Source organism: Anguilla rostrata, chromosome 11, assembly GCF_018555375.3.
Source record: "Anguilla rostrata isolate EN2019 chromosome 11, ASM1855537v3, whole genome shotgun sequence".
Classification (NCBI taxonomy): Eukaryota; Metazoa; Chordata; class Actinopteri; order Anguilliformes; family Anguillidae; genus Anguilla; species Anguilla rostrata.
In genome coordinates, this window is record NC_057943.1 from 34,366,562 (window position 1) to 34,506,561 (window position 140,000).

A 140,000-nucleotide genomic window follows, 5' to 3' on the forward strand; every position below is an offset into this window, starting at 1 on the left:
GCTCCTTCCCTGTTCCCACCCCCAGACCATTTCCTTAGGGAATTACTTTGGGATTTAGGAATGTTATAGCTCATAGTTTACAGTTTTATATGGCTGTTCGCTATATGAATCTGATGTGCATTAAAGTACACGTTGGCATAGGCTCACTTACTGTACGTGTAAGGGAACTTCAGCATTACTGATGTGGCGCTCTCTGGTCTGGGAATGCTGTTAGCCAAGCCCCATTCTCTGTCATTATAAGTCACTCTACATAAGAGCATCCGCTAAATTAATGTAATATAATGTAATGAGGGAGAGAGAGAGACATAAAGAGGGAGGGGGGGAGATAAAGCGAGCAGAGAGAGAGATGGAGGGTCAGATGTGGAAGTGGGCGTGGCCCCGCAGTTCCGGTCGCGCCGCGGACACGCGCCCTCCCGAGCACGCACGGGTCCGTCCTCAGGTGAGAGCGCTTACTTGTGGCCCACAGCGAAAGCGCGCGTTCCAGCACGCGCGCCCTAAAGCTAGCGTTACCGTTCGGAAAGGACGCCGAATTTCACTGGAAATTACGTGACCGTTGTTTCCCTGAACCTGTAGTGTTGTATTAACGGGAAAGCAGGAAAGGTTCAGTAAGCGCTCACAGGGATTTACCCCGGAATCATCAGACATCAGACCCTTACAGCGGCAGGCAGGGCACATTTAAACAGGGAAACCGAAAGTTTGAACGCAATTCACGATTAATGATTACATTCGCGCGGTCGTGTCCTTTAAGCCTGCTCTGTTCCGGAAAGTTCTCCTTGGTGCATTTCCTCTTGGTCGCCCTGGTGAATCTAGACAAAGGTCACTCCAGGGCTGCAGGCGCTCCAGACCTCAGATCAGATGGTCGTGTGGTCAAAACCCATTGCGGTGGGAAAACGCTGGCCCTGCCTACCAGCAGTAATGTATCGACGGAAAATTTTCTGCCCTCTTGATAAGTGGTGCAAGACTGTGACTTCAAAGTGATGGAAATTTGATCACGAAGATGTTGTTTTTCAGTGTAGGGATACAAAACGCTACATCCAATCTGGATCATATCCTATCAACCCTCAGAAAGAGACATTGCTTCAGCTTGTTCATTACAAATTAAAAAAATTATGTTTTCTGTCATATTGCGGCCACCAGTCAATAAATCCATGGCTGTTCATTGGTCACAGTGACTCTGACAAAACCATAAACATGTCCCCTCATACCACATTACTTTCAACACAAGTGGTAGGGACAGTGTAGAACAGCAATTTTGGTCTTTGACTGGTCAACTTGGATAAACACAGACCTCTGTTCTGCTTGTGTGATGTCAGTCACCTGTTGCTAGCCTGCCCCCATCCCAGGATCCTCTCTGTTCATGAATACTTACGGCTTTCCGCTTGTCCATGTTCACCTCTTCTGCAGCTCTCTGATACCTGAGGGGAGGTAGAGAGGGAGAGAGAGAGAAAGAGTGAAGTTAACTCAAAAATAACACAATCTCTCCCAACCCCCCAGACGGCACACTGAAAAAAGCGACATGAGATCAACATGGACGCTCTGTCACTCTCTGTCTGTGGGAGGTAGCTGCAATGAAGCGTGGAGATATTCAGCCTGTTGGGAAGAAGTCGCAGCGACTGTACATCACTTTACGCTGCACTGCGATAGAATCAGACTGGTATCAATAGTATCAAACAAAACATCATTTCATATGTCAGACAAAACAGTTTGCACAGGCATTGAAAAAAAATGACATTCAATATTTTTCCATTTTCTTCCAAACTCAAAGTCCTAGGTTTTACTCTTAAAATCAATATTTTTTATTTGCAATATTTATTTCTTTGCTCTCAATCTGAAATATTTCTTGCTTGATAGTGCTGACACAAATCTTGGTCAAACGTATGATGTTTTCTTTGATCACTTAGACCCAGATCTGCTTCCACGGTACGTGGTGTAGCTGTGAAATCTTCCCAATTGGCAAACTACCTCCACGTTATGTCATGACTACCTGGCACAGACAGAGCTCCTATGTCAGCCTTACATCGCTGTGCTGTCAGGAATCTTTCAGTGATAATAAAGAACACTAAATTAAACCACGCTGCCCTCTGCTGGTAAGAGGCAGCATGTCACACACACAAAAATTACCAACCTTAACATACAAGGTACATTTTTCTGCCCCTATATTATAAATCTCCAGTAGTTTATATATTTATATACAGCAGTGGCCCTAAATGGGTCAAACAAACTGCTAAAAGCAGGATGTGCAATTCTCAGTTCTACACCGAGAAACACCCTATCTAACGAGGGTTTAAAAGTCTCCATATAACTACATCTGCAGATTTCATCAAGCAAGGAAGACCGGACCTTCCCAAGTAACCAATACTGAAGTCATATTCAGAAACATGTCAGAAAACACTGGTCTAATGAAACGCAGGTGTGTGTGTGTGTGTGTGTGTGTGTGTGCGTGTACTGTACATCTACTTTGTAATTTATCACTTTCATTCACATCCTCTCCCATCCCCCCAAAATCGACCCAGCCTAGCTCCTGTAACCCCCCTGAAGCAGAGTGTTTCATGGGACCTCCCAGGGTGTGTGCACCCTGTGTGCTTTTCATAAGCAACCGCAGAGGCTGGTGCTGTACGGAGGCCATGATGGCTCTTCAAGCACGCTCAGAGAATACAGCTTTTGCAGCAATTTAGTTGGAGTGAGACCACGAAAGGCTCAGTGCAATCAGGAGGAAAAGAGAGGAAGGAAAACATGAATGAGAGACAGAAGAGAACAGAGAGGGGGGGCTAGAAAGAAAGAAAGAAAGAAAGAGAAGAACGACCTAAGCAACAGACCCCTTCTTTCAATAGAAGGCCAAAAATTTGTCAGGATAATTCACTGTGCTACAAAATAGTTAACAATTGCACTTCTTTCTACACTTACACGTTTCTGACTCTTAGAGTTAATAACCACTTTCCTTAATGACTTGAAGCTCGTAAAAGTCTCTTTGAGTTTCTTAAATCCGCAGAAGTAGTTGCACTGCAACAAGAGGATCAGCCTTAAGTTAATGTAACATAATAAGGTAACCTGTGTATGTGGGAAAGGCTGGGACTATTTTTGGCAGCCTGCCTGCTTAAAGGTAGAAAAGACTGTTGCTGCCGTAACTCTCGGTCATGTGAAAATACTGTGAGTGGTCAGCTGGGGTGGGGGTGGGGGTGGGGGGGGGGCAGGGGCACCGACGACGTGATAATGATAAACGACTACAGTCTGAGAAAGAGCAGGGCCAGGAAAGAGCGAGGGAGATCTGACAGTTCCGTGGCATTACACCTTTTCGCATAGCACATTTTCCTTCCGTTACATCTACAGCCTACATTTTCAGGCATTTAGCAGACACTCTTATCCAGATTACAGTTTACACACAACCCATTTACCCGGATAGTTACTGAAGCTAGGTTAAGCACCTTGCTCCAGGGAGCGAGCGCCTCACCTGGGAATCGAACCTGCAACCTCCAAGTTGCAAGCTCAGTTCCCTAATCGTAATACTACAGCGCCTCCCCAATGCAACCCAGCACAAGGATGGACTGCGGAGGCAGATGTGGTTTCCTGTGTGTGTGGGGCGGAATTCCTACTGCTACTGCTCATCTCTGTGTGGACTATGTAAGAAAAGGGCTGTAATTCCTACACAGTTCACCCAATATGGAAACACTCTCAAATTAAAGCTCAGAGTCCGTGTTCCGCAATCCATGCACCTAATGTTCATCGTTTAATTTTAAAGCCGACGTGCTGGAATACAGAGCCAAAACAACAAAACTTGTGTCACTATCCAAAGACTTAGAGATTGTTACTGTGTGCGTTTGTGTTTGTGTGTGTGTGTGCGTATGTTTATGCATGAGATGTATTCACTCACTTGGAGAAGCGCTCGGCGATGGCGTTGTTCTTCCCACGCGCGCTGACCAGGGACAGCTCCTTCGCGGTGATGCGCAGGGACTGCGATGCCCACTGCCGGCGGCTGAACACTTCTGCTGCCATCTTAGCTGCTGAGGTGACTGCACTGAAGACCTGGCAACGATAGCACAGAGTCTCCGTTAGCCCCACTGAGCACAGAGTCTCCGTTAGCCCCACTGAGCACAGAGTCTCCGTTAGCCCCACTGAGCACAGAGTCTCCGTTAGCCTCGTTAGCCCCACTGAGCACAGAGTCTCCAGGGTGTCCCTTCTCTCCCTGAAAATGGACAATTCCAGATCACCAACACCCAAGCCTGGTAGGCCTCTTGACAACATCCTCCTCCGATGCTCCCGACCCACCACCCCTGCCAAATATGTCCCCGGGTGGCTTGCATTTGCCAAAAAGGATGCCTTTTTGTGATGACCACTCCTGTTGCAGCTTGTGTTGTTGCCTTTGGCAGTATTAGTATATGTATGCCTGTCAGTAACGCATTGTGAATTTGAGAGAGAGACATAACTCGAGCCTATCAGCTCTCGCTGAGAAGCAGCAGGTCCCTGAGACACACACTTCATGTCAGTGTAATCAGTACACAGACAAACAGCCGAACCTACACGCTTTCATAATGCGTGCAATTAACCAGAACCCGATTAGAAACGTAATGGAGTCTCAAGATCCAGCGCGGACATTAAATAAACAGTCCGAGGAGAGAAACAAGAAACTCCTGGAGAACATAAGAATGCTTTATGACAAGAACACGCTAATCAGCCAATCACGGCTCGTCATTTTACCCACAGTCTAGAGGGCATCCAACACCAAGTGAAAGCCTGGTTTTGACCACCATTAGGGTCTCTGTTCCTGCTAATCGTCCACATTATTAAAACACAGAATCATTCCTCAGTATCAGACTAATTTAATTTCAACTAATATACCACTATGAAAGCTTGCTCTGCTGACATAGCTTAGCATGAGATAATAAGCAAGACCGATAATATTTCAAATGCACAAATGCCATTTGCTTTCATTTTTTATCCTGCATCACAATAAATGATTTTCATCATAAGAAAAAAATGAGGGAAGTTTCAGAGAAAAACCCTATTGGGGCAAATAACTGATAGGGGATTGTATAACAGGTAATGGAGGAAAAGAATTAAAAAATTTTGGGGAGAAAAAATCCTGGCATTGATAGCCCTGAGGCAGAGTGACATCACTTCCTGAGCAACCGCTTGGCGAGCACACTCACGCCTGTGCATGCGTGTCATTGCTTTTCAGCACTCAGTCACAACAGAGAGCAAAAAGAGCTGGACGGGGAGAAACAATGGCGTGAGAGGCGCTAAGGCGCTAACTCAGATTTTCGCAACACGGGCCGCAGGCGCACAAAGGGACAGCGGCGGCCGATGTCCGGGCCGGCCCAATCACATCGCGAGCTGGCAGAACGCGCTCGATCCGCATCGTTCCCAGGGACCGAGAAACGGTGACTCAGCGCGGAGTTGCTCAGTGACTCCAACCCGAGAGCGGGATTACAGGATGGTAAAAGCTCTGCGCACACTGGCACACCTTTCTCACCGTGTGATTCGTTCACACGGTCGCCGCGGCTGCATCTAGGGGGCATGTGAGCTCATCAGACGCTGGGGGGATACAGGTGTCTGGGTGCATGACTCGGCCTGACTCGGCCTGCAGCCAATCAGAGGGAGGGGCTGCGAGTTCACTTCCTGTCCAGGCTAGTGGAAGACTCTGTTCCATAATGCTGAGTTCTCAATTCATGTTTAAAAAAGTGGTATGTGTGTGTAGGGGGATGGATGTGTCAATGAAGTAAAAAGGGATTTGTTTTCATAGGAAATCAACTTTTTATTTCAACCAACAACCTGCCCAATAAATCAGTGCCTTTCAGTGCTAAGACATCATGCCCTGTACTTTTTACAAACTTTCCTCAGAACCAGTCAACACACAGGAGCCCAATATAATGCAGGGAAGAGTTGGCATATCTCATTGTCCCAGATTCACCTGAGAGTAAACTGAAGAATACGGACACACAAACCAACAGGCTTCAATTAAATCTTTGTGCAAAGAGTCAAACAGCAACCTGACAGTTTTCAGTTTTCTATGGGACTGGCCATTACATGTACATCCAACATTATTAGGCATTTAGTAGATGTTCTTAAACCAAGTGACTTTCACATACTGTATAATACATTTATACAGCTGGATAATTCACTGAAGTAGTTCAGGTGAAGTTCCTAGCACAGGAGTATGACAGCCCCCCCCCAACCAGGAATTGAACCTACAGCCATGAAGTATTCCATTGCCCTAACCATTACAGGATAGTCCAGTTATTTTGAGTAGTCAGCCCCAAAAAATCATACTAACTGTATGTATATAGTTTGCACTGTGAACAACTGACAGAAACAACACTATGTTCCACCTCTCTAGACATTTGAGTCCCTCCAATGAACAGCCACAAACCCAAATGAAGGTGACATGGTTTACTGGAACTATAAAAGCTCAGAACACACAGAATCCACACAAATAAACCGTGGTCCTCATTAAGCCAAAAAGCTAAAAAAGCAATAAAAACCAAGTGATAATTATTGATTATAGATTATTTTACAATCAGCACTATACTTATGTCACATGGTCTGGTATATTTCTCTTTATTTATCTATAAGTTTCATGCGATTGCGGTGTATGTCAAACAAGAAAAAAACAAGAAAATATCTTGTCTAACATCTGCTTTGAGGAAGACAGTGAACAGGTCCCATTCTTGGATAAGACAAAAAATCAAAGTAAACTGAATGAGAAAACTTCGTCCTGAATAAAAACTAAATGAATAAATACATAAATTCACAAGAAGAATCTAATCACACAAACAGACACTGACAACAACTTTGCTTCAAATCAGACTGCAATGACATAAGCAAACAAGGTTCACACTCTGGCATTGAAGCAACAAAACAATCAACTCAACACATGGCAACTTAACACACAATCCACACAAAAGCAAAATCAGGTAAACTTGCCAAACAATACTTATTTCTTCTACAAGCATCATTTGAATGTCAAACATGCCATTACCAAGAACATTTCTGCCTTCTGGCTACAAGAGCTCTTAGATTTCAGCAGAAAGCCTACCTGTAGCTGTATCTGTAATTGTACCTGTACGTGTAGCTGTACCTCTGGCGCTGTGAGCAGCTCAGATATTACAAGCCTTCTGCCTCGTCCTGTTTCAAAACCGCTGAATAAGAGAACGCTGAAGTGCACTGCCTGTGGCCCTTTGGAAGTTCCCCTCCTCCCAGGCACCCCCCCACCACCCCACCACCCCGCCGCCCGGCCTTGTGAGACTATGACTCCAGACAGAAGCAGGAGCGGAGGTCTCTGGCTGAGCCCGCAGAGACAGCGCTGCTGCTGCTGCGGCTCGCTCGTCCGAAAGTGCTGACAGAGCACTCACGCGCCTCTCGGGGCTGAACAGAACCGGCCGGCCCACTAACCCCAAACCCCCCCCCCCCCCACTCACCCTGCACTCTTTCACACGTCTCCTTTGTTCTTCTATCGGCTGAAGGCTGAGACCACTCTGCTACTCTCTCTCGCTCTCTCTCTCGCTTTCCGTTCTCTCACAGAATAGCCTTGAAGTGTGCATGTGTATCTGTGCGTGGGCAGGGCGAGGCGGGGTCACATGCCGTTCTACACCAATAACGACGCGGCATTGCTCTTCACCTGCCAGGTGTAAACCGTAAACCTCCTCCAAATCTGGCTACACAATAGGTTTTGCTTTTAGTCTCCACCCATTAGCTTTTACGGGATACTGTGCATGTGTGTGTGTTTGAGAGAGAGAGAGCGAGAGAATGTGTGTGTGTGTGTGTGTATGTGTGTGTACGCACACATGTCTGTGGATGGAATTAAGATAGAAGAGTCACATGAAAACTCTTGTGGAAACAGGGTCCCGGCAGCCAAGAACGATGAGTCACTAAGGAAAGACCTGTGCGCGGAAAGCCCGTTATTATCTCTTTAAATACCGTCGCAGGAGAGCAAGAGAACGCTCCTCCAAGCAATCTTTCCTTACACCAATACAGAGGCTAAATGACACACTGTCACAAAAATATTTAAACGAAGAAAGAAATCCTTGCACTTATTACAGCTCACGGCTCTTTCAAGCGAACCCCAAAGTATCTAGGGTTTTGCGGCTCGGAAACACTCGTAAACGTTGAACGACTCCCATAAATCCTCAGATTTCTCAAATTGAATCTTGCTCTGCAGCCAGAGGGATATCTTGGGTTCCATGAAGCCCACTGTCAGGTCGTGGAACCCGGCCGTCAGGATGAGAAACAGCCGGCTACGGTCAAGGAGGGAGTTTCCCTGACAACTGGCCATGCGACGTCCCGGATTGGGTAGGAGTGACCGGCTGATACTTGTCTGCTGTTGATTTAGTTAAATCTCATCGAAAGCTCATGGAAATGACCGACAAGCCGTATATGTACTGTTCCACTCCACTGTTCCTCAAAACATTAGAAGATTAGAAACAAATGTTTACCCTCCCAAAAGCGCGTCCCGACCCTTATCGGTGTGCCACGCCCAGCATAAGACCCCGCCGGGTCGACCGAAGGCGAAAGGAGAGAGAGAAGGATGACTCATGGGTGGGGAGGAGGGCTGAGAGACGGACAGAATGACGTGGGGCTCTGAGCAGTGGATGGGAAAACCATACTTTCATCTTCCAGAGCAGAGAATTCCCCTCCAGCACAATCTACCGGGTCATCTATGGGATTCTGGGAAAAAAAGGGACTTACCAGCACTTAGCATCCACAAACCCTGACCCCCAGCACACACACACATACACACACAAATACACACACACCACACACACGCATACATGTGCGTGCAGCCACACATGCACACACACATGAACACACACACATGTACACAGACACGTACACACACACACACAGATACACACACACACACCACAGACACACATACATGCGCGTCCACCCACACAAATACACACACACCACATACATGCGCACACACATACACGCATGCACGCACACACACACTCTGACGCAGACACAAACACACACACACACACACACACAAACACAGACACATACACAAACACTCTAATCAACACCCCCCACAAAAATACCTGCGGTCGATCTGACCATGGATTGGCCTCAAATGCAGCCTTTGAAAGCAGCCTTTCTCTCAGCTCAAGCCCATAATTTCAGAGACCACCTAAACTCAAACTCAAAGCACCCAAAAGATGAACCCGAGAGCTGAGCAATGCACCAGGGCTGAGGAAGACTTCCGTGCAGCAGATGAGCTCATAGCCCAGAAACTTCTACGACTCCAACTCCAACAGGCAACAACACGCACATGTGTTGCTTACCAAATTCTCAAGATGGCAAAAAAAAAAAAAAAATGAGGGCTAGTTTCTTCGGTCTTATTGGGCCAGCTCAAAGCTCCACCGCTTTCTATCTCATGTCATGCGTCCAAGTTCGGAATGGAAGGGGAATGGGGAGTGGGCTGTGGGGTGTGGAGAGCGTGGGGTGGGTGTGGTGTGTGGGGTGTAGGGTGCCGTCTGTAGGATAGCTGACTCTCGGGTCATATGCGACTCCCCACGCGGACGCGGGTTCGACCCCTGCCATGGCGGTTTCTCAGTTGTGATCCCTTCTTTGTCTGTTACACGACTCGGGGCTTGTGGTAACTCCAAAGCAGCTTTACAACAAGACCACATTACAGTAAGTCATAGGGCTGTCTCTGTCTTTATGCAATCACTACAATGTCAGGGCTAATACTGGGAACTAGCTGCCATTACTAGGATATTAAAGCCCCTTCTCTTTCTGGAGACCCCAGTGAAACACCGATCTTAATCCCACCTAGGGAGAACATTCAGCCGACAACACTGACTGCTTTAGTATTTCACCTTCATAATCCAAATCACAGGACCATCATGTGGAAGGTTACCCTCGTCATTCGACTGGGATAACACTGGACTGGAGTGCTGGACTCAATGCCACGCACCATACAACCATCTAACAACCAAACCACAACTCTCCTAAAAAACCATCTGACAACCAAACAGCTCTCCTCACAATCATCTAACACCCCAACAGCAACTCTCCTCACAATCATCTAACACCCCAACAGCAACTCTCCTCACAATCATCTAACACCCCAACAGCAACTGTCCTCACAACCATCTAACTACCAAAATGCAACACTCCTCATAACCATCTAACACCCCAACAGCAACTCTCCTCACAACCATCTAACACCCCAACAGCAACTCTCCTCACAACCATCTAACACCCCAACAGCAACTCTCCTCACAACCATCTAACACCCCAACAGCAACTCTCCTCACAACCATGTAACACCCCAACAGCAACTCTCCTCACAACCATCTAACACCCCAACAGCAACTGTCCTCACAACCATCTAACTACCAAAATGCAACACTCCTCATAACCATCTAACAACCAAACAGCAACACCCCCAACAATGTCTGAACAGTCAAATAACAGCACAGCGAGCAGAGAGCTTCACCCCACACCTCAACTGTGTTCACTACAAAGTTCTGCAAGAGCTGCTCAAAGGTACTCACTTCTTAATTTTATTTTGACATTTGGGGTGAAGAATTAAAACACAGAAGGGGGAGGGGACTATATGAACACAAAACAAATCATGTTGTTATATTTTTTAAATCCTGAACAGTACAGTACTGTTTTCTTACTGTCCTGGCAGTCTGACTTGAGAATGCAACTGGGACATAGCATTAGTTTTGGGAGGGTTGCCGCTCGTGAAGCACTGGGACGAGGCCATGTCCTGCAGGGAGATTTTGATTCTGAAACACACAGGCAACACCCCCCTACCATGCCCCCCCCCCCTCCAGTGAATGGCTACAGATTAAAGTCAGCTACCATCACGGAGGAGCCATCAGCAAAATACTTTGATGTTCATGAGTTTGTAGTTTGGCCCTAACGAGGCACCGTACAGCAGTAACAGCAGCATCCAGAGTCTCCCATGCAAGTGCGGGCTAGGTGGGGGCCATGCTGTACTGTACGTGGGACCAAAGGAGACCGCCTCATTCCTGAGACCTTGCTGTGTTTTTTTTTTGCTCTCCAAATGCAGTAAAAAGGGTGCACGTTCAGGACCGTCAGAAGGGACGTCCCATTAGAGCGGTGGTTCTTATCCCGCAACCCAGTCATGTTAGGTGATGTTAGGTACTGTAAATAAGATCAAGTAAAACTTTATAAAATTAATTTAGGAATTTCAAGACTGTATTTAGAGGGAAATCCCTCTTTTTGTCAGGCACTAATAACAAATATCACAGAGTATGCCCTATGCTTCATGAAGCATTTGTAACAATTAACTTTACAGCATGCTCCTTTTACAATGCAATTACAGCCTCCTATTAAAAATAAAATCAAGACTAATTAGGTTAGGCTACTGATTATTCAGTTAAATAATTGCTTGACTGTTAATCCAGGTAACTATGTGGAAGCAGGTTTCAAGTAATTATCCATTTAAGGGTGTGTTTTGCCCCCACCCCCCCTCTCAAATTTCCAGCACAGAATGGGATTCGTCCAGGACTTATGGACCATAATTCATTGCTGTCAGTTTTTTATCCGAGGGGAGAGCAGAGACGGGTGCCACCCATCTCTAATCCTCATTGGTCCCTTCACTTCCCTGACCTGGGGCCCTGGGGATGCGGGGGGGGGGGGGGGGAGTACACAATGGTGAAGGGGTCAGACCCCCCCCTCTCTCCCTTGCAGTTCCCCACACTGGGAAAATGTCCCGTATCTCTCACAGAAGGCACAAACAAATAAATCCAAATGCTAATGAAATACAGTAAAACAAGCAGGAGACGGGATGTTGTGTTTGGCTCACAACGTCCCCACCGCCCGCCCCCCCCCCCACTCCGCTCTGCGGAACACTGCCGTCTTCCTGTACAGGCTGGTCTGGTCGCCACACAGGAACCATGGAGACGCCAAGCTGGGCACGCAGAGCACAGAGGGAGGGGGATCGACAGGGGCCTGATTAAAGAGAAAACAGCACTCAGGCCCTGCCCCACCCAAAACCCAGGCCTTGCCCCATCCAAAACCAGAGTTTCTGCCCCATCCAAAACCCAGGGTGAACCCCATCCAAAACCCAGGCCCTGCCCCATCCAAAACCAGATTCTGCCCCATCCAAAACCAAGACTCAGGCCCCTTCCAAAACCAAGGCTCCGCCCCATCCAAAACCCAGGCCCTGCCCCATCCAAAACCCAGGCCCTGCCCCATCCAAAACCCAGGCCCTGCCCCATCCAAAACCCAGGCCCTGCCCCATCCAAAACCCAGGCCCGGGCCTATCCAATAACCAGGCTAAACCCCGTCCAAAACCCAAGCCCTGCCCCATCCAAAACCCTGGCCCTGCCCCATCCAAAACCCTGGCCCTGCCCCATCCAAAACCAAGACTCTGCCCCATCCAAAACCCAGGCCCAGACTCATCCAAAACCCAGGCCCTGCCCCATCGAAAACCCAGGCCAAAAACTCCACACCCCTACCTTCCCCAGATTTGGCCCACAGGGACCGTTGGTACTCCTGGGCAGGCTACCTTCCGCGCTCCCCTCGTTAGCGGTAATGAGAATCATGCGTTAAGTGTGCAGAACACAGAACTATTCCACATCAGCCAAGGTAAAGCACATGATACATTCCAGACTACTGGCTCTTTATCAACTCAGCTGTCATCAAATCTGTACCATTACATTATATTACATCACATAACATTCAGGCATTTAGCAGACAAACTTATCCAGGGAAATTTATACAGTTTACATATTTTGTTCCATTACAAAGTACAATTTATACAGGAGAATATGTAATGAAACAATTCAGGGTTAGTAGCTTTCTCAAGGGTACAACAGCATTCCACACCAATTACATCACCTCTAGGAAGTGGATTGTACCTGAAGGATTCTTATCGAGTGGTGCCAAAAGAGAGTGAATGAGAGGGATAAAGATACAGGGAGAACATACTTTAAAACAGAAAGTAAAACAGCTTTAACTACTAATTTCACATGAAAACCACTGCTATGAGCATACTTTATGTTAGTTATTGTGGCTGTCACGTTCTAGCCCACAACCTGGGTGCTTAGGCTAACTGTACGCTTTTTTAACCCGCAGTTTAACGGGGTTCGGACAAGTCTGGCCACGCTTCTCTCAGGTGCGTCTATGGCACGTTGTCAGGTAGAGAGTGGTGTAGAGGGTGAATAATTGCAGACGTGCATCAGTATCCCACACAGTATCTCTAACCCCACTCAGACCGTACAGACAAAAATGCCCACAAATAGTTTTGTTGCAAACAGTCGTTTGTTCCTTGTTCTCAAAAGGGACCCAAAATTAGCGATGCCCAAAAAACGCGTAACTTCGTCATCAGAAGCTAGAGCAAAAATATATACATGTATGTATGTAAATTGTTTTCACCCTCAAGCCACAAAAAACAGCCATCCCTACACATATCTGTTTGCCTAACATTAGGTTTATAGGAACGGTATTAATTCGGCGACTCGGCGGTGAACAAACTAACACACATTGTACTTACTTTTACAGATGTCAAGAAATCGATAACTTCAGTGGCACTTCCTCAGAGAAGAAAAAGACCGTGGTGGCGTTATTTACTCGGCAATTACAATTATAAGTGTTCACAAACTAAGTAAGTTCCCCCGCTAGTGAGCAAACAGATCCCCTCGCATCCTTCAGCTTGTGTCCCAACCTCCCCGGGTTTATTTAAAACCATGGGCCGGATCGTGCATGTCCAGCGTTCTGCTCTGATGATCTTAAAGTGCCAAAGACCTTACGCACTACGCCACCCCTTAACGGTTGAATGAAAATTAAAATGCACTCACTAATTTACACGTGTAATTTTCAGATAATGTAATCTTAAGCAGAGGCATTAAAAAAAAAATCACAAAAGTAGCTTAACGTTTCAGATTCTGAAAAATATTAAATTCCATCTTGCCTATATCAGCCACATAATCCACGTGTAGCCTATATTCATGATGGATGTTAGAACATACTTGCAGAGTAATACACAACGTTTATAGAAATTCTATTATTTTAAATTAAAAATCACAGAATCCATAGTGCATGAAGGCCTAATTAAGGTCTTGAGAACAAGGTGTGTGGATTCTTTAGCCTGTCAAGAAGTTAAATAAATGTATGCTGTTGAAACACTAAAAACCCATGGTCTGGTTGGTATTGAATCTGGTCCATGCCAGACTCAGTAGTGTTTTGGGACAATGCACCATATTGCCCAGGGAAGGGATCCTGTATTCTGTGATTTGCTAAAAACAGGAGGGGGTTATGGTGTCTGCATTTCAGACAGGCAATCCAGCTTGTTCTCTTTACAACAAATCATAGAAATCATATGCTGGAATTATATTGTGGATACTTTTATACTTTATACACTTTCCTAAACATTGGTTATTGGATGGGAGCTTGTGTAGGAAAGGACAGTCTGTGAGCTTATATTGGATGGCACAAGCCAAACAGGATGGTCAACTCCTGCATTCCTTCCTCCCTTTCTTCCTTCCAGACTAATGAGAATAATAACATTATTTATAAAGAGGAATTTCCGTTGGGTAGTGGAAGATTCTGGTGCTAGATTGTAGTTAGTTAGTATTCATGAAGCATTCATGAAGGATTTTCTAAAAATGCATTCATGAAGGTTTTATAAAAATTTGTTCACAACCTTTAAAAAACATTCAGTCAAGCACTGCTTGCCTTACTCAAACTACCTCCTATTTCACGAATGAATCCGAAGGCTTTGAGATTCCAATACCAAGATGCAATACGTGCCTGCAATGAAGAATTCCAAATGCTCTATAACTTCTTAATATTTTTCCAACACTCTCTGTCATTGCATCTCACTGAGATACATTTTCTGAGACATAATTAAAAGAAAGTTTTGCTCTTGAATGATGAACAATGGATGTCTGTCACTTGCTACATGACAGATATCTTGTCCAATCTCTTACTGTGTTTAAAGTAATAATCTCAAAGATTTTCATTAAAATAAATGTCTGTTAAGTCACTATCTATCGCCGAATTAGGTAACACAATGGTGATTGAGCCTATTATTATATTCATTTATATTAATATTATTATAAATGATTAAAGAACTGGGTGTCTGTGGTGACATTTCCAGGAAAAAATCACAAGCGGCGCATAGTTAGTGACGCGTTTTCCATCACCCATCAGTGGTTGGTCCGCCAGAGAGGGTAGGCGGAGCTAACGCAACAGGCTCGCTCTTCAACTCACTTGTGTGTGTAAGAAGTTTTTGTGTAACATGAGAGGTCATATTATTTGTTTATGTAGATTTCGCATTACATTTGATGACAACGTAACGTTACTAAATTACATAGCTATTTGCACAACTAACGCTAGCTACCGGACCATGTCAAGAAAGGCAACATTAGTTTAGACAACGTTGCACACACTATCCATTTCTCATATCAGGTAACGTTGGGTTAGCTAGCTAGCTAATGTAATTAACACAATCTAATGTCAGCTAACAATTATTTTAAAAAACGCTAGCTAACGCTACCGACCGGTACCGACCTCGCAAACCGTCTCTCGAATGCAATGCTACCTTGTTGCAGGCCAGTTCAGATCAATGATTCGCAACGAGACTGGATGCAACTTGCAAAATTCCCTTGGCGATTTGACAAAGTGGGTCTTTTGAGACCCCAGGCAACGGCTTCAGATGCTCTGCAACTAACCAGTTCACACCGCTGCAATTTTCTCTGCAACATTCTAAAACCGTTTCGTCTCGTTGCGAATCATTGATCTGAGTTGGCCTTAACGTTGCCGTTATTTACATTGCCATCAAGTTCATCAATATATTATAATGATCGGAATAAAGCCGGGGTATAGGTGGAGCAGAGCCGCATTTGATTTCTATGTAAAGATGTCAAGCCGGAGATAACTAAATAAAAGAAAACGGCAGTATGGATTAACATTATTATTTTATTGCGCTTCCTCATATGTTCCTTCAACCTTGATGCTCCTTTTTGATGAAATCTCCTTTGTTTTTGTTTTGTTCTTCTGATTGCTAATTTAACACCCAGCTCAGCTTTATCCTCGAACAGTTTAGCTAGCAAAACCAGAAACACCAGGGGTAACATTTTGCAAGGCAGTTGTTTCAAAAATATCACAACAATCATTCACGAAAAAGACTGTTTGTTGTGCACGAGACACATAATTGCACGAGCCACAGCGAATCCCGCGAATTCTTCTCTGCAGTGTAAAGACGTTCATACCGGGTAAAAGGTGGATAAAGAACGTTTGTGGAAATTGATCATCACTAATTCTACCCCAGGTCTGCTACGGCATTTTAACCCGGCTCAGCAGTGTAAAGACAGCTTAAGTTAGCCTAATGTTGGACAATGAATGAGTATGTACATAACGTTACTTTTATAACAACCATTTTTAATTCAGTAAATAGTAAGTGTTATAGTTCACATGGCCCAGGTGCCAACTGACTGACGTCACACAGGCGACTCTGGTTGGATCTATGGGAAGTGAGGTCCAAAAACACACCTGCAATTATCGCTTCTCGCCATTGGTACCGCCAAAGAGAATGAAACGGAAATCTTCGAGGTTGTAACTTTAACTCTGGTTCCTTTGTCCTTGTTTCCTTTGCCTCATTCCAGAAGGCCCAACCACGGCAGGCATAACCTGGCAAACCAGGTCTACCCACCTCTGTCCTCATCTAAGCAACTCACAGTGGTGGGTGGACTGTCAGCTGTCCAGAAAGCCGACTTCATCACTGCCTATGCCAAGACAACGTCTCTTCACTATCTGGCCCTCACAGAGACCAGGATCACTCCCGATAACACCCACTCCAGCTGCACTAATTTGAAGGGAAGATGGCTAGTATCCTTATATTGAAGATGCCCAATCCGTCCTTTTTTCAGCATTCAGGTTCACATACAGCATGCCTATGGCTATGTCATATTCTAGGCTCACACACCCTGTAAAAAGTAAGTAGGCCTACAGTCATAAATCAGGCTATTTTTTCCAATTCGACGAAATACTGTGCTTACTGGAACAGTTCTACATAATACTTTTATAATATCATATGTACACTATGATCCATAAAAGTCCATGCACAAAAGCATAACATGCGCTTTTATTTTGAATTTTGGACGGGGAACTCCACCGGAAGTTTGGCTCTACTGGCGCTAAATTCGTACTGCAAAGCCACAGGATAAAGCTGTCGTTTTCGGGAAATCTAACAACTTCGAATTTCCAAAAAATAATGCAAGTATGTTGTCATTTTATTGGGCTCTTTTCAGATGGGTTTCAGTTTCGAGCGCAACTCGCGAACTCACTTGTAGCTACCTATGATTTACCTTAGCTCATTCGTCTAGCAGCTAGTCTAATGTAAACGGCTGAGAGTTAACCGGTCGGATACTGTCCATAGCAAAGTAGTTACAAGGTAGGCCTACACTAGCGTGTCGTTAGTTAGCGAGACTAACGTTAATATTCATGAGCTATGCATGTGTTTTCGGTCAGGTAGTGGTAGTCGTAATTAGTGCTAATTCCATTATTGAATTCATACTGCACAGGAGGTGGTTTTAAAATGCATGGAAAGTTAAGTTCGCGTTAGCTAGCTGTAAGTTGACGCAATGTATGCTAGCTTGCTAGTCAGTGAGCCTGGTCTTGGTCTTTTTTTTCGAAGTGATAATGTCAATTTGCTAAAGATAAGTAGAAACAGGTGTCGTAGTGCTCGGCAAGAACAAAAACCTGCACCCACACCGTACCTTTTTGGATAAGATTGGACACCCCTGCACTAAAGTCTAAGCAAGCTGGGGATGTAGCTTAATGCATTGTGGAATTTTTTTATAGGATCTGCAGGATTTTTCTAAAGGAATTCTCACCGATTCAGGAGGAGAATTCAGGAATAAGTTGCTGTCCTATAATCATGCATTTTCAATGATTTCTCTATAATAACATCTTTCATTAACCCAGAAACATGACAGAGGCTCACTTCAGTTTTCTTTTGTTCTAACTGCTGATTCTGTTCTATGATGGAGTGGTTACTAGCCTACATAAGAAACGATCAACGGTAGTAGGCCTGCAGATTGCTAGCAGAGCCAGAACTGAAGTACTTATCAAAAATGAACATGTTTGCTGGTCTAATAGCTCAGTCACTTTCCAAAATGATATAACAGTAACACTGGTCAGACAGCGTACCTTTGCTTAGAAATGCATCGTTGCAGGACACCCTTTACATCAAAAATGTATATTACAATAACATGAAACAGAATAAAACCAATTATACTGTTTAAAATATTTACACAAGTGTGAAGGCAAGTTTTAAGAGAAAAATCTATATAAAAATATGGTTAAAAAAGAGGGCACCGATTAAGAGTCTTAATAGAACATTCTAGAGCATTCTTCTGCTGTGTGCCTTGTTCCCTCTTAAAATGTGTGGCTGGAACAGTGAAGTCTTTTGTTGAGGATTCAAGGTAGTGTGGTGGGGTGTTTGCTTTTAAGAGACCAGCAATGCTAGACAAAGCCTTGCCTTGAAAGAGAGTAAAATTTGAAAAAGAATGAAGCTAGGGTGGGTTTTTCCAAGAGATCTCATTTGTTTTGATGGGCAAACATCCCTGGTAGCAGTTGAATTTTGAGCAAACTGCAGGATAAGGATAAGGCTTTTTGTCTCAGGCATGACTACAGAAATCAAGCCTATGAGAAATAATAACATGTCTGACCTTCTCAGTCTCAAGCGCAGAAAATACTTTGTGTATGCTGCTCAAATCTCTGGGACAAAAATATTACCAGGGTTCCTGGAAATAGATTTCTCTCTATTTCAGAGAAAGCGTACATTCAGTTAACTGCATTTAGCCTAATCGGAGGACATTTTTACACATCCAAAAATTTTATTTCAGGAAGGTACTTCTCAGTGGAGTAACTAATAACATGGATTAAAGTAATAATATTATGAATATTTTAATTGTGAATAACACAGTCAAGTAGTCACATATAAATAGAAAATAAAATTTGGCCCAGTAATGAAACTTGTGGGAACCACAAGTAGCTAATTGGTGCAGAAGATGAAACATAGTCACAAATAGGCTACATACTAAATATTGCCATCCAGAGAGGTAAAACCAGCCTAGGGCAGAGCTAGAAACCACCGTGTCTGTCCTGTGTGAAGACTGAATAAACTCTACCCTTTTGGCAGTGGTACTATTGCTAAATGTAGTTGGAGGCCAAGGTTGGGTTCCCACATCCACCAGATGAGCTCTTTGCCTTTCTGAAAATACCTCACCCAGTATTATAACGATATTCATGGAGGTAATTACGGTGCAGTATCCACAAAGTACAGTATTGCAGGCTGTTACACGGCAACGTGTGTGTTGGTTTGCCCTTACTAGGATACGGATAAGGCGAGGGTTCAAACTGATGCTGAACACAAGTGTGGTCCTTCTGTCGTCTCTCAGGCTCTAGGAACGGGCCGCCATGGTGGAGACGCCAGAAGGGGGCGCCGCTCTGCTGCGCAGCCGCAAGCCGGCGCTGATCGAGGCCCTGAGCGCCGACGCGGACCACGTCCTGCAGCACGCCGACTCCCTGTCCCTGCTCTCCCTGGGGGAGTACCGGCGGATCAAGGCGCTGGCCGACCCCTCGCAGAAGGTCCGCGACCTGCTGGACTGCGTCATACAGAAGGGGCGGGGCCCCGCCGACGCCTTCCTGGAGTTTCTGGGGAAGGCCGACACGCGGGACACTTTCCCCACGCTGTCCGTCATCCTGCGGGGGGCGGAGCTTCCTCGGGAGGCCCAAGGTGATTGGGAGATTAAGTAACATTAAACAGTAAAATTTGAAAGTGAAGTTTCACATCTAGTCTAAATATGCTACTCAGAGTTGAGAAGTAAGCGCCTCTTTGATTGAATGACCCCCCCTCCCCACACCCCCGCCCCCCCCCGAAAAACACCAGATCTGCTGCGGCCGTCAGGAGCTGTAGTGTAGGAAACTCCGCCCAGCTCTTGTTCAAGTGTAATATTTTTTGTTTTGTTTTTACAGAGAAAGCCAACACCAAAAGGAAAAGTGAGGAGAAGACAACAGAAATGTTTTGCAAGAAACAGAAACGCGAAGCCGGTGAGCACCAGAGAGTTGCTTATTTTCAGCAGCATGGCCGTGTTTGGCCTTTATTATTGTAATAGCAGCACCACAATTTGCACACACATGTATTTATGCATCTATGGAACTATATACATATAGCCAGTATTCAGATTTAAAATTTAATTTCTGGACCTAATAATTCAAATAGTTCTTTTTAATGTCATTTTAATTTTAGTGTATTGTTTCAACACACTATTGGGACCTATTGAAACCATACATAGAGTCTGAAATTATATTTAAAAACCCAGAAAGTGAACTACCCCTTTAAATTTAAGTAATGCACGCCTCATTTCGGCCGGCTGCCTTACTCGAGGTGCCTGTTACAAAAGGCAAAGAGGATTTTTAAGGGCCTGCGTGTAATGCAAATAGGCACAATAGTTATATCAGCTGCAGACATTGCAGATACATTAATCAGTCAGTTAGGCTCAGAAATTAAATGGAAACTAAGCCTTCACATCACAGTGCGCGGTGTTTCATTGCGGCTGTGCGCGTGTCCATTTAAGGGGCCCCGGGAATGAAGATGTTGGGACCCCCTGTTTAACGGTTGACGCCCGTCCTGTTTACCCCCCCCCCCCCAGGGTCGGAGCTGGTGACGGAGAAGCAGATGATGCTGGTGGCGCGGTGCCTGGGCCGTGACTGGAAGCAGCTGGGCAGGGTGGCGCTGGGGGTCTCCACGGTCCGGCTGGAGCAGATCGAGGAGGAGAACCCCAGGAACCACGCCGAGCGGGTGTTCGCCATGCTGCGGGCGTGGCGCGACAGGGAGCGCTGGACCGCCACCGCCGCCCGCCTGCACGCGCTCCTGTCCGTCGACGAGTGCGGCCCGCCTCCCGAGAGCGTCGACTTCCTCCTGGACTCCGCCTGAGCGCCGCCCGCTACCGCTCCCTGACTGCAGGGGGCGCTCTCACTCACACTTTACCCCGGGAAAAATTAAATGTGTGTGTGTCTGTGTGTGTGCGTTCATACATGAGTGTGAGTGTAGGCTCATGTGTGTTTGGGGGTTAGCACGGGAAAGAGTGTGTGTGTGTGTGTGTGTATGTGTGCATGTGCCTGTGGTAGTGCTAGTGTGTGTATGCATGTGCGTGTTCATGCGTGTGTGAACGCATGTGCCTACGGTCGTTCTTATGTGTGTGTGTGTGTGTGTGTGTGTGTGCGCCTGTGGTAGTGCTAGTGTGTATGCGTGTGTGTGCACATGCTTGTGCATGCGTGTGTGCCTGCGGTAGTTCTTGTGTGTGTGTGTGTGTGTGTCTTTTTAAGTGAATCGGGATCTTTCACATGGCATTATTTCTTTGTTATAATGGGCTGTTACCAGAAAATCAATGCAAGTTTTAATTTAAATAATTAATCCAAGTTCTGTTCACACTAGACAAGGCTTTATAATGTTTTTAAGCAAAACAGGGCGAGGGACAGCTGTCTTATCAGTTATGACATCATAACGGCTCATTGTGCATTAGTTTCTTTCCTCAACTACACAGTAAAAACTATCAATAGACCGCTGTCGCCTTCTAGTGGTCAAGTTTAGTTTCTAAAATCAGCCTTTCCCAACTCCCCTCTAAAACCTTACAAAGCCACCTTTCCACACATCATCACTGTGGTCCCATATCACATTGCCGTGAAACCAAAACTGCGCTACTGTCAGAGAATATGTCTTCTCTGTGTGAACGGTTGCTAAATTTTCAGATTGATTGATTTTGTATCATTCCTGCAATATTCAAAATTTAATACAGAATCCAAACATATACAGTATATACTTTGTTGTATATTTTTAAATAAATCAAAATTATGTGTTGGCTTTTCTTCTCAGTTTTTATAATTGCAAACATTTGATTGATTCAATTTTCATAAGTGAAATGACTCTTCTGTAGACTAGGTAAATGATAAAATTCTCAAACTAAAATTTAATCTCGTAGGGCAGCTATGTTCAACTCTGTAGGATGTTAGTCTTTGTGCCTCATCTGACTGCATTCAGAGATCATGGTGAAAATGGGAGAGAAAGTTTTCTTGAAGTTGCTTTACATAATCCTGATGACAATGAGCACAAGACACAAAAGAAGACATGATGCTGTTAGGTTTAGAGTGTGAATTCTGTGGTCCAGCTCAGATAATTAAAAAAGCTTTTAACACAGGCATGGCTATTCCACACAGTCCAGTATCACTGTTCCACACAGTCCAGTATCACTGTTCCACACAGTCCAGCATCTCTGTTCCACACAGTCCAGGATCTCTGTTCCACACAGTCCAGCGTCTCTGTTCCACACAGTCCAGCGTCTCTGTTCCACACAGTCCAGTATCTCTGTTCCACACAGTCCAGGATCGCTGTTCCACACAGTTCAGCATTGCTGTGTAGGGGACATTCCGCTACTTCTCATAGTGGGGCACCAAAATGTAGGAGATATACATCTGTATCCTCTCAGGTGGCACCCGCATGTAATAATCAGTCTCATAAAGGGAATATACATACTATAAATTGGAAATTTCAATTAATGATTAAATGATTAAATAAAATTTACACATTAATAGTTCATCTTAACCAAATCATAATATTATGCATTCAGCTAAAATACCAAATTAATATAAATGATTCACCTAAGAGGTGAACGTATTCTAGGAAGTCATTTTGATTAGCAGTGGCTGACTCAATTCAACACATGAGTAATATAAATACAGACAACCTTTGAAATATAATAAAAGTTAATTGAACACCAGAAAGGGGCAAAGCACAATTCACTGCTATAATGTACAGCAAACTATTTCAGTGCACGTATGTGTGTGTGTTATGTGTGCGTGTGTGTTTGCATTGAGTGCGCATGCGCAAAAGTATGTGAGGAGTGTTGTATGTTCTCCTGCGTGCGGGGTTGCGCACCGCAGGCACGTATTCAAGGAGAACAAAGGAACTAAGATGGAGCGGGGTTTGAAACTAGCTGGAGGTAGTGATTAACCAATGGCGCATGGAGCGTGCCAATCAGATGAAGGATATTGGCCATATGGTTATCTGTGTGCATTTGTAGACGGCAACATGCCATGTTATGACCAGTTAGTATTTAAAATACATCACATTCAAGATCTGTTCTGGGTGTGATATATATATTAAAACTAACGCAGCGTGGTGGATGGCTGAAGAGTCTTAAGAGAATGGTAACACATGGACTATTTACATTAACCATCAGAACACAATAACCATTAGCATTGTCATGTACATTCAGTCATGAATGTTGCTACGTTCAGTCTGTCGCTAATTTGCTAATTTTGCCTAATTCAGCCTTACTTGAGTCCTTTGCTTTGAATTGGTTGTTGGAATGCTTCCTGGTTTCCAGTGCGAAATCCGTAGGAGTTGTCGTGGAAAAGGGGAAATCCCTGAGAGCATATGAGTTAGTACAGTCCACAGCTGAAAGGTTCATAACAGTTCGTTCAGGCCTCCAACATCTGGGCAGTTCATATTGGCTGTGAACCTACTGAGCATTATCATTCTGGCTATAAACATTTTGGGCATATCGTTGGTATTAACTGAACTTAGCTAAGCAAGAACAACATGTCATAATACTTTATAAAGACAAGGTCAAAATAAACAGAATATGACGGTGAACAAAGATGGACAGTAGCTCAAAACAGAATACCAACAAATGTATGCCTGTTCATCAGGGTTAGAGGAATGCTAGTAGGCCAGTGGGTGTGTTCAGTTAAGATGTAGGAAAGCATCCGGTCTGCACAAGATTTGATGATATAGCCATTTTTGGGAGAGGTTCGAAAGCGCCGTGTTGTAGGTGCTCTACGGAACAGATGACATTCAGACTACATTCAGAGCGTAATGTTTTGGTCCACGACCTGGTCCAGGCACACTTGGTTTTAGTCCCTTCCGACAGATGCTGCTGTTGAGGGGTGTCATCATAGTGTTTAATGACTGTAAAGTCCTAATGCCTGTATCATGATTGTAATTTGACATTGTGATCTCCTTTACTATGCTTGTGAAATATCCCTTGGAACATATAATGGTATGGACTTGCCTTATGGCTTACCAAAGCGCTTTAAATGATGCTCATCGAAGCAGTTAGGGTAGGGGTTAAGTGTCTTGCTCAAGGACACTTCGACATGCCCAGGGCAGGGTTTGAACCGGCAACCCTCCGACTGCCAGACAATCGGTCTTACCTCCTGAGCTATGTCGCCCCGATACATATCTTATGTTGTGCTTTGCCTTAGTGGTACTAAGTAGCAGACTATCTAAAAATGTGAGCACTTAAGAAGCACTACCGAGGAAGTGTTCTAAGTGTACTTGTAAAGATTAAACCGTGGTGATGGTTTAGCCATTTTGAGTGCTGAATTATCATTGGTTTATTAAGGTCTAACAGCAGAGTGGGTCTAACTATTAGAAGACATGTGTTTTAGGATTCCACTGTTGTCAGTGAACCTGTTGAACCTGTCATGCAGCACCCCCCTTTGGCTCAACTGGCTGTGCAGTCTTATGGGAGAAATTATTTAGTAACAAAACGAGGGACTTATGCATTTGTGGTGCTCGTAAGATTGGGAACCACAGTTGTCCCTACTTTGTTCCTATTAAAGCGAGAAGCGACTCTCTGTAGCTTCTTGGGTTGAAGCCCCTCTTGATTCGTGGCTCGGAGTAGCCACATTCAGAATCAGAGAGGTACTCAGAGATGTCTCGTTCCTCATCTGATAAAGTCCTGGGATGGTCTGACAGTGTTGTGGGAAATTTGGGTCTGGAATCTGAGGAGTGAAATTCAAGTCTTGTCTGGTCCGAGAGGTTTAAGTCTGACCTTTTGCCTTAACCTATGGACCTACCGTCACTGCGACTATTACGGACACGGTGTTGGTGCAGCGTGTCCCTCTGAGGGTGATTGTTACCCCCCTTTGATGTGTTGCGGTGCAAAGAGCGATCTTGTGAGGTGTGTGAACTGAGGGTTTTCCCAGCAACAACACTTGAGCCTGTAGGCTTCGAGTGGGAAGTCTTGCTTTCCCTCTGTTCCTCGCTGGGATGGACAACAATCACCTAAGCCATCTGAGTAATTCTGCAGATTTTGCCGTATTGGAGGGTCACCCGGACGAGTTGTGAGAGTGGCCTGCGTGCGTGCACAAGGATTTAAATTGTGTAGGAAGAGGGACTTAAAGGCAGGGGCCTCTTCTTGGCCAGGTTTGTCCTTGCGCTGAAAGAAAGCATGCTTCAGGCATCTGTGATACTCACGAGGGTGCACGGAACGGTAATGTTTTACCTGGATGGCTGTGATTGTTGATGATGTCCCATCAGCAAAAGAAGAATATTCTTTGTTCAAGGCATCACAAAGCTGAACACAGTCCTCTCCGATGGTGGCAGGTTGAGACTTTATGAAAGTGCAAACAGACTTGGAGCTAGTCTTCCAGATCGGCTGGGTTTTCTCCCATTGTGTTCAATCTCTCATAAATAGTCTTCAATGTTATGACCTGGATTGTCAGGATCATAACATTCTAAATCCTTAGCCATTAACTCAAACTCCTCAAAGCGAAGATGGTCTGAGGTCTTCAGAGTCTGCCTATGTGGAGGAGGTGAGACAGACCTTTGTGTTTCCCATTGGGCTTTGTGTTCTCTGACTGAGAAGCCAAAGCTGAAATGTGTTCATCCCTTTTGTGGTGGATGGGAACTGTAGAAGGAAAGTCTGAAGACTTTCTGGCCACCCCTTTGGAGGGATGAGTAAAAGCAGAGAATTCTTTCCCCCGTGGCAGGGACGAACAAGAAGCTGGAAATGGAGATCTTTCTGCTTGATGAGCAGAAAGGTGAGAGAATGGAGCATCGCTCCACTTCTCTCTGCGCTGAAGAGACCAGACAGATGCACTTCTGGTGGAGTATTCAGACAAATCTGAATAATCTTGACAATCATAGCTCAAGCCACTGGATGAAAGACTATTAGAGATACCAGAGTCAGAGATAGACCCCCCGCCTTTCCCATCTTCATGTGGTGGTGGAAAAGGGTGATCAACCAGGGTGTTAGTCTGGGAAAGAAATACAAAAGAATCATTAGATAGTATCAGTGAGAGCTGCTCACTTCTGAGTTTAAATAACTCCTCTCTGTAGGAGCACAGATTTGATTCAGCTGAATGCAAATAGTTTTCTTATTAGCAGTGTGGACCTCATGGAAGAGACTGACATCCTGCTCTTTGAGCACTTTAATCTCCTCTGCTAATGCTGTGTTACTCTGGAGGGCAAGACTGATCTGCCTCTGGAAGTTCACAAGCAAGCAGGGAAGCAGCTGAGCTTTGGACACCATACGCAGGTCACGCTTTTTTTAGCTTTGTTTGATAGAACAGTGTAGAGAGACGGGAAGAATTAAGAGGAAAGAGAGAGGGAGAGACGTGCAACAAAGGTAGGCAGTTGGATTCGAACCGCTGACGTCACGGCTGAGTATGTGGATAGCGCTCTACGGGCTGCGCCACTAGAGGCCCCCCAGGTCATGCTTTTTGCTAATAAGGGAAGATATTTCCTTCCTACAATCACTAAAGCTCGACTTGTTCACAAGCTCAGGCTAGGCAGGGGCTAGGTCATATGCCAAGGAATAAATATATTTGTGTATGCAGTGCTCCATCTCTGTGATTGGAATGGTGGGTAATGTAACGCATTGGTAACCGGTTCCTCTGGGGTTACCTATGGAGTTGGGGCAGTGAGCGCTTCAGTGGCACAGGGTGAGCGCACTGGTCTAAGCTTAAATGGAGTGGATTTTTCACACTCACAATCTCACGGTTCTAAAACTATAGTACAGGAAAACTATAGCACCACCTGTTGGCTTTGGTTAGAGTGGCTGTCTGGGTTAGCCACCAAGACTGGACTCCAGCTGAGTTAAGGAAGTAACAGCAGCTAGATGGCACAAAGCTCTATACATTTATCAGGGGCGATTCCAGGATTTTTAAAATGAGGTGGCACAGGGGGGGACCAAGAACCGGTCGGGGGAGGACCCATGGGAAATCAGAAAATTCTATCAGAAATAAATACAGGCTCTTGTGCAGTGCCCTGCAATGGCATGGAGCATTGCAAATTGACAGGCAGCGATTGGCAGCGAATCAGGCAGCGATTGACAGCTCCCTGATCCAATGGCATTGGACATTGTCAGATTGACAGTACTCTAGCCCAATGGTGTTGGGGGGGCACCAGGGGGGCCAATCATATTTCGGGGGGGTTCTTTGGGACATCACTGGGCCAGTAACATGCAATGGTTCAATTAAATAAGCTGTTTAATTAACATGGTTAAAAGCAACGGCTCGAATAGCACTGAACATCTCAGTATTCAAATGCCTCTGCAATGCAGGAGAGAACCTTTTTAGTTTCTATTGACTGTAAAGCACAAATAAAAGGACTAGTGCAGCAATAGCAGCAACTTAGTAATGCAGACTAGTAACACTATTAACGATTAATAGATGTAAAAATAAAAAGTGATGGTCATCACTGTATCAACCTTGCGCTGGCTTATTAGCTGAGTATGATTTGAATTAAAAACAACAATCACCACAATACACTCTTCTTAAACACAACTGTTTCTGCTCTTTCGCAGACTGAATGGATTTGGGGTTCCAATTTAGACATTCTAGTGCTCAGAATTTGAATTCTGAAATTAGACCAGAGATTTGTCATTTTAACATTAGACAAGTATAAACAAAAGTCAGCAATACTAACCCTCACATGGGGCGCCAAAATGGAGGGGAAACTCCGCTACTTCACCCAAATGTAGGAGATATACATCTGTATCCTCACAGGAGGCGCCAGCATGTAATAATCAGTCTCATAAAGGGAATATAGCTAAAATACCAAATTAATATAAATGATTCAGCCAAGAGGTGAAGGTATTCTAGGAAGTTCTTTCTAGTAGCAATTCGACGCAAGAGCAATATCAATATAGACAACCTTTGAAATATAATAAAAGTTTATTGAACACAAGTTACCGAAAGGGGCAAAGAGCGCCCGGTTCCTCCCACGGACGGGGGCATACGTGCCGTGCTTGGCTGCAGGCCTTGTGGACTCCTCCTGGCATGCTGACTCACGTGAGAGGGAGACCGGAGAAGGGTAGCGAGTTCAGAGAGAGAGAGGAAATGGAACAGAGAGAGCGAAACAAAGGCGACCTCCATTTTATTGATTTTGCAGTAAGCCAATACTGTAACTGGAAAGCCCCAGCAGGAGGCGTGGTTAAATGTGTAGTGTAGTGCATAGTGTATGGGCTTTGTAGTTTTGTGGAGTGTCTGTTGTAGTTCATGGTACCTACAGCTTTTCCACACAGTTCAGCGTCGCTGTTCTACACAGTGTAGTGTTGCTGTTCCACGCAGTCCAGCGTTGCTGTTCCACACAGTCCAGGATCACTGTTCCACACAGTCCAGGATCACTGTTCCACACAGTCCAGGATCACTGTTCCACACAGTCCAGTATCTCTGTTCCACACAGTCCTGCATCACTATGCCACACAGTCCAGCATGGCTGTTCACTTTGTTATAAACCTCACTGTAGATAATCCTCACAGCGCTGGTTGTTGTGTATGTGTTTGCCCACGTGTGACACGTACTGTACATCTTATTTGTGTTATACATGGAAATTGTTTGGCCTGCATGCATTAGGGAGAATGGGGGCAAGTGGTGATGTAATCTCAATGTAATCTCAGTGGAGCTGCAAGACCTGTCTGGGTAGACAACCACCGTACTTGTTGATTGACGCATTTGTACTGGAAATTTGTTTGATTTGGGACAGTGTCTGGTGCAGTGCTTGTGTGCATGTGAGCATTAATTGTGCTGGTGTCACTGTATTGGTTTCAATGCTGGTTCTGTTGTTTTCATGTGGTATCTGCTTTCTAACAACTGCATCTTTGCCCGGGTGTCACTTCAGATCTCTTACTCTAAGGCCTGAGAATAAACTCTGGTCTTTCTTGCCAATAGCATCCTTATTCAGTAAAAAAACATTTTGCTGTTGGTTGTGACTCGCTATCTCCCACCCCCGATTAACCTGAACAGGCGAAGAACTGAATTTAACATCAGCAATTGATTACATCTGTCAATAGGTTGCCATGTTTACCAGTGACAGCTTTATCTGGTTTTACCAGGATGTTTAGCCAGGTCACCTACTCAAATCTGCAAGCACATTTATTTTTTTGTTGTTGCCATTTTTCTCCCCAATTCAGTCGTTAAACCTATTCCCTGTGTGTATCACGGTCCTGGTCGACGCGCTAGCCTCTGTTGGTCTGGGGTCTACCACATGCCTCCTCCGATATATGTGGAGCCGCTTCTTTTCACATGACAGCAAGGAGTTTCACTGGGAGAGCGTAACGCGTGCCGAGGTTCACGCAGATCCCCTCCCTGCTGAACAGGTGCCCCGACCAACCAGTAAGAGTCGCTAATGCAACGATCAGGACTCATACCCACCCGTAAACAATGCCAATTGTGTTCGTAGGAACGTCTGACCAAGCCAGTCATTGTACCGCTTTGTACCGGATTGAACCCCGGTCTCTGTGGTGGTAGGCAAGTGCTTATACCTCTACACTACCAGACGGCCAATCTGCAAGCACGTTTAACCTAAAGTCATTAGCGCGAGCAGACAGGGCGCTACAAAGAAAACGGCCTGATCGGATAATGCTGTGGCTCAAAGGAACTCTCCTTAAAACACAGGTCCTGTTATGTCATACTTAGCTCATTGTTATGTTAAGCACAATCAATCGGAACTTTCCTAATTGCAGCCTGGAACAGTGGTTACTGCGCAGGACGTTTTAAATACCTGTGGAAGTTTCTGATGACTTGACGGAATTCTCGGCATTCAGGGGTTCATTCAATCAATCAATCAAACAACCATCCTTTATTTATGTAGCACATTTAATACACTTTAGTGTAGCGCAAAGTGCTTCACACAGAACAGATTAAAACATAAAATGCATTAAAAAGTATTAAAAGAAATGCGACAAAGGTAAAAGAGGCAAGAAAATACATAAAATAGAATAAGATATTAAAACGTTAAATAAAACACTAAAACAGGACCAGTGAGAATTAATGTAAAAGAAATGCTAAAAAGGTATGTCTTAAGTTTATAAAACTTTATAAAACCATCTGAGGACTGAACAGCCCTCAGACCCTTTGGCAGGCTATTCCAAAGGCTGGAGCCACAGACACTATATAATGCCCTGCCAAAGGTCTGAGTCCTGTATGTAGGTATGAGTAACAGGTTGCCACCAGGGCATCTGAGGGCCTTGTTAGACACATATCCCTAAAAAATAGGTAAGGAGGTGCAAGGCCATGAAGAGATTTATAAACTAAAAGAAGCACTTGAAAATCAATCCTAAAACAAATAGGTAGCCAATGAAGCACTTTTAAAACAGGAGTTATGTGTGCTCTTCTTTGGTTATAGTTAATGAACGAGCAGCAGAGTTTTGGACTAACTGTAAATGATTGATTGTGGAAAATTACAAACCAGAAAATTACAGGGCATTACAGTAGTCACGTCTGCTCGTAATAAAAACGTGTATTAGTTTCTCAGCACTCCCCTGTGTTAAAAATTGATGTACCTCATCTCTGTTTACTTATCAGCCCCAGTAAAACTGTTACACAGGGCATTATCATTATCTCAATTGCAAAATTACAAACAATATAAACAATATAAATGGTTAATGGTTGCTATGTACCTCTGGTAGATCACATTGTTTTAGTTTTTTATTTTTACATTATCTCTTGAAATAATGCTATACTCTACATTTTAATTTTTTTATCGATTGCACCAAATTCTTAAGAAGAAAACTCACAAAAAAAATGGATTGCAAGTGTGAACTACTGACCTTTATACAGCTAAAGCAAACGTCAGTTCTTTCAAGAAATAGCCTACCAACAAGCATCTCAGAAATGGTTCTTAACCATTTACAATGCTGTCACCAGTTCCTAAACCCAAAAGACTATTTGCAATTGAGACTGTAGTGTTGCTCCAAAGAACCTGTTTTTTTTTTTAAAGAAAGATGTTAATGTTCACATCACTTTTACTAAACAAAACAAAGAGAAGTCTAGGGAGTAAGATCCCAGCCAAAAGTTTCATAAATTAGTAACAATGAAAAGTAACTGAAAAAGAAAAGTTGAACGTGAAACATACCTTGAAACTGAAAAAAATAAATGACATGAAAATTTGTAGAACTGTGACATAATGTGGTAAAACTTAATTTTCTTTTGAAATTGGTTTGAACAGATGACCAATTTTAAGCTCAGTTTCATTCAGGGAACAGTGCCATAGGGTTTACATGTTTTTTTTCATCCTTTGAATGCTACATTATTTATTTTGGACAGTGACACAATTCTTGTTGTTTTGGATTTGAAATTAAGCAATGAATATTAGGTTAAAGTGCAGTGCAGACGATCAGCTCTAATTAGAGGGTATTAGGTCCATATTGGGTGATCCATGTAGAAATCCTTTGCATTTCATAACTGCCTAAAGTATGCAATCCATAGACATCACTAGATGCTGTGTATCTTCCCTGGTGATGCTCTGCCAGGCCTATACTGCAGCCACCTTCGGTTCTTATTGTTTGAAAATAACAACTTTTGGCTCTGACACACTCCTTGGTTGCTTTAGCAGTATGTTTGGGCTCATTGTCTTGCTGGAAGATGAAGTCCAATCCAATGAGTTCTGTGGCATTAGGCAAATCTCAATGCTACCGCATACAATGACATTCTAGGCCACCAGGAATGATCGGAACCGGCTGGCTTTATCGTTATTTTCTCTGATCTCCGGTTTTATGATGTAAGGAATGTGAGCGGAGTCCATGCGTAAGATGCATTGGAACAATGCTGCTATATTTGCCTAAACGTCAGCCTTCAGGAAAAACTATAAAGTTTTTAAAGCTGTCTGTTTTATTCAACCTGGGTCTTATTTTCGTAACGTTTTTCTTCAGTCCTATCGGTTCTGGTAGTATTTTACGCAAATGCTTAATTTTCAAGTTTTGGCTTTTTAGACGTTTTTTCCCCTCTTTGGGGCATGTCAAGATAGGCTACAGGTTAACTGTATCTTCAAGCAAGTCCAGTTACTGGGAAGTAAAAACCAATGTGAATGCTGAAATGTATTTGTCGAAATTAAAAATAATTCAGTCTGAACTTACGTTAAATGAAAAACACGTTGACTCTACTTGGACCTTTTGAGGAGTTTACAAGAGAAATGGACTCGTCCGTAGCGACTGCATTCTTCTGGAAGCAGTTGATAAAAGATTCAGTCACGTTAAATCAAAGCTTCTTCACTGTGTGGCTACGACAATAATTTAACAATGCTGTTAATAATAATTATAATACCAATAATGAACAATCTGATTTTATTGGTAACCTACAGAGCAAATAAACATTTTTTTTGTTTTATTTGTTACCTGTTGCTTTTTAAATGAAAAATAATCTAAAAATAATTGGCCATAAAAATTCATGATTGGTGCACCCCTAATTCTAGATGATTCTGTGCTTTCCCAACAGTTTGGAGAAGGCCTTTTCTTGATCAGCATGACAGTGCCCCCAGGCACACAGCAAGGTCCATATAGAAATGATTTTGTCAAGAACAGTGTGGAAGAATTTGACTGGCCTGTGCAGAGCCCTGACCTCAACCCCATCCAGCACCTTTGGGATCAACTGGAAAGCCAACTGCAAGCCAGGCCTAATCACCTAATCAGTGCCCGACCTCACTAATGCTCTTCTGGTTGAATGGAAGCAATTCCCTGAGGCAATGCTCCAACATCTACTGTAAGATTTCCCAGAAGAGTGGAGGTTGTTATAGCAGCAAAGGGTGGACCAAATCCATATTAATGCCCATAATTTTGGATAAGATGTTGGATGTCAGATGTCCACATACTTTTGGCCATGTACTTTATACTGATCACTAATCCCAAGAACATCATGAAATCCTCATCTTTATTTTATGAATTTATTTTTGTCATCATCATGCTATACAGGGGTTGTTTGGCCTGTTTTTAAATATTGTGGGGTGGGGGAGTATGTGTTCTTGCTTCTAAACAATGTATCAAACAGTTGATTTTGACACGCTCAATGTTTTGGGTATGTCTCTGAATGATTTATTCTTATTTTTCAGCCTCTCAATGGCCTGCTTTACTGGCATTGACACTTCTTTCGTCCTCATGTTGAGAGACAACAGCAACAAACTCCAAGTGCAAATTTCACACTTAGAATCAACTCCAGACCTTTTGTTAGCTTCCTTGTGCATGAACTAATGATGCAACAACACACAGTTGTCCAAGAAACAGCTGAGAGGCCAACTGTCCAGTTACTTTTGGTCCCCTGAAATGGAGAGGGGGGGGGGGGGGTATGCATAAAAGGAATTCTTGCACAGATCACCCAATATGGATGCAAAATTGAAGCTGAGAGTCTGCACTTCAAGCTCATATTAATTGTTTTATATCAAATCCAATGTGCTGGAGTACAGAACCAAAACAACACAAATTGGGTCACTATCCAAATACTTGTGGACAGCTTTATGGTTTGCCCTTTTCTCTAGTTTTACTTGAGTACAACTTATCGATGACCTAACTGTATAGGCCTACATTGCTTGCTGATCTTTTATAAACTCAAGATCATGTATTTTCCCTTAAACATTCCCAGTTATGCGCTTGTGGCAATATCGGACTGCTACCGCTGCTGTTTTTGGTCCATTTTTCTTTGAGATTCTCCCCATCACCTCCACCCCTCTTTGATAATGTTTCTTAATAATGTGCTACAGTATGTACATGTCTATAACTACTGTCCTGATTATGAACTGATTATGTGCTGCATGCAGCGGCATACAGGGCTTCATGCTAAACTAAGGCATTGGCTTGATTATACATTTTTAGCATGACAAGTTGTATGCTCTAAAAAATGATAAATGATAATATGAAATCATAAAACACAACTTCATATTGCTAGTAAATAATAACAGAAGTTGACAATTACAAGTGTTGTTTGGCAGTCCCCCCCCCCAGTTTGTTCGGGAAGTAATCCAAATGAGCAGGACAGCCTCTTGTCGTGCAAATATACTAGTAAATGAAGGTATTTCTCTCTGATGCCACCACCCCCAACTCACAAAAGGATAACAAGAACACAGAACACATCTCTATATTACAATAACAATGCCCCATCTGACCCCCAACCCGCCCATCCCCCCTCCCAGACCCGACCCTGCTTTCAAATCTTTTTTCAGCTTCAAGACCCTTTTTCCCAACCAACATTTGGCATTGTTTTGGCGTGGGTGGGGTTTAGAGGAGAGGGGCGTGATGGGGGCGTGGTACTCATTGAATGACAGTATATGCCATCCACGTCCCGTAAAAGCCGTCTCAAGAGCGATTCTGACCTCAGGGAATCCAGGGACATCACCAACGATGGATGCAGCATTAAGCGAGCTTATGCAGGGAACCGGTTATTGTGAAGGTAAAGGAATTTCCGAATGTAATTTTACTGTCTATCAATTATCAAGGACTGTGGAAAGTACGCTATTTCCGTTATCTACATCATTATGAGTTTAAGACGCATCCAGGTTTCAATTGCATTTTTCTGTGTCTGTGCATGAACTGACCGTAAATTCTCATCTTTCCAGAGGCGTTGCTATTTATATATTCGTAATTATTCTGGTCGCCTTGGTGAGATGCTGCGTGTTTAAAGTGCGAGAGGAGCGAGCGAGTGAGTGAAGTGGATCTTAAACAAATTAAACTTTTCACCGCTTATCGCGGTTGTGCATTGTTTGCCAGGCTGACGTCAATGACAAACAGATTGGTCGCGGAAATTTCCACAAGTTTAGGAAATTTTTGAAGTGACTGCGGCTGGAGGGAGGAGGGAAATACAGCAAGGTCGGCAGTTACGCAAATGAAGCGGATAAAAACTGAATATTTGTGTATTTATAAATTAAGGATTATAAAAGGCTATTTACTGTGCAATAAACTACACGTATTCACGAAGTGTCAGTCCCATGGCAAAACTTTTGAGTGCTGGAAGTAGGGTCACTGAACGAATTCTGACATTCCCTTCTTAATAATATTTTCAATGTGTTTAGCCGGGAACCAGTACCCTTTAAAATAGGTTCATAAGGCATACTTCATGTGCAATTTATATTTGGCTGCATTCTTTCATGAGCTGAACAAATAAAGAAAAAAAGCTAAATTAGGAAACTTCTCTGTAAACATTGATGTAGGGGAAAACATATTTTCATATTTAGCTCAATTCTGTAAACATTACAAGAGCTAGATTAGTTGTCATTTTTATTTTTATTTATTTATTTATTTATTTATTTATTTTACATACAAACAACATACATCCCTGCATCAAAGGTGTTGGACCGGAGAGAAAGTCCAGAAGAAAGCAGTATTCTGAAATTCTGTTGTGGCATCTTTCATAAGAGAATATTTGACATACACTACATGACCAAAAGTACACTACACGGCCAAAAGTACACTACATGGCCACAAGTATGTGGACACCCCTTCTGATTTGTGGGTTTGGCTACTTCAGCTACACCCATTGCTAACAGGTGCATAAAATCAAGCATAGAACCATGCAGTCTCCATAGACAAACACTGGCCGAAGAATGGGTCGTACTGAAGATCTCTGTGACTTTCAGCATAGCACTGTCATAGGATGCCACCTTTCCAGCGAGTCGGTTTGATCAAATTTCTGCCCTGCTAGAGCTGTCCCGGTAAGAGCGGTTATTGTGATGTGGAAACATCTAGGAGCAACAACAGCTCAGCCACGAAGTGCTAGGCTACACTTGCTCACAGAACGGGACCGCTGAGTGCTGAAGCATGAAGCGCATAAAAAATCATCTCTCCTCATTTGCAACACTCGCTACCGAGTTCCAGGCTGCCTCTGGAAGCAACGTCAGCACAAGAACTGTTCTTCATGAACTTGAAATGGGTTTCCACGGCCGAGCAGCCGCACAAACCTACGATTACCATGCGCAATGCCAAGCGTCAGCTGTAGTGGTGCAAAGCACGCCACCGTTGGACTCTGAAGCAGGGGAAAATCATCTCCGGATTGATGAATCACACTTCACTATCTGGCAGTCTGATAGACAAATCTGGTATTTGGCCAATGCCAGGAGAACGCTACCAGCCCGAATGCATAGTGCCAACTGTAAAGTTTGGTGGAGGAGGAATGGTCTGGGGCTGCTTTTCATGGTTTGGGCTGGGCCCTTTAGTTTCAGTCCAGGCTAATCTTAAAGTAATCTTACAGTGCCCCCGTGCGCAAAGCGAGGCCCATAAAGAAATGGTTTGGTGTGGAAGAACTTGACTGGCCTGCACAGAGCCCTGACCTCAACCCCATCAAACACCTTTCGGATGAAGTGGAACACCGACTGCAAGCCAAGTCTTATCGCCCAACATCAGTGCCCGACCTCACTAATGCTCTTATGGCTGAATTGAAGCGAATCCCCGCAGCCATGTTCCAAAACGTAGTGCAAAGCCTTCCCAGAAGAGTGAAGACTGTTATAGCAGCAAAGGGGGGGGGGGGAGGGGAGGTGAACTCCATGCCCATGGTTTTGGAATGAGATGTTCAACAAGCACATATGGGTATGATGTTCAGGTGTCCACGTACTTATGGCCATGTAGTATATTAAAGCTCCCCCCTATCATATACAAGCCTCATTGCATTTATACCTTTTGTTTTTAATGCATGGATAGGCTATGGGCAATTTAATTTAACTTCTAATTAAACTGAGTTCGAGCTTTTACAGTACAATTTAATTTTTTACAATTCATCCATCCATTATCCATACCCGCTTATCCTGAGCAGATTCGGAGGGGGTGCTGGAGCCTATCCCAGTGTGCATTGGGCGAGAGGCAGGAATACACCCTGCACAGACTGCCAATCTATCGCAGGGCACACACCATTCACTCACACACTCATACCTATGGGCAATTTAGAGTCTCCAGTTAGCCTACCTGCATGTCTTTGGACTGTGGGAGGAAACCAGAGTACCTGGAGGAAACCCACACGGACACAGGGAGAACATACAAACCCCACACAGAAAGGCCCCAAGCTGAGATTCGAACCCACAACCATCTTGCTGTGAGGTGACAGTGCCACCCACTACATCACCATGGTCATCAATCAACATCAAAAACAGAAACAGGGACACAATACATCACATACAGCAGAAACAGAAATGAGCAATTACAGTGTTATACTGTGTTTGCATTTGCAGTAAAGTAATGGTTACTGTATTTCACATTAAAGTAATAGCACTGTAAATTCATTAATTGCTGTAATTTTCAATTTTTTTACAGTGTGAACAAATCCAATCAATTTTTTTAAATCAATAATCTACTGACAGCAGGTTGCTAATTTCATTTTTTAAATTTCTAACATATCAAAGACCTCCCTGGGGACCCCTGTCAGTGGTTCTCTTTCTATTCCTCATTTTCTGAGAACAAATACAGATGGCTGTTGATCGTTTGAGCTACCTATTCTGCATTGTGTAAGTACATGTTTGTATGTCTCGTCTGTGTATTTTGTCATTGTACGCTATTTTGTGCATTGCATAGTACGTAGATCGGGGTGGAAAATTACAGCAGCCACCAGCCAAATGCTGGCACAGATAAAATTTCTTTTGTCAACTCTGCCAGCCACTTTGGCAGGTAACCGCCCATCATTTGGCAATCCTGTTCTATTCTAAATATCTAGTTCTCAGGTAAAACAGTGAACTTGGATGGTGCATTTTGGGATGCGCCAGCCACTGTGGCCAGGGAACGAAAGACATTCGTTTCCTGCCCTGATGTAGATGCTTAAGCAATGTCATGATGAAGTCCATTAAAAACACCCTAGCTTGGGCTGACTGTATTCTGCCATTGGTGGCATACAAGTAGGGGAGACGGGTTGGTTTGCAAACTTGTCACTCATTGCCATATTTCTCCCGAATAATTTATGTTAGAATATTCTGACCTCTAGCAAATGAAAAGTTCTCAGCTATAAACCAGCCCCAACCCGAGGTTGGCTGGTGCACATTATGGGGTTGGTTGGTGCAATGTTAAAATGCTATAGTTACAAAGAATGAAACAACCAATAGAACATTTAATTCAAATAAGAAACGGAAGATATGAATAATTAATGTAATTATTTTAAATATAATAAGTATATTGAATATAAAATGGATAATAAATATAGTATAAAATAGAGTTGAAACTGGGGTAGCTTGAAAACATGTCTATACCAGGGTTGGCTAGCACAACACCAAAATTAGTGTGCTGAACAACCCCATTCGCATTGGGACCCACCTCTGTGATAATATGAAGTTACCCGACTAACGTCACTCATCACAGACTTTCAAATAAAAGGTGCTAGTAGAAATAATACATTTTTAACATGGTTTTATGATACGTTGAGTGTGAGCACCGATATTTTTAATTTTGATACAAGAAAGCTGAAATGTTTGCCTCACAGTTTTTTTTTAACATGATACATGACTGCAGTTCAAGCAAAATATTTTTATGTCACAATTTGTCTGTGACCTTCAAAACACTAGAAAATAGCTGTGTGCCAAAAAAACCCCTGTGCCAACTGCCGTAGTTACTCATTTTCCTCTATGTTACATTTGGCCCCACTTTCCCCTACTTCAAATTGACATAGACATCTCTAGTCTAAGTGATGCTGGTATTGTTGACTATGACTGTAATATAAGTGTACCTGAATAAGTGCATCTCCTAGATGCCTAAATGTAAATGTGGATTTATGTGAAAGTGTAAATATAGGTGTAAATGTAAATGCAGATCTAGGTGTAATTGTTGATGTAAATGTAAATCTAGGTGTAAATATAAATATACATTTTAATGTATTTTTGTGTAATGTAGATCTAGATGTAAATGTAGATCTAAGTGTAAATGTAGATGTAAATCTAAATGTAGATCTAGGTGTAAATGAAAATACAGATCTTGCAGTAAATGTAGATCAGGGTACACATGTAGATGTAACTGTAGATGTAAGGTGTAAATGCTGATGTAAATGTCGATCTAGGTGTAAAAGTAGATGTAGATGTAAATGTAAATGTTAGGGCTGGGCAATAATGACTGAATTCAATAACGATCATCATCACAACACAGTGCACTGCCTTTCTTTTCATCCTTTTTCTTTAATTACACCTGATGCGGTAGTAATCAGATATAATCCAAAGTTCAGAGGTTGTGTGAAATGCTTTCTGGGAGAAAAGGTCACCACTGTTATCTATTGGATATTGATAAAAAACAGCCCATTGGCAGCAAGGCCTTGCAGCTTCCATGTGATTGACAAAAACACATCACATGATTGCATGAAAGATATCCGACCTTGCTTCTGTTTGGCTGTCTTCTCCACATCCAGTAAATATCAGTGGTGATATTTTTTTTCTCTGGCAGCATTTCACAAGGCCTCTGAAGTTTGGATGTTTGCTCAACAAACAAAATCTGCAGTCAGAAACCTGGGAGTTATTTCAGATGCCAGCCTCGATTTTAAATCACACGTAGACTACGTGACCACGTTTGCATTTTTTCACCTAAGAAAAAAGTAAGTAAGGTCTTTTTTTTAACTCGGCAAGATACTGATACATGCTGCTATCTCTAGCCATTTGGACTTTTCACCATCCTGCCCAAAAAATCTATTGGTAAACTCCAAGTTATTCAGAACGCTCCTACTGAGAACCACGAAAAGAGACCGTATTACACCCGTCCTTGCTGCTTTACATTGGCTCTGTTTCTTTTAGAATTGATTTTAAAATCGTGTTACTTGTCTAGAAAGCTGCTCATGGTTTAGCACCTTTTTATATCCAAGATTGCCTGTCATTTTATGTGCCGACTCGAGCAGTCATATCGTCCACAACAGGCTTACTCAACATCTTACTCAACATACCTGCGGGGAAACACAAACAAGTGGTGAGAGGGCTGCTGCTATGCACCAAAACACTCTCCAAGATAGCATTAGAACAGCAAACTCAGTTGGAAATTTTAAAAAAGCAGCTCAAAACATTCCTTTTTTAATTTGGCTTTTAATAGATTATTTTATTCTGCTCTGTGTTTTATTGCTTATTCTCGTTTTATATTCTCATTTTAATATTTCATTGTTTTTCATTTTAATTTAAATTTTTTTTCATTTTAATATTTTGTTATGTATTATTTTTGTTAATATTTTATTTCACTCCTTTTCTTAATCTCGTGGTATGTTTTTAAATAGTATACTTGACTATGAGCATTGTGTTATTTCCTGTCTGCCTTTGGTTTTATTATTCCTGTTAAGCAGTTTTAGCTGCATTCTGTATAAAAGGTGCTATACAAATAAAGCTATTATTATTCTTACTACCACAACAGGTATAATTAAAGAAAAAGATGCAAAGAAAGGAAATACACCACAAGGTGGAGATGAGTGTTATTGCATTCAATAGTTATTGTGTAATATCGGCCAGCCCTAGTAATTATAGATCTAGGTGCAAAGGTAGATATAAATGTAAATGTTGATCTAGGTGTAAGTTTAAATGTAAGTGCAGATCTAGGTGTAAATACAGATGCAGATGTAATGTGAATGCAGATCTAGGTATCAATCTTAATGTAAATATAGATTTGATGAAAAACACGTTTTCAACGTACAAAAATGCCAAGTTACTCACACATAGCCTACCGAGCACTGTCTATAAGTCATCCATTCAAATCTAGGCCTGCCATTGAAAGTGTTGCTATCAAAATTGCATGCAAGTTGCATGAAACAATATTGCCTATCTTAGCTCACACAAATTAAACAAGCTGTATTCCAAAGCAATGCTACCCAGTGTTTCCGAAATTGTTTCAAGTAGCTTGGCTTTAGTAGTTTTTAATCTTATCATCTGAAGATAATGTTGTCACTCAAAATTTGTGTCTCATAAATTTGTCTAATTTTAGTGCTTTAATCTGAAGTCTGTCACTCATCCAAAAGTGTCGCAGGTAGAAGACAAAGATGCCCCAGAGTTTTGCCCTCTAAATGTAGATCTGGCTATAAATGTAAATATAGCTCTAGGTGTAAATGTAGATGTAAATGTGAATGTAGATCTAGGTTTAAATGTAAATGTGAATGTAGATCTCGGGGTAAATGTGAATGTATATCTCGGTGTAAATGTGAATGTAGATCCCGGTGTAAATGTAGATGTAAATGTGAATGTAGATTTAGGTGTAAATGTAGATGTAAATGTGAATGTAGATTTAGGTGTAAATGTAGATGTAAATGTGAATGTAGATTTAGGTGTAAATGTAGAAGTGAATGTAGATTTAGGTGTAAATGTAGAAGTGAATGTAGATCTTGCTATAAATGTAAATGTGAATGTAGATCTCGGTGTAAATGTAGATGTGAATGTAGATCTCGGTGTAAATGTAGATGTGAATGTAGATCTCGGTGTAAATGTAGATGTGAATGTAGATTTAGGTGTAAATGTAGATGTAAATGTGATTGTTGATCTTGGTGTAAATGTAGCTGTTAATGTGATTTTTGATCTTGGTGTAAATGTAGCTGTTAATGTGATTGTTGGTCTTGGTGTAAATGTAGATGGCGTTCCTGTGCCGGTAGCTCTCCAGAATGGTCAGCATCTGAATGGACCACTTCCTGACCACGCTGAGGGACAGCACTTCCTGAAGGAAGCTTTTCAGATTATCCTGGAGGAGGCGCTGTGTCAGGGTACTGATACCAAGGAGAAGGTGATGAATACTCTTTTCTTTTTTGTGTTTCTAAATTCTTGGTTCTGTGGCTCTCTGGCCTGTGCACCCCCCTTCTTTGCTTTCTTTCTCATTGTCTTTTTCTTGTTTTTCTGGATTTTATTTGGATGCGGGGAAGATATTTTGTCCAATATCAAAAACACTCTTTCTATCTCTCCATATATACATCAATATTAGATATCTCACAGATCTCTAATGGTAATAACTCTCTAAATTCCTAGCAGTTTTAGTCTTTCCAGGTCTTAATATTTGTATGTTAGTGTAGCAAATTAAAGTTACCAGCTAGTGAGGAAAAAAGTTGGAACCAATCAAAATGTTTGCTCGCCACAGCAAGACTCAACGATTGGTTGAAATGAGTGACTCACCGATAGCCATGGTGATCCTGCCTGTTCTGCCTCTGAAATGGAAGGGCTCAGACTGCTGGCCATGTGGCGTAACGCACGACAGCTGTCAGTGCTATGGAAGGGGACGCTTCGCGTGACGTGACGAGCTTTGGTCAGAGACGAGTTGGGAAGTTTTTGGAGCTTTGGGGAAGTGATTATTTGGGAAGGATTTGGAGAAGGGGAAGGAGGATGCGGTTCATTGTGAGGTGTCTTCACCCCCCTCCCCCTCTCGGCAGGTTTGCGAATGGAGGGATCCAGAGGAGCTGCGGGCGATCCTGGACCTAGAGCTGCGGGATGGCGGGGAGTCACGTGACCAGCTGCTGCGGCGTGTGCGAGATGTGGCCAAGTACAGCGTCAAGACCAGTAGGCCTCTGCCGCCGGCCCTCGCCTGTGCACGTCCTCTGTGCATGTCCTCTGTGTGCATACTCTGTGCATGTCCTCTGTGTGCATACTCTGTGCATGTCCTCTGTGTGCATACTCTGTGCATGTCCTCTGTGTGCATACTTTGTGTGCATACTCTGTGCATGTCCTCTGTGTGCATACTCTGTGTGCATACTCTGTGCATGTCCTCTGTGTGCATACTCTGTGCATGTCCTTGTTTGAGCATGTCCACTGCGCACGTTCTCTGTGCATGTCCTCTGTGTGCATACTCTGTGCATGTCCTCTGTGTGCATACTCTGTGCATGTCCTCTGTGTGCATACTCTGTGCATGTCCTCTGTGTGCATACTCTGTGCATGTCCTTGTTTGAGCACGTCCTCGTCTGCACATGTCCACTGCACAAGTCCTTTGTGCATATCCTCATCTTTGTCTGTGAGGAGGTTCTTGGCTTACACAGTGATATGGTTCCTGTTTTTCTGGTCTTCAGGTCACCCACTGTTTTTCAACCAGCTGTTTGCAGGGGTGGATTACCACGCCCTGGCGGGACGATTCCTCACTGAAACGCTCAATACCAGCCAGTAAGAGAGAGAGAGAGAGGAAGACATTTGCTAGTTAGCCATAAGTTAGCAACTCCTTGTCTGGGGTCACAGAATACCTCCTGTGGTACACATACACAAATTTGTAGTCACTGTTAAAACACCAAAAACAGCATGGCAAGAAGTGAGAAGTGAGTTGATCTCTTCAGCTAGGCAAGCATGCACCCACAGAATTTTGATCGACAAAAAAAAAAAGAAAAACAGATAGGTCTGTGTCTTTGGCAGATTTGGCAGTATTGTTGCTGGGGCGGAGCAGGATTTGGCAGTATTGTTGCTGGGGGGGCAGGATTTGGCAGAATTGTTGCTGGGGGGGCAGGATTTGGCAGTATTGTTGCGGGGTTATGGTTTGGCAGTATTGTAGCTGGGGGGGCAGGGGGCAGGATTTGGCAGTATTGTTGCTGGGGGGAGTGGCAGGTTGGCAGTTGTTGTGGGGGCAGGATTGGCAGTATTGTTACAGGGGACAGGGTTTAGCAGTATAGTTGCTGGGGGGCGGGGGGGGGGGGGCAGAATTTGGCAGCATTGTTGCGGGGGCAGGGTTTGGCAGTGCAGTTGCCTTTGAGGGGGCGGTGTTTGTGACTGTCCTCTCTCCTGGTTCTGCATTTGAGGTACACGTACGAGGTGGCCCCGGTGTTTGTGCTGATGGAGGAAGTGGTTCTGTCCCAGCTGCGCTCTCTGGTGGGCTGGGAGGCGGGAGACGGCATCTTCTGCCCCGGCGGCTCCGTCTCCAACATGTACGCCATGAACCTGGCCCGCTACCGCGCCTTCCCCCAGGTCAAACTGCGGGGGCTGTGGGCCGTCCCACGCCTGGCTGTATTCACTTCCCAAGAGGTGAGTGACGGAGGGACAGAGGGAGGGAGGGAGGGAGAGAATATTGAGTCTGACAGAGCGAGTAAAGAAGGCGGTGAGTAAGACTAGCAGCTGGCAGCGTGTTGGTGGTGCTCCCCCTGAATCGACAGTGGAGGGGCGCGATGAGTGTGCGTATGACTGGGGAGAAAAGGGTGTGGTTAAAATAAACGAATAACGAGACGCCTCTGTGTCCAGGGCCACTACTCCATCTGCAAAGCAGCTTCGTTTCAAGGCATCGGGCTGGAGAACGTCTTCCTGGTGAACGTGGATGAAAGGTACTGAACCTCCAATCGACCTCCCTTCGCACCTGTGTTTTAACGCTCCTGACTATTTCATGTTCTATCTGTCTCTCCCTCATCCTCTCTCCTTCTGTCCATAATCCCTGCTCTCTCTCTTCTCTCACTCTATCTCTCTCTCCCCTCTCTCTGTGCTCTCTTTCTCCCCTCTCTCTCTCTATCTTTCTCTCACTGTCTCTCCATCTCTCTCGCTCAGAGGCCGCATGATTCCAGATGACCTAGACCGGAAAATTGAGCTTGCTAGAACGCAGGCAAGTTTTCCAAAACCAACTCAATCCAATTTCATAGTTTGCAGCTTCAGAAAGGGCCAGTTCATCTTCCCCTCCCTGGGGAAACTGTAGTGTCAGCTAAGTTCTAAAAAAAACAGTTTTCTGTTCCGGTTCTCTGGATGTCTGATGTATTTGCTTGTTGCCTTTATCAGTGAAATTGTGCTGTTTGCTGATGGCAGACTGGTCTTGGGTATACGTGTCATCACCTGGTTCTTCCCCTTCCCCCCACCAGGGGGCAGTGCCATTTTTGGTCAGCGCCACATCAGGCACAACCATCCAGGGCTCCTTCGACCCACTGGACAGGATAGCCAGTGTCTGTGAGAAGCACGGCCTGTGGATGCATGTGGATGTGAGTGGATGCCCTTTTACACAAATGTTTGCTAAAAGTTTTTATCGTTTTGCCGTAGGTTAACTGGTCATGACAGCGAAATCTGATGGCAGAAGTAAACACACTGTTGTTTTCCTCTGCATAACAACTGTAACAGGGTCATACTGGCAGGACAAAGAAAAACACTAAGCCAAATTTCCTACCACAGGGGTGCACAACTCCAGTCCTGGACAGCCAGTGTGCAATCTGGCTTCGGTTCCAACAATAGTTCTGGCTTAATTCTCTACACAGCTACACACACTGGCAGGGTTCACTCCTATATTGGATCACAGTAAAACATTTACCAAGGAAACATACAGTCTGCAGCTGTGGTTCTTCAATGTCTTCCTCTTAAAGGAATAGTTTACTTTCTGGGTTTCTTTCTAAGTACCCAGATGCGTGTTGCAGAGAACTGAATTATGACAATTATGAGATTCAAATTCAATTTCTGCTGGCACTAATTTCTGCCCATACTAGACAAGGGATAGTTATGTCCTAATATGTAAAAGCTGTGGAGCTGTATCACAGTGGGACTGTATCTCTGCGGGACCGTACCAGGTACATGCCCAGGATACTAGACGAGGGATAGTTATGTCCTAATATGTGAAACTGAAACTGAAACTGAAAGAGGGTGTACTGTCTTTTTTCACATCACTGCACTAGCATATGAGAACTGATATTTATGTTTATATTTCTGAATAAATGCTATTAAATTAATGTATTCACATGGACAGCCTCTGGAAATGTGATGCTGCCGTACAAGCTGCTTTGAAGTTGCATGAAGTTTTACTACTTGCTTACCACTTGGGTTACTAAACTCCAAACCTCTGAATGGTTGATACTTGCCACTGTAAAGGCGACAGGGTGTTGGAAAGACCTCTAAATATCTAAAATGTCCTCCATCACACTTAACACTGTCTGGTCCAATCAAAAACATGCACTAAAATTGGAATAATATTTTTTTTAAATCCAGAAATGTAAGGATCCCTTTGAGCTGCACATGAGTTGTCTTCCTCCAACTCACGTCTGTGCGAGCCAAACTTTTGAACTGGTGTGTGACAAGGAGCAGCAGTTCGCATCAAGCTTGTCTGCACTCTCCTGGATGGGTGGTGGAGCTTGCATGAATGAGTTATGATTGACTGTCTATATACGTATATCAGCACTCATTGCTGTAAACTCTGCCACTCATCTGTGAGAGTTCACACAAGCATGTGCCATCCTTGATGCCAATCGCAGCTCACACACACACGTGCGCACACACAAACGCACACACACACACTACTAGGCATTCCAAATTGGGGGGGAAAGGGATTAAAAAGAGATCAGGCCTTGCTGTAAACCATTGCTCTACTACATTTAAATTTAAATTTGCCACAAGTAATGCATCCCCACACAAGGAAACACATTTTTTATTAGATCTTAATTTTCAATTATGAATTCTCAATAAAAGAAGGAATGGGACATTTGTGTGTTACGCTTCAACAGTTTCTGTTTGTTTTTTTATATTTCTCCATATTAAATATAAATAAAATGCAGTAGCTTTAAAAGACTGTAATGAGGACTGAATCGCTCTCTGCTTTGTCTCAGGTTTGGGTGCTTAACTCTGGTTAATGTGTTTCCCTCCCTTCAGGCAGCCTGGGGAGGCAGTGTGCTCTTATCCAAGAAGCACAGACACCTGTTGAATGGAATTGAGAGGTGAGTTCTCCCAGAATTCACTGCATTCCTAATGTTACAGTGCCATAAAAAATGATTTGCCCCTTCCTGATTTCCTCTATTATTGCATGTTTGTCACACTGAATGGTTTCATATCGTTAGGCAAAAAGTAACATTAGACTAAAGGAACCAGAGTAAATGCAAAACATATTTGTTACATTTTTATTTTATTTATTTAATGAAAGAAAGTTATCAAAAACCCACATCACCCATTTGAAAAAGTAAACACCCTGCTAAACTTAACTGGTTGCACCACTTTTAGCAGCAATAACTGCAACCAAATGCTTCCGATAATTTGATATCAGTCTTTGGGGTGAAAGGTTTGGTGTAAGCCTTTGCCTATCCTACATGTGTTCCCAAGGGCGGATTCAGTGGCGTGGAACCCTCACAAGATGCTTCTGACAGGACTGCAGTGTTCCGTCTTTCTGCTCAAGGACACCACGGTAACAAAGAACCCTGCTTCCGTTCCTCAACATGTTACCCTAGGAACTCATGAAGCAGCCATATTACACAAACAACAAGACCAGGTTATAACCTAGCATATGGCTGGACCTAACACACGTGATCCGGCCGACCAATGGTGTAACTTCATAACTCGGCCGACCAATGGTGTAACTTCATCGCTCAGTCACTCACAGACATTCGCGTTTATAGGGCTGGCCCCGCTGTTGCGGTCCAGCCAAAAAGGCAACAAGGTCATAAAAACACAGAGCGCAAAGCACAGGCAACAATTAGGGGAAAACAAAAACATTTAGTAGAAGCACCCACACAATCATGCCATTTCTACCTCTTTGTCTTAAGGGAGACCACTGTGGAATTATGATTCTACCTTTGTGTTATGCTCCATAATCATTTCCCCACGTCAGTCAGTCACACTCTGGAACTTGTGTGGAACCTGCTGTGACCGCTCATCCTTTTTTTTTTTGGTGTGCTTTTTTGCCCTGCCAGAACCTGCTGAAGCGGTGCCACTGTGCCAACGCGACCTACCTGTTCCAGCAGGACAAGTTCTACGATGTGAGCCTGGACACGGGGGACAAGTCTGTGCAGTGTGGGCGGAAGGTGGACTGCCTCAAACTGTGGCTCATGTGGAAAGCAGTAGGCACTCAGGGCCTGGAGGAGCGTGTGGACAAGGCTTTCGCCTACACCAGGTATGAGAGCCTAAGGCCTTCACCCAAAACCAGGTATAAGGGCTTAAAGCCTTCACCCAAAACCAGGTACAAGAGCTGAAGGCCTTCACCCAAAACCAGGTACAAGAACTGAAGGCCTTCACCCAAAACCAGGTACAAAAGCTGAAGGCCTTCACCCAAAACCAGGTACAAGAACTGAAGGCCTTCACCCAAAACCAGGTACAAGAGCTGAAGGCCTTCACCTAAAACCAGGTACAAGAGCTGAAGGCCTTCACCCAAAACCAGGTACAAGAGCTGAAGGCCTTCACCCAAAACCAGGAACAAGAGCTGAAGGCCTTCAACCAAAACCAGGTACAAGAGCTGAAGGCCTTCACCCAAAACCAGGATGAAGAACTGAGGTCTTTCACCCAAAACCTGGTACGAGGGCTTAACGCCTTAAATCAAAACCAGACACAGAAGGTGGAGACCTTCAACCAAAACCATGTAGATGGGCTTAGGCCTTCATTGAAAACCAGGTGGGAGGGCTGAAGGCCTTCACTCAAAAACAGAGACTTTCCGCACATACCTGAATTGTGTGACCTGGTGACACTTGGGTACTTTCGACCAGAATTCACTTGCACGTGAAGGACACTTTGACAATTAGATTAGCCTGGACACGGGGACAGTCTGTGCAGTGTGGCGGAAGGTGGACTGCCTCAAACTGTGGCTCATGTGGAAAGCAGTAGGCACTCAGGGCCTGGAGGAGCGGGTGGACAAGGCTTTCGCCTACACCAGGTATGAGAGCCTAAGGCCTTCACCCAAAACCAGGTATGAGGGCTGAAGGCCTTCACCTAAAACCAGGTACAACAGCTGGGTCTGGTGAAACTGAAAACCAACAAACTCAACTACTAATCTATGAGTGAACCGACATTTGTATACAGCTAGTTAGCTGACTGGGCCAGGGTAATCAATGGAGGAAAAACTTGTGTACACACCAGTCAACCTTGATCTCAGACATACACTGTTTTATGAATAATTGTCTGCACTGTTTTTACAAAGCATTTGGCCTCAGGAAGAATTAGTTGAAGAACCCAGACATATAGGGTGGAATAGCTGCTGGCATTGATGTATACAGCACACTGAAATAAATGCTAGATCTGCAATTTCTGTACATGTTAAACCAACTTTATTGGAGTTTTCTGTCTGTCTGTGCCCCTTGTTAATGGTCTGCAGGTACCTTGTTGAAGAGATGAAAAAGAGAGAAGGCTTTCGGTTGGTTAATGAGGTGGGTGAACTCCTTTATGCTAAAGCATCATGGAGGCTAGAGTGTCTGTACCAGGAGCACTGCATTCTGGGTGCATTACCAGTTTTGGTCTTCCATATTAGGAGGAAAAAAGGCTCTTTTAAAAAATGGTTAGGGATGCTGGCTCATCCTGCTAAGGCACTGGTGCGCATGTGGATGGGGCTCAGGGTCTGGTATGGAATCTCGGCTGTGTCAGTGCCAACTGTGGCTGGTAGCCCCGCAGGGCCACATCTAATCGACTCAAGTGATTTGTAATAAGAATGGTGGCTGACATCACCTGCTTTGGAGGACAGCACATGCTTGTCTGCCTCCTTGTCTCTCCTGTTGTGATGTCACAGTGCATAATTGACCATTCTAAACTGGGGGAGCATCAAAAAATTTCACACCCAAAAAAAGGTCTTAAATAAACAGCGTAGTGCTATAAAACAATTATGCAATAATCTCAGATTAATATGTTTTGCTGCCAGTTTTTAAATTGCTGGACGATCTTTTAAATGGTTTATGCAAGTTTCATTTCTTCTTCCCTTTCCCTCCTTCACTCACTCACTCACTCACTCGCTCTCTGTCTTTCTCTTTTCTTCTTGAAAACAGCCACAGTTTGTGAACGTCTGTTTCTGGTTCATACCCCCCAGTCTGAGAGGGATGGAAGACAGTGAGGATTACAGAGAGAAGCTGTCGAAGGTAGGTTTCCGTGAACTCCACTCACTCCACCTGTCTTTTCTTCTCCAAATAACAGCTCATTTTATTTGCACGTGTGAGAGCTGAAAGTGATGCTATATCACTCTTTAGAACTGCCCTTTGTCAGTCATTTGATATGCAGGTTTAATTTTCTTGACAACTTTTCTGTCTTAGAGGCAGTGACATTTCTGTAGTAACACTCCTCTCTCACCAGGTGGCGCCAAACATAAAGGAGCGCATGATGCGAAAGGGCAGCATGATGGTTGGCTATCAGCCACAGAAAGGGAGGGTCAACTTCTTCCGCATGGTGGTCCTCTCCCCTCAGATATCCCAGGAGGAAATGGACTTCTTCTTAGATGAGATTGAGAGGCTGGGTAGAGACCTGTAACTTAGCAACGTGGAATCTGTCATTCAAAGCCCACACTTGCCTTTCCATGTCTCAACACATTTTTTACCTTTAATTCAGATGGCCTTTTAAGTATTTAGACCCAGTAGGAAGTAAACGTTATCATCTTAATGCTTTTAAGGATATGTAGCAAGTATAGTGTAGTGACTAATTTGACTGTATAGGTCAGGCCAATATTTTCTTTCAAAGAAAAAGAAAATCTGATTCCTTGATTGCATATTGCTTCAAGTGCATTTCCCTGAATGTAGCTAGACCACTTAGGAATACTCAAAGATGCAAATAAGCACCACATATTTTAGTTTACTCATTGATCATTTGATTGCGAAACACTGCTTCCCAATTTACTGCAATATAAACCCTTTCCATGCTCCATTACTATATTGAATTTTAGTGGCACGCATACTACCTTTAATGGGATTAGGCAAAAAGATTTAATTTATCTTGCACTACAGAACCACAGCATCCACACATCAATGATTCACAATCATTGATAGCTCACAATGGTAACGTTGGTATATTTTATACATTCTAAAATGAAAGGGATTTCATTTTTGTCCGAGAAGATAATGATTTCCATAATTTACTACATCTATTTACAGTGTGATTGTTTACATTGATATTAAAGAAATAAGCTGATTAGGTGGAATAATAAATTGTTATGGAAACAAAGTTTTACGTTCTATAATTAATGTGTGTGAACATCAACTTTAATGCTCATTTAAATGTTATTAGATGAGGAAAAAACTCTTCCTTACTTTCTAAATATCTTTGTAGTGCCTGCAATTGGCTACATTCATGTATATTTCTTTGAGCTGGTCTGGGTTCTGACTGTCCTCTTTGTCATTTGTTATAATAGTGTACACAGTTTCAGACAGGTATGGGGAAACAGGACACACTTAAATAATGGTTAGGTTTGTCTTTAATTGATTGACTAGGAAATCTAAATATGTACAGGGTACATATTACATATAATATTGTGCACCACATACTATTGATTTAAAAATTGAAGTTCTTTATATGTGATGTGGAACTTTGTACCATCTATCTTTGATCACCACCAAGGTGTAGCACAAGAGACAAATAAGCTTAATTTATGAATAGTGAATGCTGGGTGTAATATTGAGTTATTCAATCTGGCAAGGTAACTTCCCAAACAAATGTCAAACCTACTTCATGCATACACAAAAGAAACCACCATGTAGACCAGGGGTAGCGTCATATAAAATGTTTCACAAAACGGACACACTGTGACATTTGCATTTTCGTCTGAATATTTTCTTGACGGCCTAAGAATTATGAATGAACTATTCCAAAAAATGACTTGTTTATTTTGTGAGCAAAATTACTCACTTGTGACAGGTCTGGAAAAATTCCATTTCCTCCCATTCAACAGCATACCAATTCCTCGGCTTAATGTTGTAGTTTGCGTAGATAGGAAATCCAGAACTCGTCATCAAACTGTGGTAGCACCCACCCGAGTGATGCATGGCAGGTCTCGTCCTCCAGAATGATCACCACTCATCGGCTGTGAGATGAGATTGACTTGTTCAGCCAAATAAGCAAGAGTTCTGGCTTGACTGAGAGAGCTCTTTGCAATATGTGACACAAAATGGTGGACACTGTGAATCAGGACCTCGTTTTAACATCGTCAGAATAAAGTCTTTGTGGCACAGTGTCCTTAACAACGCTCTTGTGCATTTTTTTTTTTTGCTTAATCCAGAATAAATACTGCCCCGTACTGGTACACCACTTTGAAGTTGCAACCAGGCGCCTCATGCATAGAATGTGTGTGGATTTAATCCTAAATTACATTGTACGACCAGTTAAACGGCGCGCACGTATGATTAATTAAATGTGCGTACAGATGAAAAAAAGGTTTCGTAAATCACATATATGTACACTGCATTTATAAATCACAAATATCCCTGAAAGTGTGTGATTGTGAACGAGCTCTACAACTCCAAATAAACCCCCCAATTACCCTTATATGTTGAAACCATATATCTTATTTTACCATTTAAATTTCTTGGAAATTGCAGTAAAACACTGCTAAATTACGCAGTTGTAATTGTAGTAAACCATAAGGAATCATAATGGCAGAAAAGTGAGTAAAAAAAATGAAGTGCTCTTGTTGGAGGTGCAGGCAGGAGCACAACTATTGTTTGTTCCATCAGCAGTACTGTATCCAGCAAAATATGTTGCTTGGCAGGTTGTGACAGGATGGCTGTGGGTAAACATCCACTCTGCTTAGCTTCAGCAATCAGGCAGTCTCAGGTCACACTTTTTATGAAAATTAGAAAACGACAGGCACTCTTGAACAGAGAAGAAAAAGTGGAAAAACCTTTATTGTAAGTAAATTTTTAAAAAAGGTGAATCCACAAATGAATAGCTGTAGGTAGTCTCAAAGCTCATTTTGCATGTGAATTGCAAACATCACAAGAATTTGGAAGTCTATTTCTGCTGCAGAAGTACTGCTCCCTGGATAACACTGCCACCTGGTGGTACAACACTATTATTTGTAAGCAGCTTGAAAAAAGGGTGGAAACACCAGAAGAAAATGGCTTCCAAACCATGTGATCATATCCAGGAAAGTCTAACAAACCCTTAAGTGCAGATGAGGACTGTTTCTTAGTCTGAACCCACAATGCCGTGATGTCACAAAAATATCACTAAAACAGCAGGCTCAGTCTGACTAACTTTTATGACTAGTTCATGTGATTTATGATTTTATAGCATTCTCAATAGACAGAATATTGTGGTCCTTTGTTGTACATCCAGTTAAATCCCTGGTTGTTGAGGAAGTGAGGGAAGTCTAAATTTCAGTACTATCCATATTCCAGCTTTGACCAGGAGGTTCCACTTTAAGTGGCTATAGTACCGCACATAGAGGGAGGGTTATGGTTGACAGGGCAATTCCCATGTTGTCTTTCTACAACACTGACTTCACTGTATAAGTATGTGACTACAGTCTGGCAAGTTGGTGGACAAGTAAGAGGTACTAACTGAAGTGTTATTAAATAAAAAAGATGGTGTACCATATGTAAAAGGTGGACCTTGTGAGTGCGAATTACAAAAAATGTGAACAAAATAAAATCTTTATCTGTTATGGTTGGGCCTGGAATAATGTAAAATTCACTTTTGCAAGTCATTTTGGCTAAAGGCATCTGCCAAATGACCAAACTGTAATTGTAATCTGTGATGCAGTTATAAGTATTAGGAGAGTGGCATGATTCCACAGTACTGTAGAATACTGAAAATGCACAGAAATAACAGACCACTCCAAAATCAAATATGGCATCTGTAAATACGAGACCTCTGTGTAAAAATTTGTTTCACTGTTCTCCCCAGAGCCCAAAACCATTTGTCTTTTGTGAGTAATATTAGTAAATGTCAAATGGTAGAACATTAATAAAAGCCAGACCCAAAATCCAGTTCCATCAATTTTAGTGCTTTGCCTGGAAATTAATTATTAATGGAACAGCAATGGTGCCATCTCTGTTCATCCTTATCCTCATCATCATAACAAAATTTCAGACTGAGTATAGCAATATTTCATTATTATTAATAATCACCAGTACCACATGTTTAATGTAGCAAGTACTACTACATGACCTTATGACAGGTGTGAGTGTTGCTGAATATAAAAAACCCAAAAAATGTTGTCATAGTGTTGTCAATGTTGTCATAGTGTCAAATTTAGACCCTAGTTCCTGCGGTGGAAACGCACTGAGTTCCTCAAAAGGTTCCTAGTTCCGGGGTATAGTTCCTGCGGTGGAAACGCGGCTATAGTCTAGTGTGAACTATGCAATCCAGCAAGAACAAGTGAATTCAGTTTCCATTCCTTTATACGTATTGGCGGCGACTAGTTGCATAACATAATTGCAGAACATGCAACTTCTTCAATAAAACATTATGGACCTCAAATTTGTGTCTAAGGTGACATCCCAACTTAGCTCTACTGAATTATAAGGTAACCATATCTGCTTTATGGTTACTGGCATTCTGGATCACCCAACTAATCTGACATACACAGAATTTAACCCAATACCTTCATGACCATTGATACAGGGAACCCATTAAAATGCCCCAGTTCTAAACTCTCACATGTATTGGACTCATGTGCATGCACTCTGTTAGAGTTCAATTAACACTGGCAATTTACTGTGTCCTTGTTCAGCATTATCTGTTTTGTAAAGCTTATGTTATGGTGTCAAATGTGTGTGGTTTTTTAATGCAACACACAAATATAACAAAGATCTACTGAGCTGAATTAAGATAATCCTGTAGAGTTTGCTTGTGTGTATTATAGAATTAACTTAATTGAAAATCCCCTGTGGTTGGAAACGTGTACATTTGGTGAATGAGTTTTTATGGAATCAATCATAACGTTCTACACATTGACAAACCTTAAAGGGACTGTTCACTTTCTGGATTTTTATTTATTTTTTGTCAATTATTTTTGTCTTAGTGTATTTTTTGATAGGCCCAGACAGTTGTTGTACAAACTTATTTAATGATAATTAAATTTAATTTTATTACTAAGGACCAATACACGTTCTGTCATTAATGTCAAAAGTCAGTTGAGAGTGAAATGATTTATGCAAGGTTTTGGAGTTGCACTAATCTCGTTAATTAATCACTGAACACTTCAAAAACGAATTGGGGTAAGTACACTGGAATGACCAGTAACGGATGTACGCAAAACAATTAAGACGTCTAACAATAGACCAACGGCCACTGTATGTTAGAAGTACAATACCAAATAAAAATGGTAACTACGTGTTTGTGGTGCCCAATATGTTTTTTTCCCTCAAGCACAAAAAAAAAAATCCTAGTTGTCTCCGGGCTCCACAAATTCTTTTTAGGCGCTATATACCGCAAAAACTCCTGCTGTGTGAGCTAGCAGGGTCTTAAAACGCACAAATGGAGTATGGTCCTTAAAGAGTTAAGAGACCACCTTGGCTTTTTTCATTGCAATATCAAATTGGATACCTCAATTTCTATTCTTACCAGTCGATAGCTCAACAGGCCGAAACCATTTTGCCCCAGCTGATCGGATCAAAAGCGGCGTTTCTTAAACCCTAACCCCCCTGCTTTTCAGCGGAGTATCTGCTTATCCAGCCAAAATGGATGACATTTTTTTCAGCTTCACCTTAACCAACATGGCCGATATGAAGCTGAAGCTGATTTTCCCTGGGTCTCTCGTCACGTGGCGGCCCTCTCCCCGGGGAGCACTTCCGGTAGCGCTTCCTGTGTTTGTAAACTGAGAAAAACTGGAACTCGGACAAGAGACCAATACCTGCGAAACACGAGGCGACGAAAAGGTAAAACGATCATATTAGTTATTTATCCATCTCCATCGTGGGTTTTGTCGTAGACTAGTAACGAATAGTCGTGGTTATATTTTGAAATTGAGGCTGCGAAGCTCGGCAGTCGTGAGCTGAACTCGACCCACACGCCCTGGCTGTTGTGTTGTTGGAGGGGGGCTTAGCTACGCAGCGTCTGGGACCACTACCACACAAAGTCTGGCATTCGCCCTAATGTCCCCCACTCCCTTTCAAGCACTTGGCTGCAATCTGTTTCGGTTTGCCGTCTTTACGTTTCCCCGAATCTCATAGTTAAAATGAAGTTGGCTTAACAAGCCGATCGCTCGGTATTTTTTGAAATAGGATAGCTAGCGTTGGCTAGTAAAACTGGGTAGGGTCTGTCGGGAGCAGCTAACTGGCTAGTTAGCGAGGCTAGTACTATCGGCCAACACGACATGTATAGCGTTAGGATTTGGCCCAGGGTTGATGGCTTGCTAGCTAACTTGGATGACGGCTGTGAATTAAATAATAAACATTTAACTAAACTAGTAGCAGCTGTCGATGTACTTATCGAGCTATCTCGATCTTGTCGTCTAACAATCGCTATCTAGCTAGCTATCCCATTTAGATTTGGTCGAAAGTTGACCTGTGCTAGTAGCTATCCTTTGCAGATCTCGGAGATCGCTGGCTAGCCATTTTACAACTGGCTTGATAGTTAGGAATCTAGCCAGTGAGATGTTGAATTGCGTGCATTATCAGTGTGTGTCGGTGTTAATTTCTCAGCGATAAATATTTGGTAGTTGATCAAGCCGAGTGTTTGACTCGACGTTAATGGCCCGTATCTGTGTAACGGTGACGTTAATTAACGATTAACAAATGTCCATTGCTGATGGTTAAGGTTATATCAAATGTTCGTTAGACGGAAAGCTGTATACAGTGACTATTTGGATAATCCGATTCTAGTTCGCTAAATAGCTATGTTAATTCAACGATATGGCTATATTTTATTTTTCTAATTTTAAATTACTTTTTAACGTATTTGGCTAACATTTGCTGACCATGTGTTCTACGTGCAAAAATGGTGAACAACGTCGACTAGTTGGTGTTGGTTGGGCAGCTGGCTAATCCCACTTCTAAATTGGAGATGCAGTTTTGTAAGTGCAGTCAAATTATCCAGCATTAGCTAGATAATCATAGTTGGGCGAGTACAACAACCTTAGATGTTTCGCTGCAAGATGATTCATATTAGTAACGTTAGCTAGCTCCAGAAGTGCTGCATCGTCGATATTTACTATGTAGAGCGAGATGGATTGAAATGATGTGGAAAATAATGTGATTTTTCAGGAGAAAGCGCAATGTTTCCTGTAACGTCATTTACAGTGGCGCTTATTGGTTTGGTTGATGTAAATGGAAGCGCGCGAATGTGATGTGTTTTTAATATAAGCGCTTGCTTGGGTTTAAAAAAGGGGCCGTTTTTCTGTGGCAGTGTGTATTTGGGGGTTACATATTTCCAGGAATACCACGGAGGGCTTCAACTTTAATCTTCTGTATAGATTTTTTCCTCTCCATTTTGTAAGATGTTTGGAGCATAGATGCGTCCTAACGAGAGTCTTGAATCAAGCGGAAATGTTCATTTGATTAAATATGCAGAACTATTTAGAATGGATACGTCTTGAATACAATATTTATTGAAAATCAGAATCTACAGTTGAAGTAACAGTAGCCTTAAGTATCCTAAAGCAAAGTGTAAGGATGGGGTGTAATTCCCTCCAGCACATTTGACGAGTTTCAGACGACTAAAGTCTGATACCATATCACATTCAAGGACAGTCTTTCCTAAATAGCGCCCAGATCAAGCTGAAACCGTCGTGATTCCTTTCCGATACTGGAAATTTGCGTAAAACAGCCAAATCGCACTAAAAATCGGGTACCGTATGATAGGCATAAATTGTGCAGATTAGCAGCCATCGTAATTGAAGACTATCTAATTTTATGGCACGTGTTAATATTCGAGGCGTCGTTTCTTTTGCGTTATAGAGGCCAAGTTTGCAACGGAAACATTCCAATATATAACCTTGAGTGTGACCCCACAGTTGGGCCCAACACAGTGGAATAGCTAACCTGATAACATGGTTTTTATGGCCAAGCATTCTTAAATTATGCGTTCGATCGGCCGTATAAGAACATGAAGAATGTAATGGACGTGCTATTTCATGACACTACCAGTAAACCGGAGGACGGTAAGATTGTATAAAACTTTTAGGATGAACGTTATTTGTAGTATGTGCAACACCTTTGTCTCATCTGCTCGCTTTCTCTCCCCCTCTAGGTTTTGGTGCCAGATGGTTGGGGTGGGTGTGGCTTGTTGTCAGACCAACCATTTTGAGTGACGGTCCCATTTGCGCCCGTCAACTCCTCCCCCCCCTCCCCCAGCCCCTTCAAGCGCACAGACAGAGCAACCACTGTGATGACACACCTGCCTAGCAGCACAGTCCGTGACCACATGAAATGGGTCAGTGCTGTACTCCTTTGTAATGATGATGACAGTGGTGATTATGATTAATGACCTCATTAATTTTATGTATGTAAGGTTGCATTATCATTGCGCATATTGGCCTGCTGCCATGTTTTGTCCCCCACCCCCCCTCCCGGTTCACAACTCTACATTTTGCTCTCTGTGCCAGTACTTAAAATGCTTCCAGGATGCCAAATTTCTAAATCTATTTTTACTTAATTTCTACCAATATAACTGACCCAAGGCCTACTGGTATTCATTCTCCCCCATTGTATGAGTGAAGCACCCATTGTGCATGTAATGCTGCCTGTGTACAGATGAATAAGGGCCCAGTCTCTCTTGAATCAAAGCAGTTTATGTGTTTGTCGATACCCAATGTTTTATTTCTCATTATTAATTAGCTTACTGCCACTGAGTAGCTGGTGCCAGTTTGTACTGGAGGGTGGCTGTTGATAATAGTTTGAAATGTGTGCTTTTTTTAAAATGTATTTTAACTTGCCATTTGGAGGAGGTTGAGTATTATGCGTTCGATATTTAGTTTCTTCTGTAATCAGTGTGATTTTCACTGTATTGCAATGTACTCTGCCCTTGTGATTGTAGCTTGTTACTACTAGGGCCAGGTGAAATTGCAATGACTGTACTACCAGTTTGAAACATTACCGATGTCAGATGCCTGGATGTTGGTTGTGTCGTCCTGCGCTGGTTTTCAGTGTAGCGACCTCTCATAGCGGTGGCAGCAGCACTGATAGCAGCTGCCCGTCCCGCTGGGATGATGCATAATGCTCTGTGGCTGCGCCCTGGAAGGGAGGGGGGGGAGGGTCCCAACTCACGGTAGAACAGTGACTCCTCTGGTGGATCGAGGTAACTGCATCCTGGCTGAGCTGGAAGCACGCCCCTCCAGGAGAAGCTTGCTGAACTGTGCCCTTCCCCAAGTGTGATGGGGCTGCTGGAACAACTGTGTACCAAATAAGGAGACGGAGTGAAAGAGAGAAAGAAAGACAGAACAAAGAAAAAAGAACAGATGAAAATAGGTTAAGCAAAAGCCCACGCTCTTTCAGCCACATTTAACATCGGACCAGAAATCGATCTGGTCTGGACTGTTTTGGGTCCAGGCCTGAATGGCCTTAAAATGCAACATTAGGTGTAGATCAGACATAATTTATAAATTCTCCATTTAGTAGAACAGAAAACATTATTACCCTTAAAGGAAATTTGTCCTTCACATTTGACTCGACCCGCGTTGCAAATGAACGCATGACATAAAATGACATGACATCACAGTACAATAAATTGTAGTGTACATGTATATGTGTTTACACACACACGCGACATATCTACATGCATACATACACATGGATAAAGTACATTTAAAAATGAGATATTTGTAAATCATTGTGCTGGCATGTCCATAGAAACTTCAGAGGGTTAGGGCTTGGTGCAGGGCTCCTGTTGTTGGAAGATTATGATCATGCAGTCACCACAGCAGTATGCAGGTAAACATGGTTAAACACAGAAAAGAAATGCCAAGATACTCATGTGTGGTATGCAGCTTGATTTTTTTTCTCATGTCCTATTCCTTCGGTACCAAAGAGAACCTTCTGTCGTTTTCTGATCATAGCTTTACAGCAAACCTCTAATGCTCCTTAACACGCTTTTATTTGTTCTCTGATTAAGAACATGTTGAAGTATGAAAAGTGTGATTCCATTTATCTGTAATGATATACCTAATGGAAAAAGATTTATAACATAATTCATGGTGAACCATGCAGACAATCCTAGTCTGCATGCATGCCAGATCCTGCATCAGAACTTAAGCTTGCTTTCAAACGGGAAGTTCCAGGCTACTGTTAAGAATATGTATACTTTTCTTTCTTTAAAAAATTTTTTTTTTATTTGAAGAAATGTGTCCTTTTATTTTTTACATGTGGGATCTATAGATCTGTGAGGTAGTCTATGCAGCCCTACGTTGAGGATGTTCATTTGGTAATTCTGTGAGAGTATGGGTGTGTTTGGCTTCAGTACCCTGTGTCACACCTCCCCCCTCCTCCCCCCCCCCCCCCCCTTCTCGTTTGCGTGGGCAGGCAGGATTGCTTGGCTGTGAGGCGGTCTTATCCAGTATGGCGCTGATGCAGGCCGGTTCCATGGCCGGCCAGAAGAAGATGATGTCCCAGCTGGGCCCGGGGCAGAGGGACAGCCCGGACCACTCCCAGCAGGGCCACGCCCCCCAGAGCCACATGGTTCTGCCGTCCGGGGTCAGCTGCCCACCACTGGTGAGTGCGGGCGGGGGGGGGGGGTCGGGGGGCGGCACTGAGAACAGGGCACACACAGTATGCCACTTATGAATTCTCATTAAGGTGCTCATATGTTACCTCAGTACATACTGGTGGCTGCTGTGCTATTGTGATTATGTCCAAAGCATTAGCAGAATGTGCCTTTTGTCTCCCTCAGCTGTGTTGGACTCCTCTTCTGTAACCTGTTGTCGAATGCAGGATTGTACGTACGCTTCTTCATTCAAGAGTGTTTTAAGAGTTTTCTTTAAAGGAGTGGACAGTCTGCCCTCCTTAAGTTTTTTTTTTTGCTTTATTGCGACTTCTTGCTGCTTCTAAAGTTTTTTTCATATTATCTTCATACTTTTCAAATTATAACTACAGACAGAGACAGTAAGATAAAATAAAAAAGGAAAATTATGTAACGATGACAACAGACTCATGAAACTCAGCATTTTAATGGCTCTGTACACTGACGTAGAAAAACAGTAAATGTGAAGTGTTGTTACTATAGTAAAATATTTGAAATGAATTCCGTACATTCAGCTATGCTGTAAGTAGTCAAGATAAGGTCCCCATATCTTGTAGTATTTGTTGACTTGGTCTGCCATTGTGAAACGGTTTCTTCTATGGGGCGACATAACTCAGGAGGTAAGAGCGGTTGTCTGGCAGTCGGAGGGTTGCCGGTTCGATCCCCCACCCTTGGCATGTCGAAGTGTCCCTGAGCAAGACACCTAACCTCTAACTGCTCCCAACGAGCTGATTGGTACCATGCATGGCAGCCTTTCAAAGTTGGTGTGTGAGTGTGTGTGTGAATGGGTGAATGAGAGGCATCAATTGTAAAGCGCTTTGGATAGAAGCGCTATATAAATGCAGTCCATTTACCATTCTAAGGAGTTTTTAATATTAGTTTGTGGGAGGGTCCATTAATGTTAATGCATTTTTAATTTTAATATGTGGGAGGGGCTGCAGGAAAGCCTGTTGTCTGGTGGCGCACACAGTAGCAGACGTGTGGTACTGCACATGGCAGCGCTGGCGTGAGGCGAGGAGGTGGCGGCGGCGGCGGCGGCCACGGAAACGGGGTAGCGGAAGGCTGCGGCCTGGCTTTCCGCACTCGGCTGGCCTTTCACGTTGGTCTCGGCCGGAGCGCTGCAGTAAATGCGCCGCTGTGGTGCCAGAGCAGCCCCTGTAACTACCTGGTGAGGGTGTCTTGAGACACATCCAGGCGTAACATACATATATGCGTGTCCAAACGCTCCTGCCGTGATTTGCCTTGGATAACGGTACCTGCATTACATTACATTCATTTAGCGGATGCTTTTATCCAAAGCGACGTACAAAAGTGTATATCATGGTCATTTGGACAACTACAAAACGCGGGTTCAGTAAGATACAATACTCATTTCGTGCAGCTGTTTATAGCCAAGAACACGGTTCAGTTCACGCAGTGAACATTATTCTGACCTAACTTATGCCAAGTCAAACTAGGGGGAAGAACAAGCTACGATATTAGGACAGAAATGACAAAGAAACCTGCAGAGAACACTGTTGTTTTGTAAGAGTCCGAGACGCACGCGCGGTGAGGCGGCCTGCTGGTTCGGACCCGAGATCACGTGTTCCTCCCTCCGTCCCACCCAGCTGATCCGAAAGGAGGGAGAGTTCCACTCTTCCCGCCTCCTGGACGAGAAGGAAATGCGTGAGAGTGTTGACATGCAGCTGAAGAAGAAGAACAGGAAGTCGGGGACCCCCTGCAAAGTGAGAGAACAGGGGAGTCAGAGTGAGAGGAACGGAGCGAATGAGAGGGGGGTGTGCCGGGTAAGAGGGGGGCTCCAAGGGACGCCCAAGGTAAGATGGAGGTAATGGGTGGGACTGGGAGTAACCGTAGATAGCAGGCCTGCTATAAGTGTGTGTGTGTTTGTGTGCCGTGTGTGTGTGCGCGCGCGCGCGTGTGTATGCGGTAAAAGTGGCCAACGCAGGAACTGGAAAGCAGGATGCTTTTTGCACAGAAAGGGGCGTGTCCCTCAGGGGGAAGGGCCTGTAGCCGCTCCCCACCTGCCCAATCGAGTCAGGGCGTGGGCTGGACGAGCGGCGGCCATGATGGTGCAGGGGAATAAGTGTGTGGCTTGGGCGGTGCACCCTGCAGGTGGTGGTGGTGGACGAGAACGGGGAGTGCCCCTTGAAGGTGCAGAAGAACTTCGTGTGCGAGCACTGCTACGGGGCCTTCCGGAGCAGCTACCACCTGAAGAGGCACATCCTCATTCACACAGGTGAGCCCCGCCTCCTGCCCCGCCCCCTCATCCCGCCTCCCGCCCCTCCCCTCACCCCGCCTCCTGTCCCACCCTTGCGCCCCTTACCACTCAGGGCTCCGCTCACAGCCTAACTGCTTACAGGGGCTCAGATTCACCTGGAGTCACCGTATCAACGTGGCTAAATTGTACAGTGGAACTAGTGCATTATTGTAAAATGCTTAAAATATTTTTTGATATTGAAATTAGTTTTTAATGGTGTGTTTGTACACTACATGGCCAAAAGTATTTGAACACCTGACATCCTACATCTCATCCAAAATTATGGGCATTAATATGTTGTTGGTCCATCCTTTGCTGCTATAACAACCTCCACTCTTCTGGGAAGGCTTTATGCTCGATGTTGGAGCATTGCTGCTGGGATTTACTTCCATTCAGCCAGAAGAGTATTAGTGAGGTCAGCCACTGATTGGCCGATTAGGCCTGACTCGCAGTTGGCTTTCCAATTGATCCCAAAGGTGTTGGATGGGGTTGAGGTCAGGGCACTGTGCTGGCCAGTCAAGTTCTTTCTCACCGTTCTTGACAAAACCATTTCTGCATGGACCTTGCTGAAACAGGAAATGGCCTTCCCCAAACTGCTGGGGAGGCACAGATTCATCTAGAATGTGATTGTATGCTGTAGCATTAAGATTTGCCTTCACTGGAACTAAGGGGCCTAGTTCAAGCCATGAAAAACAGCCCCAGACCAAGGGGTGTCCAGATACTTTTGGTCATATAGTGTAAGTTCAGAGAGTAAATAATTTTTAGCTTGTGGGCTGAATATTTTAATTCAGACTTCACCAACTCCATCCCTCCTTGCTTCCAACCTGGAAAAAAAGTTTGCTTATGCCATTGTGAAAAGTGCAAACGTGGAAGTTTTGATCCTTGTGAGATCATAAGTATATGAGCTGTGTGAATAGAAAAATGTCTGCATTTTGTGCTGTAATTTAACACTGTATTTTAATATAGCTGTAATGCTAATGAAATGGAAACATTTGTATTTCCTAACCACTCTGCCACACTCAGTTGAAATTATTTTGGAGTATTTTGTACAATTGAAAAAGGTGTATACAGTACCCATGGGCTCTTAAAATACATTTCCCTGGAAGTCCTCTTCTGGAACCATATGTGTGGATGCACGGAGTGCTTGTCAGAGTCCTGTTCTAGAACCATACGTGTGGATGCATGGAGTGCTTGTGTATGAGGGATGTTTGTTTTCACTTTGTTTCTTCAGACGGGTTCAGTACCAGTTTTATTTTGCATTTCTGTGTACATTTTCAAATGAATGGTCTCTGATATCTGTTACCTTTGTGAATGTGTCTGAGCTGTCTGCTAGAGCCCAGGGTGGCTCTGACCGTAGACCGTCTCCCCCTAGTGGAGACTGTGTTACCGACGGGCGCATTGGCAGTATCGCAGTATTTCTAGGCCCTCAGCCTTGTGTGTTTGCAGCATTGGCTCAATTTCTTTAGCCTGAGCAGAACGTGAGGTGAACGGATATCAAATATGATGCCACATCAAACTGATATCAAACATGATGTCATGAAATCATGAGAAGCTGAGCATCACAACCGCTTGTGTAAGAGCAAGTGTGTCAGAGTGGTGCAGTGGGTAGACAGCAGCCAATCAGTTTAAGGCAGGGTAAAGGTCAGCGAGAGAATGCCACCCGCGTGTCCTTAAAACCATACTGTGCATGAACTTAAGTGGGTATACCCGGAACACACCATAAATCGCCCACCCCTAATTGGCACCCCAGGGGTCCACGCGGAGCACCAGGAACGCAGGCCACACGTGCCGATTGGCTCACCAGCCGGTAAAACTGAACCGGTCGTTGTCATGGCGATGCCAAGGCCCCGCACAAGAGGTAACAACGCCCCCCCCCCCCCATTCCGGGATTCACCCGCCACAGAAAACACAGAATGTTTGAGAAAACTTTGTCTCGATAACTAAAGATGGTTGGTGCCCTAGCCAAGATTGTCCAGACGGGTGCAGTGTGCACTCTCTTCCAGGCCATTACATTGTGATCCATCCTTTTCTTTTCCCCCTGCGTGACATTTTTTTTTTACGGGTGAGTTTAAACTCCCCGTTGTGTGTTTGTGAAACGGAGTCAGTCGATTGTACAGCCCATTTGTAGCCAGACGACTTCAGATGCATTTATGAAAAACATGCACAACCCATTTTAATTTTTTATTTATTTACGGCTCTTTCCCATGTTTTGGACAGTAGTATCATACAGACCATTTCATTTACATTTAAATAGACTTCAGCATATGTATGGTATAAAGGCCTGTTTCCACTGGGAAATATAACTCTAGCGATAACAAAATTATTGTTCCAAATCCCTTTGAAAGTACATGTCAACTGTGCAATGAAAAGTGTGCATGGGGTCACTAAAATGGTAATGACTTCCATTGCTTCTCTTAGCACGTTGAAAAGTGCTTTGCTAACAGAAAATGCATCCAATCAATTACTACTATGCACAACTATGTAGGGGACGCATACGTAGGTTGAGGTTCTCTGGCATGAATGCTAATTTTCATGACCATTTATCGTTATAGTTATCATAATCACTCCCAGTAGAAATGGGCCATCACTAACTCCTTGAACAAAAGATTTTCTTAGCTGCTTCGTAAAGAGTTGAAGTGAGAAAGCAGTAAATAAATCCGTAAATAAACGCTCTCTGCGCTCAGGAGAGAAGCCGTTTGCCTGTGACGTGTGTGACATGAGGTTTATTCAGCGTTACCACCTGGAGAGACACAAGCGCGTTCACAGCGGAGAGAAGCCCTACCAGTGCGAACGCTGTCAGCAGGTGAGGGAGTGTATACAAACACATACACACGTACAAACACACACACACATGTACAGACACCCACAAACACACACACTCTTACAGACACACCCTGACGTACAAACACACACAAGGCACACAAGCACTACTGAAAAAAAGACCCGCATATGTTCCAGGCCAGTTAAGTGTCTGTTGCTGGACCATACCAGGCAGTGCTAGTTTTATAGTGGTCAAGCCAGCTAATGTCAAACTAATGATCATAAAACACTGTGCTAGGAAAAATAATGATAAAAAGCTGTGCTGGTAGGCCAGCTTAGTCAAACTAATGATAAAAAGCTGTGCTGGTAGGCCAGCTTAGGCAAACTAATGATGAAAAAGCTGCTGGTAGACCAGCTTAATCAAACTAATAATGAAAAAACTGTGCTGATAGGCCAGCTTAGTCAAACTAATGATGAAAAAGCTGTGCTGATAGGCCAGCTTAGCCAAACTAATAAGAAAAGGCTGTGCTGGTAGGCCAGCTTAGTCAAACTAATGATAGAAAGTTTGCTGGTAGGCCAGCTTAGTCAAACTAATGATGAAAAAGCTGTGCTGGTGGGCCAGCTTAGTCAAACTAATGATGAAAAAGCTGTGCTGGTAGGCCAGCTTAGCCAAACTAATAAGAAAAGGCTGTTCTGGTAGGCCAGCTTAGTCAAACTAACGATAAAAAGCTGTGCTGGTAGGCCGGCTTAAGCAAACTAATGATGAAAAAAAGACCAAAAGCAAAGCAACCATCTGCAATGGTCTGTGATGTATCATTTTCCAGCAGGGTGGTTGGACAAAGAAAATAAAAGTTTCTGAACAAATTCAAAAATCAAGTGCAACAACGTTGCGGCAGAACCTGGTGTAGTAGGGTAGCCGGTGGAGCCATTGTCAACCTGTAGTAATGATGCTCTGGCTTCCAGTATTTCTTTTTTCTTCTCTTAAAAATAAATGTAATTATCAGCTTACTCATTACACAGTTTTTTAAACTGATGCATAAAGCTATTTCTTATTGCTTTGCACCTAATGTGAAGAAAAGCATAATTATCAATGGACATTTTCAGCCAATTAAGGCTGTAACTGATGGTGTAGATCTCATCTCAACTTTGGGGGGGGACAACTAAAAGGAACTCTTCTTGAGAATGTTTTTTGGGAGGACACACAGTTACCACCCAATACAACATGATAATATTGTGGGGCTATTGTATGTTTTTCCAAAGTTTGGTGGGGAGGAGACACACACTTTCCTCCCCCCCCAGGATCTATGTCCATGGCCGTGACTATACATTTATAGAGGAATCCTTGTGCGCACGCCCTTATATAAACAGCATAGACACGTGCAGACACACACACACGTACACACACACACATGCGCGCGCACGCATGCACGCGCACACACTCAGTAAGCGCTCCTCTCGTTGTTTTTCTCAGCCCTTCTCTCGGACCGATCGGTTGCTACGGCACCGGCGCATGTGCCAGGTCGGCGGCGTGGGCGCCGTGGGCCCTGTTGCCACCGTTGCCATTGTTGCCAAGGGGGAGAACCAGTCCTGCCGCGAAGTTAACCGGCCGTACCCCCAGCAGCCCCCGCCTCCTACCGCCGCCTGGACCCCGCTACAGCCTCCCCAAGGTCGACTGACCGTCTGACTGCCCCCTCTCCCCCCCTCTCCCTCCCCACCAGCATCCTGGGGAAATATAATGAGCTACAGCACCAGCGTCACACTGCCCAGTGCTCAGTGGCGCCACACGCAGACTGCAGACTGATACTGCAGTTTTTTTTCTTTTTTTTAATACCAGCTAATTTCCTGTGAGACTTTTTTTTGTACCTTTGATTATTTCAAAAAGTTGTGTTTTTATTGTTATTTAGATGCATTTTATGTGCTGTCAGTCACACGTGAAAGGGGTGAAGAAGAAAAAGATAAGGGAAATATGAGTAGCACTGGAAATTTTGATACAAGACCAGGTAATTGTCTAAGAAAGAGTGTTGCTTTAAAAAGAATAGAAGTACGTGCAAGCTTTTATATTTCATGGGGATGAGGGAAGACACTCCACCAGGGACTTCTGTCTTGTATCTAACTCCAGTAGTTTAGTCTAAACTTTGGGTAACAAATGCTGAGAGTGCTGAAGTTTTTCTTATTCACATTGGTTTTAATTTCAGCAATCACTGTTGATTATTACACTTGCCTGTCATTTAGTCAAACTAATTCCATTGAGGTTAGAATTAACTTGGGCCTCACTGGGAGGTCCCGACTTGATTCAGTGGTACCTGCAGCAACCCCATCACAGCCGTAAACCTGTCTTTCTTTATGTATAACCATGTGTCAGCGATCTGTCAGTTTCGATTCCTTTAGCATCGAAAACTGTCCTGTAGAATGCATGCACAAAGGGTATACATCTATGTAGTGTAACAGCTGGAAAAGCGAAATCTGACATTAAGCCCTGTAACGTCAGATGTGACATTGAGCCAGCCAGTTCTGAAGTTGTGATGTTTAAAAATGCCCGCAGGCTAAACTGTGACATCACAAAGGAGCAAGTTGTATTTAGAATTTTCACCTGGTACTTGTAGTCCCATGAACTGTGACATCACAAACAGAAAGAATTTAGAATGCGTATCTGACTGACTTCACAAAAAGGTTGATTAAAATCTAGCATCTGAATGGACACTGACATCACGGTCAGGCCAAATGTATCATGTTCCGCTTTTACTTGTGCTTTCATGGCTTCAATGCATCTGAAGTTGGCATCCATGTGTTTATAATGTAGTGATTATGTTGAGGTTTCTGCTGTGAGCAACCAAAGAGAATTCCCATAGCTGTGGCAGGCTCTTCATGTGTTAACAAACTTAGACTTCCAGTCCCCCAATCCACCCCCCCCCCCCCATTTTAGTGTAGCCTGTGATGATCAAAGTTGCCTGTCTATATCTTAGGGCCATTTCAGATCTCTCATTTTCAAGTATTTAGATTATTAGTTGGCTGATATACTGAGCTATAGATTAGTGATGGGCATTTCAATGGATAGGGTTGGCTTTTTGCAGCAGTAGTCAAATTGGAATAATGGTGCTGGAATGCTAAACCATACAAAGGAGCTATGGTTGTACTATGACGTTTCAATGCTCATAATATAATTACGCTATATATATATATAGCTAGCTAGCTAGCTAGCTAGCAGGAAGTCCACTGTCAGATAAGTGCTCAGTGCTTTGGGAGGGGGTGAAGTGTAATTGTTCTCATTAGTTTCTCTTATTTGCATGTTTAGTCTAAAGGTCCGTTATTTCTCATTTGTGACGTCACTGGAATGGCATGGTTTAAGTTAATAGAGGCGTCATTTCAAAGAATTCTTATTCTGAGTATTTTAAAGGGGGGGGGGGGGGGTAGGGTGGTGGTTTTGAACTAGTTCCACTAGTTCTGTTCCTTCGATTTGTGTTGTAAAGCCAGTGTAGTTTTTTGTTTGTTTGTTTGTTTGTTTTTGTATTTGAAATGATGTTTAGGGATCTGTAGTACTTTAGAATATAGCATTCCTTTTTTATTCCTGAGTTGAATAAAGTACTTCATTTTTTATATGAATGAACAGTAATAATAGTAGGAAAGCTACTATAGGAAGCCTGTCTAGTGTAGGAGAAACATTATTCAGTTTTTATTAGTCTTTGCATGCAGTTGTGATCCTCAGTCTGTCCATAAAGTAGTTTCTTATTAATTGCTTGGGTAAAAAAAAAAAGGTATTTCCTGATAAATATTCAAATCTTGTTAACAACATGGTAATTGTTCTTATATAAAAAGTTAAACTAATATGTACCCTCATGATCTAGGTATTTACATTGTATTTAGTAAAGCGCAGGGCTTCCATGAGCTTGAAATAAAACCTTTTTTTAAAAATAAACACTACTTGTGCCGTATTGCTCTAAACATACCTTAAGGTTGGGGGGGCACCTGACATTGCAAGTATTTATCCCCCTTTAGACTAAAACTGAACTGAAGGAGATGTTGTCACATCAACAGAATACACCAGAGACCGGACAGGACGATGTCCACAATCCTCAGTGCATATGCTTGATCACCACAATCCTCTTACTCTATTTCCTGTGGTATCAGAATATAGGTTGCATCACATTCTTTTTGTCCTGCACTGTAGGCCTTATATCCACTAGGGGGCAGTGTGCACTCTCGTCCTTGAATTTTGATCCTCTTTCCCCCCCCCTCCCGAGTTCCTCTGCATGCAGGTTTAAATTTGTTTGTGTTTGTGCTTTGCTTGTTTGTGAACAGACAACTAGCTTAAAAAAAAAAAGAAGAAAAAAAAGTAGTGCACATTTATAGCATTACAGTCATTTTTGTTTTATAGATAATGCAGTACATTCAAAGTCGCTAATATCTTTGGTGAAGGGTTTCTAATAAGTGTCACGTAATGGAATTTTCTAGTAAACAAACTCTTTCTGCGTTCAGGGGAGAAGCCGTTTGGCTGTGACGTGTGTGACATGAGATTTACTCAGCGGTATCATCTGGAGAGACACAAGCGCATTCACAGCGGAGAGAAGCCCTACCAGTGTGAGCGCTGTCAGGAGGTAAGGGAGTGTGTACACACACACGCGCACACTAACACACTAATGCACGCACATGAACATGCGCAGGTGCATTGAAGGACACACATGCACACTTGTCAAACTGGTGCACAGAGGCACTCTCACATAGGCGCACAGTAAGCGATCCTCTTGTTGCTCTTCCTCAGACTTTCGCTCGGACGGACCGCTTGCTGCGGCACCGGCGCATGTGCACGGTCGGCGGCGTGGGCGCGGTCGCCGCCGTGGCCATTGTTGCCAAGGGAGAGAGCCAGTCCTGCCGCGAAGTGAACCGGCCGTACCCCCAGGAGCCCCCGCCTCCTACTGCCGCCTGGACCCCGCTGCAGCCTCCCCAAGGTCAGCTGACCGTCTGGTTGCCCCCTCTCCCCCCCTCACCACCGTAATGAGCAGCAGCAGCACCACCAACACACAGGCCAGCGCTCAGTGGCGCCACACGCTGCTGCAAGCACATACTGCACCTCAGCTATGAAATTGACAAGTAAATGTACCAGCTGACAATCCTGGTGGATGATTTTGTACTTGTTTTGATTTTTGAAGTTCTCGCTTTGGAGCACATTTTGGAGTGTCCATTTTGATACTAATTGCAGCTATCAGTAGGAGAAATGTGATGTTCAATTTTTTAAAAATTATAATTGTTTAAGTTTGATAGAAAAAGTAAATTATAGATCATTAATAAGTAGAGGTGACAGATGGTGGCGCTGTAGTCTGGACGTTTTGGGTACTGAAGATTTATTGCTTTATTCTGGTATGGGACTGAAAATCCTGTGATGGCTGAGGAGCCTGTCGGGTCTAGTAGATTGGGGTCCCCCCTTCGAAAGCTTTAAGTAACAAATTTAAACAGTGTGTGCACCCTTTATCCTTCATTTTCTTTTCAGCACTAGTTTTAACTTTAGCAGTCACCAGGCTCGTTGTTCAGAAACATTGGCGTCACTCAAACGTAAGGGTTTTGCATTGTGGTTCGATGCAATGTTAGTGTAAGGGTAACATTGGTCCTGTGATGCCTATGGCAAAGACATTGGCACAGTAAGCCGCTCTCTGGGGCTTCACAGCACCAGCGATTCCCTCTTAAAATCGAAATGTGTTTGTGGTCACAGGGAGGTACCCCAAACGCTGGGCTCATTCCTGTCGCTCATTCTCACTCCTCGCCTCCTGTCCTCGCATCCTTTCCTCGGCCCTTAGCTCCACCCAACAGAGGACACGAGGAAAGGATGCAAGGATGGAGGAATCAAGGAAACGTGTACTAGGCAAAATGGAATGGCCTTGTTCAGTCAAGCATCAGTCTGAAGCCGCGTCAAGTACAGACATGGCCGAGGGGGAGAGGTGTCCTCTTGTACGAGAAGATCGAGCCACTGAGGAGGAACAAGTAGATTCGGGCCATTAGGGGAAAGCTAGGAGCAGTATATTGGTTCGGGGAAAGCTGAAATCCTGAATCAAGGCACACTTATATTTGTTGTAGATTAGCCATTTTGTCTCGGCAAATACTTTATGTAACTTTCATTAGTTATTGCTTAGAGGCTGTGTCAGAAATGATAATATGTATCTTTGTTTAATTAGTTTTTATAGGATGCAATGTGACAACTGCATTGCTAGCAATGTTACAAGTCACACCACATCCGAAGCAAATAGGTGGCTACCTAGCTAACGGTCTTATAATAACTTGGCTACTTTTAACTGGTGTTATTAGCTATGATAGACTTAGCTGGTTTATACTAACGTTAATGTTAGTTAAAATCAGCTATCATAATGTTTATTAAAAGCAGCTTTTTGCACGGGAGCACAGTGAGCTTCAGTTCTGGGTTCTTGTCCTTGTTTTTCATACAGCCCACCACAAAACAACGTTTCGGCATTTTTATAATTTTGATAATCCACTGACTTAATATCAAATCTATGGACTTAATATTCTAACAGATTGTTTTTCCCCATCGTGAGTGTGGCATTCATTGTGTGACGCGTTATGTCTTCATTTTACCAAAATGACAATTTAGTTTTTATGGCAAACACATTTAATAAAGGCTGTTTTGCTTGCAAACACATTTTGGTATGTTTTCATGACAGGAATCGAAACCAGGATTCAATAAGAACCGGAATTGATAAGCAGAATCAGAATTGGAACCGGAATCAATCAAATCTAGACGATCCCAAACCCTAGTTACCTTACGTCCCGTCCTAAATTAAACAAACATACAAATGACTGTTTCTGACACACTCTTATAGCTAATGAAAGTTGTAAGTACTCTTAGAATCTTGATAATCCACTGACTGGTAATGGATTGTTTTTTCCCCCATCGTGGGCGTGGCCTTCATCATGTGATGCATTACACACTCTCAATAACCAAGTGTTAATATAGTTGCTGTACTGAAACTACAAATGTTGTTGCGTGCAGGTGGGCTAGTATGAAACTTGAGTGGTGGTTGGCAGAATGTGATCCTTGTTGCCATTTCAATTTAGCTACTTACTTTTTTAAAGCACAAAACTGCTTTGAAATTCACAGTTGAGATATTAAAGGGTGTAATTTATCTCTAACAAAACATGAAACTCTTAAGCTTATGGTAACCACAGACCTTATTGTCTGCAGAAATAGAAATCCCTATGGGGAAAAAAGCATTGGAAATCTGCTCAAAATTGCTAATTTCCTTTTGGGTTTTACGACTACCAACTGTAACACTGTATTGCATGGATCACACAGGTCATATCACAGACACCTGAGGTTGTCACCCGTAAGTTTATACAGTGTTGTAGTGAGTATCTCAAGGTTATTTCCTTGTTTTCTCCTCCGTTTGGTGTATCATTCTGTTAAATAATTAGTTGAAAAATCTGAACTCTTTTGCTACCAGTAAAATTATTGCAGAATACTGGTCATTTTAAGAAATGTATATATTGACCAATGTTCAGGACATATTACTCATTTGATTGTAAATAGTAGATGGCAATGTGTTTTGTTCTAAATAATTAGTGGTCTGCTGGACTGTTTTCAGATTTTGCTGGCATTTAATCTAGTATTTCACAGGCATATTTAATACAGGCCTAGTCTGTATGTCTGAGCTGAAGTAAAATCTATTCTTTTTGCCTCCTTAGATCTACTGTTTTTTAGATTAGGGTGGGTCATTTTCAGCTTCTAGGGCCTGGTGTGTTTTTGCTACCCAAATCCGATTCGGCTAGGGGACACTTGGTACACATGGGGGCATATGGTTGTGTCATTCAGTTTAAATGCTCAGAATTGTCACATCTTATAGTTTATTTTAAAAAACTCAGTATGAAAATTGTGATGGTTGTCCACTGTTTTAATATTTAAAACAATGATGAACTCAAAATGCAAAGAATATCTTTCCTTTGGTTTCAAAATAACTTGCTTGTCTTTTGCTTTAAATAGGCAGAGTCCTTTGTATACAAACACAAAGAACCCATGCATTATGGCATTTCTAGCTCTCTCTAAAGTGTTCCATTTTGAAGGGGCTTCGACTGTTCTTGCTATCCAGGGGTGTGTTTTTAAAGGTCATTCATTTGCATGAATGTAAAACCACACTCCTGATGGATACCAAGGCCAGTAATAAAAAATAAGCAGCTTTGGAACCAGAACTATTGAGGGTTGTTCTGAATTTACCATTCTCTGCATTTTTACCTGCGTTTTCCCCCCTCCTGGTCCTTCTCTTTCGAGGTGAGAAGTACTGTTTTTCTTCAAAAAGGCAAATGTGTACCCTCTTGATCCAGCTAGTGATATTGTACTAAAAAGGCAAGAGGCTTCCATTTGAGCTGATATTAAAAAAAGAATAATTACTATTTTTCTTTTCATTATTACTATTCATACCATATTGCTGTAAGACTCCCCAAGAATAGGGATGGTTTTTTCATGGTTTCCCCCTCTTTTTAGATGAACACTGATTTTAAAGGAGATCTAATCATTAATAATAATAAATCAACAGAATGCTCAGGAGAGCTAGCAGCAAATTGTACGCACAGTTTTTATTAAAGGAGGCGTGGGGTTTTGACGTCAATCTTATCTGTCTTCTGAGCTCTTCGCTCATCTGCACCGCCGTCAGACTCATTGTGACGTCAGGGAAACAAATTATTAAGGGCCTCAATTCGTTTCGTGCATTGGGGTTGAAAGGATCCAGCAGGGGGCGGTGTGTGCTCTTCAAATTTGATTATGATCCGTTATTTTTCTTTACATGTTCTGAATTTTGTGTGGTCAAACATTCCTATTTGTGAATTGAAGTTTGTTACCTGTGCAGTTAATTTTTTATTTTTTTTTGGCAGACATCTCCATAGGTTTTTTTTTTTTTTTGAATCACCACAAATATATATTTTCACTTGATTTTCAATGGAATTGTAGTGCTGTCATACTACACTCCCTTTTATTTCCATTTGGTGAGAATATTCAGTGCATGTAATGTAAATGCTGCTAATCACTTGGCTGGCAGCTTTTGTAGAATTGCGGGGTAATAAAAGCTGCAGTAAAGAAACTCTCTCTGCGTTCAGGGGAGAAGCTGTTTGGCTGTGATGTTTGCGACACGCGATTTACTCAGCGGTATCATCTGGAGAGACACAAGCGCATTCACAGCGGAGAGAAGCCCTACCAGTGTGAAGGCTGCCAAAAGGTGAGGGAGTGAACACACATGCAAAGACTCCCTCTAATACACACACACGCACACACACACTCAGTAAGCGCTCCTCTCGTTGTTTTTCTCAGAGCTTCGCTCGGACGGATCGGTTGCTACGGCACCGGCGCATGTGCAGGGTGGGCGGCGTGAACCTGGTGGCCGCTGTTGCCAAGGGGACGAGCCAGCCCTGTCGCAATGCTTCGTGGCCGTATCCCCAGCAACCCCCACCTCCTACCGCTGCCTGGACCCCCCTACAGCCTCCCCAAGGTCGGCTGACCGTCCGACTGCCCCCTCCCCCCCTCCCCCCTCACCACCATCATGGAGCAACGCAATGAGCAGCAGCACCACCAACACACAGGCCAGCGCTCAGTGGCGCCACACGCTGCTGCAAACGCATACTGCAGCTTGGCTATGAAATTAATTTATGAATAATGTTTAAATTTCTGTCAAGAAAGCAAGTTCAGTGTTACACTATCAGAGAATTTATTTTGAGTATTGAGACTTTTTACGTGCTGTAAATGGTTATGAGCATGCTCTGGGGGGTGGGGGGGAGTGGGGTCATTTTACAAATTCTGTGCTTATTTGGTAGTGGGCTTGTAAATCAGTTGAAATGCAGTTGCCGTGGAAAGGTCTATGTTAAAGGGTGTTGTGGATGTTGGAAGGGTTGCGACTGGTTGAAGAGGGGGAACCGTTCTTGATTTATTCAAAATGGGAATAGAAACATGATGTGCTATTGGTCGAAATCTTCAGTGTTCAAAAAGAAATTTAAATGAGCGCAAAACTTTTTTTCTCCATTCTTCTGCAACATTTTGAGCAATCATTCCAATCCCTGATTCCATTAATTGGCAGTTACATTTGCTTAAATTTGTTTGTGAAACTTAAGAACCAGTTGCATTTTGTTTGGATTTCCTCTGGTTCAGTTAGGTCCTTGTTTGTAGAAATGTTTGGTATGGCAATGCCATAAGACCATTCACAATTGGCAGTGGCTTTTTGTTTGGCCAGTTACATCTCACATGGATATTTTCCTTGCCATCTCTTGATAGTAGTCTTGAAAACAGTTGTGAATGTATTGCATTATATTACATTCTCTCATAGTGAAATTTGTCCAGCTTTCGTAGTGTTTGGGAGTCAGCCATTCAGTCCGGTTCATGTTTCTGTAGGCTAATTGAGCCTTTGCTAGCCTTCTTTAGGTCAGTATTTCCATGGTCCCATAAACTGTGACATCACAATGGAATGAGTAACATTTCATATGATTTGTGCTTTAAAGGCCTATATACTTGCAGGGCGAAATAGAATAGAATAACATTTCTTTTCCCACGGGGAACTTCAGGTACTTTCATACTGTTACACTGAGTAAGGTATAATCCACGATGAGGTGATCAGCTATCAAAAAATAATGGCCAATGCAGAGGCAAAGAGGGGTTGTCTCCAAATTCCAGAAGTGGCCAATCAGAATCCAGCATTCAACAAAGCTGCGTAATAAAACCCAGTAATTGTGTTGGTTTATCCAGAGAACAGCCAAGGAAATTTCCATTACTGTGACTATTAGGCTTTTCGTTCATTCGCATTGGCCAATTATCCTCCGTGGTTGTTGTAGCCTGTGATTAAGCCAGTCAGTCATCATTGCCCTTCTCCATTATTGATCTTCAGTAAAATGAGCTAACTTTACCCCTTTACTGAAGGTGTAGGTTAAGGACGAACCATTTCAGGACATGGTGTAGCAGCAAAAGAATAGTAGGTGCTGGTGATGAGGCAGGCTTTAATGCGACTGGTAATTGAACAGATACAAGGTTTAAGAATGATTCTTCTCTTATTAGTTTATCTTCACGCAGTCCACTGCTTGAGAATATACTTAGAAAAAAGGACCATAAGCCAAGAGTACAGAAAGGTAACGATGCTATGGAAATGAGAGGGAAAAATAACCTCCAAAAATGACCCTCATACCCCTAAACTGTTGAGCATTGGTCAGCTTTACACAAGTGGACAGTCTTGCTTTAAGGTATCTTTGTTTTTGTTGCTCTTTGTTGTATGGTCCCTTTGTTCTGAGTAAATTATAAAAACCATTGGAATAGTGTAAGAAACGGATAAAATATGTATCAAGTTTATGAGCGCTTTTTGTTTGTGTTTATAAGCAGGATTCTCCAACAATTAACAATTCTCCAAAGCTCCAATAAGAAAACAATTTGCCAGTAGCTGGTTCAGTTCTGTGGAGGGAGCTCAGGACTTTTACTTTACTAACAAACTTTTTAGAGGCTTTAAGTACCTCAGAATATAGTGTCTTATTAACAGAAAATGATTTAGATACTTTTAACTGCTGTTTTTTCTTTAAGAAATGGTTCTTTTTCTTTTATTAATTTTCTGGCTTAGGCTGCGGACTTACTTGGTCGTCAAAGTCTGAAGGTAAAGTCGTCATATACGAATTATTCTCTGATAATTCCGGTAAAAAGAAAGTTATACTTACCGAAAAAAGAATGCTTCATTATTCCGGTCCCGTTTTTCTAAAATAGTATAACTAACATAAAATCTCACGGTCTAAGTGTTTGTATTTGACCTCTTAAAGAGCAGGGCTTCCATTTTCCAGAATATTAAGTGTTTCAATATAATAATGGCACATTTCATTAGAGAGATTCCACTTTGGTATAATTTTGTGGAGCTTACCCACTGTATTTGTATAGCATGAGTAGCCTACTAGCAACATCAACTGTCACTGTCGACCGTTGACGTTCCTCCCGGTTGTTCAACTCCCAACTCACTCCAAATAATTTTAGGCAACTCGTCGAAATTAATAGTTTTTAAGCACAAACTAAGGATAATAGATCGATATAACTGAGTAGCAACGTAAAACGGTCTCCGTTTTTTGTATATCAGAGGATGTTTCGACGTTTTGTTGCCTTATAAAATAAAAATAAAAAAGATCCGGAAGAGAAGAGTTATTATTACGAAGTAGGTGTAGCCTGTGCTTGATCACGATAACATGGGCGCGTGCTTTAAAAAATCAAACAACTGGTTGACATATGTCTATGTAGTAGCCAAACTAAAAATAGTTACTTTATTTATAGCTTACCTAAGTCAGAAAACAGCGTATCAGCTCAGAAACGCTGACCGTTTGACGTTAGTAGCCTACTGTATTATCGACCTATTACCCTTGATAGTTTGTGCTTTAAAACAATGTATTTCGAAAATTCGTTAAATTTCCGTTGATGATATTGCGTCAGTACAGCCCAAGTCAAGTATGCCTTCGATCAGGCGACCTCTAGTGGTTCATTACATTTACATTACATTTATTTGGGAGACGCTTTAAAAACAGACTTTTGGAAATATATCCCAAAATATGTATTGAAATCTCACGCCGTTCGTTGGAGATGAGATGGTAATTCTGCTAGTTAACCTGAAATCACCAAACAGTTCATTGCTTGGAATAGGTCGTTTCAGCTCGATGCATCTACCTAAAAAGTCTGTTACATTTTACCCCGTGTTAGGTTTCCCCCTCACCCGTTAGTTTTTACTGTCCCCTACCTGTCAGCATAATGTGGGATAAACAAGGATAGATTTAATCATGCATGTGCCCGTGATTTAAAATTAATGTTTTTTGTCATCATTGTATGAACATGGGTCACGTTTATTGAAAGCAACAGGAAGTTTTCTTGTAATTTGTATTCTGTTTCTGCCGAGTTTGTGATGTCTTTGGGTGAGAGAGTTGAGTTTCTTAATTGCGTTTTTAAACATTTATTTATATCTTAATCTGAAATATGCACAACTTTCATATGCCCTCATGTTGAACACAGCTGAAAATTCCAAAAGCTAAAATGGCTTCAAATAGCCTGCTGAACATTTCTGGCTTGTCTTTCTTGCCTGGTTGTGAATCCATGTGAATTTGTAATTGAATAGCTCTGGCTTAGATAATATGTTTGTGTAATTTGCTGGGTAGTGAATTGTTTCAGTAAATGAGCTCTCTCTCTGTTCAGGGGACAAGGTGTTTGGCTGTGACTTGTGTGACATGAGATTTACTCAGCGTTACCACCTGTTGAGACACAAGCGCATTCACAGCGGAGAGAAGCCCTTCCAGTGTGAACGCTGTCATAAGGTGAGGGAGTACACATGTATCCGCACGTACAAGAATACCTGCGAGCACACACACGCGCACACACACATGTACATGCATACCTGCATACTCACACTCAATAAGTGCTCCTGTCCTTGTTTTTCTCAGACCTTCTCTCGGAAGGATCGATTGGTACGACACCGACGCCAATGTCAGGTTGGCGGTGTGGGTGCGATTGCCACGGTTGCCACAGTCGCCACTGTTGCCAAGGGGACGAGCCAGCCCTGCCGCGAGGTTTCATGGCCGTACCCCCAGGACCCCCCTCCACCCACCGCTGCCTGGACCCCCCTACAGCCTCCCCCAGGTCGGCTGACCGTCTGGCTGCCCCCTCCCCCCCTCCCCCCTCACCACCATCCTGGAGCAACGCAATGAGCAGCAGCACCACCAACACACAGGCCAGCGCTCAGTGGCGCCTCACGCTGCTGCAAGCGCGTGCTGCAGCTCAGCTTTGAAATTGACGTAAAAACAAATTAATTTTTTTTCTTTAAGTACCAGCTCATTTCATGCGAGAGATGGTGGATTATTTTGTACTTTTTTTTCTTTCTTTTTTTGAAAAATGTGTTTTATTGTTATTTAGAGTCATTTTATGTGATGTTGACGGTTCAGAAAAAGGGAGGGGGGAGAAAATCCTTTGGGTGGGTGTGATGAAACTGCTTGTCATTGTAGTTGTGCGAACCTAAAGGTGGGGGTGGGGTGGGGGGGGGGGGGGTGTTCAGTTGGTAGAAATGTAGTAGCAGTTGAAAATCTCATGTATACAGTAATTGTCCATAAATTGGTGTTTCTAAAAAAGTAAAAAGATGAACTTTATTCAGATATGGGCAGATAAAGTACATGAAGCAATGTAGTGTTCCCTGCATTGCGGTTGGATTGAATCTGTTAGATTGAATCTGGTTGGTAATGTTGTTTCCCCATTTGATCCAGTGTTACGTATGGCAACGCTGTCACAGTAGTCAGAAGCTCAGCTAGACTGTAGTTCTTCACCATTGCAGCATAGCGGGCTAAAGGAATGGAAATCCATTCATGGTGGAAATTAAATGCTTAAAACCCTGTCCGTGCCCTTCAGATATACAGACACGTTTTGATGTAGTGTTGTCATCTTTATTATCCGTATAGATTTAGATCCATCTCTACCATTTGGAAACCACAGATATTAGTTAAGTTTGTTTTCCAGGAGTCCTGAACCAGTTATCCTCGTCTTGTTTCTTTCTTAATTAGGACCCATTCTTTGTGACAAAGGAGTGTATCAAATTAGAGAATATGCATGCGTTTGATTCATGGATGTTGCAAAGGAGCAGAACATTTTAAAGCTGGCATCTGATAACAAATGCCAGTGAATGGACTCTTGACATCACAAGGAAGGAAGGAAGGAATAGGATTTTGAATTTGTCCTTGCACACTTTCAGACCCATGGCCTGTTCCATCACAAAAGAGATGATATAATGTTCAGTATCCATCTGATAGATTCTGGGACTTGTGCTTTCAGTGTTCTCATGCATAAGTTGCCGTCCGTACCTTCATACTGAACCATAGATACTGGTTCGGTTTCCCGTTTGAACAGCGAAAGGGAATTCCCATTGCTATGACTGAGGCTCTTTGTGCATTCCACACCTCTGTTCATTTCAGGTTTGGTGTAGTCCGTGAGAAATAGTTCTGTCAGTTGCTTATCATTGCCTTTCTATATTATAGAGCTGCAGTAAAATGTGTTATTTTTACCTTTTTTTTTGACTTCTCAAGTGATTTTCTATGTTGCAGATTGTGGATGGACAATTTCAGTCATTTTGACTGGATGTGTATTATCCGCAGAAGTCAAATTAGGCTAATGATGCGGAAATACTGAGGCGTACAAGGGAGCTATGGTTGCAACAGGAAGCTTTAATACTTACACTTGTATCGTTATATTTTATTATCGTATATTTTGAAATAAGCAGTATAAATGCCTATGTGGATAGTCGTATTTGAATATGAGAAGGTGCTCAGGAGAGATTGGGAGGGGTGGAGGTAATGTGCCAGATTAGTTTCTGTCTCATTTCCATTGTGTCATCATGTTTCTGTTCCCTTGTCTTAATATCCTTTTATTCCTAATATATTTTTTAACCACTGGAACAGTGAAGATAAACTGATAATGGAGGTGTCATTTTAAAACATTTTTATTCCTGTTTTCATTAAGAAAAAAAATATGAAAGATTTTGAGACAAAAATGTTGTGACCAGTAGTTGGACCAGTGCTGTATAGAGAACCCAGGCCGTTGAGTAATTAAGTAATTTTAGAGGCCTTTAGTTCCTCAGAATATATAATTGAATACTCTTTGCTTGAATTAACTGTAGGAATAGAAGGAAAGCTAATGCGAGTGTCTGTGTAGTGTAGGAAACACATAATTTTTCCTTTTTTATCAGCCGTCTTTGCATGCAGTTGTGGTCTTTAATGTTTTTCCTTAAAGTGCTCATATGTGACTTCCTGTTTGAGTAAAAAAAAAAAAATTTGCTTACAAAAGTGAAATTTTGTTATCATAATTATTGTTGTTCTTATTTCAAAAGGCAAACTAATATGTACCCTCATTATATAGTTAGTAGCTTTGTATTTAGTAAAAAGCAGGGCTTCCACTGAGCTGAAATAAAACAATTTTTAAAAAATGATACTTGTGCCGTATTGCTCTAAATCACGACAAGATTGGGGTACCCCTAAAATTTCAGGGTTTTCTCCCCTTAGATGAACAGAGAGAGAGAAATTGCTGCATCGATAGAGAACAGCGGAGAGGGATGTGTATGCACCTCTGGTTTGAAGAAGGGCTAGAAAAAGCCTCACACTTAACCACATCCACCTCTTCAGAGCACATCCCTGATTGGCCTGTTTGACTCTCATGGCTATGACATCAGTCAGACCTAGGAGTCTGCAGCCATACAGAGCTGCAGGGTCAGCTTTTTTTTTTGTTATTTCTCAGTACTTAACTGACCAATTGAACTAGCTGTTTACACAAGTCAATTACACCACCTCATCTGCTTACTTGGGGTGTAAAAATGGTTGCTTATTTTAAGGTGAAAACCAAAACCAGGAGTGCCACAGTGTCTCCTGGACTTGTGGCTGACAATGAGTCGAACATTATCTGTGACATTACTTCCTTTCTGGAGTTGTGCTGCAGTCCAACAGGGGGCAGTGTGCACTCTGACCTTTGAATATGATTGATTTTTTTTTTTAGCTGCTCTCGGTTTTTTAATTATCACATTTTATTATTTGCAATCAGACTTATATGTAAACTACAGTGAGATCTATTTGCAGTCTGATTACACCCAAAAATGTATATACGTCATTCACAATACATTAGATCTCCTTTTTCTTTCACATATTAGACAGTAATGGCATCACAGTTTTCATTTACATGTAACTAGACGATAAACCACACTAACATTTACCTACATCTTGTGCAACAGATCATTTAAAGAGTGCTACAATATTGAGGCTTTTCAATAAACAAACTCTCTCTGCGTTCAGGGCAGAAGATGTTTGGCTGTGACGTGTGTGACATGAGATTTACTCAGCGGTACCACCTGTTGAGACACAAGCGCATTCACAGCGGAGAGAAGCCCTACCAGTGTGAAGGCTGCCATAAGGTGAGGGAGTGAACAAGCACACAAGCGCACACACACATGGCTGTCCATCACACATTGACGCACTTTAGCATGCACACACTCATTCAGTAAGTGTTCCTCTTGTTGTTTTTCTCAGACCTTCGCTCGAACTGATCGGTTGTTGCGACACCGCCGCCAATGTCAGGTGGGTGGCGTGGCTGCGGTTGCTACGGCCGCCACGGTCGCCACGGTTGCCACAGTTGCCACTGTTGCCAAGGGGACGAGCCAGCCCTGCCGCGAGGTTTCATGGCCGTACCCCCAGGACCCCCCTCCACCCACCGCTGCCTGGACCCCCCTACAGCCTCCCCCAGGTCATCTGACGATCTGGCTGCCCCCTCCCCCCCTCCCCCCTCACCACCATCCTGGAGCAGCGCAATGAGCAGCAGCACCACCAACACACAGGCCAGCGCTCAGTGGCGCCACACGCTGCTTGCAAGCTTGTACTGCAGCTCAGATTTGAAATTGATATGAAAACAATTTTTCTTTAATAAGTACCAGTTCACTTCATGTGAGATATTTGATCTATTTTGTATTTTCTTTGTTTTTCAATATTGCAAAATTTCTGATTTATTGTTACTTAGAGTAATGTTTTGTAATGCTGATGGTTTTGATGGGGGATAACCTATGGCATTACTCGGGTTGGGTTATGCTGTTTATTGTTGTAATTGGGGAAAACTAATTCACGGCTTATAAATGGTAAATAAGAAATATATAGTATCCCTGGAAAATCTGGTGTAAAAATGCATTAATATTAATGAACAGTTGTTGCATGAATTGGAAAAGAAAGGTTAAACATTTTATTCAAACAAGGGAAGATAAACTACATGAAGCCACAATATGATGTTCACGCTTCTGCTCCCTGCATTGCTGTTAAATTGAATCTGGTTGTTAATCGGACTTCCTGATTGGACCCAGTGTTACATATGGCAAAGCAATCAGTGGACCAGCAAGACTTTGGAGCTCGACTGCATACAAGAGTCCTCCAGAAAATGGAACAGGGGTCTGGTACTACTTGTGGCATTTCATTAATTGTAAAAGTAAAATATTCAGACCCCACCTATGACTTTCAGACATTCATATATATTTTGGCTATGTTGTAAATGCTATTTTCCATTCAGAAGAACATTCGGGCTTCCTAAGAATAATGGGAGTTGCAGACACTAATTCATTTTCATGGAGGATTGCTGTGCTAACCTTTCCTTGATGTTTTCACATAGACCCAGTGTCTGTGACATCACAAAGGACAATATCAAATTCAGAATTGCATCTAGCACATTCATAGATGACTCTGGTGTCATAAAGGAACAGATAAGTTCTTAATTGGGATCTGGATATATCAATATTATATAATACATTATAATATATGAATTGCTTATTATGCAGTGGTGAATGGACTGTGATGTCACAAAGGATGGAATAGGATTTATCTGTCTTGTGCGTTGATTAGATTCATGGGATGTGACATCACAAAGGAGGAGATAAAATGTTGTATTTTCGACTGATAGAATCTGTGGCTTGAGCTTTCGAGGTTTTTCTTCATCAGAAGCTGCCGCCCAGACCTTTTATTTAAGAAAGCTTAGTAAATGTGTTGCTTTCTCCCATGAACCGCAAAAGGGAATTGCCATTGCTGTGACTGCAGGCCCTTCCTGCATTCACAGCTCTGTTAATTCCAGGTTTGGTGTAGCCTGCGAGGGAGAAGTAGTTATTTAAATCGCATGTCTTTGACTTTCTGTGTTATAGAGCTGCAGTTAACTGTGCTATTTTTACCTTTTAGTAATTTGCTGTGTTGCAGAGTGAGAAAGGACTTCCAAGTTGTCAGGGCTGGATGGATGTGTTTTAGCTGGACAAGCAAAATTAGGCTAATGTTCAGAAGATGTGAGGTGTACAAGGGAACTATGGCTGCAACAGGAAGCTTTAATACTTACAATTGTATTGTTATATTTTGTTATTGTATATTATGAATTAAGCAGTTTAAATGCCTGTGCGATTAGTCATATTCGAATATGATTAGGAGCTCAGGGGATGAGGAGGGGTGGAGGAAATGTGCCAGATTAGTTTCCACCTCATTTCCATAGTATCATGGCATTTGTAATCCTTTGTCTTTGTATGCTTTTATTCCAAGTATATTCTTAAACCAGTGGAACAGTAGAGACGAACTGGTATTCGAGGTGTCATTTTAAAACATTTTATTATTGCTCAGTTCATTAATTAAAATTAATTAAAATAGTTCTGAGATATAAATGTGGTGACCAGTAGTTGTAACAGTACTGAATAGAGAACCCAAGTTATTAAGTAATTAGGAGTTTTCCCCCCTTCTTTATGCTTCACCTCCATTTTTCCCAAATTTGGAATCCCAAATTTTGGTTGTATCTCGTCAACTCACGCCGTAATCTCTACAGGCAGTGTGGCTGGAGTACAGGAGTGCAGACAAGCATGCGCTCCCCTCTGAAGCATGTGATGTCACCGGCTGCTTCTTTTCACATCGCAGCCCACAAGCCGAGCTCGCACAGACATGAGTCTGAGGCAGACACTTCATGTGCGGCTTTAGCAAGCAGACCGCGGGCAGCCAGGCTACCAGCAGGGGTCACTGGAGAGTGGTGAGAAGTGGAACCTGGCAAGGTCGAGACCTGCCTAACCTTGGGCGATGCTATCAGCAGTTGTGCCCCAAGGGGCTGCTCAGCCATCAGGATTTAGTCCTGAAACCTGGGGGTAATAAAGACTTTTTAGAGGCTTTTGGTTCCTCAGAATATATCATTGAATACTCTTTGCTTGAATTAACTGTAGGAATAGAAGGAAAGCTAATGCGGGTGTCTGTGTAGTGTAGGAAACACATAATTTTTCCTTTTTTATCAGCCGTCTTTGCATGCAGTTGTGGTCTTTAATGTTTTTCCTTAAAGTGCTCATATGTGACTTCCTGTTTGAGTAAGAAAAAAGAAAGATTTGCTTACAATAATGAAATTTTGTTATCATAATTATTGTTCTCATTTGGAAAGGAAAACGAATATGTACCTTCATTATCTAGTTAGCTTTGTATTTAGTAAAAACTAGGCCTTCCAATAAGCTGAAATAAAACCATTTTTAAAAGATCCCACTTGTGCCGTATTGCTCTAAGTCATGACAAGATTGGAATACCCCTAAAATTTCTGGGTTTTCTCCTCTTAGATGATCACTGATCTGAGAGAGAGAAATTGCTACATCAACAGAATACAGCAGAGAGGGATGTGTACACACCTCTGGTTTCATGAAGGGGTAGAAAAGTTTCACACTTAATCACATCCACCATTTCAGAGCACATCCTCAATTGCCACAATTTGACCTTCATGGCTGTGACATCAGTCAGATTATTTGTGACTTCACTTCCTGTCTGGAGTTGCACCAGAGCCAGCAGTGCATCTGGGGGCAGTGCGCACTCCTACCTTTGAATATGATTGTGATTTGTTTTCACATGCTGCTCTATGACGAGTAACTCAGTTATTTCTTTTTATCCTCACATTGTGTTATTTATAAAGAGACTTCTATGTAAACTACAGGGAGATTTGTTTGCAGTCTGATTACCCCAAAATATGTATGTGCATCATGAACAATACAATACATTTGTACTGATCTTTCTCCCACATATTAGGCAGTTGTAATGTCATACACCTTTCATTTAAATTTAAGCGGATAATACACTGCGTTAATATTTAACTGCATAGTAGGCCTAGATCATTAATGGGTGCTACATGCTGACACTTTTCAATAAACGAACTCTCTCTGCGTTCAGGGCAGAAGATGTTCGGCTGTGATGTGTGCGACAAGAGGTTCACTCAGCGTTACCACCTGATGAGACACAAGCGCATTCACAGCGGAGAGAAGCCCTACCAGTGTGAAGGCTGCCATAAGGTGAGGGTGTTCACAATCACGTTTCTCACATTTCTGTGAGGTATATTCGCACACTCATAAGAGTTCCTCTTGTTGTCTTTCTCAGACCTTCTCTCGAACTGACCGGTTGCTGCGACACCGCCGCCAGTGTCAGGTTGGCAGCATGGGCGTGGTCGCCACCGTTGCCACTGTTGCCAAGGGACCAAGCCAGCCCTGCCGCAACATTCCGTGGCCGTACCAGCAGCCCCCTCCTCCCACCGCTGCCTGGACCCCCCTGCAGCCTCCCCCAGGTCAACTGACAATCTGGTTGCCCCCTCCTGCCCTCCCCCCTCACTGCCATCCTGGACCAGTGTAATGGGGAACAGCTGCGCCAGCAAACAGGCCTGCACTCAGTGGCTCTTCGCATTTTGGCCCAATTTAACTCGGTGTCATTGCTAGTACTTTCCACTCCAAAGTACGGTCATCTTCCCAAAGTTAATGGGCGTCACGGACAACATCTGTCCTGGTACTTTTTCTGGAGCACTGAATCTGTGATGGCCTTGCCTTGGTGGTTTCAGCATACGCACAGATCCATGCTCTGTGATATCACAAAGGAGAATTTCAAATTCCTCATTTAAAATTCCTAATCCCTCTGATGTCACAAAGGAGTGTATTTTCTTTAATTGGCATAATTATGATACTTGCATAGATTAACTGACTGTGACATCACAAAGGAGGAAATGAGATTTAGAACAGGCCTTTGGACTGTGACATTACACAGGCCATAGTGGCAGATGAAGCATCTCAGTCTGAGATTCCATTTCTTGTGCTTTCGTGTATCAGATGTTGCCATCAAAACCATTATACTGACTCTCAGTAATTGTGCTGGTTTCTCCCGTGAACAGCCAAAGGGAATTCCCATCACTGTGACTGCAGGCTCTTCATTCATTCACATCTCTGTTAATTCCTGGTTCGGTGTAGTCTGTGATTGGAAAATAGTTCTGTCACTTGCTTATTATTGCCCTATTATATCAAAAGGTTTCAGTAAAATGTGTTATTATTATTATTATTATTTTTTTTACCTCTGTAGGCTCTTTGTGCTTTCACCCCTCTGTTAATTCTAGGTTTGGTGTAGTCCGTGAGAAATAGCTCTGTCAGTTGCTTATCATTGCCTTTCTATATTATAGAGCTGCAGTAAAATGTTATTTTTGACCTTTTTTGATTTCTCAAGTTATTTTCTATGTTGCAGATTATGGATGGACAATTTCAGTCATTTTGACTGGATGTGTATTATCCGCAGAAGTCAGATTAGGCTAATGATGCGGAAATACTGAGGCATACAAGGGAGCTATGGTTGCAACAGGAAGCTTTAATACTTATATTGTTATATTTTATTATCGTATATTTTGAAATAAGCAGTATAAATGCCTATGTGGGTAGTCGTATTTGAATATGAGATGGTGCTCAGGAGAGATTGGGAGGGGTGGAGGTGATGTGCCAGATTAGTTTCTGTCTCATTTCCATTGTGTCATCATGTCTGTGTTCCTTGTCTTAATATCCTTTTATTCCTTAGATATTCTTGAACCACTGAAACGGTGAAGATAAACTGATAATGGAGGTGTCATTTTAAACCAAGCCTATGTACAGTAAGCTCCATGATGTCTGGGACAAAAGACATTTTTCTTTCACGATTCTGCTCTGTACCCCACAATTTTAGATTTGTAATCAAACAGTTCAGACGTTCTCAGCTTTTCTTTAAGGACATTTTTTATTTAGTTTGGTTTCACCATATTGAAATTACAGCATTTTTTATACACCCGCCACCAATTTTGGGGCATCATAATGTTTGGGACATATTACTGTTATGTAAACATAAGTAGTCACGTTTAGAAATTTGTCACGTATGCTTTGCATTCAATGATTGCCAGGTACCGAGTATCTTCTCTGGTGATGCTCTGCCTGGCCTGTAATTCAACTATCTTCAGCTCCTGCTTGTTTCAGGGGCTAGTAATCTGACTTTTTTCTTCAGCATATGAAACCCGTGTTCATTTGGATTCAGATTTGGTGAATGACTTGGTCAGTTAAGATTTTTCCTGTTTTTGGCTTTGAAAAACTTTGTTGCTTTAGCAGTATGCTTGGGATCATTGTCTTGCTGTAGGGTGAAGCACCGTCCAACAAGTTTGGAGGCATTTGTTTGAACTTGAACAGAAAAGATGCTTCTGTACACTTCAGTATTCATTCTGCTGCAATCAGCACATATCAGCTGCACATCGTCAATGAAGGAAAGAGAGCCAGTACCTGTGGCAGACATACATGCCCAAACTTTGCTCTTGCCATCACTTGGATACAAGTGAATCTTGGTCTCTGTCCACAAGACCTTTTTCCAGAACTCTGCAGGCTCTTTTATGTACTCCATGGCTAACTGTAACCTGGCCATCCAGTTTTTGCTGCTAACTGGTGGTTTGCCCCTTGCAGTGTAGCCTCTGTTCTGTTTCTGTTCTGTTGGTGAAGTCTTCTGCAGACAGTAATCTGTGACACATCCACACCTGCCTCCTGAAGAGTTTCTGATACGTCGGACGGGTGTTGATGGGTTTTTCTTCATTGTGGTGAGAATCATTTGGTCATCAACTGTACTGAGGTCTTCCTTGGGGTATCAGGCTCTTTGCGATTACTAAGCTCACCAGTGCCCCCTATCTTCTGAATGATGTTCCAAACAGTTGCTTTTGGTAAGCCTAAGGTTTGGCCTGTGTCTCTGACTGGTTTTTTTCTTCTTATTTCTCAGCCTCATAATGGCTTCCTTGACTTTCATTGGCACAGCTCTGTTCCTCATGTTGACAAACGCAAATAACAGACTCCAAAAGCAATCAAAAGCCAAGAGTCAAGACCAAATACTGAAAGCTCTCTTACACCTGTAGTTAGGAAGCAACACGCCTGACTAATCAGAAACACCTGTCAAGCCGTTTGTCTCAAACAATATGATGCCCTGAAATAGGGTGCTATGTATAAAAAGTGCTTTACTTTCTTCAAGGTGAAACCAAAATGTATAAGAATGTAATAAATAAAATCTAAAATTGTGGACTATGGAGCCAAATCAAGAAAAAATGGTTTTGTCCTGAAAATTGTGGAGCTCGCTGTAAGTTGTGATATTAGTCAGTCTCATTTCCATTGTGTCATGACATTTGTATTTCTTTGTCTTAATGTCCTTTTATTCTTGATATTCAGTGTAAATGAACTGATAAAGGTGTCACTTAGTCCATTTTATGCTTGGTCTTATGAATACAAATCTGACAAGAATTTTGAGACATAAATGTTGTGACCAGTCATTACACCAGTGTAGTATACATAACCCAGGCCATTAGTCTTCTAAGGGTTTTTATTTTCTCAATATATAATTGAGTAGTGTTTGCTTGAATTAACTCTAGGAATAGAAGCTTATATGAGTGCTTGTATGGTGTAGAAGAAACAATATCATTTTAGTTTTTTTTATTAAATGCATTTTAATTCAGTTGTGATTCTTAAAGTTTTGAAATCAATCTTGTAATAATTATTTTTTTCTTATTTGTAAGTAATGTGTACTCGCATTATCTAGTTAGTGGCTTTGTATTTACCAAAAACATGGGGCATTCACTGAGCTGAAATAAAACAATACAAAAATATCACTTGTGCCATATTGCTCTTAATTATGAGATGATTGGGCTACCTCTAAAATTTCAGAATTTCCTCCACCTTAAATTAGCACTGAACCGAGAGAGAAATTTCCACATCAACAGGATAGAGCAATAAGTAGACAGGGGGATGTACACACCACCGGTTTGACGAAGGTATTCAAGTCTCACACCTAATCACATCCACCTCTTTCAGAGATTATTAATCATATCACTTTGTTTATAGAGTTGTCCTGCACCACAGCCAGTGATCCAGCAGGGGGCAGTATTCACTCTTACCTTGAAGTGAATTGTGACTCATGATTCGATAGCTGTTCTGTTTCTAGGATCTCAGTTTTTGGCTGGACCGCAACAGCGGGGCCAGCCCTACAAACGCGAATGTCTGTGACTGACTGAGTGACTGAGTGATGAAGTTACACCATTGGTCTGCCAGAGAGGTTTTAACCTGGTCTTGTTTCAATTTATTCTCACATTTGGTTATTTGTTAATGCTCTATTTCAGTCTGATTTACTGCCAAAATGTATGTACATCATGCACAGAACATATTTGCACTTATCTTCCACATATTAGACAGTAGTAGTATCATGCACCTTTTATTTACATGCGACTAGATAGTACAGTACAGCAGCAGTTAACTAGGCCTAGGTTATTAAAGAGTGCTACATGCTGACATTTTTCAATAAACAAAATCTCTCTGCATTCAGGGAAAAAGCTGTTTGGCTGTGACGTGTGTGACACGCGATTTACTCAGCGTTACCACCTGATGAGACACAAGCGCATTCACAGCGGAGAGAAGCCCTACCAGTGTGAAGGCTGCCATAAGGTGAGGGAGCACACACACACACACACACACATGCATGCACGCACTCACACACACACACACGCATGCATGTACACGCATGCACGCACTCACACACACACACACACAGTCAATGTTCCTTTTGTTGTTTTTGGTTCAACGTACTTATGTGGAACATATGTGTGGACGTATGGGAGATTTTCCTCGCCACTGTTGCCTTAGGCTTGCTCCTGTGGGGGTTTAGGCCAGGGTTGTCTGTGGAGCGTATGGTGACAATTGTTTAAGAAATGCGCTGTATACAAACTTCTGACTTGATTTTGATTTGATACGGTAGTAAAAGTATAATATTTTATGGGGCATGTGTAGTATCGTCAGTGTATATGCGAAATCTGTGCAATATGTTTGTGGGGAATCTGCAGCATTTTGGAGGGACCTGGTTTCTTTTCTTCCTGTCTTTGTAATTTTATCCTGTTACGAGACCAACAGCAGCCCTGGAATGTTCAAGGCAAATGTCTCCTGGAGAAAGTAAAGGTTTATCTATCTATCTTTTCCCCAGACTTTCGCTCGGACCGATCGCTTGTTGCGACACCGGCGCCAATGTCAGGTGGGCACCATGGGCACAGTTACCATGGTTGCCACCGTCGCCAAGGGGACGAGCCAGCCCTGCCGCAGCGTGCAGTTGGCGTACCCCCAGGACCCCCCTCCCCCCACCGCTGCCTGGACCCCCCTACAGCCTCCCCCAGGTCAACTGACGATCTGGCTCCCCCCTCCCCCCCTCCCCCCTCACCACCATCCTGGAGCAGCGCAGTGAGCAGCAGCACCACCAACACACAGGCCAGCGCTCAGTGGCGCCACACGCTGCTGCAAGTGCGTACTGCAGCTTGGCTATGAGATTTTAAAAAACGACTTCTCACGTGAGATCGGTTTTATTAATTATTTTGTACTTTTTTTTATTACTGTAAAAGTTCTGTTTTATTGTTATTTTGAGTTTATTCATGTGTTATTATGTGGCTGGGGTCAGGAGTCAGCCTTTGGGTGGGTTTGGTGGCATTGTAGTTGGAAAATATAAATGTTGGGGTAGCAAAGCAAATGTTGCTGTATAAAATAATAATTTGTCCACATGTATTCCTTAAAAAATACGTTTTTTATTTAGATATGGGGAAACAAAGTACACACTGGGTTAGTGTTATGTACAATGTCATATTCAAAGTCATGTACATTGCTATTAGATTGAACATGGTTGTTAGCGTGATTTCCCTATTTGATGCAGTGTTGTGAATAGCAGTATTATCAGAGCAGTCAGGGGGTTAGCGTAAATGAGTACTCCAGAAAATGGGACCGGTGTCAGATTGATGTGGTACTACTGGTGTGGAATTAATGCATGGTGACAGTAAAATATCCAAAACCCTCATCTGTGGCCTTCTGGCATTCTGACCCATTTTTACTCAGTTGTAATTGTTATTTTCCACAGAAGAGTACTTCTACATCGCCCAGTTTGAAGGAAGTCATTGGCCGGTTAACTTTTCTGTGGCCTGTTCTAGCCTTACCTTGATTCTTATTAAATAAAGGTAGACCTCTTAGTCCATGAGATCACAAAGGAGAAGATCAAATTGAGAATTTGACACTGTGACATCACAAAGGAGCGGATTAAATTTGCATTTGATTCTTGCAGGGCCTGTGTGTGCCATCACAAAGGAGAACATAATATTTAGAATTTGCCATGGGATCATCACAAAGGGGGAGATTTAATGTAGGATTTCCTCTGATGGCCCAGACTCTTGGACTGTAACATCACAAAGAAGTAGATTTTGTGCTTCCAAGACTTTTGTGAATATGGGGTTTCCATCCATATTAAGACATAATTATTAAGCCAGTGTTTTCTGTGAAAAACCAAAGGGAATTCCCATCACTAAGACCACGGGCCCTTTGTGCATCCACATCTCTGATAGTTCCATGTTTTTTGCTTAGACTGTGGCGTAATTGTTTAATGCATCACTCATTGTTGGTCTTGTGATTTATGAGTAAATCTGTTCTTTTTACTACTCTAGATGGCCTTCATACTGATTTTTTATGTTGCAGATTAGAGATAGGCCAGTTCAGTTGTAAGGGCTGCGTGTTTTCTTTTTTTTTGTTTTTTTCTTTTTACAACAGAAGTGAAATCAGACTAATGAAAAGGTTGAGAGAAATTTGTCAGCATAATTTCCCATTCCTATCCAATATTGTTCTGTTGTCTCAATGTTCTTTTATTTTCAGTACATTCTAAAAATTCTGAAAATAATAAAGTATAAGGAGATAAGCAGGTTATGGTGGGTACATTTTCAACAAATTCTTATTCTTGGTCTTTTAAAAAAGAGAACTATATAGAGCTCATATAAAAAGAACATGATGTCATCAGTAGTTGCTTTGATCAATATTGTATATAAAGCTTCAGTATTTTAAACATATTTTCAAGGCTTTTATTGCCTCGAAATATAGCACTCATTTTTACAACTGAATTTATTTTAACACATTTCTTTTTGTGTGAATGAACTCTATTGTGCCTTTCTTGTGTATGAAACACAATATTATTTTTCCTTTTTATTAACCATCTCTGCATGCAATTGTTCTTCTAAAAGTTCATAAAGGACTGTTTTGTGGATTATTGTTTGGGGAAAAAATGAAATGTTGTCAGCATAAATGTTCATTTCAAAATGTAAACTAGTGTGTGCATTCAAGATCGGGTTAGTCATATTATCATTATATTATGAGTAAATAGTTTCAATAAAACCAAATCTTTAAATAAAGCCTGCGCTATCATGTTTTAAAATTGTATGCAAAAAAAGTAATAATAACTAGACAAAATTAAAAAAATATATAAAATGTTTGATTCATCACTGTTAGGCTTGATTCCATACCAGTTTAATAATAAACTCAGCACACATATACTGCTAGCTCAGGTTATTTTAGACAACGTAAACTCAGGCACGAAGCCAAATTCAGCTCCGAAACTTTACATTTTAAAAATAATATTTACATTTTATTGTTATTTACTTATGTGAAGCCGTGGCATTATAGCAATGCTTCCTCGTGTGTGTCTAACGGAGTTTTTTTCTTTTTTAAACCACAGGAGAACGCTGTTCCAAAATGTGTTCGTGTTAGGCTCTACCCACAGTAACTTATTTTTCATTGTTTGCAGTGAACTGTTCCTCAAACTCAGAAAACTACACCGACAGCTAACAGGCGAAACGTATTTAACCCTTTTTTACATTTCCAGATCTTGACCTTGCTCTTGTCGCTGTCTCCACTCGAATGCATTTTCCAGTTCTTAGGATGCTAGTGCTGGTGCTCGTCGTGCAATCTCAGGCGTTCTCTAATTAGTCTACTCTTACAGTACGATGCCGTATGTCTCAGTTCCACATAGTTTAAAACCTGCCATTTATCCGCATATTCTGCAGGCTCAGCAACAGCGTTTGAGAAAAATAAAGGACAAAGTCAGCGATTCATCCTTGTTAAGCTGCGCTTTGTAACTTCCGACGCAATTTGCAGAAGGTTCGCCCGAAACCGAATGTGCGCGAGCGTGAACCCCGTGGAGCCGGCCAGCCCACAGTTCTGCGCAGTTTGCATTAAAGGTGTTGGGAATTACTGTCTGAAAAGCAGGCCGGGTATCATCCAACACGCACACCTTATATGGAATCTTGAGTTTAATTTAGATTTTGCGGTTAAAAGCCAGCAGGTGACTGAAAAGGCTTCCCTAATGAACGTGTTTTAGTGGCCCACACAGAAACTAAGGATTTTAATGTTTATAATAATAATAATAATAATAATAATAATAATAATAATAATAATAATTGCTATTTTTCTGGAACAATTTGTAAAACGGTTGTAGATCAGCATAGTTAACTTATATTTTGTGCTTTTGATGTTGCATATACACACTGTTCCCGAGGTGTTGTTGGCCAGATTTGGCACTGCTGCTCATTAATTCAGATCTCTCACACTGGCATGGCGAGCTGTGAATGATACTGTCCCTTCCTATCTGAAAATGATTTCACCAAACATTCCAGTCAGACCTCTCTATTCAGAATTCTCTGGGTGTCCCATCTCTTTGAATACCCAGAAACTGGTCGCCTGCCCTTAACAACGTTCCCCAATCAGTCATAGAGACAGATTCACTGGCTGCCTTCCAGAAATGTCTGAAAACCCTCATTTTCAGACTAAACACCAACACAGAGAGGAAAGTGAGACTGGAACATGTTTTTTTTTCTTCTTTTTTTGCATGTGAAATGGTCAGAGAATATCTGAATATTTTGACTGTGTGAATTTGATTGGCTGTATGAAGCCTTTAGGAGTAAGCCTTTGTAGGAGCTTCTGGGTTGGTGCAAGCCTGGCCTGTAGACACTCCCACAACCTCCCAACCTACTCTGCACATGCTCTGTTCCTCTTGCATTAACTGAGATCCAATCAATCAATCCAATGCAACTGTGATGAGATCAGCTCACTGGCTGGAGTGACTTTTACCCCCCCCTGCCCCCCTGCCCCCCTCCCTGCCAGCAGGGGAGACGTGAGTTCCATGACCTGAGCCAGTATGTTTGGGGAGAGGGTTATATACAGTGCCCATGGGGGCTGTAACACTGAACACAATCTTTCCAGGGCTATGTGAGGCGAGAGGGGGCCTGGCCTAGGCGGGCAGAGAGGGCGTGGGGCTTGGGGAGTGGGGGGGTGGCTGACTGGTGGGGGGTATGCTCCATTCATTGGCCCACAATCAGCAGCTGAACCCTTCTTTTACTATACAGAATCACACTGGCTAAGCCACACTAGAGGTATCTTTCCCTGTATTTCTGTATGTCCGCCTGTCTGTCTCCCCATCTCTCTCTTTCATGCTCTCTCTCTCTCTCTCTCTCTCTTTCTCTCTCTCACTTCCAGGCAGGCGGTGCCTGTTTTGTCATACCACCCCACCCCATCCCCGAGGTTTGAGAGCATTTCCTGCTTTAATGTTTAATTAATAAATGAGTGAGCCGGTCTCTGAGCGCCGCGATCAGCCCGCCGCCATCGATCAGCGCAGTGACAGCGCGCCTCAGCGCGTTAATTAGAGCCGCTGCTGAGGCAGGGGAGGCTCCTGCCTGTCAGCGTGTCAGCGCTCCCCATTAACATTTCAATTCCCTTCTGCACAGGCTTCTCCCTGGGTGTACGGGCCCCACGCACACTTACTCTCACACGCACGCTCGCTCGCACGCACACCCACACACGCACACCCACACACACACACACGCTTACTTTCACGCACACGCAAACACACACACACACACCTGCACGCACACACACACACTTTTACACTTACTGACACACACACACACACACACACACACACACACACACACACACACACACTATTAGACCAAAAGTATCTGGACACCCCTTGGTCTGAGGCTGTTTCTCATGGTTTGGGCTAGGCCCCTTAGTTCCAGTATATGCAAACTTTAATGCAACAGCGTACAAACACATTCCAGAAGATGTTGTGATTCCCCAACAGTTTGGGGAAGGCCCTTTCCTGTTTCAGCATGACAATGTCCCTGGGCACACAGCGAGAAAGGGTATATAGAAAGGGTTTTGTTGAGAACGGTGTGGAAGAACCTGACTGGCCTGCACAGAGCCCTGACCCCTCAACCCCATCCTACACCTTTGGGATCAATCTGAAAGCCAACTGCGAGCCAGGCCTAATCACCCAATCAGTGCCCGACCTCACTAATGCTCTTCTGGCTGAATGGAAGCAATTCCCCGCAGCAATGCTCCAACATCTAATATAAAGTCTCTCAGAAAAGTGGAGGTTGTTATAGCAGCAAAGGGTGGACCAACTCCACATGAATGCCCATACTATATATATATATGATTGAGAAATTGGTGAAATCCTTTATAATAAAGCTACTTGTTTCAAAATGAAAGCCTTCAGGCTGAGACTGCTGTCAGAACTCAGATTTAAAAAGGTCTTCCAGCAGCACCATTCTCACCCTGAACCTATTGGCCTGAGCTGATATTATACTGTACAGTATTCCTGCGCATAGGGGACTATGAGCCGCAGGCCTCTAAATGTGTTCCGCGTGTTTTAAGACCTCATAAATAATGGATAAGTGTGTCAGCCAAATACCTAAATAATCATGAAGTGATTCTCAAAAAAACCACACAAGTGTTGCCAAGAAGTTGTGAATAATACCATAGACATAACAATGTGTTTCTCTGATGCAGCTAGCTATGGGACACTGTACTTCCTCCGGTCTCCAGAGATCCCTCCCACACATGCAAAGAGAAAACAACTGAAGCTCAGACAGTGGGTCACCACAAGCTGACATCAGCAGAACTGAGGTAGCTATACAATCTACAACTGAATTTTAGGCACATGAGTCGGCATGGGGCACCCACCATGACCATGCCCAGGAATAAGTGGGTATAGATAATGGACGGATGGAGGGTCAGCATAGGTGAGTATGATTGGGTGTAATAGTGGGTGTAAAGTTAGACCGAAAGGAGGGGGGAGTGGTGTAAGGGTGGAGGTAGAGATACAGGCTAATTGGGGGCATGGTGGGTGGAGGAGCAAATAGATCCAAGGTGGAGGTATGCAGCACAGGCCCTTTGAGGCCACTTTAAAAATGTATGCTCCATATACTGTTTGAGTTGATGTCGTTTTCAGAGGCCTGGAGTTAAGGGGACGTGTCAGTCAGTACTGGAGTTAAGGGGACGTGTGAGTCAGTACTCGAATGTTATGCACAGGTGTGATTCAACATTGGTGAGAGTCAGTACTTGGGCTATGTGGTCGTGTGAGTTGTTCTGGAGTTAAACGGTTGGGTTAGTCAGTACTGGAGTTAAACGGTGGTGTGAGTCAGTACTGGAGTGTTATGCACTGGTGTGAGTCAGTACTGGATATATACGGTGGTGGGAGTCAGTACTGGAGTTATGCAGTGGTGTGAGTCAGTACTGGGGCTATATGTGGGTGAGTCGAAAATAATTATGCACATATTTAATTTGTGTTGAGGTCCTTGTCTGGACCTTGTCTGGTTGTCCAATAAAATTAAGTCAAATATTTGAGACAGAGACTTAATGCAATAATTATGAAATGCTTGGGCATACATATGAGGTCTGAGGATAAAGTGCTCCCCAGGGATTGTGCAGGAGAGAAGGGTGACTGTTGAGCGGCAGCCATTTTGTGTGATGGCGTGTCTTATTTCTCCTGCCTTTGGAACAAAATGGCTTCCAATGAGCCAAGCCAAATTGCTCGGTTTTAAAAAAAAACAACTGAAAGCCTTTAATCAATTTCCAAGGAAGCTGTAAGGCAGCCCAACAAAACACATCACTGTTTGTGAACTTAAATTATGCCTATCCAGGCGTGATCAAGTTTTTTGAAATTGTCTGGAAATGATGGCCTTGCATGGCAGGAGCTGTTTGGTTTTTCCTTACAACAGCACTCTGTAAAGATGGAGATATTCCTAATATCCCTAATATAGTCATGTACATAATATATATGCCTCCCCATAGACCACGTCAGCACATGTATTAATGTGCTAGCACATTGCAGGCATGTACTCTTGTACACGTTAGAGTAGTGCTTACATCAGCACTTTTCAAATATGTGTTGAAATAAATCACTCCAGTGTTCAAAAGAAACCGCATTATGTATTTGTAAAAGGTGTTTGTATGTACATAGCAGCATACGTATGCCTGCATTCATACCTACTCGTGAACAGAGCCCACAGCTGGCTAACTGCATGCACTTCCCCTTACAGTTTCTCCTTGTCTGGTGTTCCCCTGTGCACCCAAATCAGAAATGTAGGCCTTGCCTTTATTCTGTAGAAGACTGTGGAGCTCCATTTTTACCTCATGAAATCTAACCAAACGTCCCTGTTGGCAAGCGACTGGCTAAATTAAATTGGGATCCCACTACAGATAAGAAGTCGCTGAGTAAAATGCACCGTGCTGTTTTAATTCAAGAGATTAAAAGATTAACTCTCAAGATTAGCTTGAAAAAGTTTCTGTGAGTCCAAGAGGGACTACATATACCCTCTCAGGGGAACCTCTACTCCGTCAGAATTGATTTAACACAGCATTTTGCTCTGCACGTATGCAGGTGAAGACGGGGGGTTGTTTTGACTGCAGTGTGCAGACAGATGGCCCCCGTAAGGACGTAGAGACAGAATAACTCCCTCCCAAGCTCCCTGTCCCAGGACCAAAAAAAAAAAATGGTGTTGATCTTTGCGGGTGTACTTCTTTGATCTTGTTCTCGTGTGGTGACAGATGCAGCTGCCCTTCTCCTCGTCGCCGACTAATGGGAGTAAAATGGTGGGATTAGTTGAACCCTCTCCGTTTTCCCCTCCATCTTTCTCTCGTTCCGAACGCCATTCAGCACAGGAAACAGCCTCTCACAGACGGACTCTAACAGAGCCATTCCGTTTCCCGCCTGATAAACACACCACACGCCTGCGTTGCCCCACATCCAGGCTCCACTTTTCACATGGCAGCTGAAATAAATGAGTTTCTTAATGAAGCTGAGATATCCAATAACATTCAACCCTTTCTTATGAGCAGTAAATAACTATTGTGTATTTTTCTTATGGGTGGGTTTTCCACCAAAAAGCCTGAACAAGTGGACAAGTATTAATTTCACATCATTGTTACAAAATTAACTGTTTATTCTTTCACATTAATTAGTCATTTGCATGACTGTACAGTGGACTGTTCAGTGTTAGTTTACCAGCATAAAATATACTCTTGTCAGAGTTAGTTTAACACTGAACAAATAACTCTTTGATAATAATAATAATAATAATAATAATAATAATAATAATAATAATAATAATAATTGCCCCTAGAACTCCAAGGGTAAAATATCAGTTTTACCCTTCTGGGCTAAAAACATTTTCCGACAGCAGGCCCTGTAACAGTCCAATGATTTATGTGTTCAGAATGAAAACAACCAAAAACATACCAGGATTCATTCTTTTATGAAGACAGAACTTACGACGCTAAGAACACACTCCCTACGCCTAAAGTTCTATTTGTTTGTTTATTTATTTATGCTGACGCTAGAGCCTGGCCGGGCGCGCGGTGTTTAACGCGCATTTGCCATCGCTGACAGAATCAGGTGTTGCGGTGCGCATTTTTCGCCCAATTAGCACTGATCAAGATGAATTATGAGCAGGTATAATTCCCACGTCGCCACACATCTCCCTCTCTCCCATCAGTTTGAGAGCCGAGATGCCACCAACGTCCCGGCTGACAACAGCCTGGGGAACGTGGGAACACACACGCGGACCCACATGCGCGTGCACCTACACCCATTATGCATATTCATTCGCTGGATTGTGCATAATCAGGATTATTATGTTGCTGTTCTGTCCAAAAATTACTGCTTTTGCAAATCCTCCTAAGACCCGGCAGAAAAAAAGCTGAAGTATTTTTTATATAATACAAATATCTAGCATAAAAAATTTAGCAGTTAAATATTTTCAATATTGTCTGTTTTATTTTTATTGAATGTCCCTTGCAGCGTCGGTTTCAGCATAGAAAAACATAAGGAATTTGAGATTAAGACCAGATACTCGGGTCCCCTAAAGGTGACAAAAATTAATTGTCGGGTTTTAGGAGGATATGGCATCACAAAAATAACACTCACTTTCTTCTGATTGCCTATTTACGACCCAACTGGTCATACAAGGCTTGACCAGCTGCCAACTATAGGCTGCAACTGGCTATAGGTTCTAGTCCAGGAATCATGTATGTCGGTGGATATTTAACATCTGTTGTGGTCGGATTGGATAACTACATTGCTCTGGCTTTTGTGAACGAAGCACCACGTGAGCTCGTGAGCAGATTTTGCAAGCCAGGAGCTCAATGAGTGAGGTATATCGTGTGCGTACCATGCGCAGGGTTTTAACGATTTAGGTCGTGTTCTTTTATAGTAGGGTAATTGCGGGGTCCTGCTACCGTGCTTACGGCACGAGCGCTGTCTTGTCTCCTCGCCCGACGACGTGGAAACGAAGAAAAAACGCGGCGCTCAGGTGTCCGACGTTCCATCGCTGAGATTTATTCGGCGGGAGAGTCATCCACATTCCCCTGACAGGACGGCGGCCCCGGCGCCCCGCCGACGGTGTCAGAACGGCTACTCCATTGACGCGCATTTAGCCCCGACAGACACATTAATGCGAGTTGCGACCCAGAAACCACCCCATCAATCTGTGCCTCATTGGGACCCGTCAGCCCTTGGAGCAGATCAGGGCTGCAGAAGTCACTCGCAGCTAGGCCTCTCCTCTCGTGCCATTCTCAGTCTCGGGCTGTGCCTGTCTACTTACGGCTGGTCGAGTCCTGGAGCTGCGAGTTTGAATTTCAGACAGGAATTATTATTATTATTGTTGTTGTTGTTGTTATTGCCTGGAATGCAATCATCCAGGATAGGAGGTTGTCACCTTAAAAAAGTGTATTTCCCTGTTTTTGTGCTTTGAGCTTTGCCATTCACTTTAAAGCGTTAATGCGAGAACGTAAATTAGACGTTAAATGTGAAAAACCGCACATAATCACCGCGAGTTGTTTAAAATCATTCATTGTTAGCTCGCTGTCGTCGACTGAATTTAAGAGCAGCACATTATGCCCATAATAAAACAGAAAACACCATCAAATACCAATCCAAGTCCACGTGACGTACTCAATGAAAGTAATATCTCTCACGTGTGATAAATCATGGGGGGAACACTAACGGCAGGACGGCAGACCCGTCAGCCCGATGGAGACCGTGGGGCTCGCTGTCGCTGCCGGTTCCGCAGCCGTTAATGCGCTTTTCCATGCAGCGCAGGAGCTTATGGACAATCAGCTTTCCAGGAGAAAGTCACGAAGCCAGGAGTCTTCTCTGGCATTATCCATGAACTATTCCCATTTCAGTGGGGAGAGGAGGGTTTGCTTGTAGGCCAAAAACAAACAAACAAAAATAATAATAATAAAATAAATTAATTCAGTGCATGCTGGATTTCACCGTTACTCAGCATTTCGACCGACTAATTAAAGTGGTTAACTGACCTCACCCGGTCTCTCCGGCCTAAACTGGTTTCTGATTTTCGGGCCGATACAGAAAGCAGCGGGCCCCTTCGATTCCCCCTGCTCCCAGGGGCAGCCGCCCCTGATTTACACTGCGGAGGCGTGGGTCCCGCCCAGCCCCGCCCGCCCGCCCGGCGCAGATTGACAGATTGATGGGCGGGCTGACGGACACACGGACAGAAAGATGGAGAGCCCGGCCGTACGCGCGAAAGCGCGCGGGGAGACAGAAGGCGCTGGAAGTGAAAGTGACTTTGGCGGTTTTCCTCTGTTGATCAGCTATGCGGCACGGTGATTTACTCTGCGCTGTTAAGAGACTTTTTACATATTATAAGTCATATTCTGGCTCACTGACTCCAGGAGGAATGGGGGGGTAGGTGGAGTGGGGGTGGGGTGGGGTGGGGTGGGGGTGAGCCTGGTGACACAATGATGGTATTTCAGCTTAATAAATGGCGCACATATTGCCCTCCTCATAAACCCGCTCATGCTGAGAAAGATTTCAGCGTGCTCTGAAGTCAGTAATCCAAATATGTATTTATAAGAATTTTTCCAGCTTTTTCTTTTTTTCAGAACCACTGTGCCCCCCCGCACACACGCACACACACACACACACACACATTTTTTGGGGGAAGAAAGCACTGCACTATATTACTCAAACTGTGAATATAATATAGTATTGCATGTTAGAATAATTTAGGCTAAAAAGCAAATAATAAAAGTCATAATAATACATGTTCACTTCAGTAGTAAAATGCCTGCAGATATATTGATAAGCAAATATGAGATGACAGAACAGCCATTGGGCAGATCGGGCCTGCAGAAATACACAGTAGAGAGAGCGAACAGGTAATCCCTGGACATGTAAAAAAAGATGGAGGGAGTCTGTGGAAGGTGTAGTTTCCAGTGGAAGTGCAGTTTATAAGCTGTTTTTTGTTCCATCATATTGTATCGGCCTCACTGCCCCATTGCATTGTTTCATTAGGGATTCATCCTTACACGTATGAAACTTCCAAAATTCTTCAAAATTATTATGATTCAAAGCAGAAATATGTTTCTGCAGCGTAAGATATGAGCATAATTTTTATGCATAACGCATAATTCAGAAAAATGTGAAAAAGGAAAAACTGAGAACAAGAGCACAACTATAATTTTAATATATGGTATTGAACTTACAAAGACATTAAGCGTAGGCTCTCCAGAGATGGGACCTGGTGTAGAACTTATTAAAAAGAAATACTGACTGTACTACTTCAGTAGCCTGCTCATCTGCACTGATCACACACACACACACACACACACACGCACGCTAACGCACACACACGCACGCACGCTAACACACACACACACACACACGCACAAACACACACATGCACAAACATACACACACACACACATGCACACTCACTCATGCACTCACACACATGCACACACACACAAATACACACATGCACACTCACTCACACACATGCACATAACACATAAATGCAGGCACACCATGTACATATGCATAGCAGACATGTACCACACACAACACAAGCAGACACACACACCACACACAAATACATACACATGCCATACACAGCACGTTTGCATACACACCATATGCCGATGGATGCACACACACACACACACACACACACACAAAATGCATTGGATCCAAACAGTAAAATGTGACAATATTAATATGGTACTATATGGCAAGAGGCGCTGTTGTTATTGAAATGAATGTGACCTTCATTATTATGGACACAATTATTGCTGTAAATTACTTTTCCCATTACCATGCACAAGTGAGCTGAGCCAAGCTATAGTTATGCTACACTTTGCAAACTGGTTGCTTGTCCGTCTCGGCATATATGAATCACAATCAGGATGTGGTAATGGTTTATATGTCTGAGCTTGAGAGAAAGAAATGCTAAATGAGTTCACTTAAGGAAATTATGACTTCAGGAGTAATAGGGTGATTGCAACAATGTTCCGGTTTTAATGCACCAGTGTATTTTTTTTTTGTATTACAAGTGTTTACACTCAAGGTCTGACATTGACTAATTAAATGCACGGTTCCTCAGACTCTAGGCGAATTTGTATGTGTGCATCTAATGCTGTGTGTGTTTGCTTGTGTGTGTGTGTGTGTGGGTGTTTGTGTGTGTGTGCATGTGTGGTGTATACATTGTGTGTATGCGTGTGTGTGGTGTGTGTGTGCATGTGTGGTGTATACATTGTGTGTATGCGCGTGTGTGGTGTGTACATTGTGTGTGTGTGTGTGTGGTGAGTACATTGTGTGAGTGCGTGTGTGGTGTATACATTGTGTGATGCGTGTGGGTGTGTGCAGGGTGTATACATTGTGTGTATGGTGTGTGGTCTACATGTGAGTGCGTGTGTGTGTATACATGTGTGGTTGGTCAAGTATTTTGTATCAGGTAGGAGAAATGCATTTCCGAAGCAATTGCAGTAGAGAATTATATGTGGCTGAAAAATATTGCAGCTTTAAATCATGCTCTCTCTCTCTCTCTCTCTCTCTCTCTTTCTCCCCCCTTGTTTCTTGGTCTCTCCCCCTTCTTTAATGACGTCAAGGCCACAGAACCCCCCCGCCCCCCCACTCCCCCCGGGGATAGGATTTTACGACTGCAACCTGACACCGTTTCTGTGTCCTATAAGCGACAGGGCCGTAACTCACATCAAAGCCAGCCAGCATCGAATCACAGAGCGCCCATAAATTTGTCTGTCATGTATCAGCCAATGGGAGGCCAGCATTAAATCACCGTTGTCAGGTTGGCGGCCAATGGTGGGACGACGGCGGTAAATCTGTCAGGAAGGAGTCTGTTAACTGGGGTTTGCTGCTGGCGAGGAATCTGGGGGGAAAGAGAGAGAGAGAGAGAGGGAGAGAGAGGGAGAGACTGAACGATGAGAAGAATGCCGGCAAATAAACGTTTTGTTTTTTTCTTTTTCTGGCTCCATAAAAAGCCAAACACAATCAGGTAGCATGCAGCCAGCAGGCAGAGGAATTTCAGAGTTAAACAAGACCAAACAAGACCAGGAGAAGTAAGACGCACATGACACTGTGGGACTGAATCCAGAACACCGGGGGGAAAATGTGCAAAAAAACATAAACCTCTTATAATTGCTAAGCACCTTGATTTAATGCTGCATGAACCGCTGTAACAAATGACAGAACATTGTTCCTACCACTAGTCTCTCTACATGTGGTAGTCTATGTAGCAATATCACTGTCGTGAGTACTCTACATGTACTAGTCTATGTGGTAGGCTTTACATGTGGTAGTCTATGTAGCAATATCACTATCGTGAGTACTCTACATGTACTAGTCTATGTGGTAGGCTTTACATGTGGTAGTCTATGTAACAATATCACTAACGTGAGTACTCTACATGTACTAGTCTATGTGGTAGGCTTTACATGTGGTGGTCTATGTAGCAATATTGCTATTGTGAGTGCTCTACATGTACTAGTCTATGTGGTAGTCTCCACATGTGATAGTCTATGTAGCAATATCGCTATTGTGAGTGCTCTACATGTAGTAGTCTATGTGGTAGGCTTTACATGTGATAGTCTATGTAGAAATATCGCTATTGTGAGTGCTCTACATGTAGTAGTCTATGTGGTAGGCTTTACATGTGATAGTCTATGTAGCAATATCGCTATTGTGAGTGCTCTACATGTACCAGTCTATGTGGTAGTCTCCACATGTGGTAGTCTATGTAGCAATATCGCTATTGTGAGTGCTCTACATGTAGTAGTCTATGTGGTAGGCTTTACATGTGATAGTCTATGTAGAAATATCGCTATTGTGAGTGCTCTACATGTAGTAGTCTATGTGGTAGGCTTTACATGTGATAGTCTATGTAGCAATATCACTATCGTGAGCTCTATAATTAAACACAGTTTATCATCGGGGAGTCTTGCCACCACTGTCTCTCTGTGCCTCTGTGAGGGTGGCATCCAGATGTGCTGTTGCACTCCTGCTCGTGGATGTGATCCAGATGTGCTGCTGCACTCCTGCTGCTCGTGGACACGATCCAGATGGCACCGCCGGTTCCTCCCGTGTGGTATCTGCCGAGGGTTCCCTCACATTTAAAACCGAATGGACCGGTTCCTCTCTTTCAAAAGCCGCAACGTTCAGATAGGTCCCGTGATGGCCTGGTTCTGCTCACTGGCCAGCCTTGTGCTTCAAAACACAAACACAAAATATTACCCTTGGAAACAGTGAAACCCAGGGAATGTTTTTGGTTGGACGGGAACTACTGTTGCCCACCATTTTATGAACCGTGCCTTGCCAGAACCATCCACTTGAGGTGAGTTTTGGTTGTTCCCCATAAATACCTTTTTTCTGGGGTTAAGAATAGGGTACGTAGCAGGCCTTTCTGTGAATCCAGAGACAAGCCTCAAATTGCAATTGCTTGACAAAAACATAGAGAATCGTCCTATAGGTATCCCTTAAGAAATTTATCAAAATCCAAGGTTAATCAAATAAGTAATTAGATTGTGGCCGTTTGACAGAAAATTTTTGATTAAAAAAAAATTATTACACATTCAGGCAAAGGAAGTGAACTGAATAGATTATTCAGATTGGTTTAAATTAATCACAGGCACATGCATCCCTCTCTCTGTCACACACATAAATAATCATCTAAAGTAAAGGCAGGGCGATATGGTACAGCAACGATGAATAACGCATGTTTGGCGTCTAAGGCACAGTCTAGGCACCAGTATTCCCCATGTGAGAAACAAATACGTTTGTCCTCTACAAGGCATGTCATTTTAAGGATGATTCTGGTGTGTGGACAGTTTGACCAAGACTGAGTGCCACGTTTAATTCAATGTGCAAAATCACAAGCTGACCTTGCGTATCTTGACCCATAGACCTGTATGTGACGCTTGTGAGAATTTAAGCGTGCGTGAAAGATGTCCTCACTTGCTGGCATGCACGGGTGCCTGTTCGTCTCAGATGAAAAAATGAATTTGCCCACTCATGCATTATCTGGGTGCCCCTAAGTGGCAGCAGCTTTTGGGTTTTCCCTGAGTGTGAACACTCTTTTTCTCGGTTTTCCCCCTTCTTCTTCTTCTTCTTCTTGGTAGAGATTTATCTATCCTGCACCACTGTCAACAGTCGTAAATCACCGGCTTTCACTCATTTCTATTTTCGAAGTAATATACCGGTGCAATTCTCCCGTACGGAAGTGAATTTACCCCTGCATCTCCACACCATAACAAGCAAATAAATTCACAAAACAAAGCTACGGCCGAAGAAATCTGAATACAATATTATTCACGTATCAGAATTTATCGCCCCTTTCCTTGCAGAAACATGCGCGACTGATTTATGGTGCTATGCGGGGGGGGGGGGGGGGGGAAGAGAAAAGGAGAACTGTGGCGGTGGTGTTGTTTTTGGCCGGCTTTGCGACAAGAGTTGCAATGACTTTCCTATTCTACGAGAATCCATAAACGGGCCCTGCGAGGCCGACCGCGGCAATAAACCAGGCCGGGCTTCAGAGGGATGCTGGCTCAAGACCTGCGCCTCGTCAAAAAGGCATTTTACAGCCGCTTTGCGCTGTGGCTCCACAAACGCGCCCCGCCCCTCTACACAAACAGTAGCTTTGTTTATCACTGCCTCTCTCGCGGATTCTCTGTTATTCACGGCGCATTTTCGACGGCGTAAACAAACTCGAACTGAATGAATGTGTCTCGTAAGCCGAGCTGCTTTTATCTCACCCGCTGCGTTTGCACAGCTTGCCGAGAACCCAAGTGCAAACGGAGACGAGCGCAGTTTGTCCCTCACAGATGAGAGTCACGTTCGTCGTCATTATCACACCCGCGCTATTAGTATTATAATTATTGGCATTAACATTTTCTCACATCCTTTAAAAAAAAAATATTTTTTTTTATTGCTGATCGGCTGGTTTTAGCATTGCGTTTAGTAGTCTATTGCTGTTCCATTTCATATTTTCCTATTTGCATATATGCGGCAAAAAAATACGCACACAACACGTGCGTGCGCACACACCCACACAGGCCCAGTCGTTCTCCTTCCTTCCTCCCTGCTTCATACACCCCCTCCCCCCCCTCTCTCTCTCCCCCACACAGTTCCTGCTCACCCACCCACCCATCGACCCACACACACACACATGCACACGCACACACATCTCCCTAGCTTTCTCTTTCCCTCCCACGTAAAGTGTTTGCAGCAGAGGGAAAGCCATAGAGCGCTGGTAGTGGTTGCAGGCAGTCGCAGAAAGACTGTAAGCCTGCAGATGATGGTGGTAATTTATTGGCTCCTGTGTGTTCTCCCCGACACACACACACGCACGCGCGCACGCACACGCACACACACACACACACACACACTCCTTTACTGCACACACGCAGCAATTACCGGCCTCTAGCTCACGTGCCTCTGACAATTTTACGGCGTGTTATGTACAGCGTGTCAGACCATGGCGTTTTGCGCTATTATAGTCGTTCCTGTATAATTAATATAAATTACCGTATGGGCTTTTATGGCACTCCAGTTGTAATTAGTGGATGAACGCGAAGATCTTGGCCGCCCGGAGGTATTGCGTGTTGGATTTTCCTGATGAAAAATCGGGGCTGGGGGTCTGGATGGGCCATGGGGGCTGGAGAGGTTGGAGGTGGAGGGTGGAGGGGGGAGGGTGTCCTCAAGCTGCTCTGCCCTCAGCGGGGGATCCCCACCTCATTCTGTCCTCTGAGATCCTCTGCCTTTCTGAATGAACAGTTTCATGACAGAAACGGGGGTTAAAAATGGTTCAGTTCTAAGAAAGTGGACAGTTATGGCGGCATGGCGCCAATCGCTCTGCCGTGCGGCTGCTGCCGTTAATGGCGCAAAGCCACCTCGTTTTTTTTTTTTTTGCTGTAATGTCATTTTCACCTGTGCTTCGGCCCGGGTTCACTGGGCTGATTTATCTGGTTTAGCGGTTTTTGTGGACTGGGAGTCCATGTATAAAGCCGGCCAAATCTGCCGGTCTTTCCTCAGTATGTGCTGCAGTATAATGGGTAAGGAACTGGTCTTGTAACCTGAAGGTCACAAGTTCAATTCCCGGGTAGGAAACTGCCGCTGTACCCTTGAGCAAGGTACAGTACTTAACCTGCATTGCTGCAGTATATATCCAGCTGTATAAATAGATGTAAACGTTATGTAGAATGCTGTGCAAGTCGCTCTGGATAAGAGCGTCTGCTAAATGCCTGTAAAGTGATATCATGTCAGTAAATATCTCTTGCTCTCTCTCTCTACACAGCCACAGTGGTTCTCTATCTCTGCAGAGCGGTCTGAGTTTGAGCTAAGGTTTGAGTCAGAGGTAAAAAAAAAAAAAGCAGGTATACTTGGTAAGTGCATTATCTTCGCATTTTGATTGACCGGACTCTACAATGAGGGAACAGCTAAGGACTTAAGCAGAGGATCCCCCCCCCCATGACCATTCTGCAAACCCCCCATCCCCAAGTGTGCAGGTGCCCTGCAGTGACGGGTGTCACAGTCAGTTTCAATTCTGATTTAAAAGGGAGATTCCCCGTTTGGCACATGGTGGAGGACATAATGAACGTTCAAGAGGACAGCCCCACGCTAAAGACCTTAATTCAACGGGCAGAAAAGTTACGCAAGCGCCGTTCTGTGTTTATTTTCGCGTTCAGCGCAGACCGCAGCCAAAATGAGAAAAACAACAGCGCACGCTGATGGATTATACGCTTGCCCAAGCGAAAATGTCTTTCGGACGGACTGGGAGGGGAATTATGCTGCACGAATTCTGCAGACAATGTTAGCGTGAGGTCTGAGGTTTGAACATGTTCTGGCCATCTGTAGCATCAGCGTTTCTGGCATTGATGCTACAAAAACACTTGATCCTTCATTTTGACATTTGTGTTTTCTCCTGGTTTTTGGTCCATGTATTTTTTCTTTTTCTTTTGAGGTTAATTAAATATGCCCTCCACCCAACGGTGCTTTTGTATTTTAACAATGCTCAAATAAAAGTCTGTTAAATCACGTGTACATTGCGCGTGAGGGTAAAAGTATATTTTTTTTATCAAGGAAAAGGAGGAAATGCATTTCCACGAAAGCAATTGGAGTAGAGAAGTAAATGTGGCTGAAAAATATTGCAGCTTTAAATCATGCTCTCTCTCTCTCTCTCTCTCTCTCTCTATCTCGCCCTCTCTCTCTCACGCATAAACACACTCTCTTGGTAAGAGTTCTGCAGTATTTCTCTCTCCCTCTTCTGCCTGTCTTGGTTGGGAATGTGTGCGCAGTAATCCAGGCCTACCTTGGGCAGAGAGCTCTGGGCTGTGCTCAAACAGCATTTCTCATATTTTGGCTGCATCATTTCTTAGCAACTAGGGTCACATGGGGGAGGGCAATGGGAATGACACTGAATACAGAACATTCCAGTATCATTTCACTTTCCTTCTACCCTGACAACTGGAACAATCATAACTTATTTCTATTCCATGAACACCAATCCAAAATTGCCAGTGTCTGGCAGACCACCAACTACACATAGTAGGACAATGCCAGTTGTACTAGATCACACTCAGCTTGTTTAAATGTAATATTTTATGGCCTTTTCCCCCTGAATGGCTTAAAAACAATATTCCTCGGAAAAAGATCGCACTGGAGCGAGACACTGGCCTGTTAATGTCCAGGATTTCTTCGGTGTGTCGTTAAATTGGATTTTATTTTGTGCGCAGAGCAGCACACTGTGATGCCCATAGGTGACCACTGGAGGCAGCATTTACTTAAATGCAGAAGGTAACAGAGAAAGAAAACCAAAGCAACGGAACAGTGCCTGTTTCTGTGTCCAGTTTGCTTTGTTTTATCGATAGATTGTATTATTCTGGTTAATATATTATATATTACATTAGTACTGGTTAGTTTATTAAGTATTTGGCATATAAATAAGTTCCAATCAATTCCTGAAATGTCAAAATATGAAGTTGCAAATATGTATTTCCAGTAAAAATTAAAAAAAAGAAACACCTGGTGTTATTATGAGAAACTACAACCCAGATAAATTTTTGTTCATCAAACATACAAAGCATTTACAGATAATCCTGGTAAATATCTTTAATGTGGTGTGTTTCATTAACTGTTCAATTCAAGCGGGTGTTAATTTTGACAATAAAAAACTTGTTTCAAGATCGAAACATTTACGCACATGTGTGAGAGCTACATTTTACATCTGTGCCAGGCACACTCCGTGTTCAAGGTGTTCTTCGAGGCACTTGCCATGAATGTGAGCAGCACCATATAGTCAGGGTACTGCAGGTTTGAATCAAGGCTGGGCAAGTATTCAAACATCACTGGGAGTCTGAGGCACAGCTGGCTTTGTCCCAGCAGAGGAAAGGTGGATACAAGCAGACAGGATTCCTCTGGGTATCACTGCATTAGTGCTTTCCAGCAATTCTCCCTCCCCTCACAATCTACCAGTGAGAGACACGCTTCTCCTCTAGCTGCCCTCAGACCTTCAGAGGTACTATGTGGCCATGTTTTGTGGGTAAGTCAATGGGAGGAAAAATAAACTTAAATTGTAGTTAAATTTTTTTGTAAAATTTAAAAAAATATTATACCAGAGATATGGATTCCTTAAAATTATAATTTAAGGGGACACGCTGATATATTTCTGAATTTTTCAAATTTACTGTCAGAATGAAATTTTAAAAAAGTGCACTTTGTCTTAATTACCAGCAGATGGCACTCTTGTCTCATAAGTCCCTGTGATTTAACACTGTCACTGAGAGTTGGAGCAAATCCCAGAACACATTGACTGCCATATGCCAATAATGTGATTTAAACAAATAAGACGCTCACTCAAATGCTGACTTTAATAGCTGGGATTATTCAGGGTGATTTATGCCATGGCAGTGACAGGTTTTTCAATATGATCAATAGCGATGCTTAAAAACATCTTCCATGATTAAAAAAAGAATATCCGCAGCTTGTTCATAACTGAGCATGGCAGCAGTATTTGTTTTCCAGTGCAGTACTGAGAGTAGACGTCCATCTGGTGGTTATCAATGAACACGTGGTGGAATTAAAGAAACAGGCTCAAAATATAAAGCCAAAAGCAAACTGCCAACCATTTCCACAGTGTTACTGTATCTGGACAGAGTGCAGACGCGGGTTATTACGATGGTGCCTGCAGAGCACAGGCAAGCACCCAGGTCCGGGAGGCCCGATCCATTCCTGGATTTCACGCCAACTTCTGCTCTCAGCGATTCAATCAGCCATACCACCACGCACTCTGCTCCTGCCGACTGGCTGAAGCTAAGCAAGTGTGGGCTTGGTTAGTATTTGGATGGGAGCCCACCAGGGAATACTGAGTTGCTGCTGGAAGTGGTGTTGGTAGGCCAGCAGGGGGCAATTTTCCCTCTGGTCAAACAAACCCCAATGCCCCAGTGCAGTGACGGGGACACTGTGCTGTAGGAGATGCCGTCTTTCGGATGAGACATTAAACCGAGGTCCTGACTCACTGTGGTCATTAAAGATCCCATGACACTATTCGCAAAGAGTAGGGGGTTCCCCGGTGTCCTGGCTAAAAACCCAGATCTGGCTCTCGCAAAAACTTGCCACCTAATCATCCCCTGATTTAATTGGCTAAAAAATGTTCTCTCCCTCCAGCGAAGCTGCTCAGTGGCCAACAGTAGAGGATTGTGGTTGTACTGGGAAGCTCCCAGGTGTGAATGTGTATGAGTGTGAAGCAGGGCGTTGCTGCAAAATAGCATCTGTGCTCAGCGAACCTACCCTGGGTAAATAAAGGTTAAATAAAAAAAATAAAAAAATCAGCCCAGTTCTTTACGTGATCTAACATTTTAGCTACATTTATTGCTGAGCTCATAATTATTTTCGACATAACCGCCCTACTTCCAAAACAAAACCCATGTGTCCGTGACCAAAATGCTTCATTTCAGTCTCGTGAAAATAACACATCCAATTCCAAAGCTCCAACGCTGCTTAGTGAACGCCAGATGCTTCTTTTTGTTGATTGCCCTCAAAAGAGGTTTCTGTTGGCCAACCTTTCCCAAATGCCATTTGGCATAGAGGTGGCGTCCAATGACAGGTTTGGAAACAGTGTCCCCAGGATACAGCAGCGTTCTGCAGACAGAGCGTCATCACTGAATTTTTCTTTGATTCACAAACCATCTGCCTCACTGTGCATGGAGGGCAAGATGCACCCGCAGCCTGGACCAGGGCCAGATAAACTAAAGCCTATATCTTTGGGTTTCATTGACATGTTTGTAGCCGTCTCCTGACTTGTGAAGGTCAACAACCCTTATCGGGCTTCTTCTGCCAGCCCTTTGCCTTCCCCACACGGGAGGAAGACACATATTGCAGATTTATTTTTGCTGAATTTAAAAATAATTTATTAGTAATGTGGTATACCCCAGACTGAACACAGGCTAAAGTTCCGCCACCTGCCTTCTTACAGTATTTTTGAGGCCACTGCTGTACTGTGCTGTGCTACTCGGTGCTGTGCTACGCTGTGCTACATCGTCCTGTGGTGTGCTACACGGTCCTGTACTGTGCTACACTGTGCTGTGCTACATGATGTGTTGTGCTGTGTTATATGGTGCTGTGCTGTGCTAAGCTGTGATACACTGCGCTGTGGTGTGCTATGCAGCAGGGAAGCACTTGATTTGATCTTTGGGGGAAAAAAACCACAAACACAATTGTCACAAAGCTGTTTCTAATCTCTCTCCCTCTCTCAGCCACACACCTTACAGTCTTTTGTACAGTTTCTGGTTAGCTTACTCTCCAAAATACAATGGGTTAACTTCAAATGAACCGTCTTTAGTGCGTTCCAAAATAGAGGACTGAGTAGCGAATTTGACGTCACCAGTACCGGACCGGGAAAAATGGAGAATAAGCACAATCAATTGGAAACGGCGCACAGAAAGAGGAATCGAATCGAAGTTTTAAAGAAGTGGGGAGGATGAGTAATATCGGTAAAGGAAATATCTATGAATTAATTAATCATCTTAATTCAGCAAAAGAAAGGCGAACCATAACCGTAAAGCACCGGGGACGAGGATGGTGATTAATCAACGGCGCAGGAGGGATACCTGCAGTCTGTCAAGCGCCTCTTAAATGAGAACATTAATCAGAAAGCGCTCGCGGGCCTCGCCTGCAGCATAGAAACGCTGCCGGCGAACAGCGGCCTATAATTAGCAATCATGCTTTACATGCAAAGGCAAAAACATAAATAATTCAATCAAATATAATGATGCTCGTGAACGTCACAGCAGACCGCGCTCCAGAGTGCAGAATACCCGCTACTTCCAGTGAAATCCCGGCAAGCCGATACTGCCGGTGAGGTTGTTCACTTGCTATAACAACCACCGCAGTTATTGTTAATGCTAGTTTGAATATGTCTTCCTCGGTAGATGGACTGGACCGTGGGAAACCTATAGGCACGTATTAATCTTGCTAGAGTCGCTGAATGTTCGCACCATCTGATGTTGGCACGTGGCCTTTGTCACTGGCTCTCCCAATTTCTCCAAGGGATGGTTAAATTGTCCCGGTCGGGCACCCTGGCGCTCACGCGCTGGCGTGTCATGGACTATGACAGATGAATCCCTAATTCTTATCACCGGGGTGAATGTGTACTGTTAAGAGGCATACAGCTAGGTCCCTGCGAACTAACACGGCCCGTACAGGCAGTACAGATTTCTCTGCTCCACAGATCCTTATGGTGGATCATAATCCAAAGTTTTCACTTCAAATATTTGGACTGATATTGAGTGTGCCTGTCTCGTCACTGGAGCAAAGAAACCTATTTTTGGAGCGTCTCACTGGGCCACGTTAGTAGTGCCCCCTCGTGGATGCCCTTCCGTAAATGGAATATTCTGGAATAAATTGAAAAGATGTGGACTCATTAAAAATATATGATGCAAATATTTTACTGCAATGTATTTTTAGAAAATAATACTAAAATATTGTGGTATCTTAAATAATTTATTTATTTTCCAGTATATTGAGAAGCGTAAGTTCAATATCTTTATTAAATATTTAATGTTGATATATTGTAGTATATTTAATTTTCTTAATGGAGTGACTATCCAGGACTGTGTGGAGATGGGTGGATGAATACAAGGAATCAGTACACTTCAAGGAGAAATTTACCCACATTGGCGAATGCAAAAGGCACTCCTAGTCAGGTTGCACATCTTGTTGATTTTCTAAGCCGTTTACACCGCCTGGTAAAAGTGAGCCAATTCCGATTTTTTGCTCTAATGTGGCACAGATCGGATATGTACTATGAACGTGTAAACAGAAAAAAGCGGATTTTTCAGATCCATTTTGGACCACGTTCATATGTGGAAATAAATCCGATAGGTATCAGATATCTGCCAACGCGACTGTCATCTAAAGGTACAGATCGGAATTTCCCGGGAATTCCGATTCGTAGGTCATTCAAAATGCGATATTCTTATACCTTTTTCGAATTTGAATGACGCTGCAGCCATTCTATCGCTTCTCAAATAATTTCTGCTGCTGCCACAAGAATTGCTGCTGTGACTCAAATAATTGCTGCCACTGCGCTGTTAAAAGAACTGCCGCTGCTCTGCTCAGGAATAGCTGGTGCTATTGGTCGAAGATTTTCCACTGCTGCTTTGCAAAGTATTGCTGCTGCACTGCTCAAATAAGAATTGCTGATGCTGCTGAAAGAATTGCTGCTGCTCTAGCAATCGCTGCTGCTGTAGCATTACATTAAATTACATCACATTTATTTGGCAGACGCTTTTATCCAAAGCGACATACAATTAGTGCACACTAAAGGTCATTGGGACAACTACAAGACACTGGTCCGATAAGGTACAATGCTCATTTTGTACAGCTATTTGTAGCCATGAACACATTAAGTCCAGTTCACACCGTGAACATTATTCTGACCTACTCCAGCAATCGCTCCTACTCTAACAATCGCGGCTGCTCAAGTAATTGCTGCTCTAGAATTTAAAATCCATATTATGAGCAAAGCATGATGGATTTGCTCCTAAGATTGATCTTGTTACCATTAACGGACAAAGGAGGGTTTTTACTACTTTTCCTCCATTAAGCAGTTAGCTACCCTCTACCCTCTCGGGAGCATCCTAGATGGTTTGCTCAATTATTAGCTGGTTTTGTAAATTCTATAAGGTTTCCAAAGTTTAGCCAGTCGAGATGCTGTCCCTGGCTTTGTCATGCAGTCTAGTGTGCTGCTCGACTGAACAAAATGAAGTCCTGCATGCTCAAGGCTCATGAGCTCATGTAGCCTACTGTAAAGCTTACTGCATATTCGCTGCCTTGCAGCTCCATATTGCACATCTGGTGGATTGCTGGGTAATTTCTTAGGGCTGCTTCATTAGATATGCATATCTGGTGGATTGCTGGGTAATTTCTTAGGGCTGCTTCATTAGATATGCATATCTGGTGGATTGCTGGGTTCATCGCTTAATCTAACAGCCAAACGTTTCTAACGGCAGAATATTCATAGATGGGTATCCAGTGCAGAGCGGGCCAGGATCTGCTGCCTCGGGCAGTTTTGCGGATTGTAGCGGTCACTCCGTTATCATTTCGGCTGACTTGTGCAAACAGGGACCGATAAGAGCAGAGCCTTGTGGCCAAAGTTGCATTCACATTAATCTCAATAAAGATTGGTCAATTCAAATTGTGAGTTGTCTGACCGAATTGTTTCTTGTAGCCAGCTAACCGTTTTTAAGTTATTCCTTTATGAATTTTTTTTTTCATTTTCCCCTACTCTTCCTTCCAGAACCGTGCTAGTTTGGAAATAAGCAGTTCTATCGGAAACCTTTCTTGATCTTCCATTTCTTTTCTTGACTTCAAACGCTTTCCTTCAGCTCAATTTTTTAACGATGACACTAACAGTGTAAAAAAATGGCATTCATTCAAATTTGCTAAATCTAGGCCTGCAATTAAAAGTATCGATGTCAAAATTGGACCAAGTTACAATAAACAATATTTCCTGTCTTGGCTCACACAAATGAAACCAACTGTATCCCTAAGCAATGCTTCCACCCAATGTTTCCTATATTCTTTCAAGTAACCTGGCCCTGTATTCTTCCATCTTAGGGAATGCAGTCATTGAAGCTTTGACATCACCTGGAGTCTCACTACTGAGACAGTCACTGCCATCATGGAGACTGCGGAACTTCATGATGTAGCTGAAAGGAGGCAAAAAACAGGAGAAGGCCATAAAAAGCTTGAAAAACTATGGTCAGGACCAGATCAGGCCGTCCCACCAAACTGAGTTACCAGATGAGAAAATAACAGTGAAAGAGATTCATGTTCCAACAGGACAATTACACGAAGCACATGGCAAATCTATGAAATAATGGCTTTAAAAAAAGGACAGTCTTCCATAATGGCCCAGCCAACTCCCAGACATAAATCCCATTGAAACTATGTGGTATGATCTGAAATTTTCTGTCCACAGAGATAAAAGAAATTAATATTTTTGCCCATGTCACCTGTTTGAAAATGCCCCCCCCCCCCTCCCGCAAGACTACACTTACGCAACCCCAAATACCCACCACCCAAATTAACTCGGAAAGTCCCTCTTAAATTGCACATAGGGGATGGCGTAATAATGTCGGAAGAGTGGGTCATGGCTCTGAACAGCCACTAGGTGGGGCTGGTTAACAGTTCCCGGAATCATTCTTCCCCCTCACACCTACAGACCAGTAAAACACACACACGCACGTACACACACGCACACACACAGAAGATAAAAGATACTAGAAAAAAGAGGATGTGTTTGCCAGGACCAAGACTTGCTCTCTTGCTCTTGCAATATGATCTATGTATTCTGTTGAAAAAGATACTAAGAAACATTACAGTTGCGCCCAGAAAAAAGAAACAAAACAAAATAAAGCGTTGTTACTATATGTCACCACCACATGGCACAGAAAATTCAGACAAGCTGTCCTAACAGCGACAGGTAAAATGCCTCCATCGTAATTGCAAAAGATCCGCTAGATGCCCTTTGTTGGCATGTACTATACTGTACTGAGCATGCTCTGTGGTCAATGGGGACCAGTTATGGTTTGGTTTGAATGTGCGGGATTTGGGTGGGTGGGTAGCGGGGCTGTGAAGAGAACAGCAGCTCGGCAGTTAGCCGCTCCTTCCCAGAAGTTATGTCACCGGCAGTGCGATGCGATGCAAGGCTCGTTTCCCGGGCAACTCCCACAGCGCGAGACCACAAGAGCAGAGACGCACGCTCGCGGCAGCCGGCTAGTTCCTCTCTCAGCTTGGGTTATTTCTAGCCGTGCGTCCCTTTCGCACAGCACACTGTAGCGCAAAAAACGGGCAAGGGAGCAACAGAAACACCTCAGAGGCTAAAATGTACACATTTTCCTGTGCGTGTTCTGTACTCCGTCTGTAAGCCACAAGGCACAGACGGACTCAAAGAGAACGGCAGAGGCGAGTGTGCAAGCGGTCTTCGAGTGCGACGTGATACGCGTAATTCCCAGCAATTAATGTAACAAACCATAGAGTGTAGATAGGAAGTAGAGCGTGTGGGAGGCCCAAAATAACCTTTACTACTAAGAGCTTTGCGAATGAGCCAATACAGCAAGGTCGTTACCTCTGAAAGGGCACCAGCAGCAGCTTTATGAGAAATGATCAGTTTAAAAAGCCAACGGTTTCATTTCTATAATTGAAGGTTGATACACAGGTTAAAAAAGACATTTTGAAAATGAATATCAGGTAAAGTAAAAAAAAACCCAAACACTCTTGTTTCCATAAATATGTAAGAATGTATAATATAAATAATAGTAGTAAATACACTGTAAATGCAGCCACCACTGGTGACCTGTCCAGGCTGTGCTCTCCGGGACCCGACCAGGAACCGCTGTTCTCAGGCAGCATCACTACCTAATGTATTCAAATGTCAAATGTGATGGTGGGCAATATCCTACCGATTCCCACCCTCCCTCCCTGGGCGATCCTGCAGCCAATCATACGCCACCCTGTGGGGCCGCAAGGTACAGTCAACACCAATCAGAGCAGGATTTGACAGAGCACTGGACAGAGCACTGGATTCAATTATGGACCTTTAGGATGTGGCTCTGGTACGGATAAGATACAATGTCCAATAATCCTTCTTGATTCCACCGGACACTGTCCTGTCCATGGTCACAAAGCACATGACCTTAAAGGACAGAGTCACTGTGACAAACTCCCTTTATCTGCCACAGCGGAGACAGTAGTCTATTTTAGATGTGCAGAATATATTATTGGGTCGGACCCATATAGCTCTGCTTCGACAGCACAATTTGACGGGCAGCAGAAAGCGACAGAAAGCCACGATTTCCTTCCAGACTCCTTGACCACTCCCTTGACCTCTGTAGCTCCGAGAAAGGAGCGCAGAGGAGGGCGGGAGGAGTGACCGCACCTCCTCGGCCCGTTTCTCCCAAAGCCGGCCCCCATTCGGCGAGCTCTTCTGGGAAGCACCACGCTAATCCCCGCGCGGGATTCCCCCTGCCCTGCAAAGCAAACGGGAGACGCGGTGCGTGCCGGCCAACCGCGCTGCCCGCCACGCTTCGGAGAGGAGGAGGGAGGGGGGGGGCGCTTTTGTTCTCCCGACGGTTATTTTGGCTGTGTCGCGATTTCAAAACATGCAGAATTCCCTCTTTGGTTTTGCGGCGGCGTGTGTCACGCAGTTATTTTGTGATGTTTGTAATCTGGGGTCGAGTTGTCCCTGGTTGTGCTTACAGGGAGTGAGCGGTTGTGGGCTGGGGAGAGAGTACATAACGACAAACTCGCCAGAGCAGGATTTTTCGAACGTTTGTCATGTCTGTTTGTCACGTTGAAGTTTGCCATGGTGCTCAGGTCCTTAACGACCGTGCTCAAAGCCGTTCAGTAAAGCTGGTTATTAACCCTGTTACCCTGTCATCCATACAGTCGAGGCTGAAAAACCATTAATACAATGAAGGGCCTGATTTACTAAGACCTGTAGCATGTGCAGAACTAATAACATAACCAATGATTGGTGCAAAACAAATACCATTACCAGTCATTAGTCATGCTATTGGTTTTGCGTGTGCTAGAAGGTCTCGATAAATCTGTAAATAAATCATATCCTAAGTGTTTATACGGGTCTAAAACACTCAATCTTTTAAAAATGTTTTATTTGCTTTCTGGTGCAGACAGTCAGGTCCGCAAATGTCACCTCCAACTCCCGATAGCCCGGATTCCCAAGAGGTTATTTAGCAAGCAGTTTTGTGGGGGACATCATCATCATCATCATCATCTATATAACGAGGTGTGATTTTGAACCCGGACTCCAAGCCCAAGCTCAACCATAACGTTTCAAAGGCAATGGTGTAATTCTCGTCAAAACCCTACTGGTTCATACACTTTGGGGGAAATGGTCTTAATCTCAAGAACCATATATTCTACGATGCTGAAACCTACACTACAAGGGACATTCAATAAAAATAAAATTATATCTTTGCAACATATTTTTGTCATCCGTATGTTATGTGCTCCTAGTTTTCCATTTGCTATACAACAGAGTTTTGTTGTTGCTTCCTTTCCTCTCTGTCGTGTGAGTTTTCCTCCCGTTGCGTGTTTGTGAGTGCGTGTGTCTCCCCCTGCAGGCTGTAGGGCTCCCTGTGTTGTGTGTTTGTGAGTGTGTGTGTCTCCCCCTGCAGGCTGTAGTGCTCCCTGTGTTGTGTGTTTGTCAGTGTGTGTGTCTCCCCTGCAGGCTGTAGTGCTCCCTGTGTTGTGTGTTTGTCAGTGTGTGTGTCTCCCCTGCAGGCTGTAGTGCTCCCTGTGTTGTGTGTTTGTGAGTGTGTGTGTGTCCCCAGCAGGCTGTAGTGCTCCCTGTGTTGTGTGTTTGTCAGTGTGTGTGTCTCCCCCTGCAGGCTGTAGTGCTCCCTGTGTTGTGTGTTTGTCAGTGTGTGTGTCTCCCCTGCAGGCTGTAGTGCTCCCTGTGTTGTGTGTTTGTGAGTGCGTGTGTCTCTCTGGCAGACTGTAGAGGTAGCTGGCTGCCCGCTCCCCGTATTGCGTGCCTAGGCGTTGCGTGTGTGCCATTCGGTTGCGGGCGCAAACCTCTTGTGGATATAAGATGGCCGTTCGAGGCAGCCGGTCTCTCTCTCTCTCTCACCCTGCTGGCACACAGCGCACCACGACTCTTGTGTTTTTGTCCTTCAGTTTCATTGATTCGGACATTGTGCCTTTTCTGTTACTCTTTGTTAATTATGATATAATTAAAAGTGCTTCAACACTTGTGCTTGGGAGAGTGGCTAGTATTTGTTTTCTTATTTCACGCTCTTTATAGTAATAGTCAGTCATGGCAGCTCAGCAGCGGGTTCGAAGACTTGCATCCCACCTTCTTACATTTTTGTTTCCTGTCTCTTCCCCTGATCCCGATCATAGTGAGGTCAGAATTTTATGTTTAGACAGATCAGAACCACTCTGAGAGATTCAGGTCCTACCCTCCTGACTTGGGCCAGTTTTGTACCATGTTTTGTTAATAAACCATACAATTTTCTTTGCAAAAAAAAAAAAAAAAACACTCCGGTGTTTTTAAAAATGTGACCTTTGTGCTGTAAACACAGAACACTTGCATTATGGAGGCAGCATCCGCTGCCGTTTAGGTTAAAGGGTCTGATTCCCGGGTAGGACACTGCCATCGTACCTTTAAGCAAGGTACTTAACCTTCATTGCTTCAGCATATGTCCCACTGTATGAATGGCTGCAATGTAAATGCTGTGTAAAACGCTGTGTGAGTAGCTCTGTATAAGAGCGTCTGCTAAACGTCTGTAGTGTAATGTAATCAACTTGCTATACGCCAGCCCGCCACGTTCAAATGTCCCGGAACAAAGTAATTATTAATTAATAAAGCTTCATCAACGCACACTTGCAACAAATGGCTAACCAACAGGTTTTGCAATACAGCAAAGTGCTTTCGCAATTTTTCTTTTGGTTTCCACTATGTAGAGATTTCGAAATTCTTAACCGAGCGGAGAGGAGACAAATGCAAGAAATCCTGCACTGCACACACAAGAGAGCGTTCATCTTGAGTGTGCACAGAAACGCAGTTCCTCAAAAGTGTGGGAACATCTCTCACTCTCTCTCTTTCTCTCTCTCTCTCTCTCTCTCTCTCTCTCTGTCTCTCTGTCTCTACCTTTAACAATATGTAAAGCGCTTTAAATGATATGCAAGAAAAGTGATCTACAGTTCATTAATATCAAACTACTGTTTAAAGGGAACAATTTCAGAATGTGACTGACATAGATTGTGACTGACTGAACAAATTCAAATGCAGTGTCTGGATAAATTACTAGTAAATTGCATCAGTAGTGTCTATGGTCCTCTAAGACAATGCTCATTTATAACTAAAGAGATTATTTACATAACACATGCCATAGACACTCGATCTTAGATGTTACTGCCAGGAAGAATGTTTCAAAATATACAGGATACACAGTAGAGAGCATAAAACATTTACACCTGATGCGTTGATATTAAAGGTGTAATTCATCCTATATCTACTGCATAGAATCTTCCCCTGTGCTTTTCATTTGAAAGTACACCTCAGTACTGCAACGGGAAGATAATGCATTGCATTTAATCACAGATGCCATTGTTTGCCTCACAATGTAAGAAGGAACACAGCAAACTGTGAAGGCATTTGTCATTTATATCTTTAATTGCTAAGTAAATGGATATTTATTCATAATAAGTAAATAATGTATACACAAAAATGTGTGCAACAATAATAATAATAATAATCATAATAATAATAATAATAATAATAATAAAGCTTTTATACTTTTGTTTCGCTTTACTGCTTAGCAATCAGATAAATGCTAAATTTCCAGATGAATGCACATTTTGTTGGTAGCTCTAAACATGAGCTGATACGGTTTGCAATCTGTTAAATAAGAAGTACTCATTCTTTCGACTCTTTTCCATGGTGACATGACCCCCTTTGCCCCAAAAGCTAAAATCTGGCATCCTTGCCTCCTGCAGTGGATAAAGAGCTGAAAGCTCAGGAAGAGAATGTCGTACGCGTGGTTCGCCTGCTCTGAACGAACGTTTTAAGCAACTGCTGTTTTCAACCCTCAACTGGAGACACAGCTCGCCAATCATAAAATCTGGAAGATAAGAGTAATTTAAACTCTTAAAAACATTGCTAGGATCTTTGTGATTTCTGAGCTCACCAGCGCTCTCGTTCTTCTCAATAACGTTCCAAACGGTTGATTTTGGTTAGGCTTTGGTTTGGCCTGTGTCGCTGACCGTTTGTTTTCTTCTTATTTCTCAACCTCTCAGAACGGCTTCTTTGACCTTTATTGGCACAGCTCGGGTCCTCGTGTTGGCAAATGCTGATAAGCAACTCCAAAACCAACCAGAAGGCTAGACTAGATACTGAAAGCTCTCTCGTACCTACACTAATGAAGCAATTAAACACACCTGACTGATCATAAACACCTGCGATGCCATTTGCCCCAAATGTTATGATGCCCTGAAATGGAGAGACTATTAATACAAAGTGGTGTAATCCCTGCATTCGGAATTGTTGTGAAATTTGGTGACACCAAAATGTATAAAAATGCTCTAAAACAAAAGCTGAAGATGTGCACTTTAACTACAGGTGAATTTGATTGCAAATTTAAAACTGTGATAAAACTGAAATATACTGTATATATTAATATAATAATCACTATTATCTTCCAGATTTTATGATTGACCAACTGTGTCTCCATTGGAGAGTTGAAATCAGCAGTTGTTTGAAATGTTCGATCAGAGCAGGTGAACCAAACGCATGGCATTTCTATTCCTGAAACCTCAAGATTTAAAGACCTTCAGCTCTTTAACCACTGGCGGAGGCAAGCATGCCAGATTTTAGCTTTTGGGGACAAAGGGTTGTGTCGCTGTGGAATAGAAGAACCTCATTCTAATCTAATGAACATGTATTTCACATTTAATAGATTAAAAACTTTATCAGCCCATGTTCAGAACTGCTTACAAAATGTGTACTCATCTAGAAATTTTGACAAATTTATAGAGCCAAATCAATAAAAAAATATGTCTTTATCACAAACATTATGGATCACTGTATATTTACTGTATATTACTCATTGTATATTTGCATATATATTTGTTTTTAGACAATGACAGCTTACATTCAAAACATTTTCCAATGCATAACATTTGAATATGAAAACTCTAGCTTGACACGATTCAGTAAAACTGAGACAAATATGTTGGCTTCAAATGTGAACAATGGTCAAATTGGTTCATTCTGAATAAACTATTTACTGTGCAAGCTGGTTTCTAGCTAAACTACTAATGATCTGTATTTATTAAATGTTTTCTTTTTTTTTTGCTAGCTACCCTTCTAGTTAGCAAGAAGCTATCTATGTAGCTACATAGATATACTGTAGCTGTAGTGAACATGCAAGCCATTTTTAGCGCAAGCTAACACTCATATGCTTTTTTGTTGAATTTACACAGCAGTAAAAGATCTTTCCATTACAGACCGCAGTCTGAAGGGATTGATGGGTATGTAATCTAGTCTGATTCACCATTTTGAAATCATGGACAAAAGTAATGTTTTTTTGCCAATTTTTCATTTGCTTAAAGATTTTTACTCTTGGCTAGGGGGATAGGGGGGAGCCCCAATCAGCCCCGTCTCGCCCCAATGGAAAGGGGGCTTTAGTGCCCGAGTGCCCCAAAAACCTCCAGAGTTCCAGAAATGGTCCCTGCTCTGGAAAGGAAGGCCACGTGTATCCTACGCTCTCCATTTGTCTCAGGGTTAAAAAATTCACCCAGTTTTCCCTCTGCAATAGGTACAGACACACGCGCTTTGAACCATTTTAATTCCATTTGAACATATATTCGACAGAATGGTAATGAGGGGTCCGTTACAGAAAACATATTTGTGCTCGACACTGAATGTCCAGGAACCCCGTGTGCTAAATATCAGAATCATTGCTGCATTGTTCCACGGCCTTATCTTGCGAGCATCGGACCAGATGAAACAGCAGCGATGTGCGTCGATAAGCCCTGACCATCGCTGGGCCTTTCCGTGTGGTGCGGTTGGGTAAAGTGTTTGTCATCGCCCATTCGTTGTACCTGGAAAGGGACTGGCTGCCGAGCCTCGGGGCCTCAGTCACGTTGCGTACTGCACAAGAGAAATGTCTCAACAACCCCGAAGATTAGATCTTCTGATTGTTCGGCACGCATCACAAGGCCGAAAACAGGGGCCTGCGGAACACGGGAGAGCAGAATTTGAAGGTGATGTTTTTTTTTTTAAGCAGTGCACCCACTGCAACACCTTTGTCTTCGCAGGGGAGTAGTACAAGGAAGAAATGTGCTTGCATCCTTGTGCTGGGAGGGTGTGCGTCTGGAGGAAGGCGGGGTGGGTGTGGGAAGTGAGGGTGTGTGTGTGTGTGATTCTGTGTATGTGGGGGTATGAGTGTGTGTGTGTGTGTGGGGGGGGGTGGGGGGGTGGGTTAGCTGGCGGAAGCTCTGTGGGAGACTGATAAAACAGCCGTAGATGGTCAGAAAGAGTTGCTAACTGCTGTGGTTTTTGGCAGAGGCAGAAGACTACAGTATCTCAACCCACTCAATCCTCCCTGATCTGCCCTGTTACACAATACTGTGAGGAGTCACATACACACGCACACACGCGCACACACACACATACACACACGCACGCACGCACACGCACGCACGCACGCACGCATGCACGCACACGCACACACACACACACACACACACACACACACTCAACCCTATCAAAGTTAAATGAAAACATCATTACCCTATCAGTTCAATGTGTGTACCCCTATTTTATCACTGACTAATGTGTAAATCCTTAACCTGTCACAGTATAATGTATACATCAGTACCCTATCAGTTTAACGTGTACATCATTACCCTATTACAATCTGTGTATGTTACTATCCTATCACAATCTAATGTGTAAAACCCTAACCAGCCACAGTATAATGTATACATCAGTACCCTATCAGTTTAACGTGTACATCATTACCCTATTACAATCTGTGTATGTTACTATCCTATCACAATCTAATGTGTAAAACCCTAACCAGCCGCAGTGTAATGTATACACCAGTACCCTATCAGTCTAATGTGTACATCACTACCCTACTTCAATTCAATTAAATTATATTCATAGAGCTTTATTGACATGAAAGGAATGAAAAAATATTGCCAAACCCGTACAGTTGATATACTTTAATAAGATAAGATTTAACATTTGATTGGTTACAATAGCGAGATGTAAGGATAGTTTATTCATAGTTACCCAGACTCCCTTGCTCTGTGACATGCCAAGACATATCTTGCCACGAAAGGTGGCAGTTGTTGCCTCAGCCATGACAATTCAGTATTTTTATTCAGGGTTTAGGTGAGGAAATTCAGGTGTTATTTTTTCAGATTTCATTTGGGAACGTTTCTTGCAGGGAGGAGAAAGTGCATTTCTGTTTCTTCCGCCCCTGTAATGCAGTAACCACAGGCACGCTCCTCTCTGGGTAGCCATGTCTTTTTGTGTCTTCCTCTTTCTATTGCCAACTGAGGGTCACTGACACTGACACTGACAAGGTAGAGGTATTCAGCCAATCACATGTTCTGTCTAGTGTCAAATAGTAATTAAGTCTACTCTGGGATTTTGTTTCATTTTTCCAATGTTGCAGATAACGTTCCTTTGACTGGCTGATAATTTGCTTTGTTCTGTGGTGTTGGTTCGAAGCAGTGTTGATGGGTGCTTGGTTTGCAAGCTTTGCCATCGGCTGACTAAGGGGACTGTCCACAGGGTCCAACTCTTGGGTTTATAGGGCTTTTAAAGTGCAGGAAATCTTTTGAGCCTGATTTAATGTGCAAAGTGCTTTTCTGGATTTTTAATTCAAATTGTTCATTCATTAATTAATTCAAATTAATTAAAAAACATACAATTTTTTTCTATCACAATTAGAATGTTTGGCAGAATTCCATGTGTAGGGCCTCACTCCCATATAAAGCAGTGGGTAGAATAGCATGATTGAAAATTCTGGCCCAAATTCTAATGGGAATATCAATTTTGTTGAATTTCACTTTTTATTGCGTACACTGCTCTGTAGACCTTTTATGTGAGTGCATTTACATTACATTATTACATTACAGCCATTTAGCAGACGCTCTTATCCAGAGCGACTTACACAACCTTTACATAGCATTTTTTTTTTACATTGTATCCATTTATACAGCTGGATATACACTGAAGCAATTCCGGTTAAGTACCTTGCTCAAGGGTACAACGGCAGTGTCCTACCCGGGAATCGAACCTGCGACCTTTCGGTTACAAGCCCAGTTCCTTACCCACTGTGCTACACTCCGTCCTCCATTTACTATCGAATCAAACCTCCCTGATGCAAATATAGCAATCATTGCTTTTCTGTAAGTTAACCTCTATTGCCCAGTTTTTGCAGTATTGCTCAAGCATGTCCAGAAGACCTGTTTTGGCTGGGGATAAGGGGGATGAGGACATCTGCATAAAGCAGGTGTTTGACCCCTGTGTGTGAGTGTGAGGCCAGGTGCAGCTGAATGGTCCAGCTCTTCTGCCAGTTCATTGGTGTATAGGTTGAGCAGTATGGGACTAATTCAGCACCCTTGCTTCATGCTGTGACTTTGAATAAAATAATATGATCTTTTGTGATTGATTTTCGCAGAACATTTATCGTGCGTATACATATATTTTATCAAGGCATACACCTCACCACCAATTCCACTCTGAAGGACTTTGAAAAAGAGCCAATCATACCAGATAGAATCAAAGGCTTTTTTAAAATAAAATAAAAAAACACACAAGCACACTCTAATGTGTATATCATCACCTTATCACAGTCTAATGTGTATATCACTACCCTATCACAGTCTAATGTGTACATCACTACCCTATTACAGTCTAATGTGTACATCACTACCCTATCACAGTCTAATGTGTACATCACTACCCTATCACAGTCTAATGTGTATATCACTACCCTATCACAGTCTAATGTGTATATCACTACCCTATCACAGTCTAATGTGTACATCACTACCCTATCACAGTCTAATGTGTCACACTACCTAGTCACAGTCTAATGTGTACATCACTACCCTATCACAGTCTAATGTGTACATCACTACCCTATCACAGTCTAATGTGTACATCACTACCCTATCACAGTCTAATGTGTACATCACTACCCTATCACAGTCTAATGTGTACATCACTACCCTATCACAGTCTAATGTGTACATCACTACCCTATCACAGCCTAATGTGTACATCATTACCCTATCACAGTCATAATGTGTCATCCACCTATCACAGTCTAATTGTCTCCTACCATCACAGTCTAATGTGTACATCACTACCCTATCACAGTCTAATGTGTACATCACTACCCTATCACAGCCTAATGTGTATATTACTACCCTATCACAGCCTAATGTGTACATCACTACTCTATCACAGCCTAATGTGTACATCATTACCCTATCACAGTCTAATGTGTACATCACTAACCTATCGCAGTCTAATGTGTACATCACTACCCTATCACATTCTAATGTGTACATCACTACCCTATCACAGCCTAATGCGTACATCACTACCCTATCACATTCTAATCTGTACATCACTACCCTATCACAGTCTAATGTGTACATCACTACCCTATCACAGTCTAATGCGTACATCACTACCCTATCACAGTCCAATGCATACATCCCTACCCTATCACAGTCTAATGCGTACATCACTACCCTATCACAGTCCAATGCATACATCCCTACCCTATCACAGTCTAATGTGTACATCACTACCCTATCACAGTCTAATGTGTACATCACTACCCTATCACAGCCTAATGTGTACATCCCTACCCTATCACAGCCTAATGTGTACATCACTACCCTATCACAGCCTAATGTACACACTCAAACAGCAGGTAGGCATGTGTACATCTGTATGTAGGGACACATGAACACGCTGTTCTCTACTGTGCAACATGTGTGAAAAGCAGGAAGGGTCACACATCCATGCCTGAGCACAAGCACACACGCGCACACATGCACACGCACACACGCGCACATACATCCAATCGCAAAGGAAACAAACAAACATGTGCGCGCCACTCATGCGTACAAAAAACACATATCATGTGAGTCAGTGCTTTCTGATAAATGTGATAAACATAAATATACTTATCAAAACACCTCGCCAATTCGTCAAAGACAAAGTGCCTGGTGGTTAACCTATCATTAAGCTTGCCAAATCAGCATGGTACTAAGTGTAGCATTAAGTTTGGTACTAAGCATGGTAGTCAGTGGTGAGTTTAGCACTAAGTGTAAAAGTGTGTGTGGAATGAGGCATGCTCAACACTGATATACTTAGTGAGACATATGGTCAAGGTGGTAGTACGTATAGCAGACAATTGTGTACTACTTGTGTTTGTACATCTGGTACTAAGTGTTTCTTTGAGCAAAGTGTGGGCGTTTGCCCAGTGTCTGAAAGGCTAGTACTGTTGTACTAAGTGGCGTGATCTGTCAGTGTATCAGGTTGTGAGTACTGTAGCAAGGTTGTAGCTCAACATAGTAATAAGCATGCTAGTCTCTGTTGTGTTAGGTGAGGCGGCTGGTCGCTGTGGTACTAATCACGGGTTGGTTTCAGCTCTGTACTCTGCGCGGCTGCGTTTGCGGTACTGCACTAACCATTCCCACTTAGACACGTCTGCATGAGACAGAGCAGCAGGGAGAGGGGGGAGAGGAGGAGGAGGAGCCATCCCACACATCACGGAAAGTCATGGAAGGAGAGGGAATGACAGAGAGGTGGGGAAAAAAAAACGTTAAAAGTGGAAAAACGTTAAAAGCGGAAAGCAAAAAGAGACCAGGGCAGGGATTGAAGACAGGAGAAATAAAAAGGGAGAAATTGACCGAAGGAAGGGAACAGAGAGAGAAGAGAAGAGAGAGTGAAGGGGTGAGCAGGGAGAAGGACGAAGCGGGAGTGGGCGCGGGACTCACGCCGCGGTCGGGCCAGAAACCACGGCGGCGGCAGTAATGAGAGGCTCAGCTTCCGGGCTCCACGGGGAGGTGGGCGAGCCGGGGGTGACTGCTTGGAACTGGGAGTCAGGAGAAATCCCCTCTCCGATTCCTGGTAGCGTCCACCCCTGCTGGCACCGTTAGCCACCAAGTGCACGCCACCAGCACCTCAAACTGTCCCCTGCGGGGGACATACGTCTTAATGTCAAGAACCATGTATTCTACTATGCTGATACCTACTGTACACTGCAAGGGACAATCAATAAACATATAAAATAAATAATATATTGGAACATATTTTCACTCTCATCATGTGTGTAATGCAATTATATTGATGTGTTATATAAGACGTTGAAATATTAAAAACATTTTTTCTGCCACATCTTAGGAGGTTACTAAATTAGGGGCAGTCTGGAGAAACACACTGGTTCTAGCTTAAGGGAGCGAACAGCAAAAGTTAAAAAGGTTGTGGTGTTGTTGGGATCACTCTGGCCTTTGGTTGGATGGGCAGAACGACACGGTGACTCGGAGCCACTGGAAGCGATGGGTTCTTTCTTCATTAAAAGGATGAAAAAGAAATAAAATGAAGTGGAAAAAAAACTGATAATGGACAAGAGATTTTGTCTCCACTTGACAAGACTTCTTGCCAACCTGACTTTCATACATTCACATTGTATCACACTCCTATCAATTGACAGACAATCTTATACAGAGCAACTGACAAAAAGTGGAGAACAGTCAGTGTGCTCAGGATTCAGCATGTGGCATTGGATTTTTCCTTAGCAAATAAAGGAAACTGTAACTGTGCAAGCCATAAACCGGCCTCTATCTCATGCAGATACACCTTAACCAGCACACTGAGTAGAACAGGGACGGCCAGTCCCATTCCTGGAGATCTAGCATCCTGTAGGCCTCATTTCAACCTTAACCTGGTACACTTTCTACAATTCTACTAATTACCAGGTCAACAATATCTCTAGCTGTTGAATAACGTGCTTTGTTAGGGTTAGAGTAGAGTAATTCAGCGAGGGCCACACTGAGTAGAGTAATTCAGCACGGCCACATCAAGTAGAGTAGTTCAGTGTGGGCCACGTCGAGTATAAGAGGGAGTAGAAGAACTTCGTACCTGTGTCTTGTGGGACATGGCGGGTCCTTCACTGGTGCCCTTTCCTGTCCATTGCACAGTTGCGTCCACTGCTGTCTGCTGAAGGTTGTAAAAGCCGAGCGATGCTTTTCAGAACCTGAAATAAAGTCTGATTTCAGTTATTATATGAAAACACAGCTGTCTTTAATGCCCAATCTGGTGAAAATATAGTGCAGTAAAACCCACTGAGTGTATTTATTTGAATTAATTAGAAAGTTAAATGGGAGCATGATAGGGACATAAAGGGGTAAATTGTGTGTATTGGGAGTGCAGTGGAGTGGGGGCATGGCCTTACAGGTTAAGGGTCTGATGGTCACACGCAATGTGAGACACGCTCCCCCCCACCCCTTCATCCCAATCCCCCTCCTCCTCCTCTCAGTCCTGCAGCGGCTGTCCTGCCAGAGAAAGGAACAATGTGCTCTTTCTTACCTGCGCAAGGTGTACATTCCATCCCCGCTAGACAGAGTCACTATAACCCCCCAAACACACACACACAAACACCCCCACACACATCCACACACACACACACACACACACATAAACTCCCCCACATGTACCCACACACACACACACACACACACAAACACCCCCACACACATCCACACACACACACGCACATACCCTCCCCACATGACCCACACACACATACACACACACATAAACACCCCCCACACACACACACACACACACACACTAACCCCCCCACACACACACACACACGCGCATACACACACACACACATTACATCCCTCACACGTACACACACACACGGACACACACAGACACACATAAACACCCCCACACACGTACATGTACACACACACACACACACACACACACATAAACACCCCTCCCCCCCACACACACACACATAAACATCCCCACACACGTACACACACACATGGACACACACAGACACACATAAACACCCCCACACACGTACATGTACACACACACACACACACACACACATAAACACCTCCCCCACACACACATAAACATCCCCACACACGTACACACACACATGGACACACACAGACACACATAAACACCCCCACACACGTACATGTACACACACACACACACACACACACACACACACATAAACAAGACCCACATGCATACACACACACATAAACACCCACATAAACACCCACACACACACACACATTCACACACACACACTCACACACATGCATACACAAATGTTAAAAGCTTTCCGCAGTCAAATGCCACTGTGGGAAATTTTGAGAAATTTTATTTCACACCTGTACAAGCATGCCACAGGTAAGCATACTGCAACCGTTTAATATCAAATAGTTACAGTCAATCGATATTCATTAACTGGCACTTCTTTCCCCCACCCTGCTGCAGGCCTCTGAGACAGCAATCTTTAGCGGGAGGTGAGGGAGGGGGGAGGGGGGAGGGGGGAGGAGGGAGGAGGGTGCAGGAGGGTGGACGGAGGGGTTGAGGGTTGAGGCTGTATCAGCCACACAGAATTTAATCTGTGGAAGTGTGGCGCGCGTCCTGTAGGTGGGCTGTGAGCATTTATGCAAGATTACCCAACAAGAAACAGCAGTGTAGGGGAACGTAGAGAGAGAGAGCGAGAGAGCGAGAGAGAGAGAGAGAGCACATGTACTCTTAGGGCATATAACTAGCAGTTGCAAGCAGCAGAACTTTAATATTCAGACAGGCAACTTTACGCAAGTTAAAATAACTTGTCTGCGTCTCGCACTCACCTCTGTTCCAATTGCCTGCTGGGATTACGCGTCACGTGAGACCACCGAAAAGTTTTTTTTTTTCTGAAAAGCACCTGTTGAAGAGTCCAGCGAAATGCAGCAAAGGTATGTTCTCCGCACGCTCTTAACTTATCTTTGGCTTCGCGTTTTACGCTGTGTTAAATTCGGGTGACGTCAAGATCTGGGTTTTAATTTACAATAAAATCGTATCTGAAAGTTTTATTCTTTTGCTCGTGTCGCTAACAGTGTACATAGCGCCCCGGGGAAACTGTTGCTCGCTCCATCAAACGCAGTGACAGAAGGGGCCGTGTGCCAAAAATGTGCACAGTTGCACAATAAAAGACTAATATTCTTGCGCATTACCATACTACTAATATTCAAAGGAATTCCAAACAGTCCGCTAAAAAATAGGTCATTTTTTTCAATGTACACCAGTTTCGTTTAGTCTTACCGACATTCTGTTGAATGTATACTCAGAATTTGACATGTGTTGCAAAAAATGTGACTATCTTTAATTGTAATGCTCTTTAATGATGGAAAATTATATTTCTATTCCACATACTGCAGGTATTCAGGTACTGTAGTTAAATTTGCATTTCAGGAACACACGGATACATTAAAAAACCTCAGGAAAAGAACATTCAAGATGTAAAATTATATTTGTAAAGTATTGTACTGTCTCTCTGCCCTGTAAAATGGGAACTAAGATAAAGGCAGGGTGTTTTGAAGGAAGCTGGGTTCCTGGTGAGTTTTTGTTTATTTTATCATACATGTCACATTGGCTCAAGGAAGTTTTTTTTTTTTTTTTTTTGTCAGCACAGAGTTTTTGTTTTATTTTATTTTTATTATTTGACTTTTGCCAACCAATAAAAAATTGACATTTCTGAGGATGTGTCTGTGTTAGACTTTGCTGAAAAGCCAGTTTATATCTGTAGTCTCTGAGCAGGTGAAGCAGAGTAAAATAGCAGAATGAATGGGCTGAATGGGGTGTACAGATCACTAAACATTTTAAGAATAATTGTCCTTACAGGACCTGTCATAGGTTTTGAGGATACAGGTCCTCATCAAGGTCACCAGACAGTTCTGTGAATAATTATAACCTTTATTGAAAAGAATATACTGCAATACATTGTAAATATGTGAACTTTTTGGAAAATATAATTATACACAGTGTATATGAAAAAAACTGTGCATATGAAAAATCTATTCGTTCATATTTGAGTGATAATAATTTGTGTAATAGCATATATTGCTTAGTATATCCAAATACACATATATGTTTGCGTAATTTGTATTGTGAGTGTTGCAAAATTTTGGTAATATGTTATATTTCAATATACTTTCAGTGTATTCAGTTTCTGTATGTGAATTCTGGGAGTTACTATCTGTAAATTCTCCTCACCTTTGAAACCTGTGTTAATGAATGAATGAAAGTAATTGGCTGATTTGTCTCTTTATCCAAATTTGCAATATCCCCTTGTGAATTTCAAATGGCAATTTAAAACCACAGACAACTTTCTGTTATTGCAGTTGTCAGAAATTGGGTCGGTGAGGGGTGGAATACTTATCGTATTAAAACGCGTTTTATGAAAAGGCACCTGGTTTGTTTCATTGTTTCGTTTCTGTAAGGACAAGCTATTAAACTGGGCGCTCAGGCAGGAAATCTAGATGTTTTTTTGTTGTTGTTTTTTTTGAAAGGATTAAAATATAATGCATATTTCCTTTCCAATTCATGGCAGTTAGTGCCTTTCCCCATTTCTTTTGAAAATGAAACTAAACTTGATGTTCAATGGGGTAACAGAGCAAAAAAATGATGACAGCTCTATCAAGCCGTACGCCCATATATATAAGGCTGACAATATTTGTTTGTGTGTATATGTGTGTATATATATGTATAAACATGCTATATAGGCATTGGATTATAATACATACTCTATCACTCAATGTATATAGCAGGCTTGGCTTATACGGTGAACAGTTGTTAGACTCTAATAAGTTTTCTGTGATGGATTCTGTGGTTTATAGCTTGAAAAAGCATGAATCAATGTGTTTAAAAAAACTGGTGATTTGTCCTTGACAAATTGACAAATATGTTCAAAGGGCTTCCTTATCAATGTTACATTTAGTTTGATTTCAAATAAACCCCCCTTGTGATTTTCTGTGGTTTGAAAACAGGTAACTTCATTCACCTGCTGCAGCATGCAGTCATCCGCATCAGCTGGGAAGCGCTACTCCAACAGCTGCGTAGGAACACATTACCACAGTCACAGTTTCTCATACAGTAAGTTACTGTAGTACAAAAATACATTTCTGTGCTTTGCGTCACAATGGAAAAGAATATTGCAGTCCTTCAGTACTACAATTCCCATAAGCCCCTGCACACTAGTATGAAGAGGTAACAAAAAAAATCCATATGAAAAATATGATGGGTTTTATTTCATCCTAGTGCTATTTCACCTGAGCATCACAGTACACAGGAAAACATTCAGTTTTATTATTTCAACACTAACAGTGACAAGATAAGTGATAAAGATGCCCTCTCTTCGTGTAAAATGTACTCTATCGGAGTTAGCGGTGGGGATCCAGCATACTGTAACCCACTGTGGCTCTAACAGAGGGAGATGTAAGGGTTATGGAACAGATGCACCCGGTGTATTAAACTTTAACAGTTATGAAAGCACCGTCATGGCCTTCACGTGTCTGAGCATGTCAGTTCTGAGTAATTCCGAACATCCAGTCACTGTGCTGGAGGTTTCTGTGTTTATCCATTTTCCTGTGGAGGTGACTGAGAGAAGCAGGGTGATGCAGTAGTGTCACTATACCTCTCTGACTCCTTGACTGTGAGCAAGCAGTAACACCACTGGACAGCTAGGGGGCACTGGAGAGTGAGGGGGAACCGGACAGCGGTCACAGCTGATTTGAACAGCAACTGCCAAAGACCATACATTCTCCAAGACTGTGGTCTTTTCCGAAGGGCCTGTTGACTATATGCGTCCATCGCTGGGCGTAGGAGGAAACTGTTTTCCTCAGTCCGTGCACCTGCGGACACTGGGCCTGGGCGTCTCAGTGTAGCATCGCTGATCCAGGGTCAGTTAGGCCTTTAGGCTCATAATGCGTAAGCCTAAGCACATGGGCAGGGGAAAATGATCCTAGATCAGCACTCCTACTCAGAGACACTTAATGAAAATGGGCCCTGGTCTCTCCTGATGCCATTCAAAACTGTGCCATGTGACAAACATGCTGAGGGAATATACTCTCTTGCCAACCTATTACCTTTGTGCCTGTTCAGTTCTTGTTAATATAATGAACTGGTCCATCGTTATATAAAGACTGGCGGAGCAGGGGCGTATGGTGAATTAAGTGGAAGGAAGCCTCTGTTGTGATCTTTCCTTCGTTCAGCGAATGTGCAGAAAGCGATTGTCGGCGACGGGGGGGGATTGCGTTTTCTCTCGGTCCCTGCGAAAGAGTAAACCAGGGAAAGAAAGCAGCTTTGTGTAAATAAACAGTCGCTGAGGTCGGACGGTAATTGCGCTGAAGCCGGGAAAAAACCCCCCCCCCCCCATGTCTGACGGTAAACAAACGGACGCGAAATAAATAAAAATAAAAATAACAGGACAGGAGACCCAGAGCAGGGACGCAGTCGCAGGACAGAACCTGCGTAGTTCCGAATCCCGGTACCGCACAGGCCTGCTGGACACGCATAGGACAGCGGCCCTGCTGATCTCACCAGGAGCTATGCAGCGCGTGCAAAGTACATACACACAAAAAATAAAACGTACGAACGCACAGGCAACGGCACACGTTTACCACCGTCACAAACGAGGCTCATCAGCGCCACAGTTTGGGGACATGTGAGAAAAGCTGCATTGTGGGTTTCAGTGAATGCCCTCAGGACATTTAACCCATTCAGAGGGCTCTGTGAAGGTGAGGTAAATGCCCTCAGTACGTTTAGCCCATTCAGTGAGCTCTGTGAAGGTGAGGTAAATGCCCTCAGCACGTGTAACCCATTCAGAGAGCTCTGTGAAGGTGAGGTAAATGCTCCCAGTACGTTTACCCCATTCAGAGAGCACTGTGAAGGATGGGAACCGGTGTGCTTCGAGAGCTTTGAAGTGGAATCCCGGTCTTCCCAGTGGCTCGTAGGTGCAGGTAGCCTGGTTCCCCATTCAGGCCTGAGGTGGTAATGCCACGCACGGTAACCCTCGTGATAGCTCCTGTGAAGGTGAGGTAAATGAGCCGTGCTCAAGGCCCATTGGCATGTGAGCTCTGTGGGTTTCAGTAAATGCCCTCAGCACTTTAACCCATTCAGAGGCTCTGTGAAGTGAGGTAATGCCTCAGCTAGCCCTTCGGGCTCTGTGAAGGTGAGGTAAATGCTCCCAGTACGTTTAGCCCATTCAGAGAGCTCTGTGAAGGTGAGGTAAATGCCCTCAGCACATGTAACCCATTCAGAGAGCTCTGTGAAGGACGGGCGCGGGGCGAGTTTTGTGGTCGCGGCCTCCTGGCCTCCGTTTGCAGCAGAGCCGGCTGCGCCGCGGCTGATTGGCTTATCAGCCGACGGCACGGCCGCCACGCGGCGCGCTGATAGCGGGACGCTGGAGCGGAGGAACTGAGAGCCGCTCCCAAAGAGGCTCCGCCCTTCCGCCTTCTCTCCCTCCTTCCTTCCCTCCCTTCCGCCTTCTCTCCCTCCTTCTCTCCCTGCCTTCATTCATCCTGATGGCCTGGCACATGAGGACAACTGAAACTCAAATAAACCACACCTTGATTCGTACACCCACACATACACAGACGCACACACTCACACACACACACAGACACATACATGTATACACACACACACACCCCCAGCACACACACAACACAACGCACACACACAACACACAACATACATGTACACACACCACACGCAGAAAAACACTGACACTACACAACACACACAACACACACACACGACACTACATGTCCACACAACACCACACAACAACACACAGACACCAACACACAACACACAGAGCAGCAACACACCACATACATGACAAAACACACATGCACAACACCACACACAACTCCTGCACTGGTAGGAGCTCCTGTAACTCAAGTTAGCACAGAAGGTCAAAGGTCGAGCCGCACGTGCCAACTACAGCAAAAAAAAGAAAGGGACTGTACAGAAAAAACTTTCTTGGCACGGGAGGGCACATTTTTTTCTCCTTGAGAGCCGGTTGGCCGTCCTCTCCTTTCCCTGTCTGGGGCGGGGGGTGGGGTCGGGAGTAACGTGTCCCCGGGCGGGGAGGTGATCCCCGATAACGTGGCCCGTCTGTCTGTCTGTCTGTCCCTCCCAGGAGAGCTCCCTGCCGCCAGGCCCTGTCCTGAATGTGTTCGGCCGCCGAGTGTGTGCTGCCTCAGCTGCTGAGCTGTGAGGTGAGTCTGTGTGTGTGTGAGTGTGTGTGCGTGTGTGTGTGTTGTGTGTGTGTGTGTGTGTGTGTGAGTGTGTGTGTGTGTGTGTGTGTGTGAGCATGCGTAGGTGTGTGTGTGTGTGTGTGTGTCTCTGTGTGTGTATGTGCGTGTGTTTGTGTGTGCGTGCGTGTGTGCGTGTGTGTGGCATAAGAGATGAGGGACATCAGTAAGCTCTCTATGTAACATCCTGAAACAAATGGATGCACAGACCCAAATTACATATAAACAATTAATGGCATGTCCCTCAGGAACAGCCCTCTCTCCGTTCACTAATATATTATGTTTCTGAATTTATTTATTTATCATCCACAAACATATCATCGCACGCACATACACACACACACACACACACACACACACGCTCACACAAAAACGTGCATACAAACACACAAATGATTACCCCCAATGACTGGTGTACAAAACAGGAAAATGTCCCCTAGTGGCAGTCAAAGATAAAACCGTGAGAGCAGAACTGTGGACAGTGTGCTTAATACTGAGCTTTATTAGGGATGAGATCTTCATAGCTGCTCGTCCCTCCTTATTACACACACGCAGTCTTTAGCATGCGTATCGCTCTGTGAATTTACCTGAATGTGAAGGTAGCGCCTAACATGATTCAGCTGACTGCAGTGGAGCAGCAGGTGCTTTAGACTTAAAAAAGACTTAAAATGTTTTTTTTTTTTCTCTATTAAGTGGAAAATATAACCTTGTTTTAAGTTACTCTTTGCTTGACAAGCGAATTTTTCTTGCCACATTGGCAAAAATGTGTCTTTTATTTAGCAAAACAGTAATAGAAATAAGATTTTATGTTTGAATGTAAGACTAAGATACTTCTTGAGATATATTTTTTTGGTTTTTCAGTTTCCCTGGTAGTGTCTCCTGACAGATTGAGAAGGACATGGTTACATCTTTAGAATATCACTACATTTTAGTATCCCTCATTAAGGTGTAATTCTAATGTAATTACTCCTTATCCATGCTATGTGTGTGACCGTTGAAGGCAGTTCTGGGGACGTTTCTCTTGCTCCCATTTAACTGCACACCTGCACCCAAACAGTCTGACATTTAGCCAACATTCACATCCACAACGACTTTCACAGCTTACATTTTTACATACAGTCAATTTATATAGCTGCATATTTTACCTAAGCAAATCAGGTGCCCTTGCTCGAGGGTACAACGGCAGTGCCCTGCCTGGGAATCAAACCTGCATCCATTGTGTTACAAGCCACTTCCCAAACCATTATGCTGCACTGACACCTTTATTGAAGGCCAGAGTCTACAGCCAGGTAGGCTGTAGGTTTAAAATAAAATCTTGATAAAATCCAATTTCCATGATTTTTACTCTGCATGTCTAGTCATATACACATATATAAAGCAGCATTAACCCTTCTATTATATCAATTTGGAATTTATTTTTTCAGTTTTTAATGTGCTGGAAATACTGGGTAACTTCTTAGTGAAATTGTATGACTTTTACTGATTTTTGTTGTCATGAAGTTATATGGAGTGTTTTCAACCACAGCTGTGTTGTGGAATGTCTGTTGCTCTGCACAGTTCATATCACAGTTGATGGTGCAGGTCAATTTGACTGTTTCATGGTCACCTTCATGAAATGCTAAATAAATTGGTTTATGAAAATGGTTTCAAATCCAAAATTGTTTGAAGGAAATGTGGTCAATAAACTTATTTAAACATAGTATTTAAAATTTTAAAAATGTTGTGAATTGCAAGATGAGGCAAATTTAATGCTTTCACTGTTTTAGGATTATTTGACTATGTTGAATAAATTTACACTACATGGGTAAAACATGAAGGATGTATATATTCTTCATAATATGAGGGTTAATGTCATCCCTACAAGAAAAGCCACCCCTCACTTTTCTACTTACAGTCAATGAAATTATATAGCCATGTGTTGAAAAATATATACTCACAGGCCACTTTATTAGGTACACCTTGCTAGTACCGGGTTGGACCCCCTTTTGCCTACAGAACTGCTTTAAGGTTTGACGTGTTGTGCCTTCAGAGATGCTCTTCTGCACACCTCGGTTGTAACAAGTGGTTATTTGAGTTACTGTTGCCTTTCTATCAGCTCAAACCAGTCTGGCCATTCTCCTCTGACCTCTGCCATCAACAAGGCATTTTCGCACAGAG

The 140,000-nt window shown here is 43.1% G+C and overlaps 5 protein-coding genes and 1 long non-coding RNA gene across 21 annotated transcripts in view; 4 read left to right on the plus strand and 2 right to left on the minus strand.

Annotated features, from left to right (window-relative positions):
• lima1a (LIM domain and actin binding 1a) overlaps positions 1–13,702 on the minus strand; it is a 36,385-nt gene extending 22,683 nt beyond the window's left edge. The window contains exons 1-3 of one of the 4 annotated variants that reach the window (XM_064299531.1): positions 13,475–13,702; positions 3,869–4,020; positions 1,370–1,415 (exon numbers count right to left, since the gene is read on the minus strand). In XM_064299531.1, coding sequence (XP_064155601.1) covers positions 1,370–1,415; positions 3,869–3,990 — 168 coding nt within the window. In that variant the 5' untranslated portion in view covers positions 3,991–4,020; positions 13,475–13,702. Of the gene's footprint in view, positions 1–1,369; positions 1,416–3,868; positions 4,021–7,030; positions 7,179–7,412; positions 7,559–13,474 lie in introns of those variants that run through there. The other 3 variants (XM_064299528.1, XM_064299530.1, XM_064299529.1) reach the window with 3 other exon arrangements.
• A 3,356-nt stretch (positions 13,703–17,058) lies between these two features.
• zgc:174906 (uncharacterized protein LOC571548 homolog) lies at positions 17,059–21,850 on the plus strand. The gene is made up of 4 exons (XM_064299532.1): positions 17,059–17,200; positions 19,386–19,723; positions 19,963–20,037; positions 20,640–21,850. Exons 2-4 carry the CDS (start codon positions 19,405–19,407, stop codon positions 20,921–20,923), a joined length of 678 nt encoding a protein of 225 aa, XP_064155602.1. The 5' UTR covers positions 17,059–17,200; positions 19,386–19,404; the 3' UTR covers positions 20,924–21,850.
• A 186-nt stretch (positions 21,851–22,036) lies between these two features.
• On the minus strand, positions 22,037–28,487 carry LOC135234687 (uncharacterized). Its single transcript, XR_010324168.1, has 2 exons — positions 27,970–28,487; positions 22,037–23,412 (listed from the first exon to the last, which is right to left on the minus strand). It is a non-coding gene; the product is annotated as an uncharacterized LOC135234687 (long non-coding RNA).
• Positions 28,488–34,317: 5,830 nt separating this feature from the next.
• Positions 34,318–51,717, plus strand: csad (cysteine sulfinic acid decarboxylase). Of its 2 annotated transcripts, none has more exons than XM_064299534.1 (14): positions 34,318–34,431; positions 41,524–41,672; positions 42,310–42,436; positions 42,940–43,030; positions 43,654–43,876; positions 44,090–44,169; positions 44,387–44,441; positions 44,692–44,808; positions 46,457–46,521; positions 46,901–46,982; positions 47,488–47,687; positions 48,879–48,930; positions 49,540–49,629; positions 49,841–51,717. In XM_064299534.1, exons 1-14 carry the CDS (start codon positions 34,383–34,385, stop codon positions 50,012–50,014), a joined length of 1,554 nt encoding a protein of 517 aa, XP_064155604.1. In that variant the 5' UTR covers positions 34,318–34,382; the 3' UTR covers positions 50,015–51,717. The 2 variants fall into 2 exon arrangements, with proteins under 2 accessions (XP_064155604.1, XP_064155605.1); XM_064299535.1 differs by having other exon boundaries at positions 34,333–34,431; positions 41,545–41,672.
• A 3,127-nt stretch (positions 51,718–54,844) lies between these two features.
• Positions 54,845–93,186, plus strand: LOC135234689 (zinc finger protein 271-like). Of its 10 annotated transcripts, none has more exons than XM_064299536.1 (21): positions 55,200–55,356; positions 57,668–57,850; positions 59,935–60,123; positions 61,759–61,965; positions 62,264–62,387; positions 64,159–64,266; positions 65,093–65,211; positions 66,640–66,835; positions 69,642–69,760; positions 69,925–70,111; positions 74,253–74,371; positions 74,464–74,641; positions 76,742–76,774; positions 78,340–78,458; positions 78,585–78,780; positions 81,963–82,081; positions 82,197–82,410; positions 85,863–85,981; positions 86,067–86,250; positions 90,309–90,427; positions 90,960–93,186. In XM_064299536.1, exons 2-21 carry the CDS (start codon positions 57,806–57,808, stop codon positions 91,212–91,214), a joined length of 2,949 nt encoding a protein of 982 aa, XP_064155606.1. In that variant the 5' UTR covers positions 55,200–55,356; positions 57,668–57,805; the 3' UTR covers positions 91,215–93,186. The 10 variants fall into 10 exon arrangements, with proteins under 10 accessions (XP_064155614.1, XP_064155612.1, XP_064155606.1 ...); XM_064299538.1 differs by having other exon boundaries at positions 61,759–61,884; positions 62,261–62,387; XM_064299539.1 differs by having other exon boundaries at positions 61,759–61,875.
• A 38,970-nt stretch (positions 93,187–132,156) lies between these two features.
• Positions 132,157–140,000, plus strand: part of nfe2 (nuclear factor, erythroid 2) — a 12,614-nt gene continuing 4,770 nt past the window's right edge. Inside the window, exons 1-3 of one of the 3 annotated variants that reach the window (XM_064299547.1) lie at positions 132,157–132,500; positions 134,571–134,676; positions 137,729–137,807. In XM_064299547.1, the coding sequence (XP_064155617.1) occupies positions 137,760–137,807 (48 nt within the window). In that variant the 5' untranslated portion in view covers positions 132,157–132,500; positions 134,571–134,676; positions 137,729–137,759. Of the gene's footprint in view, positions 132,505–134,570; positions 134,677–137,728; positions 137,808–140,000 lie in introns of all 3 variants that reach the window. The other 2 variants (XM_064299548.1, XM_064299549.1) reach the window with 2 other exon arrangements.

Bases quoted from the DNA above. Each gene is read 5' to 3' on its own strand.
- zgc:174906 (XM_064299532.1), top strand. From the start codon at position 19,405: ATGGTGGAGACGCCAGAAGGGGGCGCCGCTCTGCTGCGCAGCCGCAAG. The intron at 19,724-19,962 runs GTGATTGGGAGA...TTGTTTTTACAG, and splicing joins GCTTCCTCGGGAGGCCCAAG to AGAAAGCCAACACCAAAAGG. The intron at 20,038-20,639 runs GTGAGCACCAGA...CCCCCCCCCCAG, and splicing joins GAAACAGAAACGCGAAGCCG to GGTCGGAGCTGGTGACGGAG.
- csad (XM_064299534.1), top strand. From the start codon at position 34,383: ATGGATGCAGCATTAAGCGAGCTTATGCAGGGAACCGGTTATTGTGAA. The intron at 34,432-41,523 runs GTAAAGGAATTT...GTGTAAATGTAG, and splicing joins GGGAACCGGTTATTGTGAAG to ATGGCGTTCCTGTGCCGGTA. The intron at 44,442-44,691 runs GCAAGTTTTCCA...TCCCCCCACCAG, and splicing joins TTGAGCTTGCTAGAACGCAG to GGGGCAGTGCCATTTTTGGT.
- LOC135234689 (XM_064299536.1), top strand. From the start codon at position 57,806: ATGACACACCTGCCTAGCAGCACAGTCCGTGACCACATGAAATGG. The intron at 64,267-65,092 runs GTAACAACGCCC...CTCTGCGCTCAG, and splicing joins GCCAAGGCCCCGCACAAGAG to GAGAGAAGCCGTTTGCCTGT. The intron at 70,112-74,252 runs GTCAGCTGACCG...CTCTGCGTTCAG, and splicing joins CCCGCTGCAGCCTCCCCAAG to GGGAGAAGCTGTTTGGCTGT.